The sequence below is a fragment of the Coregonus clupeaformis genome, chromosome 21 (genome assembly GCF_020615455.1).
Source record: "Coregonus clupeaformis isolate EN_2021a chromosome 21, ASM2061545v1, whole genome shotgun sequence".
Taxonomy (NCBI): Eukaryota; Metazoa; Chordata; class Actinopteri; order Salmoniformes; family Salmonidae; genus Coregonus; species Coregonus clupeaformis.
Window position 1 is genome coordinate 20,517,997 of NC_059212.1, and position 141,322 is coordinate 20,659,318.

Here is a 141,322-nt window from a genome sequence, read left to right on the forward strand (position 1 = left end):
TCAACTGATGGCCCAAATCAGCTCATAAACTCAGCCAGGGAAATACAAACTGTAGCCTATTATTGGTTTTCACACCTTTCAATATGTGACAACGGATAGGCTAACGGGTAGCCTACAGAATGTAGCCAAATGGAATACATTTTTGCAGGCCATCTAATAATTTGGTTAGGTAAAAATGTATTTGAACTCACATTTCACGATCTGACATAATGGTAGGAAATGTTTTAGGCTTTAAATTAGAGATGTACAATTTTGTGATGGTTTTAGTTCAATTGCTAAGCATTACTGAACCAAGAGCTGTTTGGGAGCCAAATGAACGACTCTTTTAGGTGAATGAAGCCAAATGTTCCGTCTCACAGAAAAGACTCGGAATGCCCATCACTAGTAGCCAGTTTATGTGATAACCATCTTGTGGGTTGACATAAATACTTTCCCCCAAACCTTCTCAATTAAATGTTAACTGCAAAGTAGGCTTACCTGGCAGAAGTATATAATTAGTAATTATATACTGGGTGGTTCGAGCCCTGAATGCTGATTGGCTGACAGCTGTGGTATACCACGGGTATGACAAAACATTTCTTTTTACTGCTCTAATTACGTTGGTAATCAGTTTATAATAGCAAAAAGGCACCTCAGGGTTTTGTGGTATATGGCCAATATACCACGGCTAAGGGCTATATCCAGGCACTCCGCGTTGCGTCGTGCTTAAGAACAGCCCTTAACAGTGGTATATTGGCCATATACCACACCCCCTAGTGCTTTATTGCTTAAGTATATAATTTGCATCTATTATATATATATATATATATATATTTTTTTTTTTTGGGGGAATGGATCAGCTTAATATTGCAGATAGATTGTATCTTCTATCAATGTAATTGTCTGCATCACTTCCAATCCCCCATGTTTTTTTATTTTTTATATATATACTCCCCTTTATTACTTTTGAACCCCACCATCCTTTCCCTACTTGGAGTAAATTAGTGAACAACAATGCCCAGGCCTCTACTTCCGGTCTATACTTACTATCTACACCTTATGGACAGAGTTAATTTTACAATAATTATATTATATTATATTATATATATATATATATATATATATTGTTTTTTTTGTTTGTTTTTTTGCTCCTGAACTTCTTCTACTCTCAACCTCTCCGATCATTTTCATTGTGTCCATCCGGTTTGCTTCTATATGCCATATCTTTCTAACTGTGCTCCTTCCCAAAAGCTCCCAACATACAACCTATATACTTATTATGGACACAGTATGCTTACATTATTAGCTATCTTTGTTGTTATTTGTTATTAGTCCCATCCTTCAACTCTATTCAATACCTCCCATCTATCTCTTAACACCATCCATATAGGATTTCTATTTGCCATAGATATTTCAACCGTACTGTGATGTTTTACAAAAATTCTGAACCTTTCTATTCTCATTGCTTCTACAGATTGTGAATTAAAAATAAACATTTTTGCTAAAAGTATTATTATATTATTGATTGATTGACTATGACTTTTCAGATCACCCAGTAATGCTATCTGCAAGGTTAGTTCCAGGTAAATATTGCAATCCTTTAGCCATTCCTGGACCTGTGTCCAAAAACAAGCTACAAATGGACAGAACCAAAACAAATGATCTAATGATTCTGTCTCTTCACAGCAAAACCTGCAGAGCTGGGAAGATTGTATCCCCCATATAAATAACATTCTATTGGTAGCAAGAATTTTATATAATAATTTAAATTGAAAGATTCTAATTTTTGAATCCGGTGTCGTTTTGCGTGTCAGTTCATAAACACTATGCCATGGGATCGGTACGTCAAAGATCTCTTCCCAACTATTTTGCAATCTATATGGGACGGCTGTCAATCCTTTGGTCCTTAAGTGAAACTGATATACTTTTTTATTTATCACAGTTTTCCTTAACCAATTATGTTCTTTAATGCAAGGCCGACAGACAAGTTCCTTACTTTCTCCCCCTTCCACTTTCCTCTTCCACTTTTGCGGTAAGGCTGCAATTATTTGGTTGTAATTTTGGGTAGAGCAGACATTTCCATATGTTTTTGTTAGCTGCATGTGCGACATAACTCCACCAGTCCTACCGATGATATCATTTACGAAGATTATACCTTTTTTAAACATTCTGTCAAAAAATAAAGGTTTTTTGTCAATTAGTCAATTAGCATCTATTATTAGTTATTTGCAAACTTTGCCATGAATTGAGCAGCAGCAGTACAGAACCATCACTAGACCGGCACACTAGATGCGCAATTAAAAAGTCCAGATGTGCAATTAAAGGGGAGTTACACTCAAAAATCAAAAGTGTTCGTTTTCTTTCAGACCCCAAAAAAATATATTCTGATGTGATTTAAGCATAGACATCGACTCAGAATATCAAATTTTGTTGTTTCTCTATGAACAATTGTAATTTTGAGAGTGAAAAACTAAACAAAAATCTAAAACCAGGAAAAATAAAACTCAGAAAACTTAATTTGGGAAAATATAAATCAGAATCTGGGGGGGGGGGTTCATTGATTTTATAGGGCCCCCCTTATAGTTTTTTTATTAACCATTATTTTACCAGGTCTATTGACAGAAAACATAGTGCACTACTTTCTCTTGTACACTAAGGACCTGGGGAAGAGTTGCAGGGGAGAGGAGAAGAATGTGCCTATTTGAAAGCTAGAAAACAATGAGTAGCTTGCAACGTTAATAAAAAAAAGTAGCTCTCACCCTTGCACTAGATTATCGCCAGCTGATGTCTCGTTAAACCATCAATATGCGCTAAATTCACCCAAACAGCAGATCTCAATTGCAACTATTATTGGTCACCTCATTACCACTCCCTAAAAGATGATGTTGGTGTTACCTTAGTCAGAGATCTGTATATCATGACGAGATGCTCATATTGAGTCGTTGTCCTAAGGGCAGTAAGGCAGGCGACAAGCTTAAGTCTGTATATTAAAGCCCATAGAAATACATTGGTCTTTTCCTGGAAAGATTTGGTTGAGAGAGAGCCCTCTTGCTTCACCTCTTCCTCTCTGCCTTAGTCCTTAGGGTGACTTAACTATTTGACAAGCATTCCGTACAATCAAAATAAAGTATTTCCTTGTTTACCAAGGCAAATCTACTGTGGCAATTTACCCGACACTGTATGAATGGAAACTAATGTTGGCCTAATGTTATCATTTTATTCACTTCCTATTTAAGTTAAGTGTCTGGTATGGTCATTTCTTATCAAGATCGGGGGTAAAATATCTTTGGACTGTCCATATTTGAAATGTGTAACTAAATCAAGTCAATTGGGTGGGATTTAGTTATTTGTGCCAGAAGGAAGTGGGTCAGAATCTAACCCACACCGACACAATAGGTCTATATGAGTGCGCTGAAGGTAGCTAACCGCTAGACCACGATTGAACTAAATTTGGACAGTTCATTCATAACCTTAGGACACACTCCACACTTGTATGTCGTAGCCTAGTGGAGAACAATATCTATATTTTGTTATTAAGCTATATAAAACGACAGTTGTTGATGTGTAAGGCTGCATTTCAGATACATCGTTGTACATTTGAATGTTATAGTAATAGGACCTAGGCCAAGCATTTGAGCAAGCGAGAGATAATATTATTTTGATAGCAGGCCTGATCCCAATGACTCGACTACCCCTGCATGGAGAGAAAAATAACTGCTCATCTTCAAGTAATCACGAGGCTCATTTGAATTTCCTGATGCAACAGGTGTCACCTCTCCTCCCGTTGCTCCCCTCCGGCGCTCTGATTCGCCAGTCTACTGAGCCACCGGTCTGAGCGCACCACCTCGGCAACACCGAAATGGAAACCCAATGCACCCTAATCACCTCCACCTGCACCTCATCATCTCATCACCACCCCTATTTAGCCCTGGACTGTTCAGTGTTGTGTTGTGTGTGATTGTTAGTGTCATGTCGTGTACGCGCTCTTTGTTGTTCTCTTGCTCAGTGTTAAGTAAACCTTTACATTGTTGATTCCTGCGTCTGCGTCCTGCCTCTTCGTATCCTCAGTACTCGTCACAACCGGAAAATTATCTGCGACAAAAGAGTGATCATGTTAAGATCTGACATTTGTAGGCATTACGTTGCTGTTTTCCTGTTTGAGATTAATGTTATTTTCTTTCCATTAGAGATTAAGGGCCATATCTACTACCAAGCATTTGTGCCCGTGCAAAGGTTGCACCTGTTATTTACAGGTGGAAGCAAAGGAGACAAAACAAAAACAAAAAAACTTAACCTTTCTTTCACCTTTCATTTTTGCTTTTTATGTTTTATTCCGTCTGGCAAGTAATCCAGGTGCAGACTTTTAACTGGTGCAAACCCTTTGCAAATATGGTCAAGGGTCTCACAGTAGAAGTGAAGGCATCTCAATAGAGACCTTAGACGAGGGCTTTCATATCATCCTAAATAGGTCTTGAGCAAAACAACTCCTCCTCCTTGAGAGAGCACAGCTGCTGTGGTGGGGTCAGGTCTCCGGCAAATGTGGAGGAACACTGTGTAACCAATATTATTTTCCCAGTGTCTCACTGCTAGCTAGGCTACTTGCATCTTATCCAGATGGACTTCATTCACAGCAAATTCCTCTCGAGAGCTTAAGTGTTCCCCTCATGACCTCTCTTCAACCCTTTTCTGTTGATTAAGAGGATGAAAGCTTTCAAGAATTAGAACTGTTGCGATTGTTTCAAAGGGTAGAGATTTGTCACCATTATGAGATGCATCTCCATACCGGCATACAATTATAAATATACTGTAGATGCTGGAAAATGTAGCTGCATGAACATATATGGGGAAGAGTTTTCAATATACATAACATTCCAGATGATATTTCCACAGGTTCAGCTTTGTAGTTTACGCTCAAGCTATACAAAACAACCCTTCCATAACATGTTTCAGATCCAAGAACTGTAAAGATGTGGTCTGGACTTCAGTTAGGCCTAAGTGCTGTCCCAAATAAACTGAATTCCCATTCACATGCTCTTTATTTACAGTTAGGTAATGGATTTAGCAGGAGCCCAGTTGAGCTCCATCCTTGACCCTGGATCTGAAGTAAACAAGACTTAGTTGTGGAGCCCTTCATAGAGTAGCCTATACATCATGTTGATGAAACTGTCATACATATTTGAGTCTTCAGTGGATTTATGTGGTGTATCATGTCCCCCCAATTTTACATATTTTGATATTGTAGGGTATTATCTCTGGAATGTTTCATGAGATACATTCACAGCTGCACCATCGAGAGCATCCTGACTGGTTGCATCACCGCCTGGTATGGCAACTGCTTGGCCTCCGACCGCAAGGCACTACAGAGGGTAGTGCGTACGGCCCAGTACATCACTGGGGCCAAGCTTCCTGCCATCCAGGACCTCTATACCAGGCGGTGTCAGAGGAAGGCCCTCAAAATTGTCAAAGACTCCAGCCACCCTAGTCATAGACTGTTCTCTCTGCTACCGCACGGCAAGCGGTACCGGAGTGCCAAGTCTAGGTCCAAAAGACTTCTCAACAGCTTCTACCCCCAAGCCATAAGACTCCTGAACAGCTAATCATGGCTACCCGGACTATTTGCACTGCCCCCCACCCCATCCTTTTTACGCTGCTGCTACTCTGTTAATTATTTATGCATAGTCACTTTAACTCTACCCACATGTACATATTACCTCAACTACCTCAACTAGCCGGTGCCCCCGCACATTGACTCTGCAACGGTACCCCCCTGTATATATAGCCTCCCTACGGTTATTTTATTTTACTTCTGCTCTTTTTTTTCTCAACACTTTTTTTGTTGTTGTTTTATTTTTACTTTTTTTGTTAAAAATAAATGCACTGTTGGTTAAGGGCTGTAAGTAAGCATTTCACTGTAATGTCTGCACCTGTTGTATTCGGCGCATGTGACCAATACAATTTGATTCGATTTGATTTGATTTGATCTAAACCCTTTACTGTATGTTTACACATTTTGCTGACCACAAATATCTATTTGTCTAGTACATGTAGTACAAACTAATTTTTTTTCTATAGTATACAGTGGTAAATTCTTTGCTTATTTATTTGCTGAAAAGAGAAGCAGGCCAGTCAACACTAAATAGGACAAAGGGATATGATGTTGTCAAAAGATGAATGAACCAAAACCTAGTTGGCTATCTCCAATGCACCATGACAATGAGAGTAACTACAGCTATCAAATAAACAGGGTATCTACATTACAGTCATCATTGTAGTGCATCCTCCACACTTATCATACACATGAATCATAGAAAGATTAATTTTTGGCAGGTTTGCAATGGTTAAATTGACATATGGACTCCATTTGGTTGTCTTGAAAAGAATGCACAAAGTACACAGCTTCTGAGGTCAAATGAACTTGGAAATATTTCCCAAATTGGGTTGTGTGTACATTCTGTACTTTTCCATTCTTTAACGTTTCCTGCAAGCTGGGACTCTCATTTGGAAGAGCTGTGAGAACTAACTGAACTCAAGAGGCAGCATCTGTGTAAGTTGAGATATCTATTGGTCTTCTCTGTAACCTTGCATGACAGAGGTTCGAACCCTAAGGTATAGCACTTCTCAGCTGGCAAACAACTGATCCACTTTAGAAAAAGCAAGAGCATACTCGTGTCTATGTATGTATGCTCGCACATGCATGATAGCATGAACAGTAAGTACAGTGGGGAAAAAAAGTATTTAGTCAGCCACCAATTGTGCAAGTTCTCCCACTTAAAAAGATGAGAGAGGCCTGTAATTTTCATCATAGGTACACGTCAACTATGACAGACAAATTGAGATTTTTTCTCTCCAGAAAATCACATTGTAGGATTTTTAATTATTGCAAATTATGGTGGAAAATAAGTATTTGGTCACCTACAAACAAGCAAGATTTCTGGCTCTCACAGACCTGTAACTTCTTCTTTAAGAGGCTCATCTGTCCTCCACTCGTTACCTGTATTAATGGCACCTGTTTGAACTTGTTATCAGCATAAAAGACACCTGTCCACAACCTCAAACAGTCACACTCCAAACTCCACTATGGCCAAGACCAAAGAGCTGTCAAAGGACACCAGAAACAAAATTGTAGACCTGCACCAGGCTGGGAAGACTGAATCTGCAATAGGTAAGCAGCTTGGTTTGAAGAAATCAACTGTGGGAGCAATTATTAGGAAATGGAAGACATACAAGACCACTGATAATCTCCCTCGATCTGAGGCTCCACGCAAGATCTCACCCCGTGGGGTCAAAATGATCACAAGAACGGTGAGCAAAAAATCCCAGAACCACATGGGGGACCTAGTGAATGACCTGTAGAGAGCTGGGACCAAAGTAACAAAGCCTACCATCAGTAACACACTACGCCGCCAGGGACTCAAATCCTGCAGTGCCAGACGTGTCCCCCTGCTTAAGCCAGTACATGTCCAGGCCCGTCTGAAGTTTGCTAGAGTGCATTTGGATGATCCAGAAGAGGATTGGGAGAATGTCATATGGTCAGATGAAACCAAAATAGAACTTTTTGGTAAAAACTCAACTCGTCGTGTTTGGAGGACAAAGAATGCTGAGTTGCATTCAAAGAACACCATACCTATTGTGAAGCATGGGGGTGGAAACATCATGCTTTGGGGCTGTTTTTCTGCAAAGGGACCAGGACGACTAATCCGTGTAAAGGAAAGAATGAATGGGGCCATGTATCGTGAGATTTTGAGTGAAAACCTACTTCCATCAGCAAGGGCATTGAAGATGAAACGTGGCTGGGTCTTTCAGCATGACAATGATCCCAAACACACCGCCCGGGCAATGAAGGAGTGGCTTCGTAAGAAGCATTTCAAGGTCCTGGAGTGGCCTAGCCAGTCTCCAGATCTCAACCCCATAGAAAATCTTTGGAGGGAGTTGAAAGTCCGTGTTGCCCAGCGACAGCCCCAAAACATCACTGCTCTAGAGGAGATCTGCATGGAGGAATGGGCCAAAATACCAGCAACAGTGTGTGAAAACCTTGTGAAGACTTACAGAAAACGTTTGACCTGTGTCATTGCCAACAAAGGGTATATAACAAAGTATTGAGAAACTTTTGTTATTGACCAAATACTTATTTTCCACCATAATTTGCAAATAAATTCATAAAAAATCCTACAATGTGATTTTCTGGATTATTTTTTCTAATTTTGTCTGTCATAGTTGACGTGTACCTATGATGAAAATTACAGGCCTCTCTCATCTTTTTAAGTGGGAGAACATGCACAATTGGTGGCTGACTAAATACTTTTTTCCCCCACTGTATGTCTGTAAGTTGTACCGTATGTGTACATCTGAGAGAGAGAGAGAGAGATCAGATATATAGAGAGAAACAGATACAAACACTAGTAGCAGAATATTTTGAATATCCTAATGGCAGGCCTGGCAGCCAGCAGTAGCCTGGCTGACGTGACTCACGTGACTCACAGCGCAGGGAGAGCTGTGACCACACTGGTCTGGAAAGGAGGCTGTTTGTTAATGCAATATTCGCTTAGAAATAGTGTGATGGGTTTGATTGGTTCTATCAAATGTTTATTTTTTTCCATCGAGGGTTGCGACCTCTCCTTGTTTAGATTTGAAAATCCAACCGTTGTAGTGGAAGGGGGCGGCGCTCGTGGGCTGTGTGGCTGTACATGTGGGTGTTTGAATGAGAAAGACAGAGGAGAGCATACCAGTAAAAGCACAGCCCCCTTCATTATCGACGCATTGTGCCGACAACATCAAAAGAGCCATTCCAGGCTGATGTCAGGAGGACTACAAGAGTTAGGTGTTAGCCAGACTACAGTATCAGGCCCTTTCCTCCTCTCCTCTTTCCAAGAAGCTGACAAACATGAAAAGATGACTACTGTGTGATACAGTACTTCTGTTGAAACCCCCACACACTGTCCACCCTCACTTTATCCAGTGGGCATGTTTTCCAGTAAGCATGCCAGTAAGCGGCCATCCTGACACTTGACACAACCGAGCTGAAGAACAGCTGTCACCCATGCTTACTGGGGGTATCTCGGAGCATGCAGAGTACATGATGCGTTGGCCCCTGTGCCAAGTTCAGGCGTGCCCAGTCTGTGTCCTCCCTTCATGAATCAGCAAGTGACATTAGAGGTGACCCTGGGACAGTGTGTCGCTGCTGTGCATACAGCAATGCCAACCATTTGGCAGCCAAACATGACCTGAGAGGGTCACAGGGTGGACATCCATCCACGTGGGCACATTTGAGGTGAGGTGAGGTGACTTGAGGTCGAAAAGGGGCGCCAGCTTATTTTCAGAAATGCTTTATTTTATAGTCCGCTATTTAGCTGGTATATACACTTTGAAATTACGTGGTTAAATGCTTTTTACATAATAATTACTTTGAGGTATCATTAAATTATTCACTTCAACAAAACAGGCTCCACTATCAGAAAGTTAATTCATTGATGTACAGTACCAGAAAATGCATTCCGTAAATTCTTTGACCTTTGAGAATCAAAAGCTAAAGTTGGGGTTAGCTGTCTTTGGTGCTACTACTGTTGATAGTTTGTGAGTCAACATTCACAAGTCAGAGGTGATTCATGCACGTTTTGGAATGATTCCAATTTTTATATAATTTTTATACAAAGAGTTGTAATCATTGTTATGAATAATCATTATTCTTAGCTAAGGTGTGTGAACAGAAGGGATGTGGACAGAGGAGGGCAGGCTGACAGGAACCTTTTCTGATGAGGCACAAAACGTTGCACCGTTTTGGTATTTGCAATGTTATAAGAATCGTTGTGTTTCTTTCTACATACAGTGCCTTCAGAAAGTATTCACACCCCTTGACTTTTTCCTAATGTTGTTGTGTTACAGCCTGAATTTAAAATGGATTAAATTTAGATTTTTTTTTATCACTAGCCTACACAATACCCCATAATGTCAAAGTGGAATTATGTTTTTAGAATGTTTTTTTATTTTTTTATTAAACGAATGCTGAAATGTCGAGTCAATGTATTCAATCCCTTTGATATGGCAAGCCTAAATAAGTTCAGGAGTAAAAATGTGCTTAAGTCACATAAGTTGCATTGACTCACTGGGTGTAATAATAGTTTTTAACATGATTTTTGAATGACTACCTCATCTCTGTACCTCAAAAATACAATTATATGTGAGGTCCCTCAGTCAAGCAGTGAATTTCAAACACAGATTCAACCACAAAGACCAGGGAGGTTTTCCAATGCCTCGCAAAGAAGGGCACCGATTGGTAGATGAGTTTTTTTTAAATGCAGACACTGAATATCCCTTTGAGCATGGTGAAGTTATTAATTACACTTTGGATGGTGTATCAATACACCCAGTCACGACAAAGAAACAGGCATCCTTCCTAACTCAGTTGCCGGAAAGGAAGGAAACCGCTCAGGGATTTCACCATGAGGCCAATGGTGACTTTAAAACAGTTACAGAGTTGAATGGCTGTGATAGGAGAAAACTGAGGATGGATCAACAACATTGTAGTTACTCCATAATACTAACCTAATTGACAGAGTGAAAAGAAAGAAGCCTGTAAAAAATTAAAATATTCCAAAACATGCATCCTGTTTGCAACAAGACACTAAAGTAATACTGCAAAACATTTCCTGAATACAAAGTGTTATGTTTGGGACAAATCCAATATAAAACATTACTGAGTACCACTCATGCACAGTGTGTGGCAGCATCATGTTATGGTTATGCTTGTAATCGTTAAGGACTTGGGAGTTTTTCAGGATAAAAATTAAACGGAATGGAGCTAAGCACAGGCAAAATCCTAGAAGAAAACCTGGATCAGTCTGCTTTCCACCAGATACTGGGAGATGAATTCACCTTTCAGCAGGAAAATAACCTGAAAACACAAGGCCAACTCTACACTGGAGTTGCTTACCAAGAAGACAGTGAATGTTCCTGAGTGGCGTAATTACAGTTTTGACTTAAATCTGCTTGTAAATATATGGCAATACCTGAAAATGGTTGTCTAGCAATGATCAACAACCAATTTGACAGAGCTTGAAGAATTTTGAAAAGTATATTGGTCAAATGTTGCACAATCCAGGTGTGGAAAGCTCTTAGAGACTTACCCAGAAAGACTCACAGCTGTAATTGCTCACAAAGGTGATTCTAACATGTATTGTTGACTCAGGGGGTTGAGTACTTATCTAATCAAGATATATTAATGTTTTATTCTTCTTCAAATGTTAGAGTATTTAGTGTAGATCGTTGACAAAAAAATGACAATTAAATCCATTTAAATCCCACTTTGTAAGGGGTATCAATACTTTCTGAAGGCACTGTAATTCAATCATCCATAGAGTTTTGTGAAGTATTGCAACCATAAATTCACTATACTCCTCAAATTTCCAATGCTAAAAACCGAATATCCTATACGGTCTGGATCGTCTGTCCTATTCTATATTCTTATGTTGTAATTATTCTGTTACATCGCCCACTCCTAAGCTTTATCTTTAAAGAATGTTACATGCCTCACATATGGATTTTAAGAGTAGGAAGTGCACAAGTGGATACAAAAGCAAATGTGAGAGGAAGTTTGGCACAATGGACTCAAAGAAGCAGCGGTCAAACGTTGAAGAGCGTGCCTCTGAGGTGGGTTCCTATACACTGGGGACCGTTCCCGTTCAAGATAGACAGCATCTGCTATGCCCTCACAGGAAAGCCCTCACAGGAATCCTCTCTCTCACCACTTCTGCTTGGGAGGTGCTGAGTATGCAGCAGTGAAATGAAATAGTCTCGTCTCTTGGGACGAGAGGGAAAAAAGTCCTGGCTTCGATGTGGTGTGGTATTTAGACTGAGGACAGAAAAGTAGGGCAATCATGGATGGGGCCCCTCTGCCTTTTCCGAATTTGAGCATACGTTGTCATGCATTTTCACCACAAGAGGGCAGGAGTGTGTTTTTCCATGTATGACTCTCCAACTTGGCTTACACTAAGCATAACACAAATCATCAATTTACCGGTAGTCACATATCCACGTGAATCTCTGCACGTTTTCATACACTTTCACATCTGCACGTTTGAGAGAGTGTGTGGGAGATTAAAAAAAAATTCTGTGATGACTAAGTAATGTTTTTTGTATTCCCAACATCACAAAGAGAGGCAAGGTCATCATGAAATCACATTTTTATTTGTCACGTGTTTCGTTAACAACAAGGCTTACTTACAGGCCCTTATCCAACAATGCAGAGTTAGAGATAATAAAAATGAAAAAAAAAATTGAAATAGTGACTATATTTTTTGCCTTCACCTGACACCGCCTGGTATAGAGGTCCTGTATGGCAAGAAGCTCGACCCCAGTGATGTACTGGGCCGTACTCACCACCCTCTGTAGCATCTGTAGAGTCATAATGGTTTGAGCTACAAACTATTAAGCTATCTATGAAAAGATGAGATTCTCACAAACACTACACAATAGTCGGTAGAAGGTAAGGGATTCTTCTACATAGAAAATCAAAGGGAAATCCCAGGACATAGTGTCTATAATTCTATAATAATATCATATAGTTGCTGTCACAAACTCCAAACAGTTGTCACTGACTAGTTGGATATTCATTTCCCACTGAGCAAACCATTTCTGTACTTACAACGTTCATATGACATTTGTCAATAAAACTCATGAATGCAACTGTTTATGTCAAATTGTTTTGTATTAGGGCCTCCCGAGTGGCGCAGCGGTCCAAGGCACTGCATCGCTGTGCTTGAGGCGTCACTACAGACGTGGTTCAATCCCGGGCTGTGTCGCGACCGGGAAACCCATGAGGCGGTGCACAATTGGCCCAGCGTTGTCCGGGTTAGGGGAGGGTTTGGCCGGCCGGGATGTCATTGTCCCATCACGCTCTAGCAACTCCTGTGGCGGCCGGGCTCAAGAAGCAGTGCGGCTTAGCAGGGTCGTGTTTCGGAGGACGCATGGCTCTCGACCTTCGCCTCTCCCGAGTCCGTACGGGAGTTGCAGCGATGGGACAATTGGATATCATGTAAAAGGGTGGCTACTTTGAAGAATCTAAAATATAAAATATATTTTGATTTGTTTAACACTTTTTTGGTTACTACATTCCAAATGTGTTATTTCATAGTTTTGATGTCTTCACTATTATTCTACAATGTAGAAAATAGTAAAAATAAAGAAAAACCCTTGAATGAGTAGGTGTCCACATTTTTGACTGGTACTGTAGGTTGTAATATGGCTTTTCTTTCTGTCTTGGCTTCCCCAGTGATTTTACCCACGCACCGCTACTGACTGGTACTGTATGTGTAGGCCATGTATTTTTTATTTTTTATTTTTAAACTTTTTTATTTAACTAGGCAAGTCAGTTAGGAACAAATTCTTATTTACAATGACGACCTACCAAAAGGCAAAAGGCCTCCTGCGGTGACGGGGGCTGGGATTAAAAATAACTAAATAGAATATAGGACAAAACACACATCATGACAAGAGAGACAACACAACACTACATAAAGAGAGAAATAAGACAACAACATAGCATGGCGGCAACACATGACAACACAGCATGGTAGCAACACAACATGACAACAACATGGTTGCAACACAATATGGCAGCAGCACAACATGGTAGCAGCACAAAACATGGTTCAAACATTATTGGGCTCAGACAACAGCACAAAGGGCAAGAAGGAAGAGACAACAATACATCACGCAAAGCAGCCACAACTGTCAGTAAGAGTGTCCATGATTGAGTCTTTGAATGAAGAGATGGAGATAAAACTGTCCAGTTTGAGTGTTTTTTGCAGCTTGTTCCAGTCCCTAGCTGCCGCGAACTGAAAAGAGGAGCGACCCATGGATGTGTGTGCTTTGGGGACCTTTAACAGAATGTGACTGGCATAACAGGTGTTGTATGTGGAGGATGAGGGCTGCAGTAGGTATCTCAGATAGAGGGGAGTGAGGCCTAAGAGGGTTTTATAAATAAGCTTCAACCAGTGGGTCTTGCGAAGGGTATACAGAGATGACCAGTTTACAGAGGAGTATAGAGTGCAGTGATGTGCCCTATAAGGAGCATTGGTGACAAATCTGATGGCCGAATGGTAAAGAACATCTAGCCGCTCGAGAGCACCCTTACCTGCCGATCTATAAATTACGTCTCCGTAATCTAGCATGGGTAGGATGGTCATCTGAATAAGGGTTAGTTTGGCAGCTGGGTTGAAAGAGGAGCGATTACTATAGAGGAAACCAGGTCTAGATTTAACCTTAGCCTGCAGCTTTGATATGTGCTGAGAGAAGGACAGTGTACCGTCTAGCCATACTCCCAAGTACTTGTATGAGGTGACTACCTCAAGCTCTAAACCCTCAGAGGTAGTAATCACACCGGTGGGGATGGCATTCTTCTTGCCAAACCACATGACCTTTGTTTTGGGGATGTTGAGAACAAGGTTAAGGGCAGAGAAAGCTTGTTGGACACTAAGAAAGCTTTGTTGTATAGCGTTTAACACAAAATCCGGGGAGGGGCCAGCTGAGTATAAGACTGTGTCATCTGCATATAAATGGATGAGAGAGCTTCCTACTGCCTGAGCTATGTTATTGATGTAAATTGAGAAGAGTGTGGGGCCTAGGATCGAGCCCTGGGGTACTCCCTTGGTGACAGATAGTGGCTGAGACAGCAGATGTTTTGACTTTATACACTGCACTCTTTGAGAGAAGTAGTTAGCAAACCAGGCCAAAGACCCCTCAGAGACATCACTGTAACATACTCTGTTTGCCAGAATCATGTCTCTCTCGCGATATACTGTCCCCCGTCCATACAGCCAGCTGGGTTCTCAGTTCATCACGCAGACAGGAATAAGAACTCTCCGGGAAGAAGAAAGGAGGGGGTGTATGTTTCATGATTAACTACTCATGGTGTGATTGTGATAACATACAGAAACTCAAGTCCTTTTGTTCACCCGACCTAGAATACCTCACAATCAAATGCTATGGTTATAGTCACAGCCGTGTATATTCCCGCTCAAGCCGATACGACGGCCCTCAAGGAACTACACTGGACTTTATGCAAACTGGAAACCACATATCCTGAGGCTGCATTTATTGTAGCTGGGGATTTTAACAAAGCACATTTGAGGAAAACGCTACCGCTTCAAGATTGTTTTGATCACGCGGACTGGGATATGTTCCGCGTAGCCTCTGCGAATAACATTGACGTTTACACGGACACGGTGACTGAGTTCATCAGGAAGTGTATGGGGGATGTTGTTCCCACGGTGACTATTAAAACCTACCCAAACCTGAAACCGTGGATAGATGGCAACATTCGCACAAAACTGAAAGCGCGAACCACCACATTTAACCATGGCAAGGTGACTGGGAATATGGTTGAATACAAGCAGTGTAGTTATTCCCTCCGTAAGGCAATCAAACAGGCAAAACGTCAGTACAGAGACAAAGTGGAGTCGCAATTCAACGGCTCAGACACGAGACGTATGTGGCAGAGTCTACAGACAATCACGGATTATAAAGGGAAAACCAGCCATGTCACAGACACCGACATCTTGCTGCCAGACAAGCTAAACACCTTCTTCGCCCGCTTTGAGGATAACACAGTGCCACCGACACGGCCCGCTCCCAAGGACTGTGGGCTCGCGTTTTCTGTGGCCGACGTGAGTAAGACATTTAAGCATGTTAACCCTCGCAAGGCTGCCGGCACAGACGGCATCCCTAGCCGCGTCCTCAGAGCATGCGCAGACCAGTTGGCTGGAGTGTTTACGGACATATTCAATCTCTCCCTATCCCAGTCTGCTGTCCCCACTTGCTTCAAGATGTCCACCATGGTTCCTGTACCAAAGAAAGCAAAGGTAACTGATCACCCTCCTATGTGGCTGGCCATCCTTCCCCCATTGGTACATATGATTGCCTAACAAGTTGGAAGAGAAGAAATACTCAAGTCTAAGTACATTTGCACTTCTGTCTTTCTCTCTTTGTTTCTCTCTCTCCCTCTCTCACTTTCATATTTTCTTTCTCACTTTCTTCCTCTCTCCCCCCCTCTCTCTGTGTCTGTCTAGCGAAGACACCTTGTTAAGGGCATTTGGATTTACCATAATTGCTTACACCTATCCATTTGATTGATCAGGTTTAACTTATAGGTAGATACCTCAATATGACAGACATATAACTATATCAGTGGAGGCTGCTGAGGGGAGGGCGGCTCATAATAATGTCTGGAATGGAGTCAATTGAATAGTATCAACCACATGGAAACCACGTGTTTGATACCATTCCATTTACTCCATTCCAGACATTATTATGAGCCATCCTCCCCTCAGCAGTCTCCACTGAACTATATGTATAGCTAGCAACATGTACATGACCAACTAGCTAGATGGAAAAGGGTTGTTGAAAAATGGTTGTACATAGCTAAATCCGTCCAGTTATCTAATAGAAGTTAACTGCTTAACGTTACCCTAAATTGAGAAATTCTCTGAACGTTGCGCCTCTTGTTGAGATCAGTGGTGCCTTCATAGTACTTCGCCTGGTTGGAAAGATAAAATAAAATCTCCTCGAGGGATGCCATTGAAGTGCAAGCTACATAGAAACAGAAAGCTACAATAACAGTTACAGTAGCTGGCTAGCTAACGTTAGCTAAATAAAACGGAGGTATATAAGTAACGTTACAGCAGCTAGCAACGTCAATCTAAAAACAGCTTAAATTATTTATTCCTATTTAACAACATTTTCTTATATAAAGACACATATGGTAAAGAAAGAGTGTTCTCTTTCCAGTCTTTTTGGTCCTCTGAAGCAGCAGGTTGTCACTGTCAACAACACGGTCCTTGGAGAGCAATTCTGAAGTAATCATTTTGCACAGACTGAGCGAGCACTTACGAGGTGAAATAGAACTAGAACTGCCCGCGTCCTCCTTCCTTCGCTACAAGGTAAAATAGAGCCAAGCAACCAGCATAGCAACGGACGCTTTGGTTCATTACGTAATCCGGTCAGAATGTTGCAAGTTCTAGCAACAGCCCTAGCAACAGAAGCTAGAACTCATCGAATCCCATTGTGACGCGGGGGGACACTATTTGGCCGGGGGACACTATTTGGCATGACAGGCCCTGGGTCTGAACCCCGCCCTGTGCAACTGGGTCCTGGACTTCCTGACGTGCCACCCCCAGGTGGTGAAGGTAGGAAACAACACCTCCACTTCGCTGCTCTTCAACACAGGGGCCCCACAAGGGTGCGTGCTCAGCCCCTTCCTGTACTCCCTGTTCACCCATGGCTGCGTGGCCAAACACGCCTCCAACTCAATCATCAAGTTTGCAGAAGACACAACAGTAATAGGCCTGATTACCAACAATGACGAGGAGGTGAGGGGAGGAGGTGAGGGCGGAGGAGGTGAGTGCCTCTCCTTCAACGTCAACAAAACAAAAGGAGCTGATCGTGGACTTCAGGAAACAGCAGAGGGAGCACGCCCCTATCCACATCGACGGGACCGCAGTTGAGAAGGTGGAAAGCTTCAAGTTCCTCGGCGTACACATCACTGATAATCTGAAATGGTCCACCCACACAGACAGTGTGGTGAAGAAGGCTCTTCAACCTCAGGAAGCTGAAGAAATTTGTCTTGGCCCCTAAGACCCTCAGAAACTTTTACAGATGCACAATTGAGAGCATCCTGTCGGGCTGTATCACCGCCTGGTACGGCAACTGCACCGTCCGCAATTACAGGGCTCTCCAGAGGGTGGTACGGTCTGCCCAACGCATCACCTGGAGCACATTGCCTGCCCTCCAGGACACCTACAGCACCCGATGTCACAGTCAGTCCAAAAAGATCATCAAGGACATCAATCACCCGAGCCACGGCCTGTTCACCCTGCTATCATCCAGAAGGCGAGGTCAGTTCAGGTGCATCAAAGCTGGGACCGAGAGACTGAAAAACAGCTTCTATCTCAAGGCCATCAGACTGTTAAATAGCCATCACTAGCCGGCTACCATCCACCTACTCAACCAAGCACCTTAGAGGCTGCTGCCCTATATACATAGACATGGAATCACTGGCCACTTTAATAATGGAACACTAGTCACTTTAATAATGTTTACATACTGCTTTACTCATCTCATATGTATATACTGTATTCTATTCTACTGTATTTTAGTCAATGCCACTCCGACATTCCTCGTCCTAATATTTATATATTTCTTAATTCCATTCTTTTACTTTTAGATTTGTGTATTGTTGTGAATTGTTAGATACTACTGCACTGTTGGAGCTAGGAACACAAGCATTTCACTATACCCGCAATAACATCTGCTAAATATGTGGATGTGACCAATAAAATTTGATTTGAATTATTTTTGATGAACATGAGAAGATAACCTACTTTTTGAAGTGATTTGTTTGACAATCAGATGAAAATATCATGACTGGTTGTGTTCATGGCACATTAAAAGGTAATACATTTTTACAGTTAAATTGCATGGCTTTACTATAAAACCCATTAACAACTGGCCTCTGCCTGGGGCCGCCAAACCACTAAGTCAGCCCCTGCATGAGGGTGAAGCAAGCATGGCTATCTGAATTTACACTTTAAAAGGATCTCTGCTGTGAGATGCAAAAATACCATCTGAGAAGCACGCGCGTGCGTTTTCCGATTAGCAGACAAGGCAGCATCAGCACGCATTAAGGGATGTAGCTCAGTTGGGGATGTAGCTCAGTTGGTAGAGCATGGCGTTTGCAACGCCAGGGTTGTGGGTTCGATTCCCACGGGGGGCCAGTATGAAATAAAAAAAATATATAAAAAAATAATGTATGCACTCACTAACTGTAAGGCTCTCTGGATAAGAGCGTCTGCTAAATGACTAAAATGTAAATGTAATAATCTGCAGCTGGATGCTTCTCCTTCAGTTGGCCATACAAATGTTCTGCATTTGGAATCTAGGGAAAAGGTTGTCAAGCTGGGGGAATGGCCATTTTGGAATTGAATAAGCAGCTGTAGGTGTGGTTCTGGTGATGATCAGTCACAGAGGGCTGGAAGGCGTCAAATTCCCGTAGCCTCCAGCATCCTTGACTTTGCTTAGTTAAAACCCCTGTTTAGTCTGTCCTAGGAATGTCCTCTTATAACTATTGATGGAGACCATTGATTCCTTCCTTCACTGGGTTGTATTTTGTATGCTGGTTCTCTTCCATAACATAATTAAGACTCAAATCAAGAGAATCTTGTTTTGTTATGGAGGACAATGTTAAAGAGTATGGTGATTCTTCCTGGAAACAATTTTAAACAAGGCATTCTGACAGTCACTTGCGATAAAGATAGGGCTTGAGGTATGAATCTACTGTACATTTTATTTGTGGAATGGTAATTTCACTGTAGTAACAAACTGCAGTTTCCAAAACAGGAAAGGTTTACATATTCCAGCTTCGTCTACATCCCCCGAGGTATCATTCCTCTCTCAATCACTGCCAAAAATATATTGGACCCATGGGTGATAAACATCCCCAAATAAGAAAAACTAAATATAGACAATCACCAGCAACCGGGGAAAACATCTATAAAACATATTTAAAGCCAACATCTAACACTGACTGAATGACGCTTCTGTGGTTAGAACATTCTGTGGTTCGTGACACAGTCCATCAGTCACATTACCGGTGAAACAACTGCTTAATTTTGAAATAACCTTTTGAATTGCAGAACCACATGTTCGTACAGTAAGTAGTGGGCCACTTCCTCTCCCCTCTGGCTTCCAAAATGTCTGTCTCAGATGTCAGCAGGCCCAGGCACGGCGTGGGGTCCGTGCTCCAGCAAGAAGGGAGTAGAAGGCTAGGGAAACCTTCCAGTCCCCAAATGCAGAACTCTGTCCTAGCCCTTACACCCTTCAATTCCCTTCCCTCCATCTGTAAGGTCCAATAAGCACATGCACATTGTTTACATATAAGATCAGTAACCAGTGAGTATTTTAGTTCAATTTGTGTTAACATTATTCGGTACTACTAGTCTTGAGAAACGACCACACGTTTGTGGTTAGGCACCAATGTTCTTGCATGTTCCTGCCAGCTTTTCAGTTTTTTTTTAGCTTTTCGAAAGCCTTCAGCAACACAACATCTGTTTCCATTCAAATAGTCTCTGTCAGTTACTCTGACCTTATAAATCATATTAGATAACTCTTTTAGCGCATGGGCGTAGGCACGGTTGGACCTGGCCCACCCACTGGGGAGCCAGGCCCACCCAATAAAATTTACCATTTTTTATGTTCCAAACAGGACATTTGTGTTCTTACCTAATCATGCAAACACCATCAGACAGAATTCATAGCAAGCAGTGCACAGAGTTAGTCAGATTTGATTAAATATAACATGAGAGATTAACTGGAATGGAATTCACTCTCATGGGATAGGTTGCTAAGAAAAACGAACTGAAAGCCACACCCCCAATAAACCACGAATATGACTGCATTTAGGCATATGTCACTGTGCTTCTATAGCTATATGCACCAAAACGAGAGCTTGGGACTATAAGGTTCTATCAGCATTCTTTTAAACTTAACATGAATAGGGATATTTAGAGTACTATATATATATATATATATATATATATATATTAGAGAACATTGAACAGAACAAGGCTATGTCAATAACTCAATTTTGACTAAAATGCAGATAGAACCTTATAGTCCCAAACTCTCGGCATGTCACTGCCTACTTCATTTGTTCATTTAGAAAACAAGACAGCTCATAAACCAGTGCCTTTATCACAGTAAACACACCTATAATTGAGCTTTAATTAGCTATAAAACATAATCCACATTTCTGCAGGCCCACCCACCAACACATTTCTAGCTACGCCAATGATTTTGCGTAAGCAAATGATACCAAAGCAAACTGTTTTACATTTTACCTAAATGTTCTTATTTAGAGTAAATCTATATCCTTCCTAAAATTGGGCAACAAAAGCCTATTTTTTACTGAAACAGAAAGTTATTTGACCGTCTTCATAAAGTCCCTGAGCCTTTATCAAACTAAGGGATGTTTGTTCCAGGATTTATGGTTCACTGCCAAGCACTGTAAGAAGTCTCCCAGTTACCTTTCACCTACTTAGCCTCCACCACGGACATGAGAGGGTTAACTCATTTTCTTTGTGGTCTGGCCACAGCTCATGAATTGCCTACTTGCTCCCCAGCAGTGGGTGTTAAATCTGGACCTTGGGAATTACCATATAATGTAGGCATTCTCTGTGGTGAACTTTCCCCTAATTCTCACACTGCTCCTGCCTCACAGCAGGCCTAACAGAGGAGCACTCCAGGCCCCAGTCCAAATTATACAGCACGTTCCCCCTGACGTCCAACACAGTGCCAATGACTTCACACAACTGCCATCGGCTTCATTTTATCCCAGCCATATGATTAAGCTGCCTCAGATAACACTATCGGAGAAAAAACTTTCTCTGTACTTTGATGGATGTGTTTTCTAATAAGCACTAATATCTACAATCTACATGGCGTTTGTTAAGAAGTGCTTCATTAAATGAAGTACAATCAGTTATTTTTCTTTATGGAGGAAGCAAGACCATGTTTATTCACAAACTGTACATATTCTGTCAAATTCTTAACTATGCAAATGAATATGCAATGTAACATTGAGTTGTTTAAACCTTGTGTAAAATGAATGCAGTCCACTGATTTATCTAAATCCCTTATTTATGGGAAGTGATGGTAACTTGTGTCATTATATTATGGTCAAGTCACACCATAACACATTATCAAAAACAAAGAAATCGATGTCAGTATCAATCACAAGTGACAGGTTTAATCCTCATCACTGCATAGAAGGTCAGCTGGACCTCTCTTAGTTCCTTCCCATAGATCCCGTAACTTATCCCTTTTTGTTTACAAAGCTCTTCTACACAAGCTTCAAACAGATCTCACTTCTCTGTTAAAGTATAAGAGTACGCGGCACCAAACCCGCTCACAGGGTTGGTTAACTCGAGGTCCCTCGTGTCTCTATCAACCTAGGTAAATCAGTCTTTAGTTTTAAGGCGCCCATGTTTGGAATAATTTACAAACATCATTCAATCTTGAATCCTTGATGCCAATAGGGCTGTTTAGAACACTGATGAGGGATGAATTCACTGAGGTTTGCAAGTGTTTTGGTTGATTGTGGGGTTTTATTTGTGTTGTTGAGATGTGGTGTGTCTGTATCTGCTGTATCCTGTAGTTTATTTGTTGTTATCTTATTGATTTATTGAATTATCATGTTGTAAGTTGTTTGTCTCAATTGGTTCCCCTGAATATATACTGAACAAAAATATAAAACGCAACATGTAAAGTGTTGGTCCCATGTTCCATGAGCTGAAATAAAAACATCCCAGAAATGCCCTTTTGTGGGGGAAAACTCATTCTGATTGGCTGGGCCTGGCTCCCCAGTGGGTGGGCCTATGCCCTCCAAGGACACCCATGGCTGCACCCCTGCTCAGTCATGTGAAATCCATAGATCAGGGCCTAATGAAGTTATTTCAATTGACTGATTTCCTTATATGAACTGTAACTCAGTAAAATCTTAGAAATTGTTGCATGTTGCGTTTATATTTTTGTTTAGTAAACATATATATATATTTTAATCAGCCTATATGGCTTTCCTATCTTGATGTGATAGCAACCACTTTCTTTGTTACATCATATGTTCATCATGATGTGTTCACACAAAGTGAGTCAATCTATCCTTTATCATACAGCTGTGTGGTTGTCAATGTAAGTGCACTGACATGTCTGAACCCTTTTTCTGGGTACTGAATGATAGAAACGTTATAGTGACAGCAGCTTGCTGTTTAACATCCTTATGATCATGAATACATCCTAATGTGTTTGCACAAAAAGCTGTCTTTATCATACAGCTGTGCATGTCAATGTGCAATGGTTTGCCTGACATTTATTTATTTACTGTATTCTAAGGGTACTGATGGAAACCAGCTTCATTGTTACATCATGTGCTCCCCTCCCAGTCCTCCTGTAGACATAAAGAGTGGGGGAGAAACCAGAGAGCAGCTCTCCCCCCTCTGCTCGGCCAGCCAATCAGATCAGCCAGCTGGCTGGAGTTGAAGGGCTCTGAAAGTATAAAACCGAAGTGCTCTGCACAGAGAGGTAGGAGCTTGAGATCTAGTAACCAACTGGAAAGAGAAGGGTGCACACTTTGCATGCCTCTGCAACCCACCTGACAATAAAACCAACCAAAGAAACCGAGTCAACAAACAAAGGAAAGCAATCGACAATGAAGACAACACTAGTAAGTGTGACTCTGTGCCTGGTCATTTTGATGGCCACCGGCAACCCCTTCGAGAGACGAGGAGGCTCGGCCACTGGTGGGAAGGAGAAGAGGGTGCAGTATGCGGCGTGGGACGATGTGAATGTGATCGCCCACGGCCTGCTCCAGCTGGGTCAGGGGCTCAAGGAGCATGTGGACAAGACCAAGGGCCAGATGAGGGACATCACTGCCAAGCTGAAGGTCTTCAATGGCACCGTGGCCGACCTGGGCAAGGAGAGCCAGAGGCTGCAGGCGGAGGGCGATGCACTGAAGGCCCGGGCCCGGGGGCTGGAGAACAGGGAAGTCAAGGTGCTCAACGTGACGGCCGAGCTGAGGGAGAGGACAGAGGAGATGCAGCAGGAGAGGAAGAGGGTGGATGAGAGGATGAACAAGCTGGAGGAGAAGGTGGACGGCATGCTGCAGGGAGAGGGGCTGCCCGACATGAATGCTGGCAACTACAGCGATGCACGCATCATTCAGGTAAGGAGAGAATCCATGACTCTATTTGGTATGATACTTTGTTGTCTTTCTGTTTGAAAAAGCTATAGTACAACTGTGCATTTGACGTGAAAGAAGGAGAGCAAATGACTTGAGAGAAAGTTACTGACAAGACAAACTGTAAGCTGATTGCTGCATGTCTCCCCCTTTATAAGCTTACTTCTCTGCAGTTGCCATTCTATCCAATCATTTCTGATCTTCAATTGTATGAAGGCATTACCATGTTTTTTTACAGTAAGCAGCCTGGCCTATTCATTCACTGTGCTACCATGACAAAACACCACAGCAAATAGATGAATTGATTAACATTAAAGTCTTGCTTAATACAGTAGGCTACTAGTATTATACTTTCTTCTACATCAGTCATGCATAATAGTTTGACAAATTGACTATTTGCTACCACTACCAATCTTCAGAAAAACAACTGGAGGGGGCCATGAGATGCACTTTGATGGACAAGAACAGTTGGTCTGGGGTTATTGCCATTGACCCAAAGGGACAGAAAGATATTCAGACTGAATCACTTGGACTGTACAGAAGGCACGCCAGTGGGCATGTTACTATTGTGCTGAAGAGCTTGGCCTACGTGCAGAGAAAACGCTAAATCTTGCCAGACAAAGGAACTGCACGCCTTATTTTCAGAATGTGTGAATAATTTTTAAACCTTGATATTTGGAACATGGTCCAGTTGAGGAAAATGTCACGCTTGATTTATAGACGGTTTACAGCTGCTATAGCACCTGACAACTCGAAAGAGAATTTCTTGTTCTGACATTACCTTTTTTGTGGGATGGAAAACCCTGCGTTATGTAACCAAAGATGTTGGAGAAAACAAATACCAGCGTTGAATTTGGACATGTGCTCGGGTGGGATATGAGTTCTGTATTGCAGTTTATTTGATATAGTCTAGTTCACAATGTCGGCTTTGTGGTGGGCTATTCATGTTATAAGTAACCTAGGCTACTTAAAATTAAGTCACAGGAGAAAGACTAACAGGTTACCTTTCTGTTTTCTTTCAGTGGATGTTGGAAGCTCAGAATAAACGTATTGATGACCTGGTCAACAGAATCCGAATCCAGCAAGATAAACTTGACAAGCAGAACATGCACATCAGAACCCTGCAAAACCAGGTATGGAACACTCTGTGAATAATAATTGTAACATTATCATGACTTATGCTATTGTTTTATATTACTTATTTAAAGTTTCGTTTTCTTGCTCACTCAGATTCAGCTGACAAAAGAGAGACCAGCAATCAGTCGTAAACCAGTGGAGGCCGTTCAAAATGGTAGCATTGAACAGCGCGACTCACCCATCGGTAAGTAAAGCCAAGCTTCGTGTCAAATCCGTTGATTCAATTAACTTTTAAGACACCCAGACAAAGACTGACCTCCCGTCCCATGCCATCTGCTTAGGGACAGTAAGAGGCTTAAAACATCAACTTTAACTGGAGTTGTCCCTACATGACGTGAAGTATACGCCTATTAACTTTAATTATCCGATAATTTTATGCGCTCATCTATCTGCCCAAAGCGCACGAGAAATTACGCACAGGTGATTGGCCATTACTTGTCTGATGGAATCCCAGTTGGAGCTTGTTTTGTCACAAGTTCCCAGTCGTCTTGAACACGTTCCCAGTTGTCTTGAACGCACTCAAGTCGGAGTCTGAGATTTCTGATTCCCGAGTTGTTTTGAATACGACATTTCCACCCAAAAAGTATATGTGATGACGTTTAATCAATGTGGGAATCTGATTGGATTTGCAAAAAGACATCAACATAAGGACATTTTGTATTTTTTCACGCAACTTTTAACCTAAATCCAATGACATGGTGAAATGTTTTGGTTGATTTCACGTTGAATTCATGTTAGTTGACAACTCAACCAAATGTAAATCAGAACTAGACGTTGAACTGACATCTGTGCCCATTGGGTGTTTTCATTGGGTTCACAGAAAATAGCATATATTCACAGTATAAAGAAAAAGATCACATCAGGAAGTGTACATTAAGTAATGCTACACCCTGTCTTACTCAATACTGCAGTACAGTAATTGTAAATGTGATCACGATGTCCTCAACCTACACCCACGTCAGGCAGCTGTTCCCATCTGAAATGTACTACAGTGACCTACTCATAATATGGGCTTTCATCAGAGCAGAATAGAGTTGGATCATGACCAAGTAGGGAAAAGTTCTGACACTAGTTCCATGGTTTCTGGCAATGGAACAATGATTAGGCCTAACTCACGGCAAGTTCCTGTTTAGTCCTCAGTGGGGGGGATATGAATGAAACAAAATGACTATACAGGAAATTCAATTAATCATATATCCCTCTGAATGTGACCTATGCAAACCACGTCACTTTATGTATGTTGGTCAGATATGTGGTTGACCTACTAGAGTTGATTGAAAAAGAAAGTAACATGGTTATACCATTTCAGTATATTGCCTGTTAAAACAAGTAAAGTATTGCTCTCTCAATCACAAGCAACATCACTCGTGGTTATATAAAAATATTTCACACTGTCTGATAGACACTGAGGGAGGTAGTTGAAAGATGAACCCAGAGCTGTGAGATGCAGTCACCCAGCAGAACACAGAGTCCTCTCACGACAAGTTCTGACAGCAGGATTTCAGGAATGTTATAAAAGAAACAAGTCCTCTGGCTGGACTTCATTTGGGGGAGAGTTCAGCAGTCTTGGACAGTGTTATCTCAGGGTCACAATAGACCCCCAGTACAGAGGGATTACAAATCTGACAGAGCTAGGGGAGGGGGAGTGGGGAATTTCCAAAACTAGTATGCTATGTTCTTCAGATTAGGTCCTCTGGGCCAGAGCCAGAAAAAGTCATAAAAGAAAGCAAGAAAATGGAGGTGGTCTAATTTTGTCTGGTGAATTTTGCACACACATCCTTTGTTGTTTTGAAGACACTGACGGCCTCCTTTGTTCCTCCATCCTTCCAGCTCTCCACTTTCTACTCCTTCCCATAAAACAAATAATCGTAAATCCCTCAAGAATGTCCAACTCTTCCCCCAGATCTGTCAGAGAAGTCAGATGTCCACCTTCTCCCCTCCTCCATCCCTCCTCCAGCTCTCTATCCCCGTAGACTCCCGCCTCTTCGGGCATAGATGAATGTGCCAAAGTTGAGGAGAACCCCTGACCGCAAGGCAAATCGCGACTACAACTACCCATCGCTAATCAATAGAGCTCATGCATCGCCTAGAAGGGTTATTCCAGAAAAGTGATGTGTTGCGGTCCTGTGGTCTGCACTCATGTTTGTACTTGAAAACTAAAAATAGCAACCAAGTCAAACCAAAACCAATATTGATTGATTGGCCCCAATTCAATTAATCTTTAATCATAGTTTAGGCGATTGGTGCAGACAAAGAGCATCATAGCTGATGAACATATGCAATATCTCTCAAGTCAGCATCATATAAACGTGAACTATTTTCTGGAAAACATTAAGGTTGTGCTGTGCACCAACTTAACTCGTTATCAGGCACATTACAGCCAATGGGCCCCCCAGGCCTTTTGTTGATGCTGCCTGGCTGTCTCTATCCCATATAGTGACAGCACTCTCTGAGCATTCCCTGTGCATGCAGTGGCCATGCATTCCTATGTCACTGACTGGCTGCTGTGCATGTGAGGGAGGTGAGACAAACAGGAGGGGAAGGGGAGGTGGAGGGAGAGGGAGGACAGAAGGGGGGTAGTGGAATGCGAGTTGAGTTGTTTGCAATCAATAAGCCAGGCAGCTGAGGTGGGAGTCTGCTTGGGAACTGGGAGAAAGGTCATGTTTACTACTAAGCAATGAGCTCTCTTTTTTTCCAGGCAGTTCGGACTAGGGCACAACACATTAACACTTTATCTGTGTTAGGGTTCCAACTACTGATAAACCCACTTCACGATAAGGCCGCTTTATTTGCAAACATTCAGCATTCACAGACCTGGAGAGCTACAATGGAGAAGTCAATGATAGGGATCCCAGCAGTGGAGGCTGGTGGGAGGACCTATAGGAGAACGGGCTCATTGTAATGGTTGGAATGGAATAAATGGAACAGTATAAAAAATATGGAAACCACATTTGACTCCGTTCCTTCAATTACATTCCAGCCATTAAAATGAGGCCGTCCTCTCCACCAGCCTCTACTGGATCCCAGATAGGGAAACCAGATGTATCCTGATTCCTGAACATATGACCTAGTTATTAAGTGAAAGGTAGACATGTTCTCCAACAATGTCCCTAGAAGTGTGAAATCCCTCAGGAGAAAACAGTGGAGTTGGCAGAGTGGACTTTTGCCCATTTGCTCACAAACAAGCTCCATGATGGCTGCTGGCCGGCATTACAGTTTGAAGTTTAAGGAGCTCGAGATGAGAAACCAGAGTTTTGTTTTGTAGTTGAAGGAGTCATTTCTCATTTATTTTATTTATTTATATTTGTGCCAGTGTAGGGGAAAGGCCAAAGCACTGTTAGGACACAGACCTTGACGACGTGCACTGATACTGACTATTTGAGATATGAAGTGTGGACGAACTGTTTGTGAACCATGTTGTATTTTTGTGTTTGTTCTTTCAGAGATGGCCTCAGATTGCCATGAACTGTTCCTGAAAGGTGAGACGGCCAGCGGCGTGTACACCATTCAGCCATTAAACTACCAATCCTTTGAAGTCTTCTGCGAAATGACAGCCGGTAAGTGGAATTAGCCAGCGTTATACCCTTGTGTTCTATTTACAGGGCTTAACTAACAATTGTTAACTAGTCCAACAACCAATCATTATCTTCAGGCAAAAGGATAGCTCAAAAGCCCCTATAGGGGCAGGTCACCGTATAAGGTTTCCCTATAGCTTAGTATCTAAACACATTGTATCAATACATTTATGACAGTTGGCTGTAGTAAATTGCTCATGGTCTAGACTAATCCAACTGCTCTTCCTCTTTCCTCTCTACAGAAGGTGGCTGGACTGTGATCCAGAGGCGCCAGAATGGCTCAGTTGACTTTGACCAGCTATGGCAGGCGTACCAGAGCGGCTTTGGCAGTCTGAGTGGTAAATAAATCCTCTGTTATCTTTTCTCATCTCCCTCACTAAATTCCACTAGCGCTAGCTAGCGAGGTCATACCGAGATTCGGACAGTACCACCCATAGCCACAGCATAGAAGAGTACAGCGCAGAGCGCTTGACCCGAAGCCTCCCAGTTCAGTTTGATTAACAAGCAGTGATACTAACACTAATACAGGATTGTAGATGTCAAGATCGAGGGATCAGGTGGATCTTGATATGGCAGGTTTGGCATAAACAACCATCTAATCTGCAGCTTTAATGACACTGGTGGCTTTAGGTGCCCGAAGTGACCAAATCACATGTTCTATTCCTTTTAAATTCCATTAAGTGATTACTGGCCCTGTTACGATCAGATCTTTTAAATTAACGAAGACACTGAGATAGCTGGACACATGTATGCAGACTTTGCACATGCTACCACAGCCACCGATTAGGTTTTAACCCTTGTTTGATCTCTCTCACTAGGTGAGTTCTGGCTTGGTCTTGAGAAGATGCATGCTGTGGCCAAAGACACTGACTACACCCTCAAGGTCAAGTTTTCCGACTGGAGGGACGATTCTGAGACCATCCAGTACCCCATCCGCCTGGGCGGGGAGGAGAGTCACTACGCCCTCCACATCCAGGAGACCTCTATCGGCAACCTGGAGAGCTCCCTGGCCACCGACGCCTCCGGCCTGCCCTTCTCCACCCGCGACCAAGACAATGACCAGAAGAGTGACACCAACTGCGCCAAACACCTCTCTGGTACGCTCATCTTTTTCAAAGTGACTTTTTGTCCTAATTTTATCTTGAGGTCTAAGATTTCTCTCTCAATAACTCAAATTCGGAATGGAGCACCAATGTCAATGTTGTTTGCTCTCTTTCTCCAGGTGGCTGGTGGTTCAGCAACTGCGGACGCTCCAACCTGAACGGGCGCTACTTCATGAGCCCTCCTCCCAAGCAGAGGCATCAGAGGAAGCAGGGGGTCTTCTGGAAGACCTGGCGTGGACGTTACTATCCCCTGAAGACCAGCGTCATGATGATCGCCCCCGCCGCCATCGAGGACAAGTCATAGAGGAGAGACATGGCAGTCTTCAGACTTTTCTCTTCTTAAATTGAAACACAGTTAGAGGTGGTTGACCGATGAGTTGGGTTAGCTACCCGCTCAGCCCAGGCCTCAGCCACTGAGACTTCCAACAGAGCCAAGGCCATCATAAAAGCCAAATGAACTCATAGTTGAATGAGCTCCATGTTTCCTAAGCTCTGTTTTTCGAAAGTCTTCAAGTCTCTCAGCTACAGACACAACCGAACAATGCAGAAATGTCTGTTTAAGAAGTGAAGAAGTACATGTGCATCAGCCTTAGTAGAAATTAATGGAACAGAATGAGGCGAGTTCCATCATGTGAGAAACCAAGCATTTTACACATGTTGAGACCCATCAGATGTTTTTAAATGCGAGCTCTCCCAGATGTTGAACTGTGATTTCTAGCTAGAATCCAGTACTGTCAGCATGAACACTGCCCTCCACTGTAGTTGTACAAGTGGGGCAACTCTAGAGTTTCTTAATCCGATTGTATGGACCAAATGGTGACTGAAACAATTAGTTGTTTTCCACATGAAAGTAATGGCATTAGCTATTCAAAGGCATATATAAAGAAATAATCAATGTAAACTAGAATTACAGAATTACAGTACGTAATGAGACAGCAATTGTGGTTTCATTGTCTACATTTCACGTTTCTCTATGGAGCAAACACCATTCCAGCCTTTGTAAAAGTAACTTTTCCTGCTGTTTTATTTTGAATCAAAGTAAGCTCCCGCTCCACTGTTGCGTTCTTGTGGAGATGTTTTATTCCTCAGTCATATTGACTGCCTTTAAAATGACCAGAGTCATTTCTTTCTGTATAGTGTATGATGAATGAATATCGACTGTCTCTTCAGAACCTTTACTGTAACCTGTTGTAACATTCTCTAGTGTTCTTGTCGATGACTTGAGTTTTTCCCTTCTTTATTTAAAAGTTGTAAAGAATCTTTATATATTTCTGGTATTGCCTGTTTGTAATTTATATAGTCTATTTTATGTTTTCCAGTTGTAAAATTGCTGTTGTTTTTTAAAGAGATCTTTGGCATGAACCAGCCAATAAAAATTATTTAAAGAAAAATACTTTCTGATCTCTGATCAAACACACTGATGCAGCTGTAAATACAAACCAGAAGTGAGCCAATGGCCAGAATGGAGTAACATGTCAGACAACTCAAAAACATTCAAATGAATATGGTAACCAACCTGAAAACTAGTCAAATGAACATCATAGCCAACCTGAAAACAGTCAAATGAACATGGTAGCCCAGGGATTTTCAAACTTTTCTTGCCCAGGGACCCCCGCCCAGGCAAACCAGGGACCCCATCATATGTTAGCAACAACAACAAAAAAGTAATGTCTTATCAGGTGAATGATAATGGCATATAGAAGTAATATATATTTTAAAATGAATAGATTTGGTAGACATTTTCATTAATTTTTTTAACTACATTTACATTTACATTTTAGTCATTTAGCAGACGCTCTTATCCAGAGCGACTTACAGTTAGTGAATACATTATTTATTTTTATACTGGCCCCCCGTGGGAATCGAACCCACAACCCTGGCATTGCAAACGCCATGCTCTATCAACTGAGCTACATCCCTGCCGGCCATTCCCTCCCCTACCCTGGACGACGCTGGGCCAATTGTGCGCCGCCCATGAGTCTCCCGGTCGCGGCCGGCTGCGACAGAGCCTGGATTCGAACCAGGATCTCTAGTGACACAGTTAGCACTGCGATGCAGTGCCTTAGACCATTAGAAAGGTATCTTGGCAGGGGAGAGATGTTGCTGTTGTAAAGCACATTTTCTGCAATTCTACACATTTTTCCATTGAGTTGAGAGAAAATGTTGCCGTTTTAAAGCTAATTTCCTGCAATTTATGTTGTGCTCCTCTGCTCAAACATATCAAAATCAATGGGCATGTGCCCTGAATGCCCGGTTTTGGAATTTTCAATTCTCCCCGACTGTCTAGCTTTTAATTGATTGTTAGTTCTCAAAGATGGTATTATTTTAAAATATGTATAGATCAATATCTTTTCTGCATGCTTTCTATCTGGTTTTGATCGTTTAAGTTGACACTGAAATTGCTTTTCCATCCTGAAAATTGCCACTTGGACTGCCTGCCTAAGAATTTTCTATAAAGAAAAACCCCAGTAATTAGCTCCAATGACTGCAATTTCCTCCATATTAAGGGATTTCGAGATTTTGGCAATGACGCTATTTAAATCTACTTCACCAGAGTCGGATGAACAGGAACAGCTAGCATGCTAAACTGTTCCTTTAGACTTCCAATTGTGCCAATGCTAGTTAAACGACCTCTAACTTCCTTCATAAATGGTATCCACAATGGTATTCTGTTGTAGCTAGCGATATTAATAAAAAGTAGGGTAGCCAACTCAAAAACATTCAAATGAACATTGTAGCCAACTCAAAAACAGTCAAATTAACATAGTCTTAAACTTCCATCCAACACAGATGGTAGGTCAGCATGAGATTCTTGATTGGAAGATGGATAAGCAGACTAGCTAACTAATTCATCCCGTTCGCACACAGAGGGTTAATCAGATCTTGGCATACTGCCTGGCTGCCACGTGATAGAGGAATGTCCTGGCTGTACTTAAGCTTGCCTTGCACTGCGCCCCACAGCCAAGAGACAGGCCCCAACTCTACTAGCTGCGTCCCCCATCTCTTCTAGCAAATGGTTCCCAATGTGAAGATTCCCCACAAACAAACTACAGAGATAAACATGTCACAGTGCTGAACAGGAACAGGCTGCTGTGCCAAGGTATGTTTGCTGTTACAAAGTAAGTAAGGGTTCTTCCAATTAGTGGTATTGATTGAAAATGAGCTGACACAGTTGAGTTCAAACATGCTTATCAAATCAATATGGTATTTTTTGCATTGATTTCAATGATTTATTAGCATATTACCAAGCTTGATAATATTGCATTTTATGAAGACTGCAGTACTGAAGCCATTCCATCATCGTAAAAGTAGTGAGAGCACACGCCTGGCTCTTGGCTTGCCATAGTGAGGAAACATAATATTTCACCAATTCGCCTTACATTCCAGCCACTGGATGGAATACCTGAGGGAAGCAAACAACTTACCCTAGGCAGGCTAGGGTTGAGACAGAGACAAGTTTTAACAGTATCAGTACATAGTGTCTTGGAAGCACCGTGCACGTGGACCTCTCGTATTCCCCCAGAATTAACAGCTCAGTCATCTCACAACAAGCTAAGTCATCTCACAACAAGCTAGGTCCAGTGGCTTCCTTCTGTCAACTTCAATGTCTCACACCTCTGATAAATCTGGTCAGGTGTCAGGCTTACTGCTAATGTGCTTTCTAACACCTTCAGAGAGAGTGAGTGACAGGAAGGGACATGCAATGCCCAATGTCTCGCTGTTCGCGATTGACCTCTTATCAAATGCTAGCTCAGTGGAGTTTTCCTTACTCAATCTTGTTCTGAGGGCAGCTCTGCCTTAAGGGCAGAACAAATGGCATTCTGCCTGGGTGCCTGCGTGATTCTAGCCAATTGGTAATGTTCTTGCTGTGACACTCAGGCTATATTCTGACTTTCAAGGGTCATAATTCACACATGGAAAAGATACTCTGAGATGCATTTTTCGTAGAGGATGTCAAATCAAATATGTTGTCGTTTTTATCAATTAAAAGGTAGCCAAAGGGTAAACAGTTACTTTGATTATCCATTTGCAATAACAAAAAATACAATTGCACTTCACTCATAAAGGGTGAGGTCCCATTTGTACCTGCAGTTGAACGTCTCACCATCTGAAACAGGTGCTCAAAATGGCTACTAAAGCTTAATGCAGTGGTGTACATGGACAGCAGAGTCTACTCAGTAACATCAAGGCATCTGTAGCATCAATCACTTCCAAGCACTCTTGCTCCCAGCAAGCTCATCTATAAAACACAAGCATCAATCACTGGTAGCCATGGCAACTGTTCCCCCCCAAAGGGAAGGTGGATACCCTGCATAAGGACTCAATGATTAAAGGCGCTTACTGTTCCAAAGGGACATGAGATGTCTTTCCCGCTCTGCACCGAACTAGGAGGGTCAAAGAGGAATATCAATTCACATGGAAAGATGAATAGCCCTGAGATTGAGCATAGTTTCACTGTGTTAAAGATATCTATCACATTGTAGTTGACCATGACACTCAGCTTGTTATCATGTACAATATGAGATATTGAAGCAGTCTCTCAACATCTTGGTTTGTCATTCATGTCTATGTATCTATCCATCCATCTATCTATCTTTTATTTATGTTATTCTGTGATAAATTAAATAACATCAAAGAGCGGAGATTTCATCATACATTTATTCATCATGTATAAATTTTATTCAGGTGGTAAAAAGCTGTTTAAGACACGGCTGCTCACACTTGCATCGTTATTGCAGTAAAAAAGAAAACACCAGCATGATCAAGTCAGAAGTACTTTGGCAAATATTGTATCTTCAGAAGGCAAGCCGACACCTTCAGCAATGTAATGTGAGGAGAGATTAGAGAAACGGGGCGCAAAAATTACTTTATTATATCAATGAGTGACTTCATTTGACACTCATTATAAAACAATAAGAATCCATACAAATGTTTTATTTTAACAATACACAATTAAAATAGTTAATGAATGCAAGTAGAGGCAGGGTTTCTTCCTCTAGCCATTACACACCACCTCCAAGGTTTAAACTCACAGTAAGTATTATAGCTATTCTGTCTGTGTCTGTCTGTGTGTTATTCGGTCTGTCTGTATAGATTCAATTTCATGTTTGAGGAACCCCACTCCTACTACTGACTTGAGTGAATAAAATGGAGGAAAAATAAAAACATTTGGCAAAACAATCATGGTTCCAGAGAAGAGGAAAAACAGGAGAGTAATTGTGGCCCAGCCTCCAGATAATGTTGTCCTCCTTTCATTCCACGGTGAAACTTGATAACATTGCCTTGGATCACCTTAGGTAACCTAAACATACCCCCACCCTAACGTAGGGGCGAGAGAAAGGAAGAATGGAAGAGAGAGAGAGCAAGCAACAGAGAAAGAGAGAGGTGGAGGTATAATTGAGTGAGATCTCCAGTTCAGGTAAATGTGGGGTGGGTGGGTGTGGCTGCAGAGTGGGAGGTCTCTATGCCAAGGTTGAGGGGTTATTGGGGGTGGAGAGTTTGTTTCAGTATGGGGGTGGAGGTGGGGATTGAGGGGGGACGATTACCCCGGTTTCAGAGGTATTGTTGTAGAAAGTGCAGCAGCATGATCTCGTAGTGTTCTCCTGACTCTGGGCAGCGAATACTGTGTCGCTCGTTGGGGTAGACCTGCAAAACAACAGAGGAAAATCAACCACTAATTCCTGCTTCAGTACATACAAATAAAATAAAATCCAATTGTATTTGTCACATGCGCCAAATACAACAGGTGTAGACCTTACAGTGAAATGCTTACTTACAAGCCCTTAACCAACAATGCAGTTTTAAGAAAAATACGTGTTAAGTTAACAATAGATAAGTAAAAAATAAATGCAGTAAAATTACAGTAAAAATAACAGTACATGTGACTCCAGCTAGATACAATCTGCAATGTTCTGAAAACGCAAAATTCCCTGAAACCCATTCATACCAAGGAGCTGTAGAGTTATAAGGAGGCCCAACTTTCTGGTCTGCTGGCTTTCATTTTTAATTGACAGTTTAGTCGTTAATTAAAGTCATTGGCTTCATGCTATATACAGTGGGCTCCAAAATTACTGGCACCCCTGACTGGCAATGCACAAACAATACTTAAAAAAATATAAACAATATAATTATACATTTTAGATTTTAGTCATTTAGCAGATGCTCTTATCCAGTGCCACTTACAGGAGCAATTAGGGTTAAGTGCCTTGCTCAAGGGCACGTCAACAGATTTTTCACCTAGTCGGCTCGGGGATTAGAACCGGCGACCTTTCGGTTACTGGCACAACGCTCTTAACCACTAAGCTACCTGCCGCCCCAGGTAAACTCAAAATACCAACATGTGAGAAATACTGTACTTTATTAATGTTTCAATGGAACCAACCAAAATCATACAATTATTTAATACAAAATAAATGTAACCAAAATCAAGGTTTCATAATTATTGGCACTCCTCATTTAGTACTTAGTGCAACCACCTCTGGCAAGGATAACCGCATGGAGTCTTTTCCTGTAATGTTTGACAAGGTTAAGGAACACATTTGGAAGGATTTTGGACCATTCCTCTATGCAGATCCTTTCAAGATCCTTCACATTTTTTGGGTTTGCGCTTATCAACTGCCCTTTTCAACACAGCCCATAGATTTTCGATTGGATTGAGGTCCGGCGACTGAGATGGCCATGGCAGAACATTTCTGTGTGGATCTTGAGGTATGTTTTGGGTCATTGTCTTGTTGGAAAGTCCACCTAGCGGCCAAGTCCCAGCCTTCTGGCAGAGGCAACCAGATTGTCAGCCAAAAATGCCTGATACTTGGTGGAATTCATTATGCCATCAATCTTAACCAGTGCCCCAGGACCTCTTGAATTAAAACAGCTCCAAAACATCACTGACCCACCACCATATTTCACCGTGGATATGAGGTGCCTCTCCTTGTATGCATCTCTGTTGACGCCAAACATGCCGATGCTGAATCTGACCAAAACGTTCAATTTTGGTCTCATCTGACAAGAGCACTTTCTTCCAGTCATAATTTTAATTACGTTTGGCAAACTCCAAGAGCTTGCGTCTGTGTCTTGTGGTCAGAAAGGGCTTTCTTCTGGCAACCCTTCCAAAGCGCCTGTGGCCTGCAATTCTTTCACAGTGATTCTTGGGGATTTTGTTGCTTCTCTCACCATCCTCCTCCCTATCCTGGTGGGCAAAATGCATTTGCGTCCTCTACCCGTGAGGTTTTCAACTGTTCCATATCTTTTTAATTTGTTAATAATTGCCCTGACAGTGCTCAGTGGTATATTCAATCGTTTGTGGATTTTCTTGTAGCCATTACCAGATTTATGAAGGTCTACAACCATCTGTCTCTTTTGAACTGCCAGTTCTTTTGTTTTCTTCATGGTGTTGGATGACAAAGGGATATTGCATGCGTTACCTCGTTTTTATACCCTAGTGAAACAGGAAGTGATGTAATGGCTCTATATAGTTCCTTAAGACTTAGATAAACTTAAATAAGTGGAATTTAATTCCTGGTTTAATTTTGGTAGATGTTTTTTTACAATCATCTTTAAGGGTGCCATTAATTGTGAAACTTTGATTTGGAGGAGATTGATTTTTAATTAAATCAATAAATGATTTTGGTGGGTTCCATTGGAACATTAATATAGTACAGTATTTCTCACATGTTGGTATTTTAAGTTTCTCTATAATTATATTGTTTATATTTTTTAAGTATTGTTTGTGCATTGCCAGTCAGGGGTGCCAGTAACTTTGGAGCCCACTGTAGGTGCATACCAATGTATCCTTATTGGCCACACTTTCACAGCACATGGAAGAGACTGTAGCAGTATTTTCTCTAATTGTGCAACAATAATAATAATAATAATATGCCATTTAGCAGACGCTTTTATCCAAAGCGACTTACAGTCATGCGTGCATACATTTTTTTTGTGTATGGGTGGTCCCGGGGATCGAACCCACTACCTTAGCGTTACAAGCGCCGTGCTCTACCAGCTGACCACACACAATGTTAGGGAGAAAATATATCAGTACCGTAGAGATAGTTGATGCAGTGTACAGTAGTTGCCCAACTGTTGCATTCCAACAGTGTTTAAGCAAAGCTGTCTAATTTGACAGCTGCACTGTGTTATTGCACTTTTCAAAACGTCAACCAAAGTGATTAAGATGATAATCAGCAGAAGCTGCTATTCCTATGGCCCACAGCGACTATAAGTTATCCATAACCTGCCTTTAAGACTGATTTAGAAATGTGAAAAGCACATCAATAATTTTAGAAAAAGTAAAATACTCGCCTGTAGCTGATATGGCTTCCCAGCGCGGATTATTTGTGACACCAGGAAGTTGGTGTGGAAAAAGTGTACATTCTCGTCGAGGAATCCATGTAAAATCAGCAAGCGGTTTGGCCTGGGAGGACAAGGAGAGGGTTTCAAAGGATGGAAATGGACATAAAAACCACATGAAAACTAAAACAGGTTAAATTATCATGTTGCCCCCTTTTTTTGAATTTATACTATACAATATTAAGTATATCCTGGGTTTTTGAAATGTATACAGATAGAAATAAAGGGGCGCAACTTTCACTGGACATGTCCCCCCCACATTCTGAAATTGCATTTTTGTCCCCCCCAGTTTTGTCATTGGAATGTGATCAAAAACAAGGCAACGGCGTGCTTTAGGACCATGCGGACACCTCAGAGTGGTCGGGGAGGCTGTTTGGAGTGTTTATCCCACCGGATAAAAAAAAAGAAAAAAGGTTATGTCCCTCCCACTTCTAAAACCAAAGTTGCACCCCTGTAGAAATGTCTATGGAGAAACTCAATAACATCCCATCTGTCCTTGAAATTTGAGCTGGGACATTTTTTGCTCAAATCCCATGCCTGTTATAAACCAACAATGATTAACAAAATGGAAAGTAAAATAGAATTGTGCGGTCACATTACAATACCTACATCTGACCTCTTGAGGGCCTACCATCATACCAAGAATACAAAAGTGTTATCTAGAGTATATATAGTTAGATAAGTAGGCTGTTCTTATTTCTTTGATTCGTTCAATTGTATAGAGTGCAGTAAACAGGGACTGACTCGCTGGGCAGCTTGTCCACATGCAGAGCCACGGAGCCCTCCTCGTAGCCCTGCTGGTTGTTCTCAGGCGTATCCATGTAGCGCTCCGTGTAGCCCGTGTCGTACGCCATCCACACGGTCACTGGGGCGCCCGCTATGGCCACCTGAAAGGAACAACAACATTGCCATTTTTTTTTTCATTGATTTTACTTGTTTATTTCAGTAGGGACAGCACTTAAATTAGCATGTCCTGCTATTTCTCCCTCCACAACCTCTATTGGGACAGACACGATTAAGACATGAACACATTGAAACAACAAAATGTCAGATGCATTGTACCGTCACACTTCAGTTTGCGCACATTTCCATCATTAGCGGTTAGCACAACATGACAGGTCGAACAGCGTTTGAGAAGATGGATGCCTGCGGGATTTGGTTCAGGATAACGGGGTTGTGGCATGCAGTGAGTTGTCGCATGTCTAAACTTCAGTTCATTGCTGTTTCAGTTTAATGGTTCAATGAAGCGCGATTTCTGTCAAGCGGTAATGTACATATTGACAAGAGCCTGAATAGGCCTCCTGTTACCTCTGGAGTGCTGGTGAGAGATATACTCTTGTTGGTCTTTGCCAGTGTGCTGTGTAGAGCAGTACCACTGTGAGCTAAGACTACTGTAAGAACTGCAGTATGGAATGACGTGTAATCCACAGTGACACCATGAGGACAAATGGGAAAACTACATCTACAGAATACCATCCTTATTCAAACCTATCCCATCTATGCTCCAGTACATAATCAATACAGTCCACTCTGATTTTAAGGAGAAGGAAATAGTAGAAGGAAGGGAATGAAACTTTGTGGAATTAACCTCAGCCCAGTCCAATCGAGATCTAGAGATTCTATTGTCTCAGAATGGTGCATTTTACTGTGGTGCATCTCACCTTGAAGACGTTGGGTCTCTGAATGAGGCCCATGAGGGAGAGGAAGCCGCCGTAGGACCAGCCGTGGATGGCCACGCGACTCAGGTCCACAAAGTTGAACCTCTCCGACACATACTGCAGCCCTTCCACCTGGTCCTCGATCTCCACCTGGCCCTGGTAACACACACACACAGACACAGAGAGAGAGAGAGAGGAGGGCATTAGTCACACTGATACATCCACATGTCCAGATGACTTGGGCAGAATTAACATGGTTCTAAAATTCACAAAATGTTTCATAGTCTGGATGAAAGATCAAAGATGTGAGAGATATTAAGTGAACATCCCAAAGTCACACCGGTGCTGTCCAATTAATAAATAGTATGAAGTATTATTAATAAATAAAAGGAAGCCAGCACATGGTATATGCTGCTCACATGTGCTTTAATTAACCTGGACAGAACTGAGTTAAAGCAGAACTGCTTTAACTCAGTGACGTGTGGGTTTTCAAGCATGAACTGCTCGCTTCAAGTCCTGCCTCAGGACCTGGACGACTTGCCTTAATAGAAGGAACCATGAATTCTGCTCTGTATCGGAGAATTCTACAGGAGAATGTCAGACCATCCGTCTGTGAGCTGAAGCTGAAGCGCAGCTGGGTCATGCAGCAAGGCAATGATCCAAAACACACAATCAAGTCTAAATGAAAATTGCTAAAAAGCAACAAATTCGAAGTTTTGGAATGGCCTAGTCAAAGTCCAGACCTAATCCCAATTGAGATGTTGTGGCAGGACTTGAAACGAGCAGTTCATGCTTGAAAACCCACACGTCACTGAGTTAAAGCAGTTCTGCATGGAAGAGTGGGCCAAAATTCCTCCACAGCGACGTGAGAGACTGATCAACCACTACAGGAAGCATTTGGTTGGAGTCATTGCAGCTAAAAGGTGGCACAACCAGTTATTGAGTGTAAGGGGGCAATTACTTTTTCACACAGGGGAATTGGGTGTTGCATAACTTTGTTTATGAAATAAATATGTAATTGTTGTGTTATTTGTTTACTTATGTTCCCTTTATCTAATATTAGGTTTTGGTTGAAGATCTGATAACATTCAGTATCACAAATATGCAAAAGTAGAGAAAATTAGAAAGGGGGCAAATACTTTTTCATAGCACTGTACAATTTGCCATTGCTTTGTCTAAAGTAGAACATGGGTACCTTAATGCTTATACACAAAAATACTGGTATTGAAAGCACTTATAAACAAAAAGCAAAGATATGGGTTGGAAGTTGCTTTCGACCAATCCTACCATTTTGTTTTTCAGAGCCCCTTCGAACTCCAGGCCCCTCTGACAGGAGCCCCTCCCATCGATGACCACCACAGCGTATCCCAGAGAGGCCAGGGTGTTGAGACGCAGGTACTTCATCCCCTTAAAGGAGTTATTCACCAACTGGACCTGTGGACACACACACATACCCTTTTCACACCACTGAGACAAACCTAGCAGAGCCGAGCTGCCCTGGGCTGGCCTGATTACGCATACACCATAGATGCTGGAACCATGCTGGAAAGGATCACGTGAAAATAAAATATTTTAGCAAGCACAGTGAGGTTTGGGTCAGCCCTATAGAGGACTTCAGCCTTGTACACGTACTGTATGTGAAAAACAAGGTGACAGAGCTTGGTATGGCTATTTCCTGGGTTAAATAGGAAAGCATTCACTATTATTGCTAGTTACAAATAGGTCATAAAGGACCAGTTCCATTTCAGCCCCTGGCTCCTTCCCTAGTTCCTACCCCTTTGGTTCTCACAGATCTGACTGGATTTCTATAAGGAATTTCTCATGAAAGAAGAAAATGTTTATGTTTGAGAGAAGCCACAAACCTGCGGGCCGCCGTAGACAAAGAGGACTGTGGGATGCTTCTTGCCAGGCTGGAGGTTGTGAGGCTTGTACACCATTCCATAGAGCTGGAAGCCCGACTTTCCTGGGAAGTCAAAGATCTCCGGAGATCTGTAGTCTCCTGGGCAACCTGAAATACACACAGCAAAGTACTGATGACATCAATAATTGACTGACATAAAATTGCCCACCCAGTTTAAAACTACAATCTGGGATACGTTTTTCAGCAAAACGGCAGCCCTGCTACTTGTTCTAGTATATAGTTGAGGGATGGGGCTGGGGAAATGTCTCCACTCTCAAATTCATAAATATATATAAATAATTGAATTGAACATTGAACAGATCCCATATTGTAGCTTTAATAAATCTATGGCCTTATGGTCTTGCCACTCCCCCCACACAACGACCAACCTACTACCCCTTAGCTACCCTAGTGAAAGATTCCTGGTGACGCCACTGCCTTGAAATAAATCAACACTCAGCTTCAACTCTACTCTAAATATTTATATATTGATTGTTTTGTTCCTAAAATACAAAGATAGCTGACCTTCACTTACAAATCTCCTCTTAATTATGCAACATGTACTATGCACAAAGTATTACTCCAAAATAGACCAATGTGATTATTTAATAAGATCTGGATTTAGCTTGGTTTACCTATGGTGCAAAGGTCACTATGAAACACCCATGACCTCATTGTAATGATGTTGTAAGATATTTTGCTTTAAAGTATTAGCAAGTCATATGGGTTGGGCCACTCAGAAGTGACTAAGTAAAGGGCAGTCTAAAATCAACGCATACTTTTTTTCATACTGTGTGTTTATTCGGCAGCATTGGTTTATGCCATTCCCTCTGCACTTCCTTGAAGTAATCACAGATCTTACACAACTGGATAGGAGTAACTCAGAATCCCATTGTAGAGTTTACACCTATCCAGTTAGATCAGTGATCGCCTAAAGGAAGGAAGGAACGATAAGTCTTTAAAGGGGTAATCTGCGATTGCTACATCAATTTTTTGACTTTTGACTTTAATATACCTATTGATTCTTGAAGAATATACAGTGCACTCGGAAAGTATTCAGACCCCTTGACTTTTTCCATGTTGTTACGTTACAGCCTTGTTCTGAAATGGATTAAATATTTTTTTCCCCTCATCAATCTACACACAATACCCCATAATGACAAAGTGAAAACAGGTTTTCAGACATTTTTGCAAATTTGTTACAAATAAAAAACGTAAATACTTTATTTACATAAGTATTCAGACCCTTTCCTATGAGACTCGAAATTGAGCTCAGGTGCATCCTGTTTTCATTGATCATCCTTGAGATGTTTCTACAACTTGATTGGAGTCCACCTGTGGTAAATTCAATTGATTGGACATGATTTGGAAAGGCACACATCTGTCTATATAAGGTCCCACAGTTGACAGTGAATGTCAGAGCAAAAACCAAGCCATGAGGTGGAAGGAATTGTCCGTAGAGCTCCAAGACAGGATTGTATCAAGGCACAGATCTGGGGAAGGGTGCCAAAAAATGTCTGCAGCATTGAAGGTCCCCAAAAACACAGTGGCCTCCATCATTCTTAAATGGAAGAAGTTTGGAACCACCAAGACTCTTCCTAGGGCTGGCCGCCCGGCCAAACTGAGCAATCGGGGGAGAAGGGCCTTGGTCAGGGAGGTGACCAAAAACCCGATGGTCACTCTGACAGAACTCCAGAGTTCCTCTGTGGAGATGGGAGAACCTTCCAGAAGGACAACCATCTCTGCAGCACTCCACCAATCAGGCCTTTATGGTAGAGTGGCCAGATGGAAGCCACTCCTCAGTAAAAGGCACATGACAGCATGCTTGGAGTTTGTCAAAAGGCACCTAAAGGACTCTCAGACCATGAGAAACAAGATTCTCTGGTCTGATGAAACCAAGATTGAACTCTTTGGCCTGAATGCCAAGCGTCACGTCTGGAGGAAACCTGGCACCATCCCTACGGTGAAGCATGGTGGTGGCAGCATTATGCTGTGGGGATGTTTTTTAGTGGCAGGGAGACTAGTCAGGAGTGAGGGAAAGATGAACAGAGCAAAGTACAGAGAGATCCTTGATGAAAACCTGCTCCAGAGTGCTCAGGACCTCAGAGTGGGGCAAAGGTTCACCTCCAACAGTACAACAACCCTAAGCACACAGCCAAGACAATGCAGGAGTGGCTTCGGGACAAGTCTCAAAGTCCTTGAGTGGCCCAGCCAGAGCCTGGACTTGAACCCTGGAGAGACCTGAAAATAGCTGTGCAGCGACGCTCCCCATCCAACCTGACAGAGCTTGAGAGGATATGCAGAGAAGAATGGGAGAAACTCCCCAAATACAGGTGTGCCAAGCTTGTAGCGTCATACCCAAGAAGACTCGAGGCTGTAATCGCTGCCAAAGGTGCTTCAACAAAGTACTGAGTAAAGGGTCTGAATACTTATGTAAATGTGATTTTTCAATTTTTTTTATTTTATTACATTTGCAAACAAATGTAAAAACCTTTTTTTTCTTTGTCATTATGGGGTATTGTGTGTAGATTGATGAGGGGGAAAAAATTATTTAATCCATTTTTGAATAAGGCTGTAACGTAACAAAATGTGGAAACAGTCAAGGGGTCTGAATACTTTCCAAATGCACTGTAACATAAATGCCTGATGAGCTATTGGAATGGGGCCTAACCCCTCTGTTCCTAACCTGGGGCTTCCATCATGCTGGCCCAGAACTCAGGAAGGAAGGATGTGTATTAAAGTATTGGAATGAGGCCTAAACCCTCTCATCCTGTCACCCTTACCTGGGGCTTCCATCATGCTGGCCCAGAACTCAGGCACCATGTGGAGAGGGTCTCCCTCTGAGCCGGTCAGCTTGTAGACATGGACGCAGGGGGGAGTGCTTACATTACTGTAGTGGCTGACAAACATGTCAAAGTTCTGCAGAGAGAAGAGAGAGCGAAAGAGAAAGAGGGAGGGGAGAGAGAAAGAGAGAGTAAAGAATAGCGACAGAGCACGCAGTAGAGAGGGGGAATACAGTGAAAGATAGAGGAAGAGGGGAGATACAGAAGGAGTGAGAGAAGGAGACAAAGATGAATGGCGGTGAATGAATCTTCTTATCTTCACATCGGAGACAGAATGTCACTGGGCCCTAATTTCAAGCCAGCTTTGTCGCTCATCTTATAAAGTTAGAGGTATACTAAAAAAAGAATCACACAACTGATCTGAGACCATCAGCTTCAGAACCAACTCCCTGTGTATTTCCACATGGGTCCAGAGGCCTACACAACAGGCCACACCCCACTACACAGCATTATCCATTATATTGTAGCAACATACATCAATATCCTCTCTATGTGTCACACACACACACAGAATGACCAGATGGTTACACAGTATGACATGGGCAGTTCCACAACGCTCCCTGATGTAACCAGGCTTCTCATAGACAAGAGATCAGCTGTACATCCCTAAGGTACTTGTGTGGCATGATCTGATGAAGCGTGGGGAGAGGTTGATTGAGTGCAGCGTGTCAGAGGTCAGGGTTGTTACAGTGTTTGTTGGTACTACCTACTGCAGCGTGTTGTTTGGCAAGATGGCTAGTAAATGACAGAGGGATCTATTCCATCAAAACCTGTAGCCCGGTTTCAAGAATCCATTTTGGGGTAAGAGTTGTAATTACAGGGGTGCCAGAGGGGGGCTTGGCACCCAACATTTTCCCAATAGCACTGCATGCCAGGCAGCCAGGCACCCCATAAGTTGTTACAAAATCAAATGCTGATCTAGCCTACTACTGTTAGGTCAGTCCAAAGAGTAAATGTATACTTCCTACTCTGCATTATTAGGGTCAGGGTTAAGGGTAATGCTAACGTTAGTTAAATAATATTTGTCGAGTCCATACCTTGCTTATGGAGCAGCTGTGGGAGAAGCCAGGCTTGGTGAGTCTGACCACGTCGCCAGGGGACTCATAGCTGACCACATAGAGGTGGTGCTCCAGAGGGGTGTCTCTAGTGCCCTGGAAGTACACCTGCTTAGAGGCCTCATTCACCCAGATCTAGAGGGAGAGAGGGAGAGAGGGAGAGAGGGAGAGAGAGAGAGAGAGAGAGAGAGAGAGAGAGAGAGAGAGAGAGAGAGAGAGAGAGAGAGAGAGAGAGAGAGAGAGAGAGAGAGAGAGAGAGAGAGAGAGAGAGAGAGAGAGAGAGAGAGAGAGAGACAGAGAGAGAGAGACAGAGAGACAGAGAGAGAGAGAGAGAGACAGAGAGAGAGAGAGAGAGTGAGATCACACAATATTCATATTGTTGGCAGAAGGTACATTATAATCTTGCAATAGCGTGGGCACACACAAATCCATTATAAACATATCTACTACATCAGATTATAAAAACACTGACAAGAAGGGCTTTAATCGGATTAACTGAAGTTCCTACCTTGGAGCCATGCCTGGCCAACACCTCCCACTCTCCACTGGTCAGAGTCACCTCCTCCTTGATTGCACATTTAAAGTCTCCTGCAGAGGAAGAAGAGACCATCGAGATTTGAGATGCTGTTTTGACGTCTTTTATTACACTGACCAGACTGACAGTGCAGCAATCTGACGCCCGGATGGCGACCACAGATCTTTTGAGGTTACATCCTATTGCCTTCAAGATCTTGCCTTCACTTAACCGTGACACATACAGATCAGTGATTAGCTCAAGGAAGGAAGGACAAAGCCTGAGTCCTAGATCTGTTTGTGCCGTCACACCAAGCATGACAATGACAGCAATAAAATTGGCAAGACAGCACAAACAGATCTGGGACTCAGGCAATTTGATTTTGTTTAAGGTTCTTTATTCTAATGTCTCACCCTCTGTATGTGTATAGTTTCCTGACCATTGGTAGCAGCCTGGTCGCAATGTTGATGTGATTTTGTACAGATGGCTGAAGCCCGTTTTGGATTCATTCACCCATATGAAAGAGAAGTCATCCTCTGACGTTTGAACGAATGGATAGAAAATATCATGAACCTGTGGGCAACAGAAAAACATGGTTGTTATTAGTTTGTTGTGGCCCAATTCTTCCATGCAAATATACAGAGTGTACAAAACATTAGGAACACGTGCTCTTTCCATGACATAGACTGACCAGGTGAATCTAGGTGAAAGCTATGATCCCTTATTGATGTCACTTGTTACATCCACTTCAATCAGTGTAGATGACGGGGAGGACACAGGTTAAAACCTCTACAGGATTGGCATCCCTATACCGGGACGGTTGCTGCTCAATATGCGATATGTGACTAGAATGGAGTTGTAAACAACAGCCAACTTTCCGGGACATAGACATGTCTTATATGGGCAGAAAGCTTTAATTATTGTAATCTAACTGCAGTGTCCAATTTACAGTAGTTATTACAGCTAAAAAAAGACCATGCTGTTGTTTTGAGGATAGTGCACAACAACAAAACACTTTTGTCATGGCAACTGGTTGGATACATTAACCTCTGAAGGTAAATAATGTACTTACATTCAGTAATCTTGCTCTGATTTGTCATCCTGAGGGTCCCAGAGATAAAATGTAGCATAGTTTTGTTTGATAAAATCAATTTGTATATTCAACGCTGCTGGGTTTTTCATGCTCAACAGTTTCCCGTGGATATCAAGAATGGTCCACCACCCAAAGGACATCCAGCCAACTTGACAAAACTGTGGGAAGCATTGGAGTCAACATGGGCCAGCATCCCTGTGGAACACTTTCGACACCTTGTAGAGTCCATGCCCCGACGAATTGAGGATGTTCTGAGTGTATATGTCAACATAATGTAAATATATAGCGACTGTTTTACATTTTAGTCATTTAGCAGACGCTCTTATCCAGAGCGACTTACAGGAGCAATTAGGGTTAAGTGCCTTGCTCAAGGGCACACTGACAGATTTTTCACCAAATCAGCTCGGAGATTCGAACCATCGACCTTTACTGGCCCAATGCTCTTAACCACTAGGCTACCTGCCGCCTACCTGCCGACTGTCAATTGAGTGTAAATTCAATAACCAAACTCAACATGCAATTAAAATGTTCCAAGCGTAGTTCCCAACAAGCATCAAACCTTTATTTTTTAAAGGGCATGATAACCAAATCTAGTCTTATGATTCACTGTACACATAATACTAACCACATATCTGGTAGCTACAATTATCTCATATAGTACAAATTGATTAAATTGAGGGGCCCCTCTGTGAGAAATGAGAGTGCCCCTCCATTACCAAACCATATTCATGTTCCATCTTAACAACATGTTTATTTTCCCTGTTCATGCTCAGAACATGACCCAGATGTGCACAGCCTCTTGAGAAGTGCCATCCCCAGAACCCCCCCCATCCCTGGCTCTCTCACATTGATCCAGATGTCGGTGGTCTCCTCGTAGATGATGTAGGGGTGGACGTCCTCGGGCACGGCCTCCAGGCTCTCCTGCCTCTGGGCCGGGTCGTCTGTGATGGGGATGAAGAGGGCCGGGGGAAGCAGGACCAGCTGGAGTCTCCTCTGACTGCGGTCCAGCAGCACAGCCCAACCACTGGAGTGGGAGACAGAGAGACACTTTACCTCACTGACTGGATCCTCTACAGTACACAAGGCTAATGCAAATTTGCTCGGCTCGAAGCCAGTCCCACAGCGGATTTATACCTGGGAGACCAGGTGGGTGCAATTAATCATCAGGTAGAACAGAAACCCAGCTGTACCACAGACCTCCAGGAATCCAATTTGAATACCTTGTACTTTCCTCTATTCCAAACTACAGAGGACAGCTAACCTGGTCCTGGCGAGATAGGGTACAGCAAGGTTCCCCAACTGGCGGCCCGCGGGTTGAATTTGGCCCGTGGGTGATTTTATTTCTGAGCAAAAAATAAATATACACTACATGACCAAAAGTATGTGGACACCTGCTTGTCGAACATCTCATTCCAAAACCATGGGCATTAATATGGAGTTGGTCCCCCCTTTGCTGTTATAACAGCCTCCACTCTTCTAGAAAGGCTTTCCACTAGATGTTGGAACATTTCTGTGGGGACTTCAGCCACAAGAGCATTAGTGAGGTCAGGCACTAATGTTGGCCGATTAGGCCTGGCTCGCAGTCGGCGTTCCAATTCATCCCAAAGGTGTTCGATGTGGTTGAGGTCAGGGCTCTGTGCAGGCCAGTCAAGTTCTTCCACACCGATCTCAACAAACCATTTCTGTATGGACCTTGCTTTGTGCACAGGGGCATTGTCATGCTGAAACAGGAAAGGGCCTTCCCTAAACTGTTGCCACAAAGTTGAAAGCACAGAATCGTCTAGAATGTCATGGCATGCTATAGCCCGAACCATGAAAACCAGCCCCAGATCCTTATTCCTCCTCCACCAAACCTGACAGTTGGCACTATGCATTGGGGCAGGTAGGGTTCTCCTGGCATTCACCAAACCCAGATTATTCAGTTGGACTGCCAGATGGTGAAGCGTGATTCATCACTCCAGAGAACGCGTTTCCACTGCTCCAGAGTCCAATGGCGGCGAGCTTTACACCACTCCAGCCGACGCTTGGCATTGCGCATGGTGATCTTAGGCTTGTGTGCTGCTGCTCGACCATGGAAACCCATTTCATGAAGCTCCTGACGAACAGTTATTGTGCTGACGTTGCTTCCAGAGGCAGTTTGGAACTTGGTAGGGAGTGTTGATGCCGAGGACAGACGATTTGTACGCGCTACATGCTTCATCACTTGGCAGTCCCGTTCTGTGCGCTTGTGTGGCCTACCACTTTGCGGCTCAACCGCTGTTGCTCCTAGACGTTTCAACTTCACAATAACAGCACTTACAGTTGACCGGGGCAGCTCTAGCAGGGCATAAATTTGACAAACTGACTAGTTGGAAAGGTGGCATCCTATGGCGGCGCCATGTTGAAAGTCACTGAGCTCTTCAGTAAGGCCATTCTACTGCCAATGTATGGAGATTGAATGGCTGTGTGCTAAATTTTATACACCTGTCAGCAACGGGTGTGGCTGAAATTGCTAAATCCATTCATTTTAAGTGCATTCGGAAAGTGTTCAGACCGCTTGACTTTTTCCACATTGTTACTTTACAACCTTATTCTAAAATGGATTAAATTGTTTTCCCCCCCCTCATCAATCTACGCACAACACCCCATTATGACAAAGCAAAAACAGATTCGTAGATTTTTTTGCAAAAGTATCTAAATAAATAAATAAATATCACAGTTACATAAGTATTCAGACCCTTTACTCAGAACTTTGTTGAAGCACCTTTGGCTGCGATTACAGCCTCGAGTCTTCTTGGGTATGACGCTACAAGCTTGGCACACCTGTATTTGGGGAGTTTCTCCCATTCTTCTCTGCAGATCCTCTCAAGCTCTGTCAGGCTGGATGGGGAGCGTCGCAGCACAGCAATTTTCAGGTCTCTCCAGAGATGTTCGATTGGGTTCAAGTCCGGGCTCTGGCTGGGCCACTCAAGAACATTCAGAGACTAGTTCCGAAGCAACTCCTGCGTTGTCTTGGCTGTGTGCTTAGGGTTGCGTTGTCCTGTTGGAAGGTGAAACTTTATCCCTGTCTGAGGTCCTGAGTGCTCTGGAGCAGGTTTTCATCAAGGATCTCTCTGTACTTTGCTCTGTTCATCTTTGCCTCGATCCTGACTAGTCTCCCAGTCCCTGCCGCTGAAAAACATCCCCAGAGCATGATGCTGCCACCACCATGCTTCACCGTAGGGATGGTGCCAGGTATCCTCCAGACGTGACGCTTGGCATTCAGGCCATAGAGTTCAATCTTGGTTTCATTAGACCAGAGAATCTTGTTTCTCATGGTCTGAGATTCTTTAGGTACCTTTTGGCAAACTCCAAGCGGGCTGTCATGTGCCATTTACTGAGGAGTGGCTTCCGTCTGGCCACTCTACCATAAAGGCCTGATTGGTGGAGTGCTGCAGAGATGGTTGTCCTTCTGGAAGGTTCTCCCATCTCCACAGAGGAACTCTGGAGCTCTGTCAGAATGATCATCAGGTTCTTGGTCACCTCCCTGACCAAGGCCCTTCTCCCCCGATTGCTCAATTTGGCCGGGAGGCCAGCTAGGAAGTGTTTCGGTGGTTCCAAACATCTTCCATTTAAGAATGATGGAGGCCACTGTGTTCTTGGGGACCTTCAATGCTGCAGAAAGTTTTTGGTACACTTCCCCAAATCTGTGCCTCGACACAATCCTGTCTCGGAGCTCTACAGATAATTCCTTTGACCTCATGGCTTGGTTTTTGCTCTGACATTCACTGTCAACTGTGGGACCTTTTATAGACAGGTGTGTGCCTTTCCAAATCATGTCCAATCAATTGAATTTACCACAGGTGGACTCCAATCAAGTTGTAGAAACATCTCAAGGATGATCAATGGAAACAGAATGCACCTGAGCTCAATTTCGAGTCTCATTGCAAAGGGGCTGAATACTTACAGTGCTATGAAAAAGTATTTGCCCCCTTTCTAATTTTCTCTACTTTTGCATATTTGTGATACTGAATGTTATCAGATCTTCAACCAAAACCTAATATTAGATAAAGGGAACATAAGTGAACAAATAACACAACAATTACATATTTATTTCATTTATTTCATAAACAAAGTTATGCAACACCCAATTCCCCTGTGTGAAAAAGTAATTGCCCCCTTACACTCAATAACTGGTTGTGCCACCTTTAGCTGCAATGACTCCAACCAAATGCTTCCTGTAGTTGTTGATCAGTCTCTCACGTCACTGTGGAGGAATTTTGGCCCACTCTTCCATGCAGAACTGCTTTAACTCAGTGACGTGTGGGTTTTCAAGCATGAACTGCTCGTTTCAAGTCCTGCCACAACATCTCAATTGGGATTAGGTCTGGACTTTGACTAGGCCATTCCAAAACTTCCAATTTGTTGCTTTTTAGCTATTTTCATGTAGACTTGATTGTGTGTTTTGGATCATTGTCTTGCTGCATGACCCAGCTGCGCTTCAGCTTCAGCTCACAGACAGATGGTCTGACATTCTCCTGTAGAATTCTCTGATACAGAGCAGAATTCATGGTTCCTTCTATTAAGGCAAGTCGTCCAGGTCCTGAGGCAGCAAAGCATCCCCAAACCATCACACCACCACCATGCTTGACCTTTGATATGATGTTCTTACTGTGGAATGCAGAGTTTGGTTTTCGCCAGGCATTACTGGAACCATGTCGTCCAAAAAGTTATACTTTTGAACCATCTATCCATAGAACGTTCTTCCAAGAGTCTTGATGATCATCCAGGTGCTTTTTGGCAAACTTGAGTCAACTTTTTGGACAACACGGGTCCCATTATACCTGGTGAAAACCAAACACTGCATTCCACAGTAAGAACATCATACCAAAGGTCAAGCATGGTGGTGGTGGTGTGATGGTTTGGGGATGCTTTGCTGCCTCAGGACCTGGACGACTTGCCTTAATAGAAGGAACCATGAATTCTTCTCTGTATCAGATAATTCTACAGGAGAATGTCAGACCATCTGTCTGTGAGCTGAAGCTGAAGTGCAGCTGGGTCATGCAGCAAGACAATGATCCAAAACCCACAATCAAGTCTACATGAAAATGGCTAAAAAGCAACAAATTGGAAGTTTTGGAATGGCCTAGTCAAAGTCCAGACCTAATCTCAATTGAGATGTTGTGGCATGACTTGAAACGAGCAGTTCATGCTTGAAAACCCACACGTCACCGAGTTAAAGCAGTTCTGCATGGAAGAGTGGGCCAAAATTCCTCCACAGCGACGTGAGAGACTGATCAACAACTACAGGAAGCATTTGGTTGGAGTCATTGCAGCTAAAGGTGGCACAACCAGTTATTGAGTGTAAGGGGGCAATTACTTTTTCACACAGGGGAATTGGGTGTTGCATAACTTTGTTTATGAAATAAATGAAATAAATATGTAATTGTTGTATTATTTGTTCACTTATGTTCCCTTTATCTAATATTAGGTTTTGGTTGAAGATCTGATAACATTCAGTATCACAAATATGCAAAAGTGGAGAAAATTAGAAAGGGTGCAAATACTTTTTCATAGCACTATATATATATATATATATACAGTGGGGAAAAAAAGTATTTAGTCAGCCACCAATTGTGCATGTTCTCCCACTTAAAAAGATGAGAGAGGCCTGTAATTTTCATCATAGGTACACGTCAACTATGACATACAAATTTAGAAAAAAAAATCCAGAAAATCACATTGTAGGATTTTTTATTAATTTATTTGCAAATTATGGTGGAAAATAAGTATTTGGTCACCTACAAACAAGCAAGATTTCTGGCTCTCACAGACCTGTAACTTGTTCTTTAAGAGGCACCTCTGTCCTCCACTCATTACCTGTATTAATGGCACCTGTTTGAACTTGTTATCAGTATAAAAGACACCTGTCCACAACCTCAAACAGTCACACTCCAAACTACACTATGGCAAAGACATACAAGACCACTGATAATCTCCCTCGATCTGGGGCTCCACGCAAGATCTCACCCCGTGGGGTCAAAATGATCACAAGAACGGTGAGCAAAAATCCCAGAACCACACGGGGGGACCTAGTGAATGACCTGCAGAGAGCTGGGACCAAAGTAACAAAGCCTACCATCAGTAACACACTACGCCGCCAGGGACTCAAATCCTGCAGTGCCAGACGTGTCCCCCTGCTTAAGCCAGTACATGTCCAGGCCCGTCTGAAGTTTGCTAGAGTGCATTTGGATGATCCAGAAGAGGATTGGGAGAATGTCATATGGTCAGATGAAACCAAAATAGAACTTTTGGTAAAAACTCAACTCGTCGTGTTTGGAGGACAAAGAATGCTGAGTTGCATCCAAAGAACACCATACTTACTGTGAAGCATGGGGGTGGAAACATCATGCTTTGGGGCTGTTTTTCTGCAAAGGGACCAGGACGACTGATCCGTGTAAAGGAAAGAATGAATGGGGCCATGTATCGTGAGATTTTGAGTGAAAACCTCCTTCCATCAGCAAGGGCATTGAAGATGAAACGTGGCTGGGTCTTTCAGCATGACAATGATCCCAAACACACCGCCCGGGCAACGAAGGAGTGGCTTCGTAAGAAGCATTTCAAGGTCCTGGAGTGGCCTAGCCAGTCTCCAGATCTCAACACCATAGAAAATCTTTGGAGGGAGTTGAAAGTCCGTGTTGCCCAGCGACAGCCCCAAAACATCACTGCTCTAGAGGAGATCTGCATAGAGGAATGGGCCAAAATACCAGCAACAGTGTGTGAAAACCTTGTGAAGACTTACAGAAAACGTTTGACCTGTGTCATTGCCAACAAAGGGTATATAACAAAGTATTGAGAAACTTTTGTTATTGACCAAATACTTATTTTCCACCATAATTTGCAAATAAATTCATTAAAAATCCTACAATGTGATTTTCTGGATTTTTGTTTCTCATTTTGTCTGTCATAGTTGATGTGTACCTATGATGGAAATTACAGGCCTCTCTCATCTTTTTAAGTGGGAGAACTTGCACAATTGGTGGCTGACTAAATACTTTTTGTCCCCACTGTATATACACACTGAGTGTACAAAACATTAGGAACACCTTCCTAATATTGAGTTGGGGCATGGACTCTACATACTCAAACTGGTGCACCTGGTACCTACTACCAAATATTATATCTGTTTGGGCTTCTTGCGGTCAATTTGCAGTCTACAAATGATTTTTAATTATGTTCCGGCCCCCTGACCATCCGCTCAAGAAGAAATCGTCCCGCGGCTGAATCTAGTTGATGATTCCTGGTGTACAGGCTTGTGTTTGAGGTCAACACTGACACAACTGATTAAACTAATCAACTAACACCTACACAACACTAGTAGCTTTCTTCCAAGTTGGGAATCAGTTGTACATCCCCCAGCTTTAACCAATATAAGCCAAAAAAGAAACAGAGGTCAAGACTAGTGCGTTCCCTGGGGAAACATTATGCTATAACACTCACTATTTGCCGTCACTCGTCCATCCTGCCCGGGCGATGTACTCTGCCCCGGGGAACAGGGAGGTGAAGGGGAGAACCAGCTCCTTGTTTTGGATGCTCATGATCTGGAGACACACACACAGACAGACAGACACACAGACATACACACAGACATACACTGAATTAGTCTCCTCATAAACACAATGCAGGGAGCAGAGAGAGAAATAAGAGAACGAAAGAGAGAGAAGTTGAAAGCAGATGCAACTTACTTTGCCTTGGTTGTTAGTCTTTATCTCTGCCAGTTTGAGGGTGGTTTGGGGGTTTTTACTGCCTAGAAAAATATAAAACATTCAGATTATAGATAGAGGGAAAAGAAAACTCTTGGTCTACTCTTGAAATGAATTTATGTGTGTTACTACATACACATACTGTACAATCCTACATGAGCAGGCCTTAACCTGCGCCAGGGGGACTCAACCTGCGCCAGGGGGACTCAACCTGCGCCAGGGGGACTCAACCTGCGCCAGGTGGACTCAACCTGCGCCAGAGGGACTCACCTGTGCGGGGGTATCTGTAGGCATCGGTCTTCCGCTCCTCCAGGGCTGGAGAGGGAACATGAATGATCTCTACCTCCGTCTCATCCACCTCTTCATACAGCAGACGCAGGGTTTTCCCCCCTTCTGAGTCTAACAGAAGAGATAAGCAGGTTAGACAGGTGGACCTCATGTTCTTGAAAATGCATACAGATACAGCTAGCGTTTATGACAAACATCTTCATGATGAGTGTCTGGGGCAGGTTGAAGCCTGTATAATGTTCATCAAAGCATGACTGATTGACTGACTGACAGACTATTTGATTATAGAGGAGCTCAATTTCTCACATGAAAGTGAGTACTGCTCTACTCATATGGAAGGAGTGATAGATGGTGACCCTACTCACCCTCTACGGCAGATGGACTCCACCAGTAGCCAGTGAAGCGATCAAACTCCTCCTGGATCACAAACGTGGCCACGCCCGCAGACTTGGGGTCCTCCTTCACATTATCCAGACCTGACCCAGGGAGAGGGGATTAATTCATTTTATTAAATCTATGCAGTGCCAGCAACATGGCATAGAGAATGTTTACAATTCCATACAACTACAGTACACAAACGTCCAACAGTTGCTGACCCCTCTGACCTTTGTGACAGAAGGTGAGTCTCCTCTCCTCCCCAGACTTGATGTTAGCCAGCCACAGGTCGTTGTTGTTGATAAATGCAATGAAGTTGGGCTCTCCTGGGGAGATCTTGGGGTCCATGCGGGTCCCTGAGCACTGTGTCTTAATCTCCACTGGCTTCATGGGGGCAGACTGCTTTTAAATCAGGAAACACACTCTCAGTGTACAGGGTCGTATTCATTAGGCACCAAACGTTACAAAACAGACTGAAACAGGGACGACCTCGACTTGTCCAATAGAACTGCTTATTTTCTAATGAATACAACCCTGAAGACACTTATCCATATATTACAGCAACAGTCATTCATTGCGGTGGCTTTGGGTGCTGTGCAGTTCATGCACTAATGCTTATCTCATGCACGAATGCTTATCGCAACTACAGGATTTTAAAATGACATTTAATGATGTAGATAACAATCCAACAATTGTCATAATTGAACCACAACAGTAGATAATCAAAGACTGCTTGCAATGATAGATTCAGTCTTAGACTGATATTTTAGTTTGAACAGCGAGGCGGGCAATGTTTACAAAATAACATAACGGTAGGTATGTCTGCTAAATTATGTAAATGTATGTGTCAAATCGAACCCATATAGCCAACCTATTTTCTAGAATCTATAAACTAACCACATCTTCAGAGAACTAAGGGAAGAAGAGAGCGTAAAGCTCTAGAAAGCACTATAAAAGTTACTCTAACGCACTTACAGTGTCTTACAAAAGTAATCAGACCACTTGGATTTCTACACATTTTGTGTTACAAAGTGGGATAAAAATGTATTTCATTGTCATTTTTTGATCAACAATCTACCCAAAATACTCTGTAATGTCAATTATTATAATTTGTTTTATTATGTATAACTAAAATATAGTTGTTGCATAAGTATTCAGTCCCTTTGCTTAGGCAAGCCTAAATTAGTTCAGGAGTAAAATTTGGCATAACAAATCACATAATAAAGTTACATGGACTCACTCTGTGTGAAATAATAGGGGTTGGCATGATTTTTGAATGACTAAGCCTTCCTCTGTCCCCCATACATACAACATCTACAGTGCTATGAAAAAGTATTTCCCCCTTTCTAATTTTCTCTACTTTTGCATATTTGTGATACTGAATGTTATCAGATCTTCAACCAAAACCTAATATTAGATAAAGGGAACATAAGTGAACAAATAACATAACAATTACATATTTATTTCATAAACAAAGTTATGCAACACCCAATTCCCCTGTGTGAAAAAGTAATTGCCCCCTTACACTTAATAACTGGTTGTGCCACCTTTAGCTGCAATGACTCCAACCAAATGCTTCCTGTAGTTGTTGATCAGTCTCTCACGTCGCTGTGGAGGAATTTTGGCCCACTCTTCCATACAGAACTGCTTTAACTCAGTGACGTGTGGGTTTTCAAGCATGAACTGCTCGTTTCAAGTCCTGCCACAACATCTCAATTGGGATTAGGTCTGGACTTTGACTAGGTCATTCCAAAACTTCAAATTTGTTGCTTTTTAGCAATTTTCATGTAGACTTGATTGTGTGTTTTGGATCATTGTCTTGCTGCATGACCCAGCTGCGCTTCAGCTTCAGCTCACAGACGGATGGTCTGACATTCTCCTGTAGAATTCTCTGATACAGAGCAGAATTCATGGTTCCTTCTATTAAGGCAAGTCGTCCAGGTCCTGAGGCAGCAAAGCATCCCCAAACCATCACACCACCACCACCATGCTTGACCTTTGGTATGATGTTCTTACTGTGGAATGCAGTGTTTGCTTTTCGCCAGGCATAATGGGACCCATCTTGTCCAAAAAGTTGACTCAAGTTTGCCAAAAAGCACCTGGATGATCATCAAGACTCTTGGAAGAACGTTCTATGGACAGATGATCCAAAAGTATAACTTTTTGGACGACATGGTTCCAGTAATGCCTGGCGAAAACCAAACTCTACATTCCACAGTAAGAACATCATACCAAAGGTTGCTGTCTAGCCATGATCCCCAACATCTTGACAGAGCTTGAAGAATTTTAAAATAATAATAATGGGCAAATATTGCATAATCCAGGTGTGCAAAGCTCTTAGACTTTCCCAAGAACACTCACAGCTGTAATTGATCCCAAAGGTGTTTCTAACATGTATTGACTCAGGGAGCTGAATACTTATGCAATGACTATTTTTAGTTATTACATTTTTATTAATCTAAAAAATAAAAGTTAGAATTTGTCTTCCACTTTGACATTAGAGTATTTTGTGATAGATTGTTGACAAAAAAATGACAATTAAATCCATTTTTATCTCACTTTGTAACATGTGAAGAAACCCAAGAGGTTTGAATACTTTTTCATACCAAGACGTTTTCCTGCCAACTTTACCACGCCTTTTCTATTCATCTGAAAGGTATTGCCGGCAACAAAGCCTGTACTTTTATTTCCGGCAACCGACCTAGTCACAGTTGCTGTAATGTATTTAAAAGTCCCACCAACCCCCTCATCTTACCATCTTTGGCATGCATGAAATCATGAACATTATATTGTTGTCCAACATTAAACTTGTCAATCACACAGCTTCACAGAAATGCTTTTAATGCATTTATTCTCTCCGTTTAAATGTATGTAGTGCTGTCCTTGAGCGGTGATTGTCTATTGTCACAGAAATGCTTTGGCATTTACCATGGGGGAATGCACACTGCCATTTAATCTTTTTTTCTTGACTTTAACAGGTAAATATTTAAAGGCCCTTATATTTAGTTAATCAATTATAGTTTAATATGCATAAGTTTCTAACTTAAACAACAAATCGCTTGTAGGCTATCTCTGTCTTCAGACATAATAAATGTTGGGGGGTTTGAAGGAAGAGAAAGCGCGCGATGGTGTGATCACATCCAAAGTGGATCAAAAAAGCAACTTCCTGAAATCACCCTATAGAGGTCAATTATTATTTATTTTTTATACAACTTTTGTTACATGACAGCGGTTCCACACGTTCGTGACACTCAAGTTGTGTGGGAAAAATATTATTTATATTTTATTCTGTTATATCCATTATATAAATTCTTACTATAAAATATAGGCCCTTTGTGTGTTGACTGATCAGGGCAGGGGAATGTAGGCTAAGTGTGTCTCTTGTCTGTTTAATGAACAAAATTAAATAATCATTTGCACAGACCAGTAATATAATTAAACTCAAAATATACTATTCTATTGAAAATAAATTGTATTAGTTGTATGTTTCTTAGGAACTGCATAAACAAATTAATAATGGATTTCTTTGTCTAGCCAGCTCATACAATTACCAGAACATATCTGACAACGTTTTGAGTTGCCAACTTTTTATTCACCATACAGGAAAATACAAGGTAATTATTTACAAGGTGGCTCTAGCAAGCTGCTAACTCACTGTTGTGAATGTGAAGAAATTAAAGCAGTGGATGGTCTAAATTTAAATGGAGGAATTTAGAACTGCTGATGTAGAAAGCTTTATAAATACACTTGTTTGATGATAAAGGGGGGTAAAACTCACAATGAAGCCGTTGCTGCCCCCGTCCTGACAATAGAAGAGGCTGTTGCTGGCCTGGAAGAGGAACAGGCCGGTCTGGGTGTGGTAGTCGTAGGAGGTGATCCCAAACGCTCCCAGACGCTTACGCTCCCTAAGCAGCTCCTCTTCCCGGGAATAGGCCCCCTGGTGCGGGGTGGCCTGGAAGTGTTGGAAAGATGGAAAAGCAATTTTGCAATCATTATAATCATTTTATGATTATTCAATGGTTATTTAATCGTCATTGTCTGGAGTTTTTGTGGGTGTCTGTTAACGTCTGTGATGTAGTCATAAAAAATAGCTGCACCTCTGTTCGTTCCACTTTCCTATGTGTCTCCTGGCTTCGGGTCTTGTTATATTGTTCTGTACGTTGCTAGCAAATTAGCTTCCTGCCATCCAGGACCTCTATACCAGGCAGTGTCAGAGGAAGGCCCTAAAAATTGCCAAAGACTCCAGCCACTCTAGTCATAGACTGTTCTCTCTGCTACCGCACGGCAAGCGGTACTGGAGCGCCAAGTCTAGGTCCAAAAGGCTTCTTAACAGCTTCTACCCCCAAGCCATAAGACTGCTGAACAGCTAATCAAATGGCTACCTGGATTATTTGCACGGACCCCTTTTTTTTTTTACACTGCTGCTACTGGCTGTTTACTATCTATGCATAGTCACTTTACCCCTACCTACATGTACATATCACCTCAATTACCACGACTAACCTGTACCCCCGCACATTGACTCGGTACCGGTACCCCCTGTATATAGCCGCGTTATTGTTATTTTATTGTTGCTCGTTTATTTTTTACTTTATTTAGTAAATATTTTTCGGAACTCTTATTTTTCTTAAAAACTGTATTGTTGGTTAAGGATTTGTAAGTAAGCATTTCACGGTAAGGTCTACACCTGTTGTATTTGGCGCATGTGACAAATAAAAATTGATTTGATTTGATAAATGTAGCTGCGTGGCACTAGCAGAGGCTCTAAAATATCAACTGCGGCACTCACTGCACCTAAACTATACCGAAACTAATTTCACACATAATAATAGATTTACCCTAAAACCAATATTAAATTGACAATAGTCTGATAGGTGACAACATTAATTGTGAAATTGTGAATGAAGAGACTTATGAACAGTGCAGCGTTTGTAGGCTAATTGACACAGATGCAGGGAACAGAGCAAATGCTTATTCTTACCAAAAAGAGATTTTTTCAAATGCTCCTGAAGAGACGCATGCAAGAGAGCATGGGCCATAGACCGTATGGCACGGGATTGACTAGTTAGATATGTGGTGAATTGATCAACCGCGGCGCTATCCATGGTGCTGAATCTCCGCTTTTGCTGCTATTGCGTTCCTGTTTATTTTGCGCAGCATCGGATATGCCACAATAAGCAGGTTATCATAAAGTAAAAACAGCCACAACCCTTCCAAATTCCCCTGATAGCCAGGTGCAAGGGGATAGTTAAGGACCTAACAAGCTGGCTGACATCTTTCAGTCAAAGGTAGGCTAAAACAGATCTAATTTTCACTAGGCTGTAATAACCTCATCATTACCAGTCGGCAAACAGTGCTTCATAGGCCTACATTAAAACTAGGCTACATTAACGAAATAGCCTAGTGTGGTTACAGAGAACTTTGAGTTGATTCAATTACAGCAAATACAACAAGAAACACTTTGATTCCTGTGAATATGTACCAATTTACAGTGGTATTATCATGTCACATTTTTGGGGGTGGTATTATATAGCATTTCCGGATTGAACGGGAATACCGGGATGCCCGGGAGGGGCTTGCAATTTTTTCTGGAAGGAAAATGTGTAGATTTCGGGAAAATATTCAACCCTAGTTTGGATGTCATTAGGTTTCAGTGGAACAAATTAGATAAGTGATATTCACCTGGAAGTGATCCAGCATCTGTTTCCACGACAACACCAAGAGGGCCTCTTTCCGGATCTTCTTGGGGATTTCTGAGTAGAGCAGTGAGTTCTCTCTACTTCCGTAAGGCATTCCTGATAGATAGAGAGACATTGGAAGTGAAAACAAGTTAAGTAATCAAGGTACAACTTGCAACATAGTGTAGTCTGCTAAATGGCATATTATTATTATTATTATTATTAGTTAATTGAAAAACGTGCACATTACTCAATGAAGCACTGATTGAGCAATAGTGTGACGATCTTCAGTGGCAGATGGCCTTGGCTCACCGAGGTAGTACAGTCGATGGGAGTGGGGGCCTGACTCATAGTTTTTCTGCACAAACTGGAAGTCATGGGGCGCTTTGTTGGCGATCATTCCTGAGTATTTCCTGCTGCTGTGGATGATGTCACGCAGGCCATCCCACGAGTGCTTCTCCACATAGAACTGAGACGGCACATCCTCCATCTCCACCACCTCTGTGCTGTCTGTTAGCCCATCCACCGCCGTCATATTCACTTCGAATGAACTGAGAGGGGGGAAGACACAACCCAAAGACAACCCACTGGTAATTTACATGCTCACGAACAATGGCACTTGCATCTAGTATGGGAACGCACAGACAGAGACACAGACACACACAAATGTATTGGCCTACACAGTGGGTTTTCTAGCACAGTTTCCCAACCCTGGTCCTCGAGTACCCCAAACAGTTTCGATGTAGCCCTGAACAAACACACCTCATTCAACTCATTGAGGGCTTGATGATTAGTTGACAAGTTGAATCAGGTGTGCTTGTCCAGGGTTACAATTAAATGTGTATTGTTGGAGTACTGGAGGAGCGGGGTTGGGAAACACTGATCTAGCACTCCTATCTGCACAGGTCATTTGAACACACAAGGACACCATACCTTTTCCAGTAACCTTCTGTTTTGTCTTCACTCTATGCATTCACCGGCCAACAAGCCTCAACCAGATTCTGCAACCTAAAGTTAAACATTCAAATAAAAGGGTAAATCAATCTTATATAAATTGAACAACACCAACCTATAGATTCATTCTGAATCCATGTGTCTTAATCAATGTGACAATCCTGCATGCGGTAAAGGTTTGGTATACTTTTAGTCAATGAGAATTTTGCAACGTAAAGCTTCACTTTCTGAACATTCGAGATGTGTAGTCCACTTGTGTAGCTAGCATGACTGACTTTGTGCTAGCTAGCCAACGTTGAATTATTTCTGCGTTATGAAAGGAACTAGACACGGACACGAATGATCTGTTTAGTGTGTTAACACACTATTGTGTGTTAACAGAATGCCGCAGCCCGTCTGGTGTTCAACCTTCCCAAGTTCTCTCACGTCACCCCCCTCCTCCGCACACTCCACTGGCTTCCAGTTGAAGCTCGCATCCGTTACAAGACCATGGTGCTTGCCTATGGAGCAGTGAGGGGAACGGCACCTCCGTACCTTCAGGCTCTGATCAGTCCCTACACCCAAACGAGGGCATTGCGTTCATCCACCTCTGGCCTACTGGCTCCCCTTCCTCTGCGGAAGCATAGTTCCCGCTCAGCCCAGTCAAAACTGTTCGCTGCTCTGGCACCCCAATGGTGGAACAAGCTCCCTCACGACGCCAGGACAGCGGAGTCACTCACCACCTTCCGGAGACATTTGAAACCTCACCTCTTTAAGGAATACCTTGGATAGGATAAAGTAATCCTTCTACCACCCCCCCAAAAAAAATAATAAAAAAATAAAAAAATAATTGGTAAAGTGGTTATCCCACTGGCTATAGGGTGAATGCACCAATTTGTAAGTCGCTCTGGATAAGAGCGTCTGCTAAATGACGTAAATGTGCCCTTGAGCAAGGCACTTAACCCTAATTGCTCCTGTAAGTCGCTCTGGATAAGAGCGTCTGCTAAATGACTAAAATGTAAATGTAAAATGTTGTAACCAAGTATTGGTGCTAAACTGTGTGTTATTGGATGCTAGCATGCTAGTTAGCTATGGTGTCATAGGATACGGTGCCCTGGGCGGTTTTCACCGAAGAATACTGTACCAAGTTAGCTAGCTGAATAAACTAAGTTAGAGTCTATTCCTAGAAAACATTGAACCGCTGTAGTTTACAACAATTATAATTTCTAAAGTGGAAGTTGGGAGAGTTATATTTGAGTGTTTCAGTGAAAGGTAAGTGAGGGAGGCCCTGCTCTCTCGCTTCCCCAGATGTTTAGGTAATTTTATTCCGATCTCTTTTGCATTATTGTAGCCTTTTCTGTAGCCTATCAACTATGCCTCTGTCTATCCCTGTTCTCTCCTCTCTGCACAGGCTATACAAACGCTTCACACCGCGTGTCTGCTGCCACTCTAATCTGGTGGTCCCTGCGCGCACGACCCACGTGGAGTTCCAGGTCTCCGGCAGCCTCTGGAACTGCCGTTCTGCGGCCAACAAGGCAGTTCATCTTAGCCTATGCTACCCTCCAGTCCCTCGACTTCTTGGCGCTGACGGAAACATGGATTACCACAGAAAACACTGCTACTCATACTGCTCTTTCCTCGTCTGATCATGTGTTCTCGCATACCCCGAGAGCATCTGGTCAGCGCGGCGGTGGCACAGGAATCCTCATCTCTCCCAAGTGGACATTCTCTCTTTTCCCCCTGATGGATCTGTCTATCTCCTCATTTGAATTCCATGCTGTCACAGTCACTAGCCCATTCAAGCTTAACATCCTTATCATTTATCGCTCTCCAGATTCCCTTGGAGAGTTCATCAATGAGCTTGACGCCTTGATAAGTTCCTTTCCTGAGGATGGCTCACCCCTCACAGTTCTGGGTGACTTTAACCTCCCTACGTCTGCCTTTGACTCATTTCTCTCTGCCTCCTTCTTTCCACTCCTTTCCTATTTTGACCTCACCGTCCACCCCTACTCACAAGGCAGGCAATACGATTGACCTCATCTTTACTAGATGCTGTTCTTCTACTAATCTCACTGCAACTCCTCTCCAAGTCTCTGACCACTACTTTGTATCCTTTTCTCTCTCGCTCTCCTCCAACACTACTCACTCTGCCCCTACTCAGATGGTGATGTACCGTCACATCCTTCGCTCTCTCTCTCCCGCTACTCTCTCCTCTTCCATCCTATCATCTCTTCCCTTTGCTAAATCCTTCTCCCTCCGATCTCCTGATTCTGCCTCCTCAACCCTCCTCTCCTCCCTTTCTGCATCTTTTGACTCTCTATGTCCCCTATCCTCCTGGCCGGCTCGGTCCTCCCCTCCTGCTCCGTGGCTTGACGACTCATTGCGAGCTCACAGAACAGGGCTCCGGGCAGCCGAGCGGAAATGGAGGAAAACTAGACTCCCTGCGGACCTGTCATCTTTTCACTCCCTCCTCTCTACATTTTCTTCCTCTGTTTCTGCTGCTAAAGCCACTTTCTACCACTCTAAATGTCAAGCGTCTGCCTCTAACCTTAGGAAGCTCTTTGCCACCTTCTCCACCCTGCTGAATCCTCCTCCTCCTCCTCCCTCCTCCCTCTCTGTGGATGACTTCGTCAACCATTTTGAAAAGAAGGTTGACGACATCCGATCCTCATTTATTAAGTCAAATGACACCGCTGGTCCTGCTCACACTGCGCTACCCTATGCTTTGAGTTCTTTCTCCCCTCTCTCTCCAGATGAAATCTTGCGACTTGTGACGGCCGGCCGCCCAACAACCTGCCTGCTTGACCCTATCCCCTCCTCTCTTCTCCAGACCATTTCCGGAAACCTTCTCCCTTACCTCACCTCGCTCATCAACTCATCCTTGACTGCTGGCTATGTCCCTTCCGTCTTCAAGAGAGCGAGAGTTGCACCCCTCCTCAAAAAACCTACACTCGATCCCTCCGATGTCAACAACTACAGACCAGTCTCCCTTCTTTCTTTTCTCTCCAAAACTCTTGAGTGTGCCGTCTCTAACCAACTCTCCTGCTATCTCTCTCAGAATTACCTTCTTGAGCCAAACAAGTCAGGTTTCAAGACTGGTCATTCAACTGAGACTGCTCTTCTCTGTGTCACGGAGGCTCTCCGCACTGCTAAAGCTAACTATTCTGCTCTTATCCTTCTAGACCTATCTGCTGCATTTGATACTGTGAACCATCAGATCCTCCTCTCCACCCTCTCCGAGTTGGGCATCTCCGGCGCTGCTCACTCTTGGATTGCGTCCTACCTGACAGGTCGCTCCTACCAGGTGGCGTGGCGAGAATCTGTCTCCGCACCACGTGCTCTCACCACTGGTGTCCCCCAGGGCTCAGTTCTAGGCCCTCTCCTATTCTCTCTATACAACAAGTCACTTGGCTCTGTCATATCCTCACAAGGTCTCTCCTATCATTGCTACGCAGATGACACACAATTAATTTTCTCCTTTCCCCCTTCTGATAACCAGGTGGCGAATGGCATCTCTGCATGTCTGGCAGACATATCAGTGTGGATGTCGGATCACCACCTCAAGCTGAACCTCAGCAAGACGGAGCTTCTATTCCTCCCGGGGTAGGACTGCCCGCTCCATGATCTCGTCATCACGGTTGACAACTCCATTGTGTCCTCCTCCCAGAGTGCAAAGAACCTTGGTGGACAACACCCTGTCGTTCTCCGCTAACATCAAAGCGATGACTCCATCCTGCAGGTTCATGCTCTACAACATTCGCAGAGTACGACCCTACCTTACACAGAAAGCAGCACAGGTCCTAATCCAGGCACTTGTCATCTTCCGTCTGGTTTACTGCAACTCTGCGTTGGCTGGGCTCCCTGCCTGTGCCATTAAACCCCTTCAACTTATCCAGAACGCTGCAGCCTGTCTGGTGTTCAACCTTCCCATGTTCTCTCATGTTACCCTGCTCCTCCGCACACTCCACTGGCTTCCAGTTGAAGCTCGCATCTACTACAAAACCATGGTGCTTGCCTACGGAGCTGTGAGGGGAACGGCACCTATTTACCTTCAGGCTCTGATCCTACACCCAAACGAGGGCACTACGTTCATCCACCTCTGGCCTGCTAGCCCCCCTACCTCTACGGAAGCACAGTTCCCGCTCAGCCCAGTCAAAGCTATTCGCTGCTCTGGCACCCCAATGGTGTAACAAGCTCCCCCACAATGCCAGGACAGCGGAGTCACTGACCACCTTCCGGAGGCACTTGAAACCCTACCTCTTTAAGGAATACCTGGAATAGTATAACAGTAATCCTTCTACACCCACCCTTCCCCAGTGGTGGTTGTCCCACTGGCTATCCTAAGTTGAATGCACCAATTTGTAAGTCGCTCTGGATAAGAGCGACTGCTAAATGACTTAAATGTTAAATGGTAGAAGATAGCAGACGCATAAGGAATGTCCCACATTCCATTGGTGGTATTGTTGGATTTTACAGGAATGCATGACACCTTAGCTAACATACTGTATAGTGAAAGTAAAAACAAAGAAAATAAAAAAGTAAATAAATGTGGTCTGTATGGAGAGGGTTGGGTTATCAGTTCTAAACATTTATTTTTCTTCTCTATACTGCCTGCAGCATTATCTATTTTGCCTGCGCGCATAGGCCTAAGTATATGACAGGAAGTTGTTGGTCGGAGCACGTATCCCGAGTCACCCGAGGAGCGCGTATTAATCGTGATGTAGAATTCATTGCGGCCAGCAGGTCAAACGAACCACTAAAATGAACGAGCTCACTCAGAAAAACAAATCATGACTCTCGAGTCAGTAAAAAGAGTTCGCAAACTGCACATTAACAATTTTGATACTAATGTTAGCAAGTGTGGCCCCAAGGTGTGCATATGGGCTATCAGAGTTGACATGGGCCAAGGTCCCCTTTGACTCTCTTTCCCACTGGGCACAAACTGGTTGAATCAACGTTGTTTCCACGTCATTTCAATGAAATGACCCTGAACCAACGTGGAATAGATGTTGAATTGACGTCTGTGCCCAGTGGGTTGTGTTGATGGGATTTCAGAGTACTTGCTATTCATCTATCATTCCCTTTCAGATTATGTGAAAGAGAAAACATTCAAGCATTGGATGTAAAGGGATCTGAATACCAATTGCCATAGAATGCTCGGTGTCCATTGCACAAACCGACCTGCCATAACCCCTCAGCCCAGACTGTACAATTTCACATTGAAGGTCCAGAAGGAGCTGATGGGTGTGTAAACAATATGACAATTGCTCAAAATAGCCTTCTGGTAGGTTTGGGTATAGATGCAAATTGGTCCTAGATCTGCAAGGGACAATCAAGGGGAAAGGAAAATATGGGCAGGCTCGGGGGGTTGGATTAGGAATGGGTAGACATAAATTGCACCATACAGAAGAGGTACAAAGAAGTATCATTTCTGCATTTGGAAAGCAGGAAGTGATAGCTGACAAGCTGTTGTCATCCACACATCGCCTGTCTTGGAACCTCATATTTGGAGCATATTTGGAGCACACTGAGTATACCAAACATTAGGAACACCTTCCTAATAAATTTCACCCCCTCTTTTCCCCTCAGAACAGCCTCAATTCGGCAGGGCATGGACTCTACAAGGTGTCGAAAGCGTTCCACAGGGATGCAGGCCCATGTTGACTCCAATGCTTCCCACAGTTGTCAAGTTGTCTGGATGTCCTTTGGGCGGTGGACCATTCTTGATACACACGGTAAACTGTTGAGCGTGAAAAACCCAGCAGCGTTGCAGTTCTTGACACAAACCGGTGCGCCTGGCACCTACTACTATATACCCGTTCAAAGGCACTTAAACCTTTTGTCTTGCCCATTCACCCTCTGAATGGCACACATACATAATCCATGTCTCAGTTGTCTCAAGGCTTAAAAATCCTTCTTTAACCTGTCTCCTCCCCTTCATCTACACTGTCTATGTGATGGAAAGAGCAGGTGTTATTTTGTATACTCAGTGTATATAAATGGAGTGATGACTACATAATCTGAGTCACTGTAATTTCCTCTCCCGTTCATAAAGATTTTAACTCAAATGTCTACCATTCTAAATATCAGATTGGTTGGTAGCTAAAATTGGGAAAGGAAAACAGGGAGGGGGGAATAATGTAATGACCAGTACGACATAGCCTAGTTAGTAGCTATCTTTGTTCTCATCAAGGGCCGGGGTCACACAAAAACTAACTGTTTACTGTAGCTAGCTACAAGTTGGCAACAATGTCGTGATTAGCTACATTGTATCTCTAATAGAACGTACGTGTTACATCAAAAGCGCAATCTAGCTAGCTACATAATACCTCAACGTTTCCAAGCTAGGGTAGGATACATTGTAATATGACAGCTCTCTTAAAATGACAGTTCTCGGGTTTACCAGCTATGAGTTAGCTGGTTCCATAGTAAGCCTGTCACTCTAGCTACATCGTCCTGTCGGAAACGAGTTTAGAAGCGAATACTTACCAATCCGGCTACTACTTATTTCCCCAACTATCCTTGGCTTTACTAGCTATGTATTAAAATAAACAAATATTACTACTGCTAAAGGTTGTGTCCATGGCCCAGAATGTGTAATAATATAATCAGCGTCTCATCAGCGACACTAAGAAGTACTTCCGGGTCAAGGAATTTCGAAAATGTTCAAAATAAAAGTCCCCCATGTAAAAGTAGAAAACCTGAATAGATGTCAAAAGGTTGTATTTATTCATGATATATGAAAAATAATTGTCTAAACATGAACAATGATTCATATTTGTTCATATTTAAGTGACATTTGCATTAAATGTGGGTTTTAAATGCCCCCAATGAGAATCACTGTATATGGAATAAATATTGGCTTATAGAGCAAAAACTATTCTGGGTGCAGGAGTAAAATGATTGTAGGGAATACTCAGTAGGGTCTGTAGAATGTATATATGGTGTCATTTCATGGGGGTCTGAATAATACGGAGTGTTGCTGGCCTTTTACTGTGGTCAAACAGATTAAAATGGGGTGCCTGGACACTATACGGAACAAATATAGCACTGTACAGGAAAATAATTATTTGTGCAGATGTAAAAGTGGGGTGGGGAGTTCTTAGTAGAGTATGTAGAATGTATATATGGTGTCATTTCATGGGAGACTGAGGTCTATATGCCCAGCAACACTTTCTACTCCACCCATTCTATTGGTCCCAATACAATACACTATAGGCCTATTTTTACATTTTTACATTTTAGTCATTTAGCAGACGCTCTTATCCAGAGCGACTTACAGTTAGTGAATACATATCTTTTTTATACTGGCCCCCCGTGGGAATCGAACCCACAACCCTGGCGTTGCAAACGCCATGCTCTATCAACTGAGCTACATCCCTGCCGGCCATTCCCTCCCCTACCCTGGACGACGCTGGGCCAATTGTGCGCCGCCCATGAGTCTCCCGGTCGCGGCCGGCGGCGACAGAGCCTGGATTCGAACCAGGATCTCTAGTGGCACAGTTAGCACTGCGATGCAATGCCTTAGACCACTGCGCCACTCAGGAGTGTAAAGGGATCTTGGCTTATAGAGAAATAAACTGTTCTATGTGCAGAGGTATAAGTGTGGTTGGGAGTATTCAGTACAGTCTGTAGAAACCACCTTCCAATGACCCGGTGCTATTCATGGTCCTGAAGTCAACCCCTATATACACACTAACCTATCAACACTCAAGAAACAAACACAAGGCAAACTTTTAAGTCAAAACAAAAATCAAATGTATTTACAATTTAAATGTAATGTACATCAACCAGGCTATAGGTACAGTCATAGGTACTACCGTCACCAATATAATAAAATATGTCTGTTAAAATTCATGGATATTCATTTCAGTGAAGGCCATACAACTGCATGCGGATTGCCCGTTGGGCCAGCTGTGTTCTGGTGGTATAAACCTACCTAACCAGTTTAATACAATTGATGGCCCATCAGCAGGCAATTAAGTATACTAAGCAGCCTGTTTTTGTTTTAGTGTTCGTTTTTTAAAACAATGCTAAGCAGCCTGTGAGAAGGTCTGTGAGAGGGCTTTGTGCATGCAGGAACAGTCGTGTATGCTTTTTACAGAATAGTGTAGGTTAACAGGAAGAATAAACCAATATCACGATATGCCTTACTCATATCAATATCAAACGGTATCGATATCATATCAAATTATCGATATTGGTGCCCACCACTACATTAAATAAATAACACATTTATATTTAAATATCATTAAATTATTATGTGTATACAGTGCCTTCAGAAAGTTTTCATACCCCTTGACTTCTTCCACATTTTGTTGTTATAGCCTGAATTCAAAATGGATTAAATGGATTTTGTTTCTCACCCATCTAAACACAATAACCCAGTGAAAACATGTTTTAAAGAAATGTTAGCTAATTTATTGAAAATGAAATACAGAAATATCTAATTTACATAAGTATTCACACCGCTGAGTCAATACATGTTAGAATCACCATTGGCATCGATTACAGCTGTGAGTCTGTCTGGGAAAGTCTCTAAGAGCTTTGCACACCTGTATTGCACATTATTTATTTTTTAATTCTTCAAGCTCTGTCAAGTCGGTTGTTGATAATTGCTAGACTGCCATTTTCAAGTCTTGCCATACATTTTTAAGCCGATTTAAGTCAAAACTTAGGTCACTCAGGAACATTCTATGTTGTCTTGGTAAGCAACTCCAGAGTATATTTGGCCTTGTGTTTTAGGTTATTGTCCTGCTGAAAGGTCTCCCAGTGTCTGTTGAAAAGCAGACTGAACCAGGTTTTCCTCTAGGATTTTGCCTGTGCTTAGCTCTATTCCGTTTCTTTTTATCCTAAAAAAAACTCCCTAGTCTTGCCGATGACAAGTATACCCAAAACATTTGCAGCCACCACCAAATATGAAGAGTGGTACTCAGTGATGTGTTGTGTTGGATTTGCCCCAAACATAACGCTTTGTATTCAGGACATAAAGTTTATTTCTTTGCCAAATTTGTTGCAGTTTTACTTTAGTGCCTTATTGCAAACAGGATGCATGTTTTGGAATATTTGTATTCTCTACAGGCTTCCTTCTTTTCACTCTGTCATTTAAGGTTAGTATTGTGGAGTAACTACAATATTGTTGATCCATCCTCAGTTTTCTCCTATCACAGCCATTAAACCCATCTACCAATAGGTGCACTTCTTTGTGAGGCATTGGAAAACCTCCCTGGTCTTTGTGGTTGAATCTGTGTTTGAAATTCACTGCTCAATTGACGGACCTTACAGATAATTGTATGTGTGGGGTACAGAGATGAGGTAGTGATTCAAAAATCATGTTAAACACTATTATTGCACACAGAGTGAATCTATGAATCTTATTATGTGACTTGTTAAGCAAACGTTTACTCCTGAACTTAGGCTTGGCATAACAAAGGGGTTGAATACTTATTGACTCAAGAAGCTATTTCAGCTTTTCATGTTTTATTAATTTGTAAAAATGTCTAAAAAACATAATTCCACTTTGACATTATGGGGTATTGTGTGTAGGCCAGTGACACAAAATCTCAATTTAATCAATTTAAAATTCAGGCTGTAACAACAAAATGTGGAAAAAGTTTTAGGGGTGTGAATACTTTCTGAAGGCACTGCTGTAGCTTCATTACTTTATTTAGTCATTTAGCAGACGCTCTTATCCAAAGCCACTTACAGTTAGTGAGTGCATACATTTTCATACTGGCCCCCCTTCATTTCATCAGTCTGCTCCATCATTCAAGCTTAAAATCTTAACTTCTTTCAACTAAGTAATTTCCTCTCCGATAACTCATGTAAAACAGTCTTGCATGCCATTGTGAAAAAGCGTATTCACACTGCCCTCGCATAAGACTGCTTTAGAGAACAAGCACACATAAACACCACAACTGCTACTGTTTATTAAAAGTCAGAGGCTGCGGATCCAACTTTTCTGGACCCTTCTTCTCCGCGGTGCAAATAGGCCTACCCATGAGAACTTTTAAAAATACCTACCACTATTTTCTGAACCCTCCAAAATGTACCTCATCTGACAAAACACACTTCCTCGCTTATTTCAATTTCAACCTATCCAGTTACACGCTGCTCATCTGATTCAGTTGTCATAGAGCTTACAATTTCCTCATCTGATAAACCTCCACCACACCTTTCTGTCTCTAAATGGTAGTATTCATTCCCAATATCTTGGGTGTCTGAGATTTGATTGGGCTACGCCACTGACACTCCATCATATGAACTATTGGATACATCAGGTTGAAGATCGGAAGCAGAATCTTTATCCTCAAGTGTGTACATTTTGCATATACATTTCGCAGTCTGAGCAGTTGACATTCCCTCATTTAAACTCTCCACAGGCAATAGGTTTTCTACCTGAGCCTCATTTACAGTGCCGTCAGAAAGTATTCAGACCCCTTGACTTTTTCCACATTCTGTTAAGTTACAGCCTTATTCGAAAATTGATTACATTGTTTTTCCCCTAATCAATCTACACACAATACAATATAAAAAATAGAAAACTGAAATATGACATTTACATAAGTATTCAGACCCTTTACTCAGTACTTTGTTGAAGCACCTTTGGCAGCGATTACATCATCGAGTCTTCTTGGGTATGACACTACAAGCTTGGCACACCTGTTTTTGGGGAGTTTCTCCCATTCTTCTCTGCAGATCCTATAAAGCTCTGTCAGGTTGCATGGGGAGCGTTGCTACGTTTTCATCAAGGATCTCTCTGTACTTTGCTCCGTTCATCTTTGCCTTGATCCTCACTAGTTTCTCAGTCCCTGCTGCTGAAAACCATCCCCACAGCATGATGCTGCCACCACCATGCTTCACAGTAGGGATGGTTTCCTCCAGACGTGATGCTTTACACTTAAAATAAGGGCTGTGTTTCATGTAGGCTTACCCTGGTTTGACGTTTTGATAACCATGTAAATCTCTCTAGGACAAGGTGACTTATCAATACATTTGCCCGCATTTACCCTTAAAAAATGAAATGCTAATTAGCTGCTAATGTGGCTATCATAAAGAACTTCAAATACCACAGTGATCTGGACAGACTGCAGAATTGAGGCAAAGGTAAGAATCTCTGGATTAACTATTTAATGTTAGCTAAATTTAGTAATGAATAAATTGGCTACATTTCTTTAAATTGACAATTCTGTGAACTGTCTTGTGCAAGTTTTAAATTGACACAATACCTGTTAGCAAAGGTGTCAGCTAGAGATGATGTGCAGGGATTTGTAGTCTTGCATGATGTCTACTTTGATGCTAATAAGCATTTTAGAATCTGAGAGTAAATAGAGCCGAATATATTGATAAAAGTCACCTTGTCCAAGAGAGATTTACATGGTTATCAAAACGTCATGCCAGGGTAAGCCTAGTGAATCTAAAATTCCCTATGGGAAAAATGAATGGTGGAAAAATGGAATGGAATGGAACCATTTCCCTGTTTTGACTGCTTTGAAATGGTTAGATATTACTGCACTGTCGGAGCTAGAAGTACAAGCATTTCGCTACACCCGCTATGACATCTGCTAAACACGTGTATGTGACAAATAACATTTTATTTGATTTGATTTAGGTTTTATGGGTATTATGACACCTCCAGTGTGGGGCTCTATAGCCTAGTATAGGCTACGGACCATTTGATTGAGAGAGACCACACAAAATATAGGCACACTTGCGCGCCCAGCACATACATTAGCATACATACATTTTACTTCGGCATCTAGAATAGTTTTCTCTCTATAAGCCAATATGTAATTTATAGGCCTATAGTGTATTGCATTGGGACCAATAGAATGGGTGGAGTAGAAAGTGTTGCTGGGCATATTGACCTCAGTCCCCCATGAAATAACACCATTTATAGACTCTAGTGCTACATCAATAGGTTCTGTAGAATATTATGTTCTTTACATTAATTTACTTAAGCTCCAACCATTTCATATTATTTATCTTATATAAATTTGTACTTCTCTTTAGTTTAGATTTTTTGTAACATTATTTTAACATTAGAAACCAGGGACTGGGACAAGAATTTGGCCCTGGCATTTTTTCCACACCATCCCACATCACTGCGCGCTCCGCCAACTTTTGGGTTGACAATTACTATATTGCAATATTTTACTAGTGTCAAAATAGGACTCCAGAATTGCACTATCTAATATCATAGCCTAATTAATTTGGGGTTCAACACCTGAGGAAGTCGACACATTAACTATACTAAACAAAAACATAAATGCAACATGTAAAGTGTTGGTCCCATGTTTCATGAGCTGAAATAAAAGATCCCAGAAATGTTCCATATGCACAAAAAGCTTATTTCTCTTAAATGTTGTGCACAACTTTGTTTACATCCCTGTTAGTAAGCATTTCTCCTTTGCCAAGATAATCCATCCACCTGACAGGTGTTGCATATCAAGAAGCTGATTAAACAACACAATTATTACACAGGTGCACCTTGTGCTGGGGACAATAAAAGGCCACTCGAATATGTGTAGTTTTTCCCAGATGTTTCAAGATTTGAGGGAGTGTGTAATTGGCATGCTGACTGCAGGAATGTCCACCAGAGAATTGAATGTTCATTTCTCTACAATAAGCTTCTTCACCTGCAGGATCGTTTGAGACCAGCAACCTGGACAGCTGATGAAACTGTGGCTTTGCACAACTTAAGAATTTCTGCACAAACTGTCCGAAGCTACCTCAGGGAAGCTCATCTGCGTGCTCATCATCCTCACCAGGGTCTTGACCTGACTGCAGTTCGGCATCATTTGCTGATGTCAATGTTGTGAACAGAGTGCCTCATGGTGGCAGTGGGGTTATGGTATGGGCAGGCATAAGCTACGGACAACAAACACAATTGCATTTTATCGATGGCAATTTGAATGCACCGAGATTCTGAGGCCCATTGTCTTGCCGTTCATTTTCCGCCATAGCCTAATGTCGCAAGGATCTGTACACAGATCTGGAAGCTGAAAATGTCTCAGTTCTTCCATGGCCAGCATAATCAGCAGACATGTCACCCATTAACCATGTTTGGGATGCTCTGGATTGACGTGTACGACAGCATGTTCCAGTTCCCGCCTATATCAAGCAACTTCGCACAGCCATTGAAGAGGAGTGGGACAACATTCCACAGGCCTGATCAACTCTACGCGAAGGAGATGTGTCGTGCAGTATTAGGCAAATGGTGGTCACACCAGATACTGACTGGTTTTCTGCTCCACGCCCCTACCTTTTCTTTAAGGTGTATGTGACTCCCAGTCATGTGAAATCCATAGATTAGGGCCTAATTAATTGATTTCAATTGATTGATTTCCTTATATGAACTGTAACTCAGTAAAATCTTTGAAATTGTTGCATGTTGCGTTTATATTTTTGTTCAGTGTATCGCTAAATCTAAATATAATACCCACTGCTAGTAGCCATGAATTCATCCAACAGTACATTTTATATACTAAAAAAACTTTGCAGTTGTAGGCTACTACCCATGAGACCTATAGGCCTATGCCCTCGCAATGGCTGGTGCACATTTTGCGGGCACGCTGCTCCATATCTCAAAGCCATATCAAATATCTTGGTTGTAAAATAGTTGCTATTCAGCTGAATATTGAGAGTAAAGAAATATAAATTATACCTACAGAAAGCTGAGACCCTCCTCTCTTCGACAGGGACAAGAGGATGAAGCTTCCAAAGCTGTGTTTTTCCTGTAATTGCATTTTGAAATGTTATACGATCAGAATGCCTTTTTCTCTCAAGTGCTTGGGGGGAGAGGAGAGTGGCTCGCTCATCACAGCAGAAGGCCCCAGCGATGACACAGGGGCTGGGCAGACATTTTAATTACAGAAATCATGAGGATAGGCCTCCTGAGTGGAGCAGCGGTCTAAGGTTCTGCATTGCAGTGCTTGAGGCGTCACTACAGATCCCGGTTCGGGTGCCTGTAGGCTGACCTTAGTCGTCAGTTGAACAGTGTTTTCTCTGACACATTGGTGCAGCTGGCTTCTGGGTTAAGGGGCTGGGTGTTAAGAAGCGTGATTTGGCGGGTCATGTTTCGGAGGATGCATGACTTGACCTTTGCCTCTCCCGAGCCCGTTGGGGAGTTGCAGAGATAAGATAAGATCGCAATTGGATATCACGAAAAAGGGGGTAAAATTAAAAAAAACATGAGGATAATGCACTTTACTGTTTGACCAAATCATGGTTTTAGCCACCCAAAAAATAGGATGTTGTGAGTGAGGTGACAATGTAGAATGTGCTCTTTCTACGTTTATAGGCACCCTTTCTGTTTTTTACAATCCATGATCTTGGCTGTCTAACTGATGACAGAGACAGAGCAGGTCTCTTTGCTGATGCCATGTATGACTTTGATTGTGAGTTTGCATGACCTCAGCTGAGCCCATCTTGGTAGGGGGACCAGCCGTTGCCCACTGATCAGCCAAAGGCTCATTATAGATTATAACAGAGAAATTGTGCAAAAATCTTAACAGGTCCATGGTCAGCCAGCCATGTCACCTTTTTCATTGTTTTTTCCTTAAATAAAAAACATATTTTTGTTTGTGTCAATTTCGACCAACACACCCACCTAAAACATGGTCAAGCCCATCTAGCATTTGCCAGATGGCCAATCCGCCCCTATTATGCACTATGCAAAGCTGAACAAATTATTGATTTCGTATCATACGCATAGCGTTTTACAGCAGACTTTCATTGTGAAGGCAAAATTGGAAAACCGGAAGTCTTAATGCTGCTGCCATGACGTTAATCACAATGCGGCAAGACGTAAACGTAGATCACGAAGGACACCCAGGAACCTTTAACCTGGGGGCTAATTCGGCACTTTTACAGGCCCACAGAGCTTCTATTCGGCTGTGTTGGCATTGATCATGCTGCGCGAACGTTGCGCCGGAGCCTAATCAGAAATCTTGATTTGGTTGGATATGAGACAAGACAATTATTCCTTATTATAAATATCAAATTGTATTCATTCTATTGTAACCATCGGGTATTGAAAGTAGTTTCCCGAAGCTCTAAATTACTCGATATTATTGCATTGGAAATGCAGTCTCTCCAATAACTTTGAAACAGATGAAGATATTCAATTCAAATCGATATTGTCAATGACTGTATAAAAGGTCTATATTTCTTTTATACAATTCCCAGTTCACTAGACATGCACCAGCCCGTGCAACAATCACAAAAACTGGACCCAATTCATTTCACACATTGGCACAAGCGCCCAGATTTGTTAAAACAAAACCATTGGGCAGTTAAACAAGTCCACATATTTGCATAACTCCAATATGGCCATTTATAACCAAATGAATTGTAAAAATTCAAGCAAACAGAACAAAACTTTTTTTACATTGAAAGCCAACAGACAAGTGTGTGGGGACTCAATTTTATTTATACAAAGACCGCAGCCATTCTACTTCAGTGGGATGAAACGGGAAGAATGTGTCGCACCGATACCGGGACGACCGTGCTTGACTGGCTTGTAGGTGATGGAGAACTCCCCCAGGTAGTGGCCGCACATCTCAGGCTGCAGAGAAATATGTACAATGTTAGTGTTGAGCAGGACAATCCTATTACTTGACATTTCAGCTAGAATACAACCTTGACTAAAGAATAACTACATTGTATAGTGTCTACACACTAGAGAACACTTAATACATTGTTACAGGACAAAAATGTGTACAGAAATCAGGGGTTGTGGTTGCAAAAGGTGAGGCAAATGTAGATTAATTGCATGCATGTGAGGGGCAAGAGGTTGAAGAAACCAGCAAAAAGTAAACAAAAATTGTTTACAATTACAACTATTACAACCTCAGGGGAGGCCATGCTGAGTCCAGCAATCCCCAAACCTCACCTTGATTTCAACCTGGTTGAAGGTCTTGCCGTTGTACACTCCGACCATGGAGCCGACCATCTCAGGCAGGATGACCATGTCCCGGAGGTGAGTCTTCACCACCTCGGGCTTCTCCATGGGGGGAGCCTCCTTCTTGGCCTTACGCAGGCGCTTCAGGAGGGACTGCTGCTTGCGGCGAAGGCCACGGTTGAGCCTCCTCCTCTGGCGGGCGCAGTACAACTGCATTAGTTGCTCACTGGAGGAGGACGGGGGTATGGTCATAATGCAGTCAGGGACACTTTCAAATGCACATTAATTAGATCCAAATAGCAGACTGGAGACTATTACAGGGGAGTTCAATGAAAAATTACAGCGAATCCTGACTGCCAGAGACAAAGTGTTCCTTCACTAATAATAAAATAATAATAAAATGCCATTTAGCAGACGCTTTTATCCAAAGCGACTTACAGTCATGCGTGCATACATTTTTGTGTATGGGTGGTCCCGGGGATCGAACCCACTACCTTGGCGTTACAAGCGCCGTGCTCTACCAGCTGAACTACAGAGGACCACAACATGTTAACCCCAAACTGGTTGGCCTTTAGATGTGAACATATTTAGTCATAGCCCAATTCATTACATAATGATTTGTATGAAATGCAAAATGGAGAAAACAAATGAAGATGGAACACAGCCTATTCATAAATGTACCCAACTTTCGAAAGAGAGAGTGCCACTGCCAGACTTCACCCTTCTGCAAGATGGGGTTCATTTAGCATTGGTATGATGGCTACACTCACAGGAACAGCTGAGCTTTCACCAACATACCACAATGCAACCACCAATATTGCCAAATATAGCGGCGCAGTATTGAAATAAATGGTTTACTCACTAGGACATGTCCAGAAGCTGGTCCAAGTCCACACCTCTGTAGGTGAACTTCCTGAAGGTACGCTTCTTCTTGATCTCAACATCCGCCTAGGAAAGCAACACAAATTACTTCAACCCAGTGGACATCGAGGGCCAACGACAACATGTTGAACATGGCATTCACTGTGAAATACTTCATAACATTCCTAGCGACTGTGTTAGTCGGGATTTCGTGCCGAACTCATTTCTCTAAAAGAGAACGTGACTCAGTGAAAAGCATTAGCACTGCAGGCGACACTATGTGCTTAGCATACATCCCAAGCTTTGTGGTAGTGCCAATCTTGTTCCATCCTAAAATTCACCAATGTACCGATTGATAAGTGGTGATAAATCGACCTACATGATGTATTAACTAGAAGGTTTTATAATTTTACTGAGATGGACATAGATTGTCATGTTCGGGTACTTGTAAAATTGGTCACCTACCATCTTGCCTGATGTTCCGGGGAAAAGAACATTCAGAATTCTCGTTGGTCCAAATATCGCGCGACTCACAGGAACATCCGGTTATCAATTTCCGCCCATGCAAATAGTTGTAATTTTCAGTGGACCAGTAGGTGGTGGTATTGCACAAGAAAATTCAATTTCAGCTTCATCAAACCAATCAAACAATACAACTTCTATTGAAGTTGAAGTCCCCATACTCGACTTGCTTCAACAGAGATATCCAAATGAAAACACACAGCTATAAAATTAAAACATTGTATGCACTCAATACTGTAAGTCGCTCTGGATAAGACAGTCTGCTAAATTACTAAAATGTAAAAATGTCATCCTTTTTCATGAAAGTCCTCACAGAAAAATACATTGACATGCAATAACACATAGGCAGGAGATAAAATAAATTAGCATTTTATTATGTTACATTTACTAACAAAGGCAGGTAGCATAGCGGTTAGAGCGTTGGGCTAGTATCTGAAAGGTCCCTGGTTCAAGTACCCGAGCCGACAAGGTGTAAAATCTGTCGACATGCCCTTGAGCAAGGCACTTAACCCTAATTTGCTCCAGCACATTTCACTGCACCATATAATGTCGATCTCCAGTTATAAGTACAGTGAGAGGAAAAAAGTATTTGATCCCCTGCTGATTTTGTACGTTTGCCCACTGACAAAGACATGATCAGTCTATAATTTTAATGGTAGGTTTATTTGAACAGTGAGAGACAGAATGAGAGACAGAATAACAACAACAAAATCCAGAAAAACGCATGTCAAAAATTTTATGAATTGATTTGCATTTTAATGAGGGAAATAAGTATTTAACCCCTCTGCAAAACATGACTTAGTACTTGGTGGCAAAACCCTTGTTGGCAATCACAGAGGTCAGACGTTTCTTGTAGTTGGCCACCAGGTTTGCACACATCTCAGGAGGGATTTTGTCCCACTCCTCTTTGCAGATCTTCTCCAAGTCATTAAGGTTCCGAGGCTGACGTTTTGCAACTCGAACCTTCAGCTCCCTCCACAGATTTTCTATGGGATTAAGGTCTGGAGACTGGCTAGGCCACTCCAGGACCTTAATGTGCTTCTTCTTGAGACACTCCTTTGTTTCCTTGGCCGTGTGTTTTGGGTCATTGTCATGCTGGAATACCCATCCACGACCCATTTTCAATGTCCTGGCTGAGGGAAGGAGGTTCTCACCCAAGATTTGACGGTACATGGCCCCGTCCATCGTCCCTTTGATGTGGTGAAGTTGTCCTGTCCCCTTAGCAGAAAAACACCCCCAAAGCATAATGTTTCCACCTCCATGTTTGACGGTGGGGATGGTGTTCTTGGGGTCATAGGCAGCATTCCTCCTCCTCCAAACACGGCGAGTTGAGTTGATGCCAAAGTGCTCGATTTTGGTCTCATCTGACCACAACACTTTCACCCAGTTCTCCTCTGAACCATTCAGATGTTCATTGGCAAACTTCAGACGGCCCTGTATATGTGCTTTCTTGAGCAGGGGGACCTTGCGGGCGCTGCAGGATTTCAGTCCTTCACGGCGTAGTGTGTTACCAATTGTTTTCTTGGTGACTATGGTCCCAGCTGCCTTGAGATCATTGACAAGATCCTCCCGTGTAGTTCTGGGCTGATTCCTCACCGTTCTCATGATCATTGCAACTCCACAAGGTGAGATCTTGCATGGAGCCCCAGGCCGAGGGAGATTGACAGTTCTTTTGTGTTTCTTCCATTTGCGAATAATCGCACAAACTGTTGTCACCTTCTCACCAAGCTGTTTGGCGATGGTCTTGTAGCCCATTCCAGCCTTGTGTAGGTCTACAATCTTGTCCCTGACATCCTTGGAGAGCTCTTTGGTCTTGGCCATGGTGGAGAGTTTGGAATCTGATTGATTGATTGCTTCTGTGGACAGGTGTCTTTTATACAGGTAACAAGCTGAGATTAGGAGCACTCCCTTTAAGAGTGTGCTCCTAATCTCAGCTCGTTACCTGTATAAAAGACACCTGGGAGCCAGAAATCTTTCTGATTGAGAGGGGGTCAATACTTATTTCCCTCATTAAAACGCAAATCAATTTATAACATTTTTGACATGCGTTTTTTCTGGATTTGTTTGTTGTTATTCTGTCTCTCACTGTTCAAACACATCAGTGTTCCCTAGCCGCAGGCAGAACAGTTGAAACTGGAGCAGCAGCACGACCAGGTGGATTGGGGACAGCCAGGAGTCATTAGGCCAGGTAGTCCTGATCCTAGGGCTCAGGTCCTCTGGGATAGAGGGAGAGAGAGAGAGAATTAGAGGGAGCATACTTAAATTCACACAGGACACCAGGTAAGACAGGAGAATTACACCAGATATAACAGACTGACCCCCCCCCGGCACATAGACTATTGCAGCATAGATACTGGACACTGAGACAGGGGTGGGTCGGGGGACACTGTTGCCCCATCCGCCGATACCCCCGGACAGGGCCAACCAGGCAGGATCTTCTTCTGTTACTGCAATGTGCCATACAACAGAGCTTCTGCTGTGGCAGGACAGCCTAGAAACATATACAAGAACAAGACAGTAAATAAATACCTGTATGAAAAATGCTAAGACTCAACTCTCCTTTCCTCGTACATACACTACATGACCAAAGGTATGTGGACACCTGCTCGCCGAACATCTAATTCCAAAACCATAGGCATTAATATGGAGTTGGTCCCCCTTTGCTGCTATAACAGCCTCCACTCTTCTGGGAAGGCTTTCCACTAGATGTTGGAACATTGCTGCGGGGACTTGCTTCCATTCAGCCACAAGAGCATTAGTGAGGTCGGGCACTGATGTTTGGCATTTAGGCCTGGCTCGCAGTCGGCGTTCCAAATCATCCCAAAAGTGTTTGATGGGGTTGAAGTCAGGTCTTTGTGCATGCCAGTCAAGTTCTTCCACACTGATCTTGACAAACCATTTCTGTATGGACCTCGCTTTGTACCAGATTCGTCCGTCAGACTGCCAGATGGTGAAGTGTGATTCATCACTCCAGAGAATGTGTTTCCACTGCTCCAGAGTCCAATGGCAGAGAGCTTTACACCACTCCAGCCAACGCTTGGCATTGCGCATGGTGATCTTAGGCTTGTGTGCGGCTGCTCAGCCATGGAAACCCATTTCATGAAGCTCCCAACAAACAGTTATTGTGCAGATGTTGCTTCCAGAGGCAGTTTGGAACTCGGTAGTGCGTGTTGCAACTGAGGACAGATTATTTTTATGCGCTCCACTTTTCCACTCGGCGGTCCTGTTCTGTGAGCTTGTGTGGCCTACCACTTCGCGGCTGAGTCGTTGTTGCTCCTAGACGTTTCCACGTCGCAATAACAGCACTTACAGTTGACGGGGCAGCTCTAGCAGGGCAGAAATTTGCCCAACTGACTTGTTGGAAAAGTGGCATCCTATGACGGTGCCACATTGAAAGTCACTGAGCTCTTCAGTAAGGCCATTCTACTGCCAATGTTTGTCTATGGAGATTGCATGGCTGTGTGCTCGATTTTATACACCTGTCAACAACGGGTGTGGCTGAAATAGCCGAATCCACTAATCTGAAGGGGTGTCCACATACTTTTGTATATATTGTGTATATGTCTATAATGTGATCACATCTTCAGTGCATAATAGTAATGGTAGTAGCCACCTCCATTAGTACCGCTGATTGATGGAGACAAAACATTGCCATATTCACATGAAATTATTTTACAACCCAATTTTATCAATCGCCAACTTTCATTCATGATACTTCATGTACAAATACACAACTCATCATCAATCAAAGTGCTGATTTGAGCAACACTATCTTTCCCTTTCTTGTTTTTTTACTAGGTCAGCACACAAGTTGTGGTAACTTTCACAGCATCGAATGTTACAGAAAATCTTAACCATGACAACTGAGCAACACATGACCTTCTGCAGTGGTGTAGCATCATGTTTAAAGAGAACTTCACAACTCAAACCAAGAGAGGAACACTTATAGCTCTATGTGGTCAGAACATACAGAAGTATGGGTTATGTTTAGCAGAATGCAAGGATGAGGTTAGTGCTACAAACCACAACTTTCTGTGAGACACTAAAAGTAATGTTAACACAGAAGTGTGATCGTCAGACATGTGAGAAGGAAAAAACACATATGAAGATGGGTTTACTCAAACATTGAAATCACATATCTAGGTTCTAGCATTTAGTCATATACAGTGAGGGAAAAAAGTGTTTGATCCCCTGCTGATTTTGTACGTTTGCCCACTGACAAAGAAATGATCAGTCTATAATTTTAATGGTAGGTTTATTTGAACAGTGAGAGACAGAATAACAACAAAAAAATCCAGAAAAACGCATGTCAAAAATGTTATAAATTGATTTGCATTTTAATGAGGGAAATAAGTATTTGACCCCCTCTCAATCAGAAAGATTTCTGGCTCCCAGGTGTCTTTTATACAGGTAACGAGCAGAGATTAGGAGCACACTCTTAAAGGGAGTGCTCCTAATCTCAGTTTGTTACCTGTATAAAAGACACCTGTCCACAGAAGCAATCAATCAATCAGATTCCAAACTCTCCACCATGGCCAAGACCAAAGAGCTCTCCAAGGATGTCAGGGACAAGATTGTAGACCTACACAAGGCTGGAATGGGCTACAAGACCATCGCCAAGCAGCTTGGTGAGAAGGTGACAACAGTTGGTGCGATTATTCGCAAATGGAAGAAACACAAAATAACTGTCAATCTCCCTCGGCCTGGGGCTCCATGCAAGATCTCACCTCGTGGAGTTGCAATGATCATGAGAACGGTGAGGAATCAGCCCAGAACTACACGGGAGGATCTTGTCAATGATCTCAAGGCAGCTGGGACCATAGTTACCAAGAAAACAATTGGTAACACACTACGCCGTGAAGGACTGAAATCCTGCAGCGCCCACAAGGTCCCCCTGCTCAAGAAAGCACATATACAGGCCCGTCTGATGTTTTCCAATGAACATCTGAATGATTCAGAGGAGAACTGGGTGAAAGTGTTGTGGTCAGATGAGACCAAAATCGAGCTCTTTGGTATCAACTCAACTCGCCGTGTTTGGAGGAGGTGGAATGCTGCCTATGACCCCAAGAACACCATCCCCACCGTCAAACATGGAGGTGGAAATATTATGCTTTGGGGGTGTTTTTCTGCTAAGGGGACAGGACAACTTCACCGCATCAAAGGGACGATGGACGGGGCCATGTACCGTCAAATCTTGGGTGAGAACCTCCTTCCCTCAGCCAGGACATTGAAAATGGGTCGTGGATGGGTATTCCAGCATGACAATGACCCAAAACATACAGCCAAGGCAACAAAGGAGTGTCTCAAGAAGAAGCACATTAAGGTCTTGGAGTGGCCTAGCCAGTCTCCAGACCTTAATCCCATAGAAAATCTGTGGAGGGAGCTGAAGGTTTGAGTTGCCAAACGTCAGCCTCGAAACCTTAATGACTTGGAGAAGATCTGCAAAGAGAAGTGGGACAAAATCCCTCCTGAGATGTGTGCAAACCTGGTGGCCAACTACAAGAAACGTCTGACCTCTGTGATTGCCAACAAGGGTTTTGCCACCAAGTACTAAGTCATGTTTTGCAGAGGGGTCAAATACTTATTTCCCTCATTAAAATGCAAATCAATTTATAAAAATTTTTGACATGCGTTTTTCTGGATTTTGTTGTTATTCTGTCTCTCACTGTTCAAATAAACCTAGCATTAAAATTATAGACTGATCATGTCTTTGTCAGTGGGCAAACGTACAAAATCAGCAGGGGATCAAATGCTTTTTTCCCTCACTGTACCTGTTTGAAAAGGAAAGAGAGAGAATGCAGGACACTCAGGTGCCATTTTGTTAGTGAGGGTCCTGGCTACTATTATGACGTCTGCTTGTCTTGGGCTGGCTCTGAACAACACCCTGAACCTGTCCATGTCGTAGCGAAGGGCTGCCATGTGCATTATCTCCACCACACAACATGTCAGCCCAAAGGTCCTAGGCCACAGCAAGCTCTGTGTGACAAACAGGAATACACTCAAAGCCCATATATAAATAACAGTAAATATTCCCGAGTGTGCTTGTGCCAGGTTTCCAATAAAGTTTAAAATGATTTTGGGTGATTATCTTTGTGAGATGTTGAAGAGAGAGGGAAGTGACAAGATGTGGTCAGGTGCCATTTAATTCAAATGTTTTACTTTAAAAAGCTGATCAGCTATTTTAGAAAAGGAAACATTCACATTATGATGGAAGGGGGCCCTCTCTCAATATGGTACACTATTTCACAGTTGTAACACTACAATAGTGCAATGATTACTCTTGTGGGGTAAGTTTCACTAGAGGAGTTCTTACCCTGCGTGCCCATTTAACTAGGTCATCTAGCTTGGTAATGACGTACTCCACTTTGCTGCTTGGCGCTGCTGACACCAAGGCCTTGGGTGGCAAAGCAGTGCTCTTCTCCCTGACCAGAACCAAGGGACATTACGTAAAGGGATTACAGCTCTAGGTACAATAGGCAGTGAGTGTGTTTACTAAAAATGTAGTGCACTTGAAACCAGTTTTGTTAATCCTACCTGCTTTGTTGTTGTAAAACCTACAGGTGACCCCTGCATGCTGAACTGGGTCTGAGGAAATAGACACACTATCAGTCTCTGCTCATCCTAACAACCTATTAAGAAGAATATGGAATATGTTTAGTTGTGTTTTTACAATTCTATTTACATATGTGTATGTTTTTGCCTACTTACCCAAGTTACATAAGAGTTGGCCTAGATCTTTTACTAGTGCTCCCAGTTGCTGCTGTTTCAACGCATGTGCAGCTTCAACTGATTTGTAAATCATCTGCACCAACTGCTAGTCAAGCAGAGCAAGGGCTACCAGTGCAGTGCCTTTGTAAATCAGATATCTAGCTGCACATACTTCTCTATTCCCTTAGTGACCCAAATGACTCAAAACCCCATGCCTACAACACTGCATTTTTCACATAACATTAAATGAGTATGTTAGGCTATGGAATGCAGACTTTGTTTAGACAATATTGCTGATACTAGATAATGCCCTAACTAAAGGCACATGAACTAATGATCCTAGCACAAGTTATGCTAAACATGTAACTAATAAGACACCCTTTAATTGTAACAAATTGACACATCAGTCTGGTTTGTATTCAATGTCCATCTTCATTACACTTTAGTCACACATATTTCCAAACTTTAACAAATGTTTCCATTTATAATGAAAAGATGGATCCAAAGCAGAGCACAAGGAATGTATATAATACCTAAGGTAGTAAAAGCTCATTTCCTTCAGAGTCTAGGTACAAAACACGTTTATAAACAGAAATATAAAAAGAATCACGAATGACAGAGTTCAAAATCTAAAATAATTTTGGTCCTCTTATCAATCATCAGTGAATCCATTAAAACATTATACAATGAAGAAAACTGACAAAATGAATCCAGTATCCAGCTTGAAATGTTGAAAGCCTGAATGTTTTTTCAAGACTCTAATCCAAAGAAAACAATCTTGGCTCCAGTTGTTCTGATTATGCAAGCGAAATAAATATTTCCTTCTAAGAAATGATATGGTCAGTACTCAGCATACATAAAAAGTTAACAGAATGGGCGATTAATGAGACAGTGGTTTGTTCACAAACACATTTTCTTTTCTCGTTCTCAACAGATCATCTTGTTGTCTTTTGTATTACCAAGTAAAAATAATGAATGGATACAAACAGTTATAACAAATTCACATTATTATTCACATCAATTAAGGTAATTTAAATGTATATAGTTTACATTAACAATATGACTTTTAGGCATATATATACAAGGATGGGTAAATGCCAACTATGGAACAATCCATTTTTTAACTGATAACTTTTTTTTATCAACATTCCATTGAAAGTTTAAGATCTTTCTTTTTCCATCTCGAAACAGATTATTTTTAATCATTGAATCCTATCTTAGATGGATTCCAGGCAATATTTGTAAATCAAATCCTTTGCATAAATGCCATCCCTTTAAATCTACCTAATTACATTAGTTGTAGAGGGGGAAACTGGCAAGGGGGCTTTGGCACTTTACCAAATTCCCTGCGAGAAAAAAAGCTAATCACAGCTCAGACACAAGTACTGGCTTTAGCAGTTATACTTTAAAAACACATAAGTATAGCCATTTCAACAGGAATATAAAAACCTTTTAATATATAGCACATGTGAGATATGTGTACATTGGTCCTAACCAGCACTTAATGAGAACAAGAGGGCACTATTGTCCAATCCCAGAAGGAGATCACCCAAAAGGTAGAAAATCCTATGTAACTAATAACTTTGAAAACATCTTCCTTGAGGTTTCTTCTATTTTCAACAAGCACAACCCCCCCTTTTAATAATCCGTCCCCTCTTCTTGGTACACCGGCACCGTGTCATCTCTGTATTCTTGGTAACCCTCGTCTTGGTAGTCGGCGACATATTCGGCCCCGGCCCCATTCTGCTCCTCCTCGTTCTTGGGGCAGTACTTGGCGTCGTAGATCTGACGACCCAGGCCAAAGTTCTGCCCGCTCTGGTTGGCGCCTGCGTTGGAGCCCATCTGCAGCGACATGGTGCTATTGTCACACTTGTCTGTGCCCAGCTTCTGGTCGTAGATGGCACGGCGGGTTCCTGGCGCTGTCATGCCAGCCTGAAGAGTAGAGGAAGGGAAAGATGAATTAGTTAGCAGTGAATTCAAATATTTGTACTCCTCTGAATAAACAAGAATACATTAGTAATGGCCAAAGTCTGCTAAACGCAGTTAGTTCCCCCATTCACAATATTGATACCTTGATTCAGTTTTAAGAAATGTTGAGGTGATTGAGTGAGAACTTGAATTTCCTTTTCTACACATGGACTTTTACCTGACTGGCCCCTTTGTTGGTGCCCATTTGCAGACTGATGGTAGAGTTGTCCATGGAGGGCAGGATGTGAGCCTTGGGGTCGTAGAGGTGCCTCCTGGTGCCGTATGCGTTCATGCCCGCCTGGCTGGCACACTTATTCGTCCCCATCTGCAGAAAGAGACAGATATCAGTTATAAAAGGGAAAACAGCAAAGAATGAGTAGAAAATTACAACCCCCCCTTAGATGGAGAGACTTTCAGACAGACAGCTAATCCCTTTGAGTAGATACCATCAAATCAACAATATTATTCTTGGCTGAAATATAAATTATGCCAAAGGGCTTATAAATGTTAGGAATCATTGATGTAATCCTACATGCAACCCTTCAATAGGAAATATCCAAACTACATAGAAGTTAGGCCAAGATGCAATGAAATATGAGTTTCATAAAAACAATAGCATGGATGCCAGTCTGTCTCTGGATTAGCCTGTTATATGCTGACTTGTAACGTCATACTACTGCTATTTTGTTTGGTAAGATGGCAACTACAGAGCTGGCAACTGCAAAAAGAACAACATGCTCCTCAGTGGTATCACTGTCAACGCATTCCCTTATACATAGCCGCGGGAAGTAGGAGTGCTGCAGCACCCCCTGATAAATCAGAATACATTTTGAAAAATGCACTGGGCCTTTATTACTCCTGTATGAGCGGACCAAAACACCAGCGCGGGGAGAGAAAAACATCTCTCAGCAACCCCTCCCCGTTGACAAAACAATTCTCAGCAGCAGCAGCAACCCCCCCCAGACGTAAATATCTTCCCGTGACCATGCCCTCAAACCTGCAGTCCGATGACACACTGTCCGGCCTTCATCTTCTCCTCGTCGAATAGCCTCTCCTGTTTGTCTGCATACTTCACCCCAATGTCCACTCGGGACTGGCAGCCCTTGGTCTTGGCCTGCAGGGGAAAGTGTACAGAAATCACGACACTGTTGGATGCCTCAAGATATTACTGGACACAATATTAGGGGCTTGTTGTATTTGGATCCCACTTCCTACACCATATGTTGATAAAGACGGGACACCATTATGTTAGCTTCAGGAACATCTTTATGAAGATAAAACCATGTTGTTGTACAGAGCATTACTGCAAGGTCAGCCATTTAATCTGTACAATATTAAATGATTCATGCAAGTGGAAATTACAGAAGCTTCAGCTAAGATAAAATAAAATACAGAAGTTGCTATTCTCATGAGGGATGCAAGCATAAAAATGAGTTCTTAATACTGAAAGTCTTACCATACCAGCCAGAGACAGCAGTGTGCTCTGGACCTGGGTCATGTTCCCGTTCTCAAACAGGTCGTTGGCCTCAAAGATATCATGGGGCTTCAGGCCGTACGTTTGGATGGATTTGATGAAATTGGTGATGTTCTCCAGCTAGAACCAGAAAAGTGCATAAGAAGACAAGATGAGTAAAGAGCTTCTCAATAATTGCATTAAGGTTGATTTTGGGAAGTCATAGCCATAAAGTGGTTATCATAGCAAAGAATTAAGCAATTTAGCTAAAAGGATATCTCTTGCACACCGAGTTCTCACTATATTTCACATTATAAACTGGGTGGTTCGCGCCCTGAATGCTGATTGGCTGACAGACGAGGTATATCAGGCCATGGGTATGAATATTTTTTTATTTTTACTGCTCTAATTACGTTGGTAACCAGTTTATAATAGCAATAAGGCACTTCGGGGGTTTGTGGTATATGGCCAATATACCACGGCTAAGGGCTGTATCCAGGCACTCCGCATTGCGTCATGCTTAAGAACAGCCCTTAGCTGTGGTATATTGGCCATATACCACACCCCCTCGGGCCTTACTGCTTAATTCTAACCCATGTTCTACTTCAGTACACTCTCTGGTCCAGAGAAAGTTGCACCTCTAATAATAATCTACCTCTGCTTTTACGTTAGTAAAAAAACAGGCTTGGTCAGCACAACAGCTCAGATGTATTCCATAACTGTAAAACCACCTGGTAAAGTACAGTACACGTCTGTTGATGTACTGGCATGTCTTATGTAGAGAGAGCAATCCAAGCTGCTCACCTGATGCCAATTCATGGTGGACGAGTTGATTTTTTTCACAGAGCCAGGTTGAAGTTTGTTGATCAGTCTGGAGGAGGAAGAGAGAGTTTGCTGACTTAGACCGCAGTACCTCATAGGCAACAGAAGGAATCAGAGGAAAAAATGGTCTGTCGAGCATAATCATTACTGTATACAGTACAGTAAAACCAACAACTATGAGGACAGTCAGGACATATGCAATGGATTGTATCATTTTATTTATTACGTTGTAGCTAGCTGAATGTTTATGATTGATGTTGTCTTTGGTTACATGCATTGGCTGAGCAATAAAATGTGGATCAATAAAGCCTTGTCTTACACATTATGATTAGGGTGACATTATAAATAGGATGATGATGGATGCTGGCCCTATTTATAAGCTTACTCGCACAGGATGACACCATTTTTCAGGCCTTTCTGGAAGTCCTCCCCGATAACACATCCTGTCACATCCCCGATCCAGACTCTTAGCTCCTCCTCTCTCTGAGGGTCATACTTTCCAGCAATCTGGAGAGGGGGGAAAGGTCAAAGGTTCATTATAGGAAGACTTTAAGCTTCACCTAGCATCTTGGAAAAGGTTGGCACAACCAAAACACCAACAAACGATGTGTAGGTGTCACGACTTCCGCCGAGGCTGCCTCCCCTCCTTGTTCGGGCAGGCTTCGCTTACTAGCCACTGCCGCTCCATATATCATAATTCCATTTGTCTTGTTTTGTTAATTACACAGACCTGGTTCTTATCCCCTCATTAGTCCGTGTATAAGTGTTCCCTCTGTTTTATTTGTGAGAGTAGTGTAGCTCGGTGGAGCTACTCGTACCTTGTTATTGCCGGGGTAGATATTTCCCCTGTGCCTGTTATTGTTGGAGCTACCGTTACCTTGTATTGCCAGGGTAGATTTTCCCCTGTGCCTGTTTTGTTTGTCGCTATCCAGCGATATTTGTGTACGACGGAATAAACTCTGCATTCGGTGATTACCCTCCTGCGCCTGACTCCTTCTATCACACTCATCACAGTAGGTAACATGTGAGTTACACTTTATTTAACATTACTGTTTCCATTGGTATTTACGAGAAAACTATGTGCAATGCGTACTTCAAATAATGATACACAATTGGTGGCCAGTGGTGCTTGTTTGGTCTGGGTTAACCAAAACGAATTGAATAATACTTAAATACCTCACATTGCATCAATGGCAGGAAATACCAGAGCTCATGGACATCATTCATTAGTATGAGAAGAAACCAAAAGCTTTACATCCACTTGGCTACCAGTACATTGTGTTCTGAGGGCCAATGGTAAACTGGAGGAATGGGACCCCTCAGACAGAGACTATAATGCATGTACACAGTGTATGAAACATTAAGAACACCTGCTCTTTCCATGACATAGACTGACCAGGTGAATCCAGGTGAAAGCTATGATCCATTATTGATGTCACTTATTAAATCCAGTTCAATCAATGTAGATGAAGGACATGAGACAGGTTAAAGAATGATTTTAAAGCCTTGAGACAATTGAGACATGGATTGGTATGTGTGCCATTCAGAGGGTGAATGGGCAAGACAAAATATTTAAGTGCCTTTGAACGGGGTATGGTAGTAGGTGCCAGGTGCAACAGATTGTGTCAAGGACTGCAACGCTACTTGGTTTTTCACACTCAACAGTCTCCCGTGTGTATCAAGAATGGTCCACCACCCAAAGCACATCCAGCCAACTTGACACAACTGTGGGAAGCATTGGAGTCAACATGGGCCAGAATCCCTGTGGAATGCTTTCGACACCTTGTAGAGTCCATGCCCCGACAAATTGAGGCTGTTCTGAGGATTATGGTAGCAGTGTGGGGACTTGAGTATTCTTTTGTACAACATACCTTGGAACATGATGGGTGAAGTTTGTTTTGTTTATGAAAAATAAAGGAGAAAATAGTATTATGTTAGTCTTCTCCATTGACATAAGTAAAGAACCAGGTTGGGGCCCTTTGCAGAGAGTTTCAATTCCACTTCTCCTATTACACTGTGTAACACAAGATTAGGCCTACACAATAAAAAAAGAAATAAGGACAGGAACACAAAGGACACTCCAATTCTTTTTGTTGTTGTTTTTTACAGTACATGTGTGATAGAACAGTTCTATTTGGCTTGAGGGTAAGTAGGTTAACTCATGGTTGTGTTATTGGCATGGTCATTGATGTTCTGGATGGAGGACACAGGCACTGTCTCCTGTTAAGGTTAACTTTTGAATATGCATATGTTCTGAATTAGAACATATTTCTATTTGGAGACTATTTGGACTGTTTTGTGGAGTCATTACGTCGGCGCAGTGCGCACTACAATTGCCGTTCACCAAGGCCCCAATCCACCGCAGCGCAGGATGCAGGAGTTGCTATCACTATAGGACAGTGTGACCTCTGGATGCGTGACATCAAACTCAGGGACATGGATGAATGAAAGACCTACAACTCTATAGAGTACTGACCAGTTTCACTATGTAGGCTAATGGGATCGCATATTTCAACTTGCCACAAGGACATTTCCATTGCCAATATCATGGGCAACGCCCATGCTTTAAGCGCTTCCCAAAACTAAACAAACTTAAAGATTAGTGTATTATCATTCTGTCATATTAATGAACACTATTATCAGAAGTATATGCATAGTGCAGAGCTGGTAAAACTTTTGTAATCCTTTGTAAAAGACCTGCACTTTATTTAGGTAATTCCAAAAAGATTGCCCGTTCCACGTCAATACCTTTTCACTCAGCAAATCATACCCCATGTAGCCTAAAAGACCTAGACATCCACATTCTATAATATACTTCACTATATCAGTATAATAACATAAGGCAAGTGATTCATTCGCACTTAACGCCATTCCGTGAACACTTACCTTGCTTTTGACTTCCGCAGAAAACCCATAGGCAGGACCTCTGTTAAATGACGAGCCAGACATGATTATAAACGAGTACTTTGTTTTTCGTATGGATACTTTTGTATCAGTTTCTTTGTGCAAGGACTTTTATTTTCGTTTCTCTTCCAGTTAACTCCGGAGTGAACTAAATACTTCCTTTAATTTGTCTGCAACCAATAAAAACGCTTACACGAATTTGTACGCTTCGTTTATCGATTTTAGGCTGCACCTTTCCCTTTCTCTAGATTGTGATTGACATCAAAAAGTCCTTATATGAAAGGAAAGTTCCAAATTCCTGAATGGTGGGAGTATCCTATAGGCCCTTTTCACGTGACGTCAGACAACTTCCGTTCTGCCGCGATGCAGGTTATGTTTACATCCGGTGTCGCTTAGGAACGCTTAGCTAGTAGCACATCATTATGGAGTTCACCCAGTCCCTTTCACATCTGCCACCAATACGACTTAACGACGTAGAACGACTTGCTGACAAGTGGTCCCTTACTTCAAGATCGAAGCTTGATAAAGGCTACAAGTTCTTCGTTGAAGGTTACCTGTTTGATTATGAAGGTACGTGTTTATCTTTATTTAGCTTAAATTAGCCCTATGCTAGCGAAGGTTATGAGCTGACGAGTTTCTGTTTTGCAGCCTCTTTTTAATATTACTGCTGTTTGTATCGACCGTAAAATAAGAGTCAGTAATGTATTAATGGCTAATGCTGCGCCCTTTCTCCCAATCACTGTATTGAAACAGTCTCAAGTGTAGTTAACGGTGAGGTGACAGTGAGAGGGCGATGTTACAGGTCCATGAAGAAAAATGAGGAGGCTCATCGGCTTCAGGTTTCTCAGATAAACAGTTCTCTAACATTATGATAAGATAGGTTAAGATAGATAAGTTTTCTTTTTGTTGTGTTTTGCTGCGGTTGCAGATTTAATAAGAATGATTCCACAAAGTTCCACTGTGGATCAGTTTGTTTCTCAGTCTGAGCTCTGATTTTGTATCATTAAACTTAATACACAACGAAATTCTTACAAACCGATGTGGGTTGTTGACGGCAATAAAGACTGGGAAAGATTCTGTGATAACTCAAAATGTTCAAATTTTCGATAAGTGTTGGCACTACTTGTCAAAGGTTTCAGAACAGCCAATTTTTCTTAATTAAAAAAAGAAATTGGGTTTTGAAAATTGTGTACAGTAGTTTATAATGAAACGCAGAAAAAATGTTTTGTAAGTACAGCACTAATTGTTATGTCTCTATGAACAGGTTACACTAGACTCTGCAGAGGTTCCTGTGGTACTCAATCACATGTCATGTTCCTGCTCTGCTGGGAAAGCACTATGTAATCACATAGTAGCACTTCTTTTTCAAAGTGCTCACTATGTTACCATGGGCTTTAAGACAGTGCCATTGCCTCTGTCATGCACCAGCGCACTGCAGACCTGGCACCGGCCTAGGACACAGGTCAGACATTATTTGTTACACTGATGCAGAACTTTGCAGTTTGTATTGACTTTTGACAATGTATTGTTCATCATTATTATATCACAGGGAATTGTACCAGAGGCCACCAATGATATGGCGGTGTGTAAACCAGCGGCTAAGAAAAAAACAAGTGTCAGAGCTGGTGTGAAGTGCACACTGTACCGAGCCTATGATGGTGAGTCTGAATGAGCCCCCGCCTGTACTAGAGCACAAAGACTTTAGTGCATTTCTAAAATAATACAAACATAAAAGTGATTATTATTTGTTACTTTTTATATAGACTTTCAGTGGATATTTTTTTATTTGTATTAGAAGCATGTACGAGACTGGATGAGTGTGGTTGTCTTTTTTAGTGAAAAAGATAAGGTGGCATTTAATGAAATCTAAACTTGACATATCTCACTTTCATGCCAGGGCCTATTCCAGATCCTCACGTCATGGCCAGTGCTGAGAAACTGAAAGACATCCGTCCACAACCAGGGATTTGCAAATTGCTGCACGGGCTTGAGGGCCTTAATTTGGTGGACTCTAAATTTGGCCCTGTGCCATTTGGGTCTGTGCTTTCTTACCAGTGCCCTCTAGAATTAAGTAGAGATATTATTAAACACCCTGGTGCCAGTGAGTTTCCTCAGTTGCCTATTGAAGGTTACAACTTTAAATTTCCCATTGATTTTGAGCCCAACTACATACAACAATGTCATTTGGACAGCCTGATTGTGTCAGAGGAGATGTCTGCTGCTATTGAAGCAGAAACAAGAATGCAGTCAGAATGCCAGCTGTGGAGCCAGGTACGCAAACCCCGACTGACAGCCAGCAGATTCCGTGAAATATGCCATGTTCGTGGGGAGTTGTCTGCCAAGGCTTTGGCAACCCGCATTCTGAGAGGAACTCCTCAGACAGCTGCTATGAGAAGAGGGTTGGATCTGGAACCTGAGATACTGAGGCAATATTCTGATTTTTGTGATGTCTCTCTGAAACAATGCGGGGTCATCATCCACCCTGATTCACCTCACCTTGCAGCCAGCCCGGATGCTAAAGTCTTCTGCCCAACAGAAGCACCACCATTTGGTCTTGCTGAGGTTAAGAGTTGCGATGTTGAAAATGTTACCCAAGTTAAACACCTGATCACAGTTAAAGGCCAGGCCTGCCTTAAGAAGAGCCACAAATACTACTATCAGGTTCAAGGCCAACTCGCCTTAAGCGGACTTCAGTGGTGTGACTTCATTACAGATACCCGCACTGACTTCACAGTTGAGAGAATCTTTAGGGATGAGGAGATTATCCACTCAATGCGACAGAAGCTTGATCATTTCTATTATAACATCTACATGGATGTCTTCTTAAGTTATAAAACATAAGGCAGAATTTTATGTGTAAATAGTGTTAAGGTAAATGTGGAAGGTGAACCTTTGACATTTTTTTCTTTAACTGCAAATTAACTTGTCATATACTGTATATCTCCTATGTACTGAAACACACATTTTGAAAAGGATTGTGATGTAAATGTCGACATGTTTTTCTTTAACTGCAAATGAACTTCATTGTGTTATATACTGTATATCTATGTATTGAAATACAAATTTTGAAAAGGATTGCGATGTTGTAAATGCTCTTACCAAAATCAAAAAGGATTGGAAGCAGTTGCTTGCAAACATATATTTAATAGTTCCATCAGTGCCATGACACATAAGCACATAACATGGTTAATAGTTGGATATTTTTACAATATATCACATTAGGTTCATTAATAGCTATGAAAAAGTTATTACCCTTAACAAAAACATACAGTATAACATTAGATCAATTAAATTACCAACAAAGTTAATTCATATTTACATTTTTTTGTACATACAATACATTAATATAAAAGTACTTCTATTTACAGCCCATCTAGCTTACTCAGGAAATATACAACTTCCAGTTGACAAAAACATCAGACTGGTTTGTCTCCTTTAATGTCAAGAGGTCCCTGATAGTTCGACATGAGGCAGCAGATGGCCCACAGCTGATTCACTGAACCCACTGTGGAAAGAGGAACAAGCCCATCCCAGATATGGTACTCCTTCACCCTCCGTATGGCCCTCTCGACTAAAATCCTCAGCCGGGCGATGGCCTGGGTCTTAAGAGTGTCCTCCCTGCTGAGCTGAGGAGATTTTTTCAGTGGAGGGATGACGAGTGTTGCCCCCACTTCTGACAACATCCTCTCGATCAGGAAACCCTTGTCCGCCATTAATTCATCTCCGGGCTGAAGTAAATGCAAGATCTGACATTTCCGTGTTATTTCCATGTCGGAGATGGAGCCTGTGTAGAGCTTTGATACAAATGTGATAACACCACATGGAGCTACACCAATCAGCCCTTTAAAGGTGGTGTGATTTTTGTAGCTCGAAAAGGTTTCTGACTGTAGTGAGAGGGAGGATGGTGTTTCACAGCGGATCTCGGTGCAGTCTACTATAACTCTCACCTGAGGGCAGTAGAGCTTGAACTTATCAGGCATTGTGGCCTGCACCTGCTCTCTTGTCATCCACACCGGCAGTGAGCCAAGAACCTGGTAAAGGTAGCTAGTCCATGTTAAAATGATGCGGCTAACTGTGGACAGGCTGACCTCAAAGATGGTAGACAAGGTTTTCTCCTGAAGCCCAGCTGCAACACGACACAGAAACATAAATAGTTCATCAATAAGTGGAAGTTTTCGGTGAGGGCTAGGTGTCACATGTGCCGTTTGCTGTGCCTTAGACCAGTATACAAGCCGTGAAGCAGAGGGATAAACAGAATCCCAAAACACGGTGAAGACCTCCTTTGAGCTGAATCGTGTGTAGTAGCGATAGTCCTCATCTGTGACACAAAAATTAAAAAGGAGTGGATGCTGCTTCTTAACTGTCAGGTGCTGGATCTCAATTTCTAGGGACAACACTTGCAGCTCCAACTCTCGAATTCTTTGAGTAGCACTGTCCAGTTTACCTTAAGGGGAAGAAAAAGCATACATGTTGGTAGGTTAGTTATTACTCATCTATCCCATCCCATTTTCAATAAATAAAACTGAAGAAGCTTCTAAGATGGATGAGGTTTAAAACGCCAAGTCTTTTCACAGAGAGACCAGTTACTCCAAATCGTAGTATAAAATAGTATTTTTACTTAACTGCCATATACTTTTACTTTTTTTGCCAAACAGATACATGGTTACTCTTATTTGTAATACTAACCAGGAGAAGGACGGCAGGCATAGTCGTGATCGTTTGTCACTGCAGGCAAAGCACCCTCTGTGCTGTCAGGCATCTCATGATCAGAATCATCCAGGACAGCAACACCAAGACGCTTTCTTGCTCGCTGGTAAACTGACTCCCGAGCTTGTGAGCCGCCTCCTATATGTGTGAAATTAACCATATGCTTGTCATGATACATTTTGGTAATCACTTTTCAGTCCCTAAAATGACAAAATGTAGCAGCTATATTGCATCAGGATTAAATTATTAAACATTTTGTACAAGTAATATATTATTGGATTACAGTAGTATTACGTTTAACGCTGTCTACCTATCCTTACCCCAATCATTCCAGTGGAATCTAGACGGCACTGATCCCTGTTTAATACGGATCCGTCCACTGGCCGATGTGTATCTATCCTCAGGGGGAAAGTGCTGACTGCAAACAAAGGTGCTCCCACGAAGAATCTTAAAACTTGGTCCCTCATCTCTCCTGATCGCCCTCACCCAACGGGCACGTATTTCTCCATCAACAGGGAAATCGTGAAAACTCAGATACGGGAATTTCTGTTTGTTGTTTGAACAAAATGGTACACTGCAATAGCATCTTCTCGAAGATTGTGCCATGCTTCGGTGTTGGATGGGATACTGTTGCGATACAGACACCGAGAGAAAAGAAACAGCTAAATTAACATTCAGCTTTGACCAGGAATCAATATTTATCTAGCTATCATGCACAACAGTATTTGAATAGGTGAGTTACTATACATTCATGAATAAACTAACTGCCTAACAAAGGGTTAGATAGCTAGCTAAGTAAACTTGTTACATTACAGCCAGGCAGCAATGTAACGCTACCTTTTAACGTTATCGGTATCTGGTACTAAGTTGTTGTTAGCTAACGTTAGCCCACTTTTAAGTAACTAAGGCAGTGAACAATTATGAATTAACAATAACGTTAGCAAGTTACAAACCATTGCATATACGTAAACATTATTACTCTTAACTTTACTAATTTAACTTAAACGTACCTTTTGGAATTTCTTCAAGTAGCTAGCTTGCTAGTTAGTGGTCAACAGTTGTATTTTCGTTGAGAAGTCTCAGGTTACGGGCGAACGGAAGTGAAGTTAACCTGCTACGCGGAAAGGCGGAAGTTAGATGACGTCATCGTGAAAAGGGCCTATTGTCCCACCCAGCATGCCAAGACGCGCAGTAGTCTTGAGTCTCTGTCGGAAAAAGTTTGAGGAACTACCAAAGTACGAGCTACTGAATGACGTAATACTACTATTCTTGAGCCAAATTTGAGAGTGTAAAGGACCCCCTTTGCTCATTCAAGGGGTTTGACCCTTTTTGGAATACTGAAAATGTTAATAGAGTTATGAGAACATGGTTAAAAATATCCATTAGAGCATCAAACAATTAACAGAATAGTCATGACTCGCGTTATTACATTGTTATAAACCACAGTTAGTTGTCTAAAATAAAATCATAAAAATACAGATGAAAAAAGAGCAACATCAATTCATTTTCAAGTGTCCATTTGTATCACTTCAGTGACAGTTTGTGTGGTTGTCAATTCAATTGAAATGGCATACTGAACACATTTGGCTATTTACCCACAACTTTTTCGGACACCCTTAAGGTATGTACATACCGGTAGCGTTTCGTTTGCCAGCCGAGAGTACTTGGCACCTCTGAACAAAACACAATCTCACAAATATGTACAACATGTATTTCAGTAGATTTCGTGCGATTTTTTGTGTCTTAATTCGTGTGAAAATACATTTTTGTGCAACTTAATTATGCCAATACTTTTTCTATGCTTGTTTTCTTTTAATACTTTGGGATACTGGTGCAGTTGTAGTCAGAAAGGCCATTTTTTCGTGTAGGCATCAGTAGGCCTACACGATTTTCTTCATAACGCATTTCATATTTCGTGGAGCCTACATTACACAATTTTCTTTATAATGCATTTAATACAAGGCTCCACTTTTTCGTGTACATTACACCATTTCTTTCATAATGCATTATATACAAGGCTTTGTCGAATTTTATGAGGGTTGCCAGATTGGAGAAAAAAATACGTATAAATATAGATGAAGGTATTTGATTGGGGAATGGGGATACATTTTTATGATGGGAAATTATAATACACACAAGCACACAAACACACATATACACACACTGACTTTTGTATGAATTATTTTTTATAAAATATTTGTATCTAGTTGTCATGTATTTATTATCTTTAACTGGTTAAATGTTTGTAGTTTGCATGTTTCAGTAATGATTAACATGGTTAAATAGTCCTACATCTCTGCTTGATTTAGCTTTTGGTATATTTGGCATTTTTTTTTACATATTCTGTATTTCCACTGAAGAAAGCAATAATTAATCAATACACTACTGTAAATAAATGGACACTACCTGTTATAAAACGGAAATTGCTCCCCGTAAATAAATGGTGAGAACTGCTCAGTCTGAAGTCATTCGGCTATGTGTTTCACAGCCCTATAATAATGATACAAGTTATATCACCTTAAAAAGGGTTTCTTTACAACTTCTGAGGTATAACATGTTGGGCAAAGTGGTACAGGAGAGTCTGACATATAATCCCTAACTTGAGTTCAGTCTTCGCCAATAAGAACCAAGAGGGGCCTAGATTCTAGGCCGTAGATCAGAACAGGATAGATCAACACTGATTCATATTACTGGTTTACATCCTAAAAAAAAGGATAGTTGTGTTTTGCTGCATAACACACTTACATTATTTGTCTACCCATATGATGTGGATCATTGTCAGGTTATTTGAAATATAAGCTTCAGTAACAAAAGAACACCATGGTTGTAATAACACTTTAAACAGGTAGTTAGTAAATGTGTAGAATGTGTTTGTTTTGGGTCCACACTGGTAAGTTAATTTATGTAAATTACACAGTCACAGAGGATTTTCTTCAGAATAACTGGTCAGGGCATAGCACTTTCCATTCAGCTTCAGGCAACTTTCATGTACTGGAAGGCTTGATCACACCTGTAGGGACTACTTCTATCCATCACGCCCATTGTTGCTTATCCATTGTTCACTAGATATATAAATGTAATTACACCCAACACAATGTTGAAAAACAGAATACTTCCCACCACTAGATCACATAACTAGACATGAGTTGGACGTGATCCCAACACTGCCACCAATGTAGCGGAAGAAAGTGAAAGCTGCAACAGGGACTCTAACCAGGGCTCATATGTGGCAAAGTGAACTCTAACGGCCATTGCTATGAAAGCCTAGTAGGCCTCTGGGCAGAGGCAGTAGGCCTACAATGCTGGCATATGCCTTGTTACAATATCCTAAGTATATAACATGATTGACACGACCTTAATAAACATCATGAAATGGCCTAGGAAGTGCCATAAGTGTAAGCCAACACAAATTATTATTTTACATGAACCTGTTTAACTGCATTGATATGGCTTAATTGATCATAGTTCAGACTCGTTATACAGTGCATTCGGAAAGTATTCAGACCCCTTCACTTTTTCCACATTTTGTTACGTTACAGCTTTATTCTAAAATGAATTAAATAGTTTTTTCCCCCTCATCAATCTACACACAAAACCCCATAATGACAGAGCGAAAACAGTTTTATTGAAATTTGAGCGAATTTATAAAAAATAAAAAGCTGAAATATCACATCTACATAAGTATTCAGACCCTTTACTCAGTACTTTGTTAAAGCACTTTTGGCAGCGATTACAGCCTCAAGTCTTCTTGGGTATGATGCTACAAGCTTGGCACACCTGTATTTGGTGAGTTTCTCCCATTCTTCTCTGCAGATCCGCTCAAGCTCTGTCAGGTTGGAAGGGGAGCGTCACTGCACAGCTATTTTCAGGTCTCTCCAGAGATGTTCGATCGGTTTTAAGTCCGGGCTCTGGCTGGGCCACTCAAGGACATTCAGAGACTTGTCCCGAAGCCACACATGCGTCTTCTTGGCTGTGTGCTTAGGGTCGTTGTCCTGTTGGAAGGTGAATCTTCGCCCCAGTCTGAGGTCCTGTGCGCTCTGGAGCAGGTTTTCATCAAGGATCTCTCTGTACTTTGCTCTGTTCGTCTTTCTCTTGATCCTGACTAGTCTCGCAGTCCCTGCCGCTGAAAAACATCCCCACAGCATGATTCTGCCACCATCATGCTTCACTGTAGATATGGTGCCAGGTTTCCTCCAGACGTGACACTTGGCATTCATGACAAAGAGTTCAATCTTGGTGTCATCAGACCAGAGAATCTTGTTTCTCATGGTCTGAGTGTCTTTAGGTGCCTTTTGGCAAACTCCAAGCGGGCTGTCATGTGCTTATACTGAGGAGTGGCTTCCGTCTGGCCACTGTACCATAAAGGCCTGATTGGTGGAGTGCTGCAGAGATGGTTGTCCTTATGGAAGGTTCTCCCATCTCCACAGAGGAACTCTGGAGCTCTGTCAGAGTGATCATCGGGTTCTTGGTCACCTCTAGGAAGAGTCTTGGTGGTTCCAAACTTCTTCCATTTAAGAATGATGGAGGCCACTGTGTTCTTGGGGACCTTCAATGCTGCAGAAATGTTTTGGTACCCTTCCCCAGATCTGTGCCTCGACACAATCCTGTCTCGGAGCTCTACGAACAATTCCTTCGACCTCATGGCTTGGTTTTTGCTCTGACATGCACTGTCAACTGTGGGACCTTATATAGACAGGTGTGTGTGCCTTTCCAAATCATGTCCAATCAATTGAATTTACCGTAGGTGGACTCCAATGAAGTTGTTGAAACATCTCAAGGATGGTCAATGGAAACAGGATACACAGCTCAATTTCAAGTCTCATAACAAAAGGTCTGAAGACCTATAAAAATGTCTAAAAACCTGTTTTCGCTTTGTCATTATGGGGTATTGTGTGTAGATTGATGAGGGAAATGTTGTATTTAATCCATTTTAGAATAAGAATGTAACGTAACAAAATATGGAAAAAGTCAAGGGGTGTGAATACTTTCCGAATGCACTGTATGTGGTTAGCTGATACTTAAAATAACTAGCCAGGCGTTGTAAGATCTGTCAAGCATCAACAACGTCTAAGCATAGGAATGCGCCCAATACTTCAACCACTAGAAAATGTGCACACACAGTCTAAAGTTTGCGTGGAGTTAAGGCAGGATTTCCCAAACTCAGGACCCCAAGGGGTGCACGTGATCATCAAGCTGAGTAGTGCTAGGGCAAAAACCAAAACGTGCACTCCTTGGGTTCCTGGGGGCCGACTTTGGGAAACACAGAGTTAAGGGGAGAATCTCAATTGCATAGTCCTCACGTTCTCGCCTTGCCGCCTCCTCAAAACCCATTGGATGAGAAAGCCTGAGATTCCGCCCCTCTGACATTCTCCACCAATGGGTCTTGATGAGATAGGATTAAAGGAGTATCCAATTGAGCTTCTCCCAGTAACATTCTCATGCCAAGTTGTTTTTATAAATGCCAACTTTTGTGGGAAAACTGGCACACACATGTTTTTGGGTATGTTTTGTGCATAAGCAACATTTATAAATTAGGCTCCAGGTGAGGTAAAAGTGCACTGAGCAGCTTAGTCGTGTTGATGGGAGAGGGTTCGGAGCTGAGATGTTCTGAAATGCATGTAGAGACTTGGTTGATCGTTGTTATGACAAACCGCAACAACTAAGAGAAACCCACTCAAGGAGGTGAAAGAAGACACCCCTTTGCAATTCATAGATATAAAGCAATTCTTAAAAAAAGATTGTGGTTTTGAAACTGCAGTCGAATGAGGTATTTTGGACGCAGTAATTGCAGAATAACTGCAGTGTACTGCTGTTATACTGCACCGTAACTGCAGTGTACTGCTGTTATACTGCACCGTAACTGCAGTGTACTGCTGTTATACTGCACCGTAACTGCAGTGATAAAAGGGGTTATTTTGGACACAGTATTTGCAGCATAATGCACTCTTTTTTTGTAAGGGATGTTAGACACATTAGTTTAACCGTAAAACTTGTCATAACCCATTCAACTCCATGTTTAAAACATTTGAATTTCTCAATTACTTCAAAAACTGGCTAAGTGCTCCCCCATGAGGATACACTGAGAATACACAATGGAAACCAAAGGAGTAATGTACATATACATATATACACATATATATATATACACATATATATATACACATATATATATATACACATATATATATATATATATACACATATATATATACACACATATATATATACACATATATATATATATATATATATATATATGACACTTTTACATCATTGCAAGTACCATATTAATGCAAACATTGACCTGTTAACCCCATCATGACTACAATACAAAAACATCTGGGTTTATATTGCGTAAGAATTAAGTCTTATCGCAAACGAGAAAACTGTGCATAGGGTTTATATCACTTTATTTTTCAAACAAATGAGATGTTAAACACTGAACAAATAAAGATATCCCAGTCAAACTGACCAGATCCATATCAATCATCATTAGCATTTCTTTATTGCGAGCTGTGTTTGAGTGATGCCTCATTGTCTGCAATTTACCCATTCCGGATCAGTGTTGACTAAGGACCATTGCTTAGAAAAAACGGTGCATATTCCAGCATCATCGGACATGGAATTTGGAATTGCCACACACAAACCTAGTTCCAAGGACGAGTATTATGCAAAAGCAAATCCAGATTTGACATCAAAGGCACATTGGTAGGGATGAACGTAGCGACGCAGTCTGATCTTACCCAATCTAAAGTAATGTCGTGGAGAACCGTGGCAATGCACGATGAGAATAACAAAAGGAAAAAACTATGTTTCTGTCACATGGAAAACGTTATGAAGAATGCATAACTAGGTTGTCGTTTTCAACAAAAAAAGCGAAATAAACAATGCTTCATTTACCATCACGCATGCTTCTCAATGAGTAGAACATTCCTGCAATACAAACCCTTGAAAGATCGGAGGGAAATTTTGACATGGATGTCAGAACTATGTCAAAAATAAAATTGACCTTGCAGGTGTTTTGTTTGTATCTACACGTACCTTAATGTCAATTATGAAATGACAGAAGTTGCCTACCTCTGTAAACTAAATACAAAGGTCTCATTTCTGTCCATTCATTAAGGTTGTTCAACTTTGAAAATCTTGTGATGAAATGTCATAAGCCAAAACGATAGCTAAAGGAATGTTAACAAGTATAGTTCCAGCATACAAACATTTCCTTATTTTCTTGTCCTCACAGTTGTATTAGCACCCTCTGTTTCAACATTTTCGTTAACATTTTCTGCCTGGGTGAGGATTGTTGGGGGATAAGTAAATGGAAAAACAAAGATCATTTAAAAAATACTTTGCTGATTGAACACATTAAAGAAAATACAATTTTTTTGCTGAACTTCCTCCGGGAAGAAATGTATGATGGCATGTGTACATCAGAACAGAGTGATGAGGAGAGAGGATGAGGTGGAGTATGGAATGTTGGATAGCTAACGCGTATCGGCCAACCACAAACAAAAGAAGGTGCAAAACAATGTCATGCCTCTTTTGCATTGCAGAACAGGTCAACAGTATGTGATGCAAACAGAAAAGCCCTACAGGTTTTGTACATTGTTTCCATAAACCTCCCAAAAAAAACAGAAAAAGTCAAATAAATAGATGCATACATGATAAGAAATTTTATAATTTATTTTTGTATATGTCACATAAAGCTTCTTGTAATTGCCAAATAGATGCCAGTATTCCACTTGCTGGACACATTCGGCATTACCTGTGCTAGATGAACTCTAAACACCCTCGGAGCACGTAACTGGAAAGCTAAACTCCAGCCAACCCTACACTAGAACCCTAGTTTGCAATTCATTGTTAGTAGCAGCACTCTGCAAACGGGCACATCTTTCCTGCAACTTTTTATTTTTGAAAAACAGAACTGAAACAGCCCTTTGACAAACAATTGACAGAGACCCCATCTCCTCAGTCTAGGCAAACGTATGGCAGAATGTTCAGTTTGCTCTCGTCCCCGTGTGGGTCCAAGGATATACACTCCGTCCAGTCGTACCAAGTGCCCTTGGTGTCGTAACAACCATTTACCCCTTGCCAGTGCTCCGTATGTACTCTGTGGAGGTCCTTGTCGGTCACCTCCCGGCTCACTCCAGGTGTGTCCGTTACCGAGCTGTCCAGCTGCAAGACGTGGACTCCTCGCCTCGCCTCCCTGAGATCGCTCTCCTCCTGTTTCAGGTATTCTGACATGAAAAAGTGCGCGCCGGGGGCCTTGACCCTCGAGGATGTGAGCACGTTGCTCTGAAGGTTTAGGTAGGACTGGATGATCTCGTTTCGGGACAGCTCTTTCCAGTTAGTCTGTTGGAAGGGGCTGGGGGTGGGAGGCTGCTGCAGGTGCAGCTCAGTCCTCTGTTGGGGTTCAGGGGGAGGTGGCATTGGGGGTTCCTCCACCTGACAGGGTTCTTTATGTACCATGGACTTGATCTGCCCAGTCACAGGGTCAAACGTTAGCCTGCGCTCTTTTAACCGCACAGGCTTTGTTTTGTCCTCGGTGTCCTGCCCCTGCAGGTTGACAGCGTAGTCTCTGGACCTGTACTTCTTCCTCTTTTTGCGGTCCGAGCTGGAGGCAGAGACTTCTGCCTCAGCCTTGACCACCATTACAGAGGAGGAGGGTGTGGGTCTGTGGAGTTCTGCGCTTTCAGAGTTTTGTGGGACGGGCTGGGAGATGGGAGGGAAGACAGGCGGGGGTTCTAGTGTTGCAGTGCTGTGTGGGGGATTGGTGGTGAACTCTGAGGAGCCGGGCCAGTGCAGTGAGGCCCTATGGGCAGGGGGTGGCAGCCCGTCCACGTGAGACACTTGGGCTGGGGACGTTAAAGGCTGGGACGAAGGCAAGCGAGGACTCCGAGCTGGGCTTGGGATAGTCCCTTTTGGTGCATATGTTGAAGAGCGCTTGGACATAGTCTCTTGCTTCATAGTCCGTGGACTTGAGAGGCAGCGGGGGCTTTTGGCCTGATATTGCCCCCCTCCTCCTTCGTCCAGCCTTGCCTGCTGCTGCAACACAGCAGTCTTGAGTAAGGAGGAAGTGCTAGGTAGTTTGGTGAGGCCCGGGGAGCTGGGGTGAGGCTTGACAGCATTGACAGGGATTCTACTGTGTTTTTCATTCTCAATGTGCTCTGTCCGGGCCCTGTCCGGCGATGGGGTAGCCTCTAGATCTGGGGGAGCCTCAGGGTTACCTGTAATACCATTTGTGGGAGGTGGCGGCGGAGTGGAGTTGTGCATCTGCTCATTGGGGGACATCTTGGAGGTTTTGGCAGGTAAATGCACACTGTCCTTTTGCTCCCCTCTACGCTTCCTGCTGCTTGACTTCTCTGCTTTTGGCGAGTAGGTGTTGTGGACGTCATTTCTGGTTTTGACCTCTTGGACACCTTTGCCTGCCAGGGATACGTCAGGGGGTGGAACGTCAATCCGACAGGGGTGGGCACCACCATTGGCAGAGCCCGAGACACTTACCACCCCTCGCGATGGAGTCTCATTTTGCCCCGGCTCGATCAATTTCTGCCAACTCCGCAAAAGCTTCTTGGCACGCTTGGCAAGGTCTTCATCCTTGGTCTTCTTCCTCACATCATTGATCAGTTTCCCCAATCGAGTTTCCTAAATTGGTAATGCAAATAAAAAGTTGTTAAAGGGATACTTTGGGATTTCGGCAATGAGGCCCTTTATCTACTTCCCCAGGGTCAGATGAACTTGTGGATACCATTTTTATGTCTATGTGTCCAGAGTGAAGGAAGTTGGGAGGTAGTTTCACCAGCCAATACTAGCAAATAGATAAAGGGCCTCATTGCCAAAATCCCAAATGATCCTTTTAAGAATACTAGAATCGTTGTCACAGGCAACAATTAAAGCACTTACAATGCTTTGGGTCTTACCTCAAGTGCTTCTTTGGTGATAGGGAATTTCTCCAAGTATGTGATAACTTCTAATACTGCCACCATATTGTGAATCTGCTGGAAGGAGCAAAAAAGATTATCAGAACACAGACTTTCAGCACATAGAGTTACTAAGCTAGCTAGCTGTTACTTCTAAGTATGCAACAATTGGCTTGCTGGCTGGCCTATTATCTTGATAGAGCTAAATGCTATGCTGGCTATTAACTGTCTATCAAGCAGTCTAGCAATTATTTAAAACAGTGCTCTCCAACCTTTTGAGTCAAGATCAGAGTCAAAACGCAAGCTGAGATTTTGTTTTGCACAGCTGAGAGCATAATAATGAGCTTTTTAAAATGTTACTGGACTGATGGCTTGCATCTGATGGTCAGAGGTGGGGGAGAGAGAGCACAGCAGTAAGGCTGCCTCTCACCTTCCCGCCGCTCTCCCTCCCGCTGAGAAAAGGGGACACCGTATTCCAGATAATGGCAAAACTCATTTCCTTATCATGCACCAATTCATGTTGTTACGCCTATGACCAGAGAAAGTGAAATATTCCTTGATATAAAAAAAAGACACAAGCCGCTAATAATACAAGCTTATCTAAACACTTTGCTTCTCAAATCATTGCAGCGGCAGTGCTGGTTGTAGCGTGAGTGGAAGTAGGGAGATTGTACAATACTTTTATAAGCCATAAAATGCGCAGTGTTGACAGTGCTGAATAACAACTTAAACATGAACTCACTCAAAAACATACTGTATTCGTTGATTCTCTCTAGTCATGGTTTTAAAAGTTTTGAAATTTACATTTACATTTTAGTCATTTAGCAGACGCTCTTATCCAGAGCGACTTACAGTTAGTGAATACATATTTTTGTATACTGGCCCCCCGTGGGAATCGAACCCACAACCCTGGCGTTGCAAACGCCATGCTCTATCAACTGAGCTACATCCCTGCCGGCCATTCCCTCCCCTACCCTGGACGACGCTGGGCCAATTGTGCGCCGCCCATGAGTCTCCCGGTCGCGGCCGGCTGTGACAGAGCCTGGATTCGAACCAGGATCTCTAGTGGCACAGTTAGCACTGCGATGCAGTGCCTTAGACCACTGCGCCACTCAGGAGAAATCTCACAGTATCAACTTTGCTGTGCGCTCTAGGCTTCTTTTTAGAGTCTATGGCTCAAGAAACTGCAGACATGGTGATCTGAGCTGATTGGCCAGCGGTAGGCCTATAGGTGCACTTGATTTTACCTCTGGGGCCTGCCGGGTAGGTGGAGTTCTACCTTCAGACACATGAAATGGTTCAAAATGGGAAGACTTTGCCTTCCCGGCACTAGGGCTGCTGAATCAAGTGCACATACCGCCAACAGTGTGAAACAAATGGCAAAAATAGGAACACAAGGCTTTTTCGTTGGGTTTTTTACAGAAATGTTTGGTGATTGACAAGGAATGCCATGGAGATTGACCAGTTGATCACCCGGTCGGTTGGTGACCACTGGCTTAAAACATGTTAGCTTGCTAGCAATGGACAGTAGCTTGTTGCATATATAACAGGTATCGGTAGGCATCTTATCCATAAGAAACACTGAATAGGACAGACACCCTGTGACAAAATAATAACTAAGCTCATAAGCAATAGAATGGCCAAAGTCTTAGACTTGATACATATACAGGGTTTATTAAAAATAGACAAACAAATACATGTTTCAGTTTTATACAAGACATATTCATCAATAATGGCTGTTGATGCCGAAAAGGCTTTAGACAGTCTTGAATGGCCTTTTCTATTCAAAACTTTGGAAGCTTTCACAACTTTCCAGCTGAAATAATAAATGTAATACAAATATTATATCAAATGTCCTAAAGCAAAAGTATACAGAAATACATTATCGGATGAAATTGGTTTATAAATGGGCACAAGACAGATGTCCTCTCTCCCCCCTCCTGTTTGCACTGGCAATTAAACAGCTTGCAGAAATAATTACACAGGACCCAAACATAACGGGTATCAGTAAACATGAATATAGGGCCGGACGGTATACCGTATTTTACGATATACCGGTATTGATGAACGGACCGGTTTGGGTTTTTACTTCACCTTCTATAACGGCATTTGAATGTTTGGATTGTTAATATGTGATACACCGTGTCGAACGTACATTTTTATAGTTTACTTCACTACTTCAGTCATCTCTCTCAGCTCTCTCTCCATGCCGCTTTCCACACAAACCTAGCCCTGCCCCCGCCACTCAAGGAGCATATTTGTTGTTCCTCGACCACAAGACAATTGCGTTCAATCTAAATGGTCAGAGCAAACAATTAGCTACACAGCCTGATAATACCAGTGATGGTGTTGACCTACAGTACCAGTCAAAAGGTCTGGACACACCTACTCATTCAAGGGTTTTTCTTTATTTTTACTATTTTCTAAATTGTACAATAATAGTGAAGACATCAAAACTATAAAATAACACATGGAATCATGTAACCAAAAGTGTTAAACAAATTAAAATATTTTATATTTGAGATTCTTCAAATAGCCACCCTTTGCCTTGATGACAGCTTTGCACACTCTTGGTATTCTCTCAACCAGCTTCACCTGGAATGCTTTTCCAACAGTCTTGAAGGAGTTCCCACATATGCTTAGCACTTGTTGGCTGCTTTTCCTTCACTCTGCCGTCCGACTCATCCCAAACCGTCTCAATTGGGTTGAGGTCGGAGGATTGTGGAGGCCAGGTCATCTGATGCAGCACTCCATCACTCTCCTTCTTGGTAAAATAGCCCTTACACAGCCTGGAGGTGTGTTGGGTCATTGTCCTGTTGAAAAACAAATGATAGTCCCACTAAACCCAAACCAGATGGGATGGCGTATCGCTGCAGAATGCTGTGGTAGCCATGTTGGTTAAGTGTGCCTTGAATTCTAAATAAATCACAGACAGTGTCACCAGCAAAGCACCCCCACACCATAACACCTTCTCCATGCTTTATGGTGGGAACTACACATGCGGAGATCATCCGTTCACCCACTCCAGAGCAAAGGAAACATTTCCACTGGTCTAATGTCCATTGCTTGTGTTTCTTGGCACAAGCAGGTCTCTTCTTCTTATTGGTGTCCTTTAGTAGTGGTTTCTTTGCAGCAATTCGACCATGAAGGACTGATTCACACAATACCCTCTGAACAGCTGATGTTGAGATGTGCCTGTGACTTGAACTCTGTGAAGCATTTATTTGAGCTTCAATTTCTGAGTCTGGTAACTCTATTGAACTTATCCTCTCCAGCAGAGGTAACTCTGGGTCTTCCATTCCTGTGGTGGTCCTCATGAGAGCCAGTTTCATCATAGCACTTGATGGCTTTTGCGACTGCACTTGAAGAAACTTTCAAAGTTCTTGAAATTTTCCGGATTGACTGACCTTCATGTCTTAAAGTAATGCTTATTTGAGCTCTTCTTGCCATATGGACTTGGTCTTTTACCAAATAGGGCTATCTTCTGTATACCCCCCCTACCTTGTCACAACATAACTGATTGGCTCAAATGCATTAGGGAAAGAAATTCCACAAATTAACTTTTAAGAAGGCACACCTGTTAATTGAAATGTTTTCCAGGTGACTACCTCATGAAGCTGGTTGAGAGAATGCCAAGAGTGCGCAAAGCTGTCATCAAGGCAAAAGGTGGCTACTTTGAAGATTCACAAATATAAAACATACTTTGATTTGTTTTAACACTTTTTTGTTTACTACATGATTCCATATGTGTTATTTCATAGTTGATGTCTTTACTATTATTCTACAATGTAGAAAATAGTAAAAAATAAAGAAAAACCCATGAATGAGTTGGTGTCCAAACTTTTGACTGGTACTGTATATATACACACACAGTGCATTCGGAAAGTATTCAGACCCCTTCTCCTTTTCCACATTTTGTTACATTACAGCCTTATTCTAAAATTGATTAAATAAAAAAAATGTTGATCAATCTACACACAATTCCCCATAATGACAAATTCAAAACAGGTGTTAAGAAATTTTTGCTAATTTATTAAAAATAAGACAGAAATACATTAAGTAATCAAACCCTTTGCTATGAGAATGAAAGTTGAGCTCAGACGCATCCTGTTTCCATTGATCATCCTTGAGATGTTTCTACAACTTGATTGGAGCACCTGTGGTAAATTCAATTCATTGGACATGATTTGGAAAGGCACACACACCTGTCTATATAAGGTCCCACAGTTGACAGTGCATGTCAGAACAAAAACCAAGCCATGAGGTCGAAGGAATTGTTCGTAGAGCTCCGAGACAGGATTGTGTCGAGGCACAGATCTGGGGAAGGGTTCCAAAACATTTCTGCAGCATTGAAGGTCCCCAAGAACACAGTGGCCTCCATCATTCTTAAATGGAAGAAGTTTGGAACCACCAAGACTCTTCCTAGAGCTGGCCGCCTGGCTAAACTGAACAATCGGGGGAGAAGGGCCCTGGTCAGGGAGGTGACCAAGAACCCGATGGTCACTCTGACAGAGCTCCAGAGTTCCTCTTTGGAGATGGAAGAACCTTCCAGAGAGACAATCATCTCTGCAGCACTCCACCAATCAGGCCTTTATGGTACAGTGGCCAGTCGGAAGCCACTCCTCAGTAAAAAGGCCAGACAGCCCGCTTAGAGTTTGTCAAAAGGCACCTAAAGGACTCTCAGACCATGAGAAACAAGATTCTCTGGTCTGATGAAACCAAGATTGAACAATTTCAATACACAGAGATAGAGTGACGAGATCCTGAGGCCCATTGTCGTGTCATTCATCCGCCGCCACCACCTCATGTTCCAGCATGATAATGCACGGCCCCATGTCGAAAGGTGTGGTACACAGTTCCTGGAAGCTGAAAATGTCCCAGTCCTTCCAGGCCTGTATACTCACCAGACATGTCACCCATTGAGCATGTTGGGATGCTCTGGATCGACATGTACGACAGCGGGTTCCAGTTTCCACCAATATCCAGCAACTTCGCACAGCCATTGAAGATGAGTGGGACAACATTCCACAGGCCACAATCAACCGCCTGATCAACTCTATGCGAAGGTGATGTGTCGCGCCTGCATGAGGCAAGTGGTGGTCACACCAGATACTGACTGGTTTTCTGATCCACGCCCCACTTTATTTTTTTTTTTAAGCATCTGTATTCCCAGTCATATGATATCCATAGATTAGGGCCTAATGAGTTCATTTCAATTGACTGATTTCCTTATATGAACTCAGTAAAATCTTAGAAATTGCTTCACATACACACATATATACACACACACACAGGTGCAGCTCAATAAATTAGAATATTGTGGAAAATTTAAGTAATTTCAATAATTCAATTGACAAAGTGAAACTCATATATCGTGGATTAATTACACAAAAAGTGAAATAGTTCAAGCCTGTATTTGTTTTTATCTTGATGATTACGGCTTACAGCTCATGAAAACCCCAAATTCAGTATCTCAGAAAATTATAATATGACATAAGTATTGACCAGGTATTGGTACCTTTGGCAGTGTGGGCAGGTGCCAAGTCCTGCTGGAAAATGAAATCAGCATCTCCATAAAGCTTGTCAGCAGAAGGAAGCATGAAGTGCTCTAACATTTCCTGGTAGACGGCTGAGTTGACTTCGGACTTGATGAAACACAGTGGACCAACACCAGAAGATGACATGGCTCCCCAAATCATCACTGACTGTGGAAACTTCACACTGGACTTCAAGCAACTTGGATTATGTGCCTCTCCACTCTTCCTCCAGACTCTGGGATCTTGATTGCCAAATGAAATGCATGGATACATGAATATGCTTGGATACAGCACTTCTTTAGCAATGATCTTTTGAGGCTTTCCCCTCCTTGTGGAGGGTGTTGATGACTGTCTTCTGCACAACTGTCAAGTCAGCAGTCTCCCCCATGATTGTGAAGCCTACTGAACTGGACTGAGAGACCATTTAAAGGCTCAGGAAACCTTTGCAGGTGTTTTGAGTTAGCTGATTAGAGTGTGACACCTTGAGTCTACAATATTTTACTTTTTCACAATATTCTAATTTTCTGAGATACTGAATTTGGGGTTTTCATGAGCTGTAAGCCGTAATCATCAAGATTAAAACAAATAGCCTTGAACTATTTCACTTTTTGTGTAATTAATCCACGATATGAGTTTCACTTTGTAATTTGAATTATTGAAATTACTTACATTTTCCACAATATTCTAATTTATTGAGCTGCACCTGTACATATACATAATATTTGTATTGTCACACTATGAGACATGAGGTTTGGACCATTGGTTTTCTTAGAGGATTATCTACACAATTACATTATTTTACCCACTGGTCAAAATATGTTTTTGATTGGACATCCTAAAGTCTTTAATAATATATTTTAGATTTTGTCTCAAATTCCCCACGTTATAATGATCAACCCTCCTGCCCACCAGCGCACAGTAAGTTGAAATGTAATTGTATTTCACTTCTGGCTTCCCACTAACTGTTTTTGTGCAACCCAACCCTAGAAATTAAAGCAACGCTAGTGTATGTAACTAAATACACCCGCGTTGCTAACAGCACCTAGATAGGTACGCTAGTAGCTACTAGCTTACTAACGTTAGCGAAGTTATGCAACAACGTGTATGACGGGCGAGGAATGGGAGAAAAGTAGTGTCAACTTGAAGTAGGCTAGCTAGGCTAACGCTATTTCGTCTGACATTCTTCACTTCAGCGTATCAAAAGTTTACTTGTTTTTAAGTTTGCAGTTAGTTAATTACAGTTCGCTATCTAGCCAGGTAACTAACGTTAATATATGGTATTGGTAAACGTGAAAACAACTGCAGTTTGACTTGCGAATGTTGTGTGACTGGCTAGCTGAGAGAAGGCTGGCCAATGCTAAAACTAGCTGGCTAAACATTAACGTTGCCCTGTTGGGCAGGCTAGCAACCTAGCTAACTTACTAGCTGGCGCCCGGTAACGTCAGCGTAGCAAGCTGGCTAGCTAGCAATGTGTCAACTCAAAAGCGTGTATGCTTAGCTATCATTTATCAGGGGATAATTGGCATATATATATATATTTTTTTTTAAATGAGATTGGAAATATTCGTCCAGATAGCCACATCGTGTTGCTAGCTAGCTACTCACATTGCTATGACTATCGATGGCCTGCAGCAGCCGGTCTCTCATCTGCTGCGGAGTTGCTGAGGCCGTTGTCATTGCCTGTTCGGTGCGATCCGGCAGACGGGGGAGGAATCCTCCAACAACGAATACTGTGGTACTTGTAGACACTCACAGGCCTTTAGGGAGATATGCAAGACACTTGAGCAGCATATTTATCTGATGCTTGCATGCTTAAAAGGTTCGTATAATGTCACATGGACTCAGAGATGTGTCAGCCGCCTGCTACTGCCTCTTCGGCGCTCTGGAAACTCACCACCAGCTGCTGGATCACAACGGCCTCCTATTGCATTATGGGATGCAAAACTTGGCTGTGTCAGACAGGAAGAGGCGATGCGAGAGGTTTCACCACAGTTAGAACAATATTTGGTTTCACTCTGTCCAAAATAAACCCAAAGCGTTTCTATGGGCGTATTTTGGACTTTGTCGCTTGCCTGCCTTCCCGCCTTTGGGGCAACGACTCCCATTGTTAGGGAAGAGACATGGGCCCTATCCCAAATGGACCCCTAAGCCCTACACCCTATGCACTTGTGGAGATCCGAGAGGATTTGAGTGTAAGCAATATGGTAATTGCTTACACTCAAAAAACAGGACAGGTCAAAGTAAAATTGACAATATAGAATGAACAATCACAACTGTTGACCAGGAGTTTCACCCCATTGTCATGATCAGTGGTTTCAAGTTTGTATCCGTAAATTATTTGACAATCTGGTCATAGCAAAAAATGTAATAGTTCTGCATTTCCCGCTGTGTAAACACATTGCAAATAGGCTCACGATAACTCCTGATAAAGTTGGGTAGCTGATATTCAGAGCTTAAATAGCCAAATTGATTAGTCACAGGAATCAGGACTAATAAAGCCAATGCATCGGCCTGTTTTACAAATGGTGGGCCTGCCACATGGATTGGCATTCATAAAATTCCATTGCAGCCGACATGGTAGGCTACACCACACCATTTGGACTGCTTTTTTTGGTCCTGTCCGGACGTCTTGTTTTGGTGTTTTACAAACGGTAGGCTTACCACCAATGCCCCGAGACTGCCACGGGGAGCTGCCGGCAAAAATATCAGCCCACAGAGAGAAGCACGAGATTCAACTTCACTCAACTTTCTAGAGCAGTGGTCCCCAACTGGTCGATCTCCAAGGCATTCCTAGTCGATCGCCAAACATTTCTGTAAAAACCCAATGATAAAGCCTTGTGTTCCTATTTTTTTCATTCGGCACGGGTTGTTGGCGGTAGGTGAAACAGATTCAGCTGCCCTGCACGCCGGGTAGGCGAACTGTTGCCATTTTGAACCATTTCATGTGTCTGAAGGTACAAACTCTGCTTTCCCAACGGGGCCAGAGAGAAAATCAAGTGCACTATAGGCCTACCGCTGGCCAATCGGATGGCTCAGATGACCGTGTCTGCAGTAACGTAGAAGGCATAAAAGAAAGCTACAGCAAAGTTGATACTGTGAGATTTCAAAACGTTTAAAACCATGACTAGAGAAAGAGACTGTCAACGAATACAGCAAAGAGATGCTGTTTTTATGAGTGAGTTCATGTTTAAGTTCTTACTCAGCACTGTCAACACTTTTATAAGCCATAAAATGCGAGTTCTTCCTATTTCGAATGAATGAGTAGGACAGTGTATCGATAGGCTTGTGTTGTTGTTATTATTAGCGGCTTGGGTCTTTTTGAATGTCGAGGAATATTTCACTTTCTCTGTTCATAGGAGTAACAACATGAATTTGTGCATGAGGCAGAAATAATGCGGTGCGACTCGAGTTTCGCCATCAGCTGGAAGACGGTGTCCCTTTTTGGTCAGTGTCAGTGGAGGAAAGGGAGAATGGAGTGATGTTGAGAGACGGACCCTCAGTCTGCTGAGACTGACCATCAGATGCAGGCACCATCAGCCCAGTAATATAAAAATAAAAAGCAAATTATTGAAATGTATGCTCACTCAGCTGTGCTTCACAAGTAATACAACAACGGATCTATTACCGGAGTGATCATATAACCTACCTCAAATTTTGAAATATATATATATTTTGAAATGGCCTGAACAACAGTGCATTAATTGTCAGGGCAATTCTAGCAAAGCCAATATGCGGTGATCATGTATTGGGTTTATAGCTTACTGCACAAACCTCATTGCTAAAGTACTGTTTTTAATTGGTTAATGTTCCATAGGCTTTTAAGTCATGTAAAAAAAAAAAAAATCTGAGTGGTAGATCTCGGCTTGCATTTTGACTCAAAGTGATCTTGACTCAGAAAAGGTTGGTGACCCTGTTAGCAGTATCAACGTTTCCCTTTACTGTGGCAATTGTGATCGAATCAATGCAATATAAGCCACTTTCAATGCAACATACCGAAACAAAACGAAATATGCAAGAGATTTTGTTGTAGGCAGAACGCATAGGAGTAAGATTATATTGCATTGATGTGCACTACTCAGCTCGTACCGGTGTGACATAAACAAATCAGAGCTGCAGTAGGCCTATATGCAAATAGACCATTGCCTTATATGCATCTGTGCCATTTACTTTGAACAGGACTGTGTTTACAGCATGAGCGGTCGTGACTAGATGCACTTGTTTTGAGATTAAAGCAAGAGCTGCACGTAGCCACGTGTGCACATTTTGTTCATATCCTTTGCTAGTTAGTGAGTTATTAGCCCAGTTATAGATCATTTGTAGTCATCAATAGGGGAGTGATTGCTTCCTACAAGAGCACAAAACGTGTACATCTTTGAAAAGCAAGTCAGGTAAAGAGCTTTTTTTGTTGTCTTAAAGGGGCAATGTTGTATTTTGAGACAGGCTTGAATAAGCTAAGTAGCCAATTGGCAGAGGGTAGCATAATTTGTCTGATTCCCTGTAATAATGGTATGGGACTAATAATACATTTTATAAAGGGGTTTCTTGCATCAAACAACACAACCACATTTTCAGTCACCTCCTTGTCTGAAGGACAAGTGGATAAACAGGTTAATGTCAAGCCATGCATGTTTTTTTCTCAAAAGTCTCATGGAATGTACACTACTGTTCAAAAGTTTGGGGTCACTTAGAAATATCCTTGTTTTCGAAAGAAACACAATTTTGTTGTCCATTAAAATAACATCAAATTGATCAGAAATACAGTGTAGACATTGTTAATGTTGTAAATGGCTATTGTAGCTGGAAACGGCTGATTTTTAATGGAATATCTACATAGGCGTACAGAGGCCCATTATCAGCAACCATCAGTCATGTGTTCCAATAGCACGTTGTGTTTGCTAATCCAATTTTATCATTTTAAAAGGCTAATTGATCATTAGAAAACCCTTTTGCAAATATGTTAGCACAGCTGAAAACTGTTGTGCTGATTAAAGAAGCAATAAAACTGGCCTTCTTGAGACTAGTTGAGTATCTGGAGCATCAGCAATTGTGGGTTTGATTACAGGCTCAAAATGGCCAGAAACAAATAACTTTCTTCTGAAACTCGTCAGTCTATTCTTGTTCTGAGAAATGAAGGCTATTCCATGCGAGAAATTGCCAAGAAACTGAGGATCTCGTGCAACACTGTGTACTACTCCCTTCACAGAACAGTGCAAACTGTCTCTAACCAGAATAGAAAGAGGAGTGGGAGGCCCCGGTGCACAACTGAGCAAGAGGACAAATACATTAGAGTGTCTAGTTTGAGAAACAGACACCTCAAAGGTCCTCAACTGGCAGCTTCATTAAATAGTACCCGCAAAACACCAGTCTCAACGTCAACAGTGAAGAGGTGACTCCGGGATGCTGACCTTCTAGGCAGAGTTGCAAAGAAAAAGACATATCTCAGACTGGCCAATAAAAATAAAAGATTAAGATGGGCAGTCTGACACAGAATTCTCACAACTTTCAAGTTTGCACTCAGCAGACCTGAAATGTGCTCTGTGCCGAAAAAAATTAGAGGGAACATTGATGGGCATTCATAAAATTCAATTTAAGGCTACACCTCAGTAAGCACGGACCAATGCCTTTTGGACATCTTTTTTTGGTGCAGTCCAGACCGGCCTTAATTTCCACATCCACGGACATTGGTTTTTGGTCCGTTCCGGACAAAATCTGAACCAATCATTTACGTCTATGTTTGGCTCAGATTTGGTGCGGTCCAGACCGGCCTTGATTTCAACATACACTGACATTGATTTTTGGTCCGGTCGGTGCCGTTTAAGATGAGGGAGGATGATTCTTTTTTTTATGAACATGGCCTTATTTCTATTACAGCATATTGGATGACTGTCATTCATATTCCATTCACCCAGCTCAATGTAACATCGGTAGGTTTAGGCTACTACATGATACTAACTAACTAATAATTATTTATTATTATTATTATTATACTAAAATTTTCCCTGTACCCATCATGAGGTTGCTTCAACCTACCCAATGAATGCATTTTTAGTAATCAAGGTGACAGACAGGGACACATTTAGTACAAAGTTGCACACTTTTGCCTGCATCTAGCTGATGTAGGGTGTAATCATTAGTCCAACAGTTGCAAACGAGAGTTTCTGTTGGACATATTCAGGTATGTTTATCCTCGTTCCGCTTGCTTCCGTTTAAGAAATGTTTTTCAACAGAATCAGCGCAATGAATACACCCCTGTGACCAGGCTTTTATTTTTTATTTTTAAGCCAACCTTCATATCATGACTGCTAACCGCTATACACAGCCTACATCATTGTCACGTCATAGTCAACATAGTTACTAGAACTAACGTGTTAGTAAACCAGCTACAATCATGCAGTACAGTCAGTAGCAAGTAGTTTAGTAGTTACACCGGTGGACCCCGGTGGCAATAAATGTATGAAGCCAAAAGCTTATGTAACCGGTGTGAAATGGCTAGCTAGTTAGCGGTGCGCACTAGTAGCGTTTCAATTGGTGACGTCTCTCGCTCTGAGACCTTGAAGTAGTTGTTTCCCTTGCTCTACAAGGGCCGCCACTTTTGTGGAGCGACAGGTAACGGTGCTTCGAGGGTGACTGTTGTCGATGTGTGCAGAGAGTCCCTGGTTCAAGCCCAGGTAGGGGCGAGGAGAGGGACGGAAGCAACACTGTTACACTTACCTTGACTTGGAAGAGTTCCAGTGTTGGATAGCCATAGTCAGCTACTTCCCCTTACTCTCTGTTTGAGCCAGGTGTTTGAGTAGGCTAAACTAGCTAGCTGCATTAGATGCTAGCTAAGTAAGTGAAAAAATATATATATCACGAAATATAGCTAGCTCTCTCTCTATCTGTTTCTCTCTCGCTTCTCCTTCATTTTGGAAGAAATTAATTTGTTCAAAACTATTTAACTATTATCTTTCTCTCTCTTTGAGTCAACTACTCACCACATGTTATGCACTACAGTGCTAGCTAGCTGTAGCTTATGCTTTCTGTACTAGATTTGGTGGACAACATGTCAGTTCATGCTGCAAGAGCTCTGATAGGTTGGAGGATGTCCTCCAGAAGTTGTAATAATTACTGTGTAAGTCTATGGAAGGGGGTGAGAACCATGAGCCTCCTAGGTTTTGTATTGAAGTCAGTGTACCCAGAGGAGGACAGAAGCTAGCTGTCCTCCGGTTACACCATGGTGCTACCCTACAGAGATCTGCTGAGGCTACTGTAGACCTTCATAGAAAAATAGTGTGTTCTAATCAATTACTTGGTGACGTGAATATATTTAGTATAGTTTTATCTAAAAGGGATCACTTTTGTAATGTTTCACTATTTGAATTTTCCTCTGAGGAGCCTCCACTGTCATAGACGTCTATGTTTGGTTCAGATTTTGTCCGGTCTGGACCAGCCTTGATTTGGCCCAAACATAGACGTCTATAAATTAAGTATTTTCAACTTTAATTCAGAACCAAAAATGAGCCTGATTTCAACATCAGGAAAATACAGATTTTCAACGTCTGGAAAATACGTATTTTCAACATCCGGAAAATAAGTGCACGTTTTTTGGTCTCGCCTAGGGCGGCAGAACAGCAAGGACCAGCCCTGCCTTTGCTGTCCACTAGCTAGCTACCTTGATCCAAAATATATATATATATATATATATATATATATATAGAACATTCTAATCTACTGTTCCATATTTTAACTAATGTTTGTCTTATTTATGTATTTGGTTTTGTCTTGTACAGAATACTGACCTAGTAGCAGTCATATATTTTTAATGTGCCATTAATACCTGGCTATTTTTTTTGCAAAGAAGCTATATAGCTGGCTACCTACTCACCTACCTAACTAGATGATAATAGCAACATACCCTTATTTTACCAGATACTGTTCTCCTTCAGCCGGTGGAGGTCTTTATTTAATCCCCTATCATTTCTATATGAACAAGGTGAAATATTTCAATTCATGGTGTCAGAATGGACTGCTGTATTAAAGCAATTCAGAACTAACTTGTTGACATGTTCTGTTCCAGAATGTTCAAGGATTTTATTGAGTTACAGTTCATGTAAGGAAATCAATCAATTGAAATCAATCCATTAAGCCCTAATCTATGGCTTTCATGACTGGGAATACAGATATGCATCTGTTGGTCACAGATACCTTTAAAAGAAAAGTAGGTGTGTGGATCAGAAAACAAGTCAGTATCTGGTGTGACCACCATTTTCCTCATGCAGCGTGACACATCTCCTTCGCATAGAGTTGATCAGGCTGTTGATTGTGGCCTCTGGAATGTTGTCCCACTCCTCTTCAGTGTGAAGTTGCTGAATATTGGTGGGAACTGGAACATGCTGTCGTACATGTCGATCCAGAGCATCCCAAACATGCTCAATGGGTGACATGTCTGGTGATTATGCAGGCCATGGAAGAACAGGGACATTTTCAGCTTCCAGGAATTGTGTACAGATCCTTGCGACATGGGGCCGTGCATTATCATGCTGAAACATGAGGTGATGGCAGCGGATGAATGGCACGACAATGGGCCTCAGGATCTCGTCACGGTATGTCTGTGCATTGAAATTGCCATCGATAAAATGCAATTGTGTTGTCCGTAGCTTATGTCTGCATGCCCATACCATAACCCACCACCACCATGGAAGATCTGTTTACAACGTTGACATCAGCAACCCACTCGCCCACACGACTCCATACACGCTGTCTGCCATCTGCCCAGTACAGTTGAAACCAGGATTCATTCGTGAAGAGCACACTTCTCCAGCGTGCCAGTGGCTATCGAAGGTGAGCATTTGCCCACTGAAGTCGGTTATGACGCCAAACTGCAGTCAGGTCAAACCCTGGTGAGGACAACGAGCATGCATATGAGCTTCCCTGAGATGGTTTCTTACCGTTTGTGCAGAAATTCTTCCATTGTGCAAACCCACAGTTTCATCAGCTGTCCGCCTGGCTGGTCTCAGACAATCCCGCAGGTGAAGAAGCCAGATGTGGAGGTCTTGGGATGGCGTGGTTACATGTGGTCTGCGGTTGTGAGGCAGGTTGGAAGTACTGCTAAATTCTCTAAAACAACGTTGGATGTGGCTTATGGTAAATAAATAAATAAATAATCTGGCAACAGCTCTGGTGGACATTCATTTTAGAGTGGCCTTTTATTGTCCCCAGCACAAGGTACACCTGTGTAATGATCACACTGTTTAATCAGCTTCTTGATATGCCACACCTGTCAGGTGGATGGATTATCTTGGCAAAGGAGAAATGCTCACTAACAGGGATGTGAAAAAATGTGTGCACAAAATTTGAGAGAAATAAGCTTTTTGTGCAGGATCTATTTTATTTTCTGGGATCTTTTATTTCAGCTCATGAAACATGGGACCAACACTTCACATGATGCGTTTACATTTTTGTTCAGTATAGTAAACAATGCATACATATGCCTTTTATACATAACATATAAACATTTGAACTTAAGTAAACATTAAATGATATTCATCAATGCCGCAAACGCAAACCTGGGACATGAACTATTATAACCATCCGAGAGCGCACAGGTTCTTCTGCTTTTCCATTTGAGTAATTAGACCAGCACAAATAACAATGTAAAACAGCATATTGTGATTTTGGTGGGGAGTTACAAATAGAAAAACTGGATGCGTAAGGTAGGTTTGAAATCAAATACTAGGTTAACTCCAGCAGAATAAGAAACACACTTAACAGACTCAAAACAGGAAGCCATGCCAAAACGCAGCTATATCAACACCCTTACTGTCAATGTAAAAGGTCCATGTTGCTGTCAATTGTGAGCAGCACATTTACCACTGCATTCAGTCTGAACCCCTAAAATAAGCAGGAGGACAGCAATACCCCAAGTCACTCGCTATACACCAAGTCACTTGGCTCTGTCATATCCTCACATGGCCTCTCCTATCATTGCTACGCAGACGACACACAACTAATCTTCTCCTTTCCCCCTTCTGATAACCAGGTGGCGAATCGCATCTCTGCATGTCTGGCAGACATATCAGTGTGGATGACGGATCACCACCTCAAGCTGAACCTCGGCAAGACGGAGCTGCTCTTCCTCCCGGGGAAGGACTGCCCGTTCCATGATCTCGCCATCACGGTTGACAACTCCTTGTGTCCTCCTCCCAGAGTGCGAAGAGCCTTGGCGTGACCCTGGACAACACCCTGTCGTTCTCCGCTAACATCAAGGCGGTGACCCGATCCTGTAGGTTCATGCTCTACAACATTCGGAGAGTACGACCCTGCCTTACACAGGAAGCGGCACAGGTCCTAATCCAGGCACTTGTCATCTCCCGTCTGGATTACTGCAACTCGCTGTTGGCTGGGCTCCCTGCCTGTGCCATTAAACCCCTACTACTCATCCAGAAAGCCGCAGCCCGTCTGGTGTTCAACCTTCCCAAGTTCTCTCACGTCACCCCGCTCCTCCGCACACTCCACTGGCTTCCAGTTGAAGCTCACATCTGCTACAAGACCATGGTGCTTGCCTACGGAGCTGTGAGGGGAACGGCACCTCCGTACCTTCAGGCTCTGATCAGTCCCTACACCCAAACGAGGGCATTGCGTTCATCCACCTCTGGCCTGCTGGGCCCCCTACCTCTGCGGAAGCACAGTTCCCGCTCAGCCCAGTCAAAACTGTTCGCTGCTCTGGCACCCCAATGGTGGAACAAGCTCCCTCACGACGCCAGGACAGCGGAGTCACTCACCACCTTCCGGAGACACTTGAAACTCCACCTCTTTAAGGAATACCTGGGATAGGATAAAGTAATCCTTCTACCCCCCCCTTACCCCACCCCAAAGAAAGAAAGAAAAAAACATATTGTAAAGTGGTTATCCCACTGGCTATAAGGTGAATGCACCAATTTGTAAGTCGCTCGGGATAAGAGCGTCTGCAAAAGGACGTAAATGTAAAAAAAAAAATGTAAATGACAGCGTTACACAGGTGAAAAAAAGGTCGCAAAAACAGTACACCACAACACTTTTAAACATGTTACTGAGTCTAGATGTTATCAAATCAGGAGAAGAACCAGTGTAGGAAGCAGCATAGAGAAAATGGGTGAAGGTAGGGTGGGTTTATAGAGATAAGATGGAGAGTTCCAAAGTGTCCGAAGTTGAGGGACCATGGGGCAGAAAAGGCATAGTGTGGAATAAGGGGTAGCTAGAGAGATGATTGGCCATGGAATAAACATAAAATGGGGTGCTGGTGTGCTTCTGCACCTCTTTTAGGTCGTTGTCACAAATATCTGGCCCATGTCCAGTCATACTCGAGGTCTCAGCGTGTGTCCCTCAATGTCATTCCTGAGTGATCACAGCATTTCCACAAATTGAGCCATAGACAATACAACTTAAGCATGGAGGACAGCATTTTGTTGACAATGTTTACACCAGGTCTACTGTGTGTGAATGATGGAAGAATATTTCCCCAGCTGTAGGTCCATTATGTATAGTCACTTAGGCCTGTACATCAACCAGTACTGGGACAATTGGAGACTTGAATGTCTTCGGGTCTGCATCTATAAAAAGGTCAAATACAAAATGGAGGAAGTTAACAATCTGTGGCTTAGATTGAATTCAAAGTTGACACAAATGATAAACTAAGCAATATGATGCAACAAACTACTACACATATGAAAGACTGTACCACACAGGCCAGTACAATAGCCTACACATGGAGAGGAACCTAAAGGCCCATACAGTACCAACCAATGCTACTCACCCGACAGGCAAGGCAGGTGTGGACCAGTGCTGCCTTGGCTGCAGTCTTCTGGTTCGCAGCTGCTCCCTTCTTCTTAGCAGCTACCGCCATGGCATCAGTCAACAATTTCAACTTCAACTTGAGAGTGGAGCATGTGTTATATCAATACACCCCCCCCCCTCCCCCCCATTGTAGCCATAGTACAGAATGACTTAAATGGGTAGACAGCTCCAGATCTGAATGGCTGGAGTGTGTATAAGCTTTTGTTCCAGCCCAGCCCTTACCTGATTACAAACCATAGCCTGTAAAAACTGTTGGTTGCTTAATCCAGCGAAATGAAGGACCATGTAAAAACAGCTAGCTGGAGACGTCTGAGCGGTTGGCTGTAGATGCCCTCACCCGCTAGTGACTTAATGCTGACTCTACTTTGGTCTGACACCGCTATAGGCGGTCCGGCAAGAACCAGGCAGATGTGTCCAAATCCAGAGTTTCATTCTCTAGTTCACCACCACACAATAGCGCACACACACACATAGAAGTTAACATTGTGGTTTCTAAAGGAAAGGAAAATATACAAACAGGTCAACAGTGGTAATGGAGCTATACAATTGGATCTGTACATAGCATAGCATTACATGTACATATATTCACACAATACTACTACAGATAAGATGTCAGCATCTTAACAGAGAGAGAGGCTAATTACTGCTGACAGTCATGATTTATCTTATCTAATAGGCCATAAATCAAGTGCACATGCGGGAGTGCACCAAGCCGTCTAGAATCTTCCTTACTTTCTTGCACATAACAACATCTTACAGTAATAGTTGCATGCACATAATAATAGCTACAAATATGCAATGGTTACAGTAGCTGGCAATTCTGTATTTAGATGATAGTATGCATTAGCTAAACAGGTCAACAATGCGAACAGCTGGCGACAGAACAAATACATTACATACGTAACAAGACAACCAACACTAGCAAGGTTTCAGTAGCATGTATTAATCATCATAAACTATCCACAACAATATAAGGCCCCAATTTACATTGCTGATGCACACACAACACTTCTAAAATAAACAGTGAAAACTCGGTCTTGCGTCTTTTTTTCTGTTAACGACTAAAAACATTAGCTAGAGTGGGCGGAGTCAGAGTCCAAATGTCCATTCAAACTCGCTGATTGACTGAAAGGAAGGGCCTTTTTTTACATAGCCTATCGCCGTGATTTGGTATGTTGATTATTTAACATTATTTAAGTCAAGTGGTAGAGCTGGGCTGGGACAAAACCCTTCACACAGTCCTGCTCTTCAGGATTTCCTGCAATGACTGAAACAGACCAAAGCTGGAGAATAGTGTTCCAGTTTTGAAACAGCTTACCGAATTGAGAGGTGGTACGCCTCAGGCACACCCAAAAAGAAGGTTTGCAATTTAGCATCAATAACATGACAGTAATTCTACCTCAAAAACAAACGTGTGAATACCAATACATTTTAAACCCACCATAGCAGGTAGGACTAAATAAGGTTACATAACCTTGCCTACTAGGCTAGCTATACTAATGATCTGCTGTCCAGAGGGCAACAGCAAACATATCAATGGTTTCCCGCAGTAAAGTAACCACACTGTTGACTCAAGAGATGATGCAAATCAGTCCATCTCTGAAACCTCTCAAAAAGCCAGACTAAAATAATACAGCTAGTTGGGGTATCTACAAGTCAAGTAGTACTTGAAGTAGGCTACCCACCCCTCACCCACAGATACAAACATTATCAAGGACGCCTAGCCCTAGCGTCACCATCTAAGTTAGCTAGCAAGCTAGACTGTTGGTTTATAAAAGCCAAAGAAAGTTAAACTCGTTTTTATGAATTTCTCATGCATTTAAAGGCTAGACAAGTAGATAATAATAAATAATAATATGCCATTTAGCAGACACTTTTATCCAAAGCGACTTACAGTCATGCGTGCATACATTTTTTTGTGTATGGGTGGTCTCGGGGATCGAACCCACTCCCTTGGCATTACAAGCGCCGTGCTCTACCAGCTGAGCTACAGAGGACCACATAGATGGGTAATGTAGCCATCTAGCCAGGCTAATGTTACTAACTAGCTAACTATGACCTAGCTAGATAACAGGCATTTTCAATTTAAAACATGCCCAAGACAGTTCACAAAATTGTCAATTTAAACAACTTTTGCCAATTTATTAATAACTAAATGTTTATTAATTACCAGAGATTCTTACCTTAGCCTCGATTCTGCAGTCTCATCCAGATCATGATGGCCCTGGTGACTGATGTGAAGCTTGAGACAGGCATTTTTAGTTCTGTATGATAGCTAAGCTAAGGGAGTTTCAATTCAAAGTACTACTTTTTTTATGAGCCCTGATAAACTTAATAAACTTAAAAAATGAATATCCGCTACGTGTTGGAGGCAGTGTGGACAAATAGGTACTTTATCACCAGTGGCGATTTTAGCATGTAAAACTTGGTTGGGCAAAAAAAAAAAGTGGGATGCATGCCAGCAAAGCCACTACACAACACAACACTAAACAATACATGAATTGCACTATAACGGTGACAAATGGTGCCCACAAACTGTTAGGGCCTACATACAGTGCCTTGCAAAAGTATTCATCCCCCTTGGCGTTTTTCCTATTTTGTTGCATTACAACCTGTAATTGATATAGATTTTTATTTGGATTTCATGTAATGGACATACACAAAATACTCAACATTTGTGAAGTGAAATGAAAAAACAAACTTCTTTCAAGAAATTCAAAAAAATAAATAACGTAAAAGTGGTGTGTGCATATGTATTCACCCCCTTTGCATATGTATTCGCCCCTAAATAAGATCTGGTGCAACCAATTACCTTCAGAAGTCACATCATTAGTTAAATAAAGTCCACCTGTGTGCAATCTAAGTGTCACATGATCTGCCACATGATCTCAGTATATATACACCTGTTCTGAAAGGCCCCAGAGTCTGCAACACCACTAAGCAAGGGGCACCACCAAGCAAGCGGCACCATGAAGACCAAGGAGCTCTCTAAACAGGTCAGGGACAAAGTTGTGGAGAAGTACAGATCAGCGTTGGGTTATAAAAAAATATCAGAAACTTTGAACATCCCACGGAGCACCATTAAATCCATTATTAAAAAATTGAAAGAATATGGCACCACAACAAACCTACCAAGAGAGGGCTGCCCACCAAAACTCACGGACCAGGCAAGGAGGGCATTAATCAGAGGCAACAAAGAGACCAAAGATAACCCTGAAGGAGCTGCAAAGCTCCACAGCGGAGATTGGAGTATCTGTCCATAGGACCACTTTGATGTCAGTGATCTTCAGGTCGGAAAGTCGGAGCTCTAGAAAGAGGCCCGAGTTCCCGTGCTGGAATTCCGAGTTGGATGATCTTAAAAAAAATTAAAATATATTCTGGTCTGAGCTTTTTTTTCCCCCCAAGTTCCCAGTTGTCCTGAAAGCACTGAAGTCAGAAGTCTGAGTTTTGCAAGCGGCATGAAAGCGCCATATAGCCCCACCAAAGATAGAAAAATTGGTTGGCATTTCCAGTCACCACCAAATATGGTGATGAGAGGAAGCCCAGTGGCCGGCAGCTGGAAAAGATGGGAGCAAGAGGGATTTTGGTAGACATTCTGCCAATTTTCTCATCAATTAAACATTTGATCTCAATACAGTTTTCTGTTCCCAAAACTAGAATCTGCTACGAACAGAGTGGACTAATGTGTAGACTTTACCCTTTGCCAAAGTTTTTTAAAATGCCGTTATTTAGAAGGAGTGCATAGCCACAGGAAGTAGGGGTGCTGCAGCACCCCCTGAAAAATCAGAATAAATAAATAATAATAAAAATTCTGCAAACTTGACGTGCGCACTTAGCTACATCTTCATAATGGGCTTGTTTGACATTGCAGCCGACAGTGCAGGCGACTGCCGACTGACTGAGCTACAAAGAACCTTGTATCATAAATAACTATTTATTATTGTTTGATCAGTCAGTCATAATTTACCCATGATACATTGCGGTTTTGACACGGCCAGTACCTTAGTTAGCTACACCAAAGATTATCTATTATATTGACAAGATAGTCGAGTGACCGCTCTAACGATGGAAATACATGTCGTCAAAGACGGAAGGCAGGCTGGAGGAGGCGAGATCAGGTGGGACCATTCTAGCCAATGAGAGGGCAGATACGCGCATGAACAACAGGCACAACTAAGTCGTTTTTCTCAATCATTGTGCCTTACATGTGTATTATGACCATGCATCGTATTGTTCATATGCAATAAAAATCTAAATTTCATTAACATATTGTCCTATGGAAACTTACAGGGACTTGATTATGTCTGTAATAAGCATTGCAATGTCAATTATTATTTGTAGCCTAATAGCATTTACTATTTACTGGCCCAGGAAATTAAGAGTTATTATCAGCATTGCTTTTCTGAAATGTTGCTGAAATTTCAATTTGCTGGGCCTATAAAGGATGTGACTAGAGGGGCCAGGTAAACCAGGAGAATAAGGTTATTTCCAGTGACACCTGGGAAACTCCCAACGCTGCAGATAAGAGACAAATAACTAAATGCAGTCTCTTTCTACAGAAAGTTGATAAGAGTGGTTATCATATGAATGTGACTGTTTCAGTAACCATTTCAATACATGTTACTGTGTGTGAACATGTTTTTTTTTATCTTTACAGCTACTCTACCTGTCACGCCCTGACTTATGGGACTCTAGTATGTTGAGTCAGGGTGTGGAGGTCTATGTTGTTGTTTCTATGTTCTCGTTCTAGGTTGTGTGTTTCTATGTTTGGCCGGGTGTGATTCCCAATCAGAGGCAGCTGTCGCTCGTTGTCTCTGATTGGGGATCATACTTAGTGTAGCCTGTTTGCATCATTAGTTGTGGGATCTTGTTCCGTGTGTAGGCTTGTTTTGTGTTTAGCCTGAGGACTTCACGTTATGTTGGTTTGTTCGTGTGTTTATCGTGGAAATAAACATGTATGCATTTCACGCTGCGCCTTGGTCTGACCCGTCCTTAAACGAACGTGACACTACCTCTTGTGATCAGCAGATGGAGACATTGTACAACAATAAAACAATGAGCCAACAACATTCAGTGGGTCAGTCACATTGATCTGCTTATTTAGATTTTTATTTAATCATATTTCATTTACAAATAGTAATGCAAAGATACTAAGACAGAAGCCTTCACACAAGAAAACTACATTAGGTACCATTTGAGTAGAAGCTTAACATCCGTTATCAGTTATTTAGCACACATAGTACAGACCACTTGGATTTTTTGGTCTGATTTCTCCCTTTTATATAAAAGCACAATTTAAAGAACAAGATTTCATCCATTCATTTTAAAGGGTCCGCTCAACAAAAGTACAGGATTGCCAAGCTGTGCTGCTGAATGCTAGGATTTGCATATTTGATTAGCATAACTGTGTCCTGTTGCTGTGAGTACAGAAGGTGTAGTATCCAGACATTGCAGTCAAATGCATGTGCAACGTTCGAGTAATCGAAAGGAAAATACATTATATTACATTACAATTTAGCTGCCGTTGTATGAGGAAAGGATCACTAGAGTGGGCCATCCCCCATTAAATGCACAGAGGATTTGTAGTTGTCTTTTTGTGGGAACTATTGAATGATCAAACAATGATTGACTGTCTCCATTTCATCTGTCGGATTGATTTCCCCTTTTAAACATGTAGTGCCACTTTAACAAATTCAACATGTATATTCTTATATTGAGATCTGCATTTTATCCTACTGGAGATGCTTTGGGTGAGCAGGTTTTAGTCACACGGTTAAGGTAACCTAGTCAGAACGAAATACTTGCTTAAAGCAAAACATATCACATCAAGCCTTTTTGAGTCATTAGGGGTTATTTTGTAATTCATTACCATGGAGAAAGAGTTACCCAGTGCTTCCCCTAGGGTTATTTTCAGCAGTGGTGGCAAAGTTAGCGTGGGGGCGTTAATGGTGCAGTCTCCGACCCAATTTCTTAAAGGACCTCTACTTGGCTGCAGAGATCAGATTTAGCTGGTTTAAAGCTAATTTCCTGCGATTCTACACATTATGTCATGTGGCAGAGAGAACATGTTACAGATTTAAAGCTAGTTTCCTGAAATTCTACACATTTTGTCATGGGGCTGTGAGAAAAAATTGCAGTTTTAAAGCTAATTTACTGCAATTCTACACATTTTGCCATGGCTTATGTCATGTTCTTATACTATCTGAGTGACTCAAACATTATCACAAAATCAATGGGGGCCCCATGCCATGACATTTTTGGAATTTTAGATTCTCCCTGACTGTCTAGTTTTTTATTTAGGTGATTGTTAGTTCTCAAATACTATCTTATTTAAAAATATATAGCTACATTATCTTTCCTACATACTTTATATTTGGTTTTGGTCATTGAAGTTTACACTGGAAAACGTTTTACCATCCCGAAAATGATACTTTTTTGGAGTGGCGGCAACGATTTAGCAGCAGCGGCCCGCCACTGCTAAATGAATGTAGGGGAAACACTGAGTTACCTCAAGGTATCAAGCAGAAAATGTCAGTCTTTATGCGGTAGGTTATGCAGCAAGAAACAAACTGTTAAGATAAAGCAGATTGTATTTTCCTCATAAATATTCTCCTTTTCTAAATGTAAACAATTCATAGACAAGTGCACTGTATTAAGTTGATGTAATTCTCAATCTAACAAAACAAAAATTTGGAGATACAGTAGGAAATTTGAGTATTTTCAACTATTAACCTTTGACAGAAACACATTTTAGTAAAGGACAGATATCAACAAAGTGCTCTAAATAAGTGCATTACTTGAACTTTAAATAAGAGTTAAAGGGATGATTTATGAACTTCGGCTTCCTTAAAATGGTTCACCCGTTACTATAACTTTGCATGTAAAAAAACAACAACATTATGATGATAACTAATCTGACAACACAAGGAATGAAGGTAAAATAGCAACTCACACACATCTAATGGCTCATAGCAACGTTTCCCAAAATGGTCCTGGGGACCCCAAGTTGTGCACATTTTGGTTTTTGCCATAGCACTACACAGCTGATTCAAATAATCAAAGGTTGATGATTAGTTGATTATTTGAATCAGCTGTGTAGTGCTAGGGCAAAAACCAAAACGTGCTCCCTTTGGGGTCCCAAGGACCAAGTTTGGGAAACGCTGGCTTATAGCCTGTGAGAGAAAGCAACGGCTGACTTTTCCATTCCATTCACTCAAAACAACTTAGCACATAGCCATCACTTACACACACGCACTCACTCTCCGTGAAAGGGTACATACAATCACATATCTAAATATGAAGTATATTCAACTTTATATATCTTGTAAAAACTGGAAAATACTTTTAAACAGTTGTTTTTTGCCCTATCTTTTGCAGCTATTTAGCCTGGATCTCTGTCCGTTTCAGAATTGGACAGCTCCATTGTCACAGTCATGACGTAAGGGAAGCTGTCAATCACTGATCCAGCCAGGCAGCCAGGCTAGTTGGCATATGTTAAAACGTTGATGGCCATGTTTGGCTATGTAATACTTATATATTACCCTGATCACATGTCTGGTGTCAAGAGGGAAGTTTATGGGTTTTAAGTATCTTGTGTGGGTGGCAAGGGTCCAGTTCATATTCCCCAAAATTCCTCCTTATTTAGATCAATTACATGAACGTACACACACAAAAAAAAGTCTGAACTTGCTCCATTCTTTGTAAACGGTTGCTTCTGTAAACGTTTGAGTATAAACCATTAGACACCTGAATATTAGTGCAAAAATGGTGGCAGTAATAATAGATCTATCAAATCAGTCAGATTTACTACATAAACACAGAAAACCATTGTTTTAAAGAAAAGACAACAACTGATTGTAAAAACACAGTTAAGCAATATGGAGTTTGGATCAGTCTGAAAAACTTTAGATTAACCGATACTTCTAAGTCAGAAAGACAGAACAGAAGAACAGAGCCACAATAACATACTGCAGCACATTAACTCTCAGTGCATATAACAAACATTTTCACTTTTGACATTATATCACATAGATCACAAAAACATTTATAACGAAAAGCAATATAAACAGCTAGTCTATGCACACGGCAAAAATAGTTAACTTCAGTGGGCATCATCTCTAGCTCATCAGAACATACAAGATGAAATGTATAAGTACGTACCAACAAATTGCATCTACATGTGCATAAATGGCTAATAACAAAAATCTGTTGCTTTTGGATTGACAATTCAGTTCGTGTGTGAGGCCTTGCCACTGTTCAAATAAAAAACAAAGACAATTTACCATACAAGGAAAACATAACAAAACATTAAACCACATTTAAACAAAGTCCATTCCACCTTTCTTCCTTAGTCTACAATATAATATTTTGCATGAAAAAAATAACATAAAAAATAAAACCCACCTAAACTAGAAAAGTACATTTCCTGAAGAAAATGTGGTGTGCATGCTATATTATGTTATGCAAATGTATGCAATTTTATATAGTTAATCATAGTTTTTAAGAATTTGAATTTATATACATTTGCACACATTTGCATAAAATAAATCACCAACAGTAACTCTTAAACCATTAAAGCTAGAGATACTAAACCAACTTTCACATGGACATGTGAACGCAATCTGAATGCAATCTAAGTTGGATCAGTCTGAAAATCTTAATGTTAGTTTGGCGTTGATAGCTTAAACGGTGTAAGAGCAGTGGCGAATAAAAAATACTTCCAAATCAAGACTATGGAGCTTTTATTAACATTTAAAATGGATATAGTTCAAAATGTTATCAAAATGATAAACACAAGCAATCTAGGTTGGGTCAGTCTGAACATCTCAACATTGGTTTGGTGTTGATAGCTTAAATGGTGTAGGAGGAGATAAACGCCAAAATTCCCACATTTTCCCCAGTTTTATTGCCATTGAAATGCATTGGGAGCTCATTTAAATATTGTTGTAGTACAAAAAGTATAAATAATATCCAAAACATTTTCAAAATAAATCTAAGTTGGGGCAGTCTTCATATTTGGAAATTGGTTTCGTCTTAATAGCTGAAGTTGTTTAAGTACTAGAGCGAGCGGAATAAATCCAATAATAATAATAATGAGTTTGTAAAAAAAATCTAGGAGAAAAAAAGTGTCACAAAACAGAACAAAACAAAGTAAAAACCAAGTGCTAAACATTAGAAGACAGGACCGCATCGGATTCAGAACCACTCCGGCAGTCAAAACTGTTCTCATTTTCAGATCTATAACCAATAAAGTTTTGCATGCTTGACCAGCTGACACTGAACCAACAGATAATTTAAGGAACTTCTTAATAAAAAAATAAACATGGTGTCCCTTGTATCTATGGTAAATAGTGATGCTGCATGCATTAACTGTGAACATAGCAAAATATGATGGAACAAGAGGATTCACTAACATATATGAGACAAGCATTTAGTTAAACCTTTCAAATAACACAAACTCCAAGATAGCACAAAGACACCTAATCATTTGTGTACGCTCACAATACATTATGCTTTCTGCTATTGCATTAGCTGCACATTAAAGATGGGTTATAAAAGTTTTGTATAATTTCAGCCAGTAGTTTTGAAAGTAGTGCTCACAATGCAAAACGGGTCGCCAAAAATTGTGCACAATGATTTGTTACGTCCTGCAAAAAGAAAATAAAGAAAATAAAACCAAAACCAGGATTCCCTCATATATTTCTCCACAAGTGACCCCATACTGATATAATCACACCACTAGTGGTATTTCTTTAAGGTGAATTTACACACCTGGTTCTGTAGCTAGCAAATGACACAGTTAAATAGTGTATATTATATGATAATAATGGGGTTTGTTTATATACTCTTTGCACAACAAGATGACTGTCCATGACAAATTGTAATATTAAAGTGTGATTTACCACAGCACTCCTTGATGCATCAATTGTGTTACATCCAATTGTTTCCCTATTTCATGCTTACTTCTCCCTGCATGAATTATACTTGTAGCTATGTAGCTTGAAGCATGACCAGCTGTATCTGTTGTGCAGTGAGAAATCTAACTTCTATCCAAAAATACAAAGTTTATAAAAATCACCTCTTTTATATAGACAATACACATATGCTTTTTAAAAATACTTATATTTGTTTTAACAAGAAGGCAAGTTTGACCAAATACAGGGGGAAACAGTTCCAGTGCACATAACAGTCGCTCAGAGGGGAGTGAAAAAAATACCAGGGTTCAATGCTCTAAAGTTGTAAGTAAAGTGAAAAAAAACCAATTGCAGGATAATGTCACGGCTACATCCAAGGGAATTACTCACAGGAAAAGCTAGCTCACATGACATTGACTACTAACAGGTAAACTGTATAGCCGACAGCAACAACAATACTGAAATTCTGACACTATACATCCAGAAAAGCTGGTGGGCAAACTGATGGACTTTTCCAATGACAATGAGTGGAAAACTATTGTGACATGTACACACACAAACATTTAATATGAGAGACACTGAACCAAACTCAAAATCGCATGCCACGTCCCTTTGATTTTGAAGTGAAACACCTAAAGTATGGTGTAAGGGTGTCATCAAAAACGATGTGGTGGAACATTAAGATTATTAGAAGTTGCTGACGTTCATATGAAGATGTCGAGATTATGATAATCCTCTATGGAGATGTGATGAAATACATTCTGGTTGCAGCAATACTGTTCTAATAGGAGGCAGCTGAATCATAAAATAATCACATTTTAGCAGTAAAATCAACCTTAGACACATCCATGGGAGTCACATATATGGGTTAATTTTCTTATATATGCAGCGTAATCCTCAAGTTTCTCTTTTGTCATGCTTTTTTACAGTTTCTGCCAAAGCCAACATGCAGAATATATAATTTGCATTCTCCTCTGTGAAGTATAAGACCCAAACTAAATTGTTCAACAAAAAGTAGCAAAAGAAACATGTCAAAATGCTTGTTTTCTTTGCTGAAAAAGCTATCAAAATGGTACTGTACAATTCAGCATGGTAATTTAGTTTAGGTACTTATGTCTATTAGATCGCTAATAACTCTCAGTCCTCAATCAATTAATTTGTTATGCATAGATACAATTTAAAAAAGAAACAAAGCATCAATTACCAGGGAGCGAAACGTAAGGTTACTTAACGTAATCCCAGTTCTATGATAAGATGAGTGAGGTCACTCAGTGTGTATGGGTACGTCTCTGTTGGTCGTAGTCAATAAGGAACTCCTATCACACCACGTCTGTCATAGACAGACAGGAGCGACAGCCAATAGACCCCGCTCCTTTATAAGGTGCTGTCACTCCCTCCTGCCTCACTTGTACAAGTATACGTTCTTCCTTACGCAGAGAGTGTGAAGGGCAACGCGCTAAGTGACCTCACTCATATTATCATAGAACCGGGGTTATGTTAAGTAACCTTACATTCTATTTCAAATAATCGTTCGGTCACTCAGTATGGGATTTAGCCAACTTCCGTAGTGCTCATATACTCTCCAAGTAGTCTAGACAGAATCAACTCTCAGATGTGCTGACTCGAAACACACATGTGCCGGTGAGATCTGTAACACAGATGCCTTCTTAAACCATGCCCATGACGCAGCCACACCTCTGGTGGAATGATCTCCGAAGCCCTCCAGAGGTAGTCAACCCTTGCTATTGTATGCCCTATAATAGCCTCCACTTATCCAAAGGATAAATGCTGGCAAGAAATGGGTCTCCCTACGTGGGGAAGTGCCCAAAAGAAAAAGAGCTGGTCGCTCCTTTCAGGGCTCTCACCCTGTCCATGTAGAAGCACACAATATGTGCAGCACAAACAGTGGAAACAATGTTCCTCCATGGAGGAATAAGTGGTGGGTGAAAGGCCAACAGCTCTAAAGCATTTCACTGTAAGTATTACCTGTTGTATTCGGCGCATGTTGCAAAAAAAAAAATATTTTAAAGAGAGGTGATAGAAGCACTACTAATCTTTATGCACAAAAAAATATTTAGGTTGAAATAACCTTGGATAACCCCAGGGCAAGGTACAAGCACTAGTGGTGAAACTGACAGTGCGTGCAGCTCACTCACCTGCTTTGTGGACATAATGGCTAAGTAAAGTGGTATTAAACTAGAGAAACTCATTTCCACGCTTTCCAGCGGCTTGAAGGCGGCTGTGAAAATTTGTCTCAAGCACCCTAGAGGTTCCAGGGTGGGACTATCTGCTTGGTCACTGAGACCGACAGGGCCCAAAACGGGGCCATAGGGCTGGAGATTTAATTTTAATTTTATTTTACCTTTATTTAACTAGGCAAGTCAGTTAAGAACAAACTCTTATTTACAATGACGGCCTACACCGGCCAAACCGGAGATGTTTGGATGTGTGTCGCAATCCCTCCTTAGAGCAAACTGCTAGAGGGAGGCTTCCCTTGTCATATTGCTCCAGCACCCATGTCTACCATCTGGTGACAGCCAGGCCTACCAACAGTGGCGAGGCTAGACGTCTGAATCAGTATTGCGTTTAAGAGTGCAAAACAGAGGAACAGAGCAGGGCGATCTGCCACCGAGGCATAACCTTAGGAAACACATGCATGTTGTGTTCCAATGGTGCCTTAGTCACCATCCCATATCTAGCACCAATGTCGCGAACAGCAGGACATGGAGGCCAGCCCGGGTCACTGGTGTGGGATGTGCATGGTGCCCAATGGTGCTATGGCTTTCGCTAGCAGCAATGGTGAAGAGTGCCTGCTGTGTCTAACAGTCTGGGAACCAGTCTGCTAGACGAAGGGAGCGAACGTGCCCTAGCGGTTGCGAGTCATTAATGCAGTCAAATCCCTCTATAGTAGGATAGAATAGAAATGACGTTGCAGGACAGTTAACCAAGTGGATGAAGAACTTTATATTTACATAATTTAGCAGACGCTCTTATCCAGAGCGACTTACAAATTGGTGCATTCAACTTATGATAGCCAGTGGGACAACCACCTTTTTTTTAATTTATTTTTTATGGGGGGTGGGGGAAGAAGGATTACTTTATACTATTCCAAGTATTCCTTATAGAGGTAGGGTTTCAAGTGTCTCTGGAAGGTGGTGACCAACCCAAGGGGTTTGTACCTGCCTACTATAACCCCTCCCCTCTCTCTCCATCGCTCGCGCTAGCTCTCTATGAAAGATGCAAGTGTTTGTGTTCTCGGAAGTAAAGCAGGTAAATCAGTCTCCTCCGTTCCAAAAATACTGAATCTTAGAAGTCGATTTCTAGCGGAATCTAATCTAGACACTCAGAAATGGAGTCAACACCGGGAGTCGACCCTCAAGGAGTCGTGGAATCAGTTATTTTAGAGGCGACTCTCCACCACTACGTCGTCATCGTCAACAGTTGGAAAAATGGCAGAGAAAGGCAAGCGACAGCAACCAAGTCCTGTATGGCAATACTTTGAGAAGTTAAATGAGAAGGAAATGCAAACTTTGGGAGGCGGAATTGAGGTACAGCAATGGTAGCACCTTGAGACCCAAACCATTGCTGGCAGCAGCGCAGCTGCATTGTGAATACACATGGAATATATGCATTTTTCTTATAGTTTTAACGGAAAATAACATTTAAACTGCACAATTTTTTTCTCCCATTTGTCACATCCCTAATCTGGTCAGCCCTTGCCCCTCTGCTACGCCCTCCTTATTGCTTGTTTTCCTGCAGCAATAGAGCCGAATTGCCGAAAGCCACCGAAAACCGAAGACACACGAACACGTAATAGAATATCGGGCTGATGCCTGCCGTTCCCAAGCAACCCTGTACATCACCCGGGAGAGACTGTGCATGCGCAACAATTTTCCCCAGCCAGTAGGGGTGTGTGCTATAGGTGCCGAGACCCTCGTTGGCCTGAGGCAACGATGCCCTCTAGCAGTGTAAACGAGGTGTCACCTCTTTCATTATAATAAATGAGCTCTGTGCCCTCGGCGATGTGCCTGGATGCAACAGAGAAAAGTTATAAAGAGGTGGGGTGCACGAACGGGGATGGAGCTTGATGGCAACTGGGGTACTTCCGTCCTGCTTGGAGAGCGAACACATCGTCTTCTGACCCCGGCTGGAACAACATAGCCAGGGGGAGAGCTATGAATGGGGCGGCACTCGGGGGGTGAGGTGCAGATCCCAAGCCTAACATTGTTAACGAGGCCAAAGATAAGCCGCTGTGTAGTAGATGGGTAGGGGAGAGAGTAGGGCAGGGAAGTCTGCACTGAACTGGAGAGAGGGTAGGGCAGGGAGCACCTAGACTGTCTACACGGGTGCGAACGAACTAGGTTCACTGGCCCTGTTGGCCACCAGGGTGGCTTAGGAGGGCGGAATTTTCCTGTGACAGCATTGAAGGACAGTTTACCTCCAGGCTTGCTCTGGTTCTGGGGCTTCGTCTGGGTATGGACAGTCGGCTGCGTAGCCAGGGGCCTGAGATCCTTATGGCTTATCCGTTGTCCCCTTCCAAACATCCCCACGTGGCTTTTTGATGCAGGACCCAGCGGGCTGCCAAATGGGCCGAGTCAGCGGGGGTTACAGGAGTCGAGGGCTTAGCCCACTTTCCTACGGATATCGAATTTTTGACACATGTCGAGTAATGAGTGGGCCCCCTCCCTCCTCCCTATGCGTGGGAACAAAACAATGGGTTGCTGCATAGAGGATAGGGCTCTAGAAAAGCAGAGGTACCTCTCCTCCGTTATGCAGGAATTGGTCTTCTGCCTGAGAGGGGGCAGGGCCGGACATATGTGAGCTGTGCCCTGTTTTTCTCCGCTGCTGGCCTCTAGGCCAGTCCCCTCTGGCGGCGTTAAAGAGAGTCACTCTTTAAGGATCATAATAACCTTAACCGACACCCTAGAATCACTACAATTTGCATACCACCCCAACAGATCCTCGAACGACGCAATTGCCATTGCACACTGCACACTGCCCTATCCCACCTGAACAAGAGGAATACCCAGGTAAGAATGCTGGTAATTTACTACAGCTCAGCCTTCATCACCGTAGTGCCCTCCAAGCTCATCACTAAGCTCAAAGTCCTGGGTCTGAAACCCTCCCCTGTGCAACTGGGTCCTAGTCTTCCCGACGGGCCGACCCTGGGTGGTGAAGGTAGGCAACAACACCTCCGCCACGCTGATCCCCAACACGGGGGCCCCACAGGGGTGCGTGCTCACCCATGACTGCATGGCCACGCATGTCTCCAACTCAATCATCAAGTTTGCTGACAACACAACAGTGGTAGGCCTGATTAACAACAATGACGAGACAGCCTACAGGGAGGAGGTGAGAGCCCTGGCAGAGTGGTGCCAGGAAAATAACCTATCCTTCAATGTCAACAAAATGAAGGAGCTGATCATGGACTACAGGAGACAGCTGAGACAGCAAGCCCCCATCCACATCGATGGGGCCGCAGTGGAGAGGGTCAAAAGCTTCAAGTTCCTTGGTGTGCGCATCACTAAGGACCTAAAATGGTCCCTTCACACCGACAGTATGGTGAAGAAGACGCAACAGCAACCTCTCCAACCTCAGGAGGCTGAAGACATTTGGTTTGGCCCCTGAGACCCTCACAAACTTCTACAGATGCACCACCGAGAGCATTCTGTCGGGCTGTATCACCCCATGGTACAACTACACCGCCCGCAGCAGCAGGACTCTCCAGAGGGTGGTGCGGTCATCCCAACGCGTCATCAGGGGCACACTGCCTGCCCTCCAGGACATCTACATCACACATTGTCACAGAGACAGAGGTAATTTTACTTTCCGGTAAAAAGCTAAACTCTCTCGACAAGAAGCTGGATTCCTACGCTCTGCGAATCCTCACAGTTTAGCAGGAAAACAGTAGTCCAAGTCGATGCTGAGGAGAGTATATTAGCAGTATTACGACATCGTAAGGAAGAATGAAAAGTGAGGCAGGAGGAAGCGACAGCACCTTATAATAAAGCGGGGTTCCCCCTTATTGGCTGTCGCTGCTTTCTATGACAGACGTTGTGTGATAGGAGTTCCTTGTTGACTACACCCAACAGAGATGTACCCATACTGTACCCAGACCAAGTGATTATTTGAAATACAGTGCCTTGCAAAAGTATTCATCCCCCTTCGCGTTTTTCCTATTTTGTTGCATTACAACCTGTAATTTAAATTGATTTTTTATTTGGATTTCATGTAATGGACATACAAAAAATAGTCCAAATTGGTGAAGTAAAATAATAAAAATAAACTTTAAAAAATAAAATCAAAAAAAAAAAAAA

The 141,322-nt window shown here is 42.2% G+C and overlaps 5 protein-coding genes, 1 non-coding gene and 1 pseudogene across 9 annotated transcripts; 1 reads left to right on the top strand and 6 right to left on the bottom strand.

The window, feature by feature from the left end:
- The first annotated feature begins 23,088 nt into the window (after positions 1-23,088).
- Positions 23,089-30,960, top strand: LOC121535049 (angiopoietin-related protein 4). The gene is made up of 7 exons (XM_041841736.2): positions 23,089-23,743; positions 24,781-24,891; positions 24,989-25,079; positions 28,339-28,452; positions 28,713-28,808; positions 29,289-29,567; positions 29,693-30,960. Exons 1-7 carry the CDS (start codon positions 23,231-23,233, stop codon positions 29,875-29,877), a joined length of 1,389 nt encoding a protein of 462 aa, XP_041697670.1. The 5' UTR covers positions 23,089-23,230; the 3' UTR covers positions 29,878-30,960.
- A 3,254-nt stretch (positions 30,961-34,214) lies between these two features.
- LOC121535050 (dipeptidyl peptidase 9-like) lies at positions 34,215-68,604 on the bottom strand. Of its 2 annotated transcripts, none has more exons than XM_041841738.1 (21): positions 68,467-68,604; positions 61,978-62,052; positions 61,357-61,595; positions 61,049-61,161; positions 59,145-59,318; positions 55,597-55,765; positions 55,357-55,467; positions 54,974-55,102; positions 54,686-54,747; positions 54,441-54,541; positions 47,829-48,006; positions 46,303-46,462; positions 45,884-45,963; positions 45,358-45,510; positions 44,261-44,396; positions 41,440-41,585; positions 40,865-41,011; positions 39,581-39,733; positions 38,664-38,806; positions 37,872-37,983; positions 34,215-35,219 (listed from the first exon to the last, which is right to left on the bottom strand). In XM_041841738.1, the coding sequence occupies exons 3-21, from the start codon at positions 61,577-61,579 to the stop codon at positions 35,127-35,129; spliced, it is 2,583 nt and encodes an 860-aa protein (XP_041697672.1). In that variant the 5' UTR covers positions 61,580-61,595; positions 61,978-62,052; positions 68,467-68,604; the 3' UTR covers positions 34,215-35,126. The 2 variants fall into 2 exon arrangements, with proteins under 2 accessions (XP_041697672.1, XP_041697671.1); XM_041841737.1 differs by having other exon boundaries at positions 55,597-55,768.
- An 8,786-nt stretch (positions 68,605-77,390) lies between these two features.
- LOC121534584 (40S ribosomal protein S15) lies at positions 77,391-79,283 on the bottom strand. Its single transcript, XM_041841164.1, has 4 exons — positions 79,208-79,283; positions 78,744-78,829; positions 77,873-78,107; positions 77,391-77,545 (listed from the first exon to the last, which is right to left on the bottom strand). Exons 1-4 carry the CDS (start codon positions 79,208-79,210, stop codon positions 77,432-77,434), a joined length of 438 nt encoding a protein of 145 aa, XP_041697098.1. The 5' UTR covers positions 79,211-79,283; the 3' UTR covers positions 77,391-77,431.
- Positions 78,555-78,689, bottom strand: LOC121535826. Its single transcript, XR_005994795.1, has one exon. It is a non-coding gene; the product is annotated as a small nucleolar RNA SNORA35 (small nucleolar RNA).
- Positions 79,284-81,346: 2,063 nt separating the features above from the next.
- LOC121534799 lies at positions 81,347-86,525 on the bottom strand (annotated as a pseudogene).
- Positions 86,385-93,422, bottom strand: LOC121535051 (calponin-2). The gene is made up of 7 exons (XM_041841739.2): positions 93,102-93,422; positions 90,601-90,722; positions 90,198-90,264; positions 89,397-89,534; positions 88,938-89,054; positions 88,119-88,265; positions 86,385-87,904 (listed from the first exon to the last, which is right to left on the bottom strand). The coding sequence occupies exons 1-7, from the start codon at positions 93,162-93,164 to the stop codon at positions 87,611-87,613; spliced, it is 948 nt and encodes a 315-aa protein (XP_041697673.1). The 5' UTR covers positions 93,165-93,422; the 3' UTR covers positions 86,385-87,610.
- A 10,797-nt stretch (positions 93,423-104,219) lies between these two features.
- Positions 104,220-115,388, bottom strand: LOC121535053 (mediator of RNA polymerase II transcription subunit 26). Of its 3 annotated transcripts, XM_041841741.2 has the most exons (4): positions 115,175-115,388; positions 114,886-115,037; positions 107,744-107,821; positions 104,220-107,468 (listed from the first exon to the last, which is right to left on the bottom strand). In XM_041841741.2, the coding sequence occupies exons 2-4, from the start codon at positions 114,955-114,957 to the stop codon at positions 105,792-105,794; spliced, it is 1,827 nt and encodes a 608-aa protein (XP_041697675.2). In that variant the 5' UTR covers positions 114,958-115,037; positions 115,175-115,388; the 3' UTR covers positions 104,220-105,791. The 3 variants fall into 3 exon arrangements, with proteins under 3 accessions (XP_041697675.2, XP_041697676.2, XP_041697674.2); XM_041841742.2 differs by lacking the exon at positions 115,175-115,388 and having other exon boundaries at positions 107,744-107,818; positions 114,886-115,168; XM_041841740.2 differs by lacking the exon at positions 115,175-115,388 and having other exon boundaries at positions 114,886-115,168.
- Between the last annotated feature and the right edge of the window lie 25,934 nt (positions 115,389-141,322).

What these genes read in the sequence shown, in the direction of transcription:
- LOC121535049 (XM_041841736.2), top strand. Translation starts at nt 23,231, where the DNA reads ATGAAGACAACACTAGTAAGTGTGACTCTGTGCCTGGTCATTTTGATG. An exon ending in ACAGCGCGACTCACCCATCG is followed by an intron (nt 25,080 to 28,338) that starts GTAAGTAAAGCC and finishes TTGTTCTTTCAG; the next exon opens with AGATGGCCTCAGATTGCCAT. An exon ending in CTTCTGCGAAATGACAGCCG is followed by an intron (nt 28,453 to 28,712) that starts GTAAGTGGAATT and finishes TCCTCTCTACAG; the next exon opens with AAGGTGGCTGGACTGTGATC.
- LOC121535050 (XM_041841737.1), bottom strand. Translation starts at nt 61,579, where the DNA reads ATGACGGCGGTGGATGGGCTAACAGACAGCACAGAGGTGGTGGAGATG. An exon ending in GAGTCCATCTGCCGTAGAGG is followed by an intron (nt 55,103 to 55,356) that starts GTGAGTAGGGTC and finishes CTCTTCTGTTAG; the next exon opens with ACTCAGAAGGGGGGAAAACC. An exon ending in AGACTAACAACCAAGGCAAA is followed by an intron (nt 54,542 to 54,685) that starts GTAAGTTGCATC and finishes GTGTGTCTCCAG; the next exon opens with ATCATGAGCATCCAAAACAA.
- LOC121534584 (XM_041841164.1), bottom strand. An exon ending in CAGCTTCTGGACATGTCCTA is followed by an intron (nt 78,108 to 78,743) that starts GTGAGTAAACCA and finishes GTCCTCCTCCAG; the next exon opens with TGAGCAACTAATGCAGTTGT. An exon ending in TCAACCAGGTTGAAATCAAG is followed by an intron (nt 77,546 to 77,872) that starts GTGAGGTTTGGG and finishes ATTTCTCTGCAG; the next exon opens with CCTGAGATGTGCGGCCACTA.
- LOC121535051 (XM_041841739.2), bottom strand. Translation starts at nt 93,164, where the DNA reads ATGTCTGGCTCGTCATTTAACAGAGGTCCTGCCTATGGGTTTTCTGCG. An exon ending in AATGGTGTCATCCTGTGCGA is followed by an intron (nt 90,265 to 90,600) that starts GTAAGCTTATAA and finishes TTCCTCCTCCAG; the next exon opens with ACTGATCAACAAACTTCAAC. An exon ending in CCACCATGAATTGGCATCAG is followed by an intron (nt 89,535 to 90,197) that starts GTGAGCAGCTTG and finishes TTCTGGTTCTAG; the next exon opens with CTGGAGAACATCACCAATTT.
- LOC121535053 (XM_041841741.2), bottom strand. Translation starts at nt 114,957, where the DNA reads ATGACAACGGCCTCAGCAACTCCGCAGCAGATGAGAGACCGGCTGCTG. An exon ending in CCATCGATAGTCATAGCAAT is followed by an intron (nt 107,822 to 114,885) that starts GTGAGTAGCTAG and finishes TGCTCCTTCCAG; the next exon opens with CAGATTCACAATATGGTGGC. An exon ending in TCACCAAAGAAGCACTTGAG is followed by an intron (nt 107,469 to 107,743) that starts GTAAGACCCAAA and finishes TTACCAATTTAG; the next exon opens with GAAACTCGATTGGGGAAACT.